The 121,896-nt window shown below is 41.9% G+C and overlaps 1 protein-coding gene across 1 annotated transcript; it reads right to left on the bottom strand.

Annotated features, from left to right (window-relative positions):
- Nucleotides 1–712: 712 nt before the first annotated feature.
- LVRN (laeverin) lies at nucleotides 713–61,708 on the bottom strand. The gene is made up of 20 exons (XM_077817347.1): nucleotides 61,035–61,708; nucleotides 45,860–46,002; nucleotides 43,286–43,425; nucleotides 41,918–42,044; nucleotides 35,894–36,048; nucleotides 34,226–34,339; nucleotides 31,589–31,732; nucleotides 31,152–31,217; nucleotides 30,950–31,015; nucleotides 28,766–28,932; nucleotides 27,934–28,010; nucleotides 24,328–24,467; nucleotides 21,893–21,948; nucleotides 20,248–20,401; nucleotides 18,154–18,248; nucleotides 17,312–17,419; nucleotides 13,127–13,297; nucleotides 10,578–10,718; nucleotides 8,493–8,568; nucleotides 713–2,619 (listed from the first exon to the last, which is right to left on the bottom strand). Exons 1-20 carry the CDS (start codon nucleotides 61,706–61,708, stop codon nucleotides 2,473–2,475), a joined length of 2,961 nt encoding a protein of 986 aa, XP_077673473.1. The 3' UTR covers nucleotides 713–2,472.
- Nucleotides 61,709–121,896: the final 60,188 nt, after the last annotated feature.

Below are 121,896 nucleotides of genomic sequence, written 5' to 3'. Positions count from 1 at the left end.
GGGCAGGGCTAGTACTAGAGATACCATATTGTTATTTTCATCCTTGAACAAATCTAAGTAATTCTCTCCCTGCTATTCTGCCTCTACAGTTATTTCAGACAGAATTACCTGGAAAAGGGATACGTTCTTAGACATGTTTTCAACTGTCTATTCTCAGCAGAGCAAGAAGCAGTAACAAGAGGTAAAAGTTTTGCCTTCCTTTTCTTTGAGTGGCTACCAACATTAGGCACCAAGTAATTCTGGGTTTCTTCCTGCTATTTAGTCTCAGGCTTGAAAAGAGACATACAATATGGCATACACTCTAGGAAAATCAATCACTATATTGACAGGTTTCAGAGTAACAGCCGTGTTAGTCTGTATTCGCAAAAAGAAAAGGAGTACTTGTGGCACCTTAGAGACTAACCAATTTATTTGAGCATGAGCTTTCATGAGCTACAGCTCACTTCATCAGATACATACCGTGGAAACTGCCTGCTGCAGTTTCCACGGTATGTATCTGATGAAGTGAGCTGTAGCTCACGAAAGCTCATGCTCAAATAAATTGGTTAGTCTCTAAGGTGCCACAAGTACTCCTTTTCTAATCACTATATTGTTGCTGTAAGGATATAAAGGGTATGTTATTAAAGAAGCACACAATTAATCACACAATTAATTGATTTTGAAATATTTTCTTATTTACAATTGCTTTTGTAAATATTTACAGATTGGAGATTAAATTATTAACATATTTTTATTCAGGAAAAAACCTGACATTTCTGTAAACAAGAAAAGGGGAGAATGGTTACAGATAGCTGAGAAAGACAATGGTTTGGATAGGCTGGGTGCTGAAAGTTAGGTACATAAATCCTGCAGTGAGATTGTGTAGAGCTGTGCCCACCTGGGGTAGCCTAGGTGTCATTCCATTCCTTTCCACCTCGCACCAACCCTGCAGGGGGACAAATCAGTCATGCATCTATCTGAAGAAGCTCTAAGTCATGCTAGCAGGGAGCAGCTCCTTTGCGATCCATGATCAGTGGAACATATTGCATTCCGCCCCCAAACCCTCCCCATCCTGGAATGGGTGCTGGGGAGACCAGGAGTGTCTAGCATAGAGCTGGCTACATCATCAGATATGTCCCTTGTGCTGACAGAATTCTCCAGTACTGCCTAAAGGCAGCTTTAATTATACTTTGCACCATTGGAGAGGTGCAGAGGAGACTAAGGGTGTAACTACCCTTTGAGCTGGGGGTGTGATTCCAAGCTCCAGGAGACACACCTGCACTAGTTCTGATCAAGCGGGTGTGCTAAAAATAGAGTGTAGCCACAGCCATAGGAGCAGTGGGAGGGGCTACCCACCCGGCGTACGTACCCATCCAAGACCATAGGCACGTACTCAGGGTGGCCAGCCTTTCCTGCTGCCCGTGCTGCCACAGCTACATGTCTCCTCAGGCTGGGAATCGCACCCCCAGCTCCAAGTTTAGACATACCCTTAGTTGGGGCTAAGGATGTGGCTGTCAGCGTCCTCGTATGCGCACTGGGAACCCAACAAAGAATTTTCCACATTGAAAACTCTGATTTTGAAATCCTGGATATTGCTCTGTTTTGTGCTCTTTATTTCCTTTATAACACTGCCTGTTACTTCCTCACTGGGTTTCCCTAAGGTAATGTAATATTACTTTCTTTGTTTATTGGGGTAGTGGTGCAACTTCATTTTTTCATAATTTGTTAACTGTGCAAATAAACAAACCCACAAACTAATACACTTTAACCAAAAGCTAATAGACTTGCTTTAATACTAATGGCCTGAGTTTTATTTGGCTGTCAGTCATCTCCATTAAGCCTAATAATAGGCAGGAAGAAAGTAAAACTTCTACAAATTCTCTAATGAAATTTAGTGTAGATGAAAAAGCACTCAATATATAAAAACGTAAGCTTTGGATTCCTGTAGTGCCTTCCCTCTGAGGATCAAGAGGCACTTCACAAACAAACATTCAAGAGTTAAAGTTCCATAACGCTGCTCTAACTTACATATTATCGTCCCCATTCCCTTTTCACAAATACAAAAACTGAGGCTCAGTGTGATTAAACGACTTGCCTAAAGGTCACACAGCAAGCCAGTGTCAGAACAGAGAATAAAACCCAAGTCTTCTAACTTCAAGTCCTGTGTTTTAACCACAGGGCTGATTCCCCAAAAGTGCTGACATATTTTAAAAATGTTTCTGCAGATTTTTCTTGACTTTATTTAAGAATAAGTCTCTCAAGCATCATCCCATAGGGAAATAAGATAGATGTAATATGCAGATAGTTTTCTTGCATGTTTTCTGTAGAATTTTATCCTTCCATTGTGAATCAGGTTGGTCTGGCTTTGTGGTTAGAATCTTTGGTTTCGAATATAAATCATGTGCTTCATCTCTTTATTAAATCATAAAATAGTATAAAAATGCTAGCAAGCTATATTCTAATAGAATATATGTGAGAAACAGATTTCAGAAGTCAGTCATCTATATTTTTCCGTAACCAATCAGTAAATCTGGCTATGAGTTTTCTCCTTTCCTTATTTGCAAACTTTGCAAACTGCAATGTTTCAGTAGTAGCAGTCCGTAGATCCTCGTCCAGTGTAGTATTGTAAAAAAGTTGCAACTAAAAAAATATAGATACATAAAGTTAGTCTACAGAGTACTTTGAGTTGAAAAATTGAATGCACTTTCGACAGATGTCTTATAACTGTCTAGATAAGAGCTTGTTTTTTACATTTAGGGTTTAAATTTACATTTAAAGGTACAATACTGATCTCACTGAAATCAACGGGAGTTTTGCATTTGACATCAATGGAGCCAGAATTTGACACTTAAAACTTTAGCTTAGAAAGGTGCTTGCTCTGCAAAGCTCCTATACTGTGGCTTAAATGTTCAAAAGTGATTTTGGGGGCCCAGATTGGGATACCTTAAAGGGGATGATTTTCAGAGTGGGAGTGCCCTGCACTGCTGCAAATTGAGCCCCTTAAAGATGAAAGCAGGAACTCTGCATCTGCGGAGCTTTGAGGCTTCACTGGCCTGGCACCTTTTCTTTTTCAAAGTAGTTCACACCTATAGTTACAGACAGCAGAGTTCTGGGGTGAGATTCTGTGCTGTGCCTCTTAGAGGCATAGCATAGAACATAGCCCAGGAGGAAGGGGGTTAAGATGGATTTAAAGCACTTTTATGCCCTCCTGGTCTTGGGTAAATCTGAGGGCTGGAGAGGCACCCAGTGTAACTTATAGGCTTGCCAAAAAAGGCATGACTTTACTGCAGGATAACTAATGCATGTTAGCTATCCTGTTGTAAAATCCTAGCACAGACAAGGTGCTGTAGTCTTACCACTCGGTAAACTTGGTGAAGTCCACCAGAGGCAGGGGTGTAGTGTTGATCTTGCCTAGCTCCTCATGGTAAAAATGTCAGTGCCTTGTCCCCACTAGGATTTTACAGTGGGATAGCTAAAGAGCATTAGTCATCCTGCTGTAAACCCCCACCACCACCACCCCCCAGCTTTGTTGCAGAAAAGACATAGCCTAAGTCAGTGTTTCTCAAATGTGGCCACCAGGGGCTTTTCTTGCAGCCACAGCTTCCTGGACAGTGATTGGGGGGGGAGCAGCAACCCCTCCCCAGGGGCCACCAGCAGTGGTTGGGCCCCGCCCCCCTCTGGAGACACACAAGCTGGAAGAGCAGGCAGTCAGTGAGTTCTCCATGTTCCTGAGGATAGTGGAGTTGGGCTTCAGCCCTGGGGTGGCAGACAGCAGGCTCAAGCTGTGGGACTTGAGGCTCTGTTCCCTGGATGTGGGGCTTTGGGCTTTGTTCCCTGGCTGCACAGTGGCGGGCTCTGGCCCTGAGCTCACACCCCTCCCCCATTACCTCTGGCCCCAGCTGCCTCCTCCAGTGCCCCATTGCCCTTGGCCCCATTGCCTCTGTAGCCACCTCCCCATCCAGGGCTTACTTTGTCCCCGGGCTTGCTTGGGCTGAGTAAGTCTGCTGTGAAAAGTGATATTAACAAACATACAAATATCACTTTTCAGAGCAGACTTACTTATAGCTAGCAAGTCTTTAAAAAAAAAAAAAAAAAAGACAAGCATGTTCAAAGGACCTTATTTGTGTTTCTATTCTGTTTAGGTCCAGTAAAGAACAGACAGCTGTACATTATTTTTATTACCGAGTCTGCAAAAAAAAACCCCACATAGATAAATCACAATGCTTTGGACATGAATATGTGCATATTTATTTGTTTTTCCTAAAGTATTTTAGGAAAAATTGTCAGAGCAGCCAGCGACCAGCAAGAGTTGGTGGCCGCATTTTGAGGCCACCAAAAATTTGTTGTAAGAACACCTGGCCTAAATTATGATAGCCTCCAAGGGCTGCCCTTTGGGCCACACACTGCCCCCAAACTCCTCCCTGGTGCAGGCTGTAGTCTCATCCCTCACATGCCCTTTTCAGCCCAACATGCCCTCTACAGTATGGTTTGTGAGAGGATCCTCGGAAACAGCTTTATGGCTGTCTTCACAGTGCTTGCTCTGGGGGAAATCTGCCCCCATGCTGGAACCAGAACTTTCAGGGTATGTCTACACTGCATCTGGGAGCGAGCCTCCCAGCATGGATAGACAGATCTTTATGCTAGCTCAGCTTGAGCTAATGCTCTAAAAATAGCAGTGTGGACATTGCAGTTTGGAGTCCTTGGGTCTGAGCTCGGGTCTCCACTGAAGCCGCAACATCCACACTGCTATTTTTAGCTACCTCCAGCCAATTTTGTAGTGCAAGTCTGTCTACCTGGCCTGGGAGGCATGCTCCCAGCTGCAGTGTAGACATGTCTTTGGGGTCCCCTTCACACCACACCACCACTCTCAGCATGAAGGAGCCAGAGCAAGGAGCTCTACCCAGATGTATAAAATTTTAGACATCAGCTTTTGATGAATAATTGCTCCCAGGGTACAACTAGAAACAGCTATGATTAATAACTTGGGTTGTTTTTTTCAGACTAGCCTATGCACAAGTTCTGTGGACATCTATCTAAAGAGTGACAGAAATGTTGCAAAAGAGAGGGGAGGGGGCATTTGTAGGCTAGAAAGATCTGAAAAGGCTTTAGTCTGCAGCCATGAATGTAAGATGGAGTCAATTTCTTTGAACTCCTAATTTCCTGAATGGATTTACTTGTACATTTCTGGAAAATACAATCTTTACTCTATGAGTTTGTCCACTCTAGGATTTTTTCCTGGAATAATTTCCTACCATTACAGAAGCTCCACTGGCGGCAGTAACATGGGCCGCACAATCCTGGATTCGGCTTCTGGCAGCCACTGACACTTTAACCATCGTGTCATCTCAGCCTGTTCACAGCAGCTCTACACAACATGTTGTTAAAAACAGCAGCAGCTACTAGTGCCCTGACTACACAATTTAGAGTGACCAGACGTCTTGATGTTAGGGGATTTGTCTTATATAGGCAACTATACCCCTTGGAAAAAAAAAAGTCCTGATTTTTGACACTTGCTGTCTGGTCACCCTATCACAATTGCTCCCAGAATTGTTCCTACCAACCGAGCTGCACTGGTGTCAGCATTGGTGGAAATTTTTGGGGAATCCTACAGTAGACAAGGATTGGGAGTAAATGCTGTCAGTTTTGTAATAATCAATATTTGTTTTTATGCCTAACAAAAGTTTTAACTGAAAAGCTAACTGCAATCTTAAAATTCCTCCGTAGTGAAATCGTATTGTCTGTACAGGTAAGTACATTATAGGGGAGGTTCCTAGTGCCACCTGTTAAAAAAGGTTCCCTGTGTCTGTTTTCAGTTGCTTACAACTTGGTAAAACTTGAACAGTTTAGGCTGAAAATTTCCATGTTCTGAGTCTGCCTCAGACTGAATTATTTGGAAAATTTCGTCCAAAATCATTTAGCCATTTCAAAGAACGAGGTTAGGAAAAAATACATTATTTTGCCCATGTTAAAAATTTCTAGCAACCTTTTTTTGAATAGTTCTAGTGCCCTCATGCTTTGGAGCAGGGACTTGAAATTTGGCAGAGGGGTCTTTGTATCAGGGATGTGCCTTTTGCTGTCCCCATGAAAATCCACTTAGATAAGGCCAAGTTATAAGCCTTTAGGGGAGGAGGGAATCAGTTGGCATTTGCTCAGTAGATACTACTTTGATTATAACAGTTAACTCTCCAAATATTTCATCCTCATTGAGCCTGCTCGAGCCTCTCACAGCTCCTACCTGTAACCAAACTGAGCATGTGCCATCCCACAGAGTTAATGAGCATGCTCCAGCCCAGGGCTACAGGGGCCAAGCCAACCTTTCCCTCTAATGATCAGGCACTACAACTGAGAGCAGGGAACCTGTCTCCCTTTTAAAAAAGGAGTACTTGTGGCACCTTAGAGACTAACAAATTTATTTGAGCATAAGCTTTCGTGAGCTACAGCTCACTTCATCGGATGCATACCGTGGAAAATACAGTGGGGAGATTTATATACGCAGAGAACATGAAACAATGGGTGTTACCATACACACTGTAAGGAGAGTGATCACTTAAGATGAGCTATTACCAGCAGGAGAGCGGGGCGGGGGAACCTTTTGTAGTGATAATCAAGGTGGGCCATTTCCAGCAGTTGACAAGAACGTCTGAGGAACAGTGGGGGAGGGGGGGAATAAACATGGAGAAATAGTTTTATTTTGTGTAATGACCCATCCCAGTCTCTATTCACGCCTAAGTTAATTGTATCCAGTTTGCAAATTAATTCCAATTCAGCAGTCTCTCGTTGCACAACAGAACCACTAACCCAGGAACCTATCCTTGCAACAAAGCCCGTTGCCAACTGTGTCCACATATCTATTCAGGGGACACCATCATAGGGCCTAATCACATCAGCCACACTATCAGAGGCTTGTTCACCTGCACATCCACCAATGTGATATATGCCATTGTGTGCCAGCAATGCCCCTCTGCCATGTACATTGGTAAAACTGGACAATCTCTACGCAAAAGAATAAATGGACACAAATCAGACGTCAAGAATTAGAACATTCAAAAACCAGTCAGAGAACACTTCAATCTCTCTGGTCACTCAATTAGAGACCTAAAAGTGACCATTCTTCAACAAAAAAACTTCAGAAACAGACTCCAACGAGAGACTGCTGAATTGGACTTAATTTGCAACCTGGATACAATTAACTTAGGCTTGAATAGAAACTGGGAGTAGATGGGTCATTACACAAAGTAAAACTATTTCCCCATGTTTCCCCCCCCCCCCCCCCCACTGTTCATCAGACGTTCTTATCAACTGCTGGAAATGGCCCACCTTGATTATCACTAAAAAAGGTTCCCTGCCCCCCCTCCGCCCCCGCTCTCCTGCTGGTATTAGCTCATCTTAAGTGATCACTCTCCTTACAGTGTGTATAAAAACACCCATTGTTTCATGTTCACTGTGTATATAAATCTCCCTACTGTATTTTCCACTGAATGCATCCGATGAAGTGAGCTGTAGCTCACGAAAGGTTATGCTCAAATAAATTGGTTAGTCTCTAAGGTGCCACAAGTACTCCTTTTCTTTTTGCGAATACAGACTAACACGACTGCTACTCTGAAACCTGTCTCTCTTTTGGTATCAATGGACCTCCACTGGGCCCAGGAAGCCATCTTATCCAAATGCACAGGGGACAAAACCCAGACCCAAGGAATGAAAGGGAGTAGACTGGCACAAGGAGTCTGGTGAGACTGGGACTGGAATAGGAAAAGAAACTGTGATTGGGAATTGGTGGGGGGACTGGAAGAGGCTGGACAAAGGGACTGGGTCTAGGAGCTGGAAGAGGCAAGGACAGGTTGGATGGGGAGCCTGGGAGCCCAGGGGAGGATGCTGTGATTGGTTGGGCAATGAGACTGGGAGCTGGAGATTGGTTAGGCAGGGAGGCTAGGATTGGAAGCTGGGGGGTGGGCAGGGGAGCAAGGCAAGGAGACTGGGATTGGGGGCCAGAGGGAGGAATGTTGGCGGGTTAAATCTGGGCTTTTGGTGCTTCCTTGAGAAGCTGATATGAAGGAAGAGGATGGGGACAAGGGCTCCCATGACAGTTGCCTCCTGATAAGGATGATGTCTCACTGAGTAAGAGCATGGGGCTGGGTGCAGAGGAGAGAACTTGGAGCTGGGGACATGGCAATATGGGGGGAAAGCACAGGGCTGGGTGTGGGGCAGCAGGAGGGGTCCGTGTGTAGAGCTAGGTGCACGGGGGAGAAACAGGTCTGGGTGAAGAGAAAGTGGGGGATTTGGTCTGGGTACATGGCATGGGAGGGAGAGCTCTGTGCCCCATCCTTAGGAAAATTCTGGTTGCACCCCTATCTCTATGTCTCAACAAAAACCACAATGAGTTTCCATATATTTATTCAATACAATTCATGTTTTCCATTTCTTTTTAAGAAATATGTAATTTTAAAAAATACTATTTACAAATTGACAGCAAGATTTAAATTAGTTATTTATCCAATGGCATATAAGTAACTTACCTCTTGGATCTGTAAGTCTGTATTGACAAAGTTTTCCATAATTCTCAATAATCTCTGTAGTATTCCATTCCCATGCCTATAAAGTAATATAAATATCAGTCAGGAAGAGAAGCATTTTGATAATATGTTGGTAAATATGCCATCAGCCTGAGTTCCTCTTCTGCAAGCATATTCGCCAAGCCTAATCTATTATTATGTTGAAACTTTGAAACTGAAATTTAGTAGTCTGAGTTCTCTCCTCCCCCCCTTATTTAAAGAAATATTCTCAGAGTTTAAATTTGTGAGGCAAATATTTATGCTGGATGCAGAGTGCAGTTTACAAATAATTTTCCTTTCTGTAAAAGATTTGCTCTCACTCTAGGGTAAATAGACAGGAATCATCTGACTTTTCTAATCGGGTAAACTCTGCCATTTATACACAGCTAAAAATCATAATCAAGTTAGAAGAGACTAGAATAATATGCTCATCCATTGTCAGTCACATGCAAATAATCAGGTGCAAGAGTTTGAAGGAGGAAGAGAAATATCAGTGTATTGAATCAGAGCCATGGCATATTATGATATAAAAGATACTAGGGACTATATCCAGCCCTGGAGTAAGCAAGGTTAAATAATCATTTAATTCAATGGGAGTTATGCCCCTTTCATCATTTGCCCTAGTAGGATTAAAATGTAGTTTCAGATATCTCAGTATATTCCTATTGGCAGGGTTTTCATTTGAAAGTGGGGGACCAGATTCACAACAGATTTCACATCAGTATAATTGTGCAGTGATCCACAGTGGCACAAAAATTCTGCCAGGGGACAGGTGGTGGTGGCAAAAGATGCCACAACTGGCCCTACACTGGGTTATCGTTAGGGACTAAGTTATGTTGCACACACGCAAGATCAAATGACTGCTCTACGTTATACCACAGTAATGGTCCTCTTGGGACCATTCTGCCAGCCAGGGATAGCAGGAGTGCAAAAGGATACAACCACATCCCATCCCACTTTTGTTCCACCTCCTGTGCTGGGGAGGCTAGTAGCACATGGTGTAAATGAGGCTATCCCAGCTTTATGCAATGCAGGACTCCCCTATGCAAGCATCTAACATTTCCAAATAAGAATGCATTTTCCTACTATATAAAAGCTGACTGCATGTTTGCCATACAATTTGTCCCAGGCTTTACTCGGTAAAGAGGCTGAACTGGAAAGTTTCATATTTATATACAGGAAGCCTGTATTGTCTTAAACCATTATATTGATAGCCTTGATAAACTCATGATGGATAAAACGAAAGAGCAATAGCATTTTCCATCTGAAAGTTTGGATGCCCATCTGATCCAAGAGCGTTCCTGCCCACTCACCCTTCCCCCCACCATGTCTGACCACTCTTTAAACCTCCTCTGTTCATTCTCCTTGCTTCCGGAATCATACTACACATATACCAATCCTTCCTTTTTTATCTGCCCCCAACATCTCATTCATAGATGGCCAGCCATTCTCCTGCCACAATATTTGGACCATACCCTTTCCTACTCTTACCAGTGAGTTATAGGATCCAACTACCTTCCAGTGCTTTCAATTTAAATATTTGTGCTGTATGGAGTGTATGGAACTCTGGAGTATACCAGTTTGCATGCTATTTAACAAACAGTAAACCCTCACATTTTTTAAATGTTTTTCGCCACAAAGCACTTTAAAAGGTAGCACTATGAGTCAGATTTTTAAATGCTCACCGTCTTATAGTTGGGGCCAGATTTTCAGAAAAGCTCAGCTCCCATTTAGTCACCAAAATAGGGTCCAGATTTTTCAAAGCGGGTCAGCACCCCTTAGCTCCCATTGAAACATTTACGGGGACACAAGCATACTTCTGTTGAGCTCTTCCAGGCACTTATTTTGGTGCCCTAATGAAAACTGAGCCCTTCTGATAATTCTATCCTTTCTATGTAGGAATCACTTAGACCACCATGGAAATGCAGGCACTTCTGGAGTAGAACATCTGCAATTGGGCTCTACAGCTCAAACTTAAGGTAGAGAAGAGAGTCAGAGAAACAACTGTAGAAATAAAGATGAATTACATCATTTGGTTGCTCACCATACCTTTCATTTAAAAGTAGCCAATTTTCTGTTACAAATTCCCAAGCTATGCGTTGGCCAATCTCAGTAGATGCCACATTTGAAATGATTATGGCCGTATTATTAGAAGACAATAATGAATTGTTGAGTGAGTACTGCAAATATCTGTTGGAAAAATACATTGAAAATATAACTATTTAGAATACAAACATTGACCTTATGAACTGCCTGTATCATTAGAGTATCATGTTTAATATAGCAGAGTAGCAGCTGTGTTAGTCTGTATCTGCAAAAAGAAAAGGAGTACTTGTGGCACCTTAGAGACTAACCGATTTATTTGAGCGTAAGCTTTCATGAGCTACAGCTCACTTCATTGGATGCATTCAGTGGAAAATACAGTGGGAAGATTTATATACACAGAGAACACGAAACAATGGGTGTTACCATACACACTGTATGGAGAGTGATCAGGAAACACCCATTGTTTCGTGTTCTCTGTATATATAAATCTCCCCACTGTATTTTCCACTGAATGCATCCGATGAAGTGAGCTGTAGCTCACGAAAGCTTACGCTCAAATAAATTTGTTAGTCTCTAAGGTGCAACAAGTCCTCCTTTTCTTTTTATGTTTAATATAAACATTAACCATTCATTACTTACTGGGTTTACGTTCTCAATGTAGAAAAAGCATTTCACAGGGTATGGGCATATTCATTTTCCTTATGTTTACACTACTCAGAAAATGTTAGGGGCAAATTATCCCTTCCACAGAAAAAAATCCGTAGATTCTTAGTTTCTATGGACTCATCCTGTCAGGAGCAAGGTTGGGGTTTGCCCTGCTGCAGAGTGAGCAGGAAGCAGGACCCTTCATGCCATAATGGGGTATGTCAAGATAACAGAAATGCCACAGATCTCCTGGGTAAGTCCCTAGTGCCTAAGGAATGCTTCCCACCTTCCAGAGCAACATGGCTGCCAAAAAGAAAAGGAGTACTTGTGGCACCTTAGAGACTAACCAATTTATTTGAGCATGAGCTTTCGTGAGCTACAGCTCACTTCATCGGATGCATACCGTGGAAACTGCAGCAGATATTATATACACACAGAAATCATGAAACAATACCTCCTCCCACCCCACTGTCCTGCTGGTAATAGCTTATCTAAAGTGATCATCAAGTTGGGCCATTTCCAGCACAAATCCAGGTTTTCTCAGCCTCCACCCCCCTACACACAAACTCACTCTCCTGCTGGTAATAGCCCATCCAAAGTGACAACTCTCTTCACAATGTGCATGATAATCAAGGTGGGCCATTTCCTGCAGAAATCCAGGTTCTCTCACCCCCGCATCCCCCTCCAAAAACCACACACACAAACTCACTCTCCTGCTGGTAATAGCTCATCCAAAGTGACCACTCTCCCTACAATGTGCATGATAATCAAGGTGGGCCATTTCCAGCACAAATCCAGGTTTTCTCACCCCCCCACCCCCATACACACACAAACTCACTCTCCTGCTGGTAATAGCTCATCCAAAGTGACCACTCTCCCTACAATGTGCATGGTAATCAAGGTGGGCCATGTCCAGCACAAATCCAGGCTCTCTCACACCCCACCTTCCCCCCCGCCCCCCCCAGGACACACACACACACAAACTCACTCTCCTGCTGGCAACAGCTCATCCAAACTGACCACTCTCCAAGTTTAAATCCAAGTTTAACCAGAACGTCTGGGGGCTGCCAAAGGAGCTGTGTTCTCAGAGGCTCCCCACTGGTAGTTGCCACATGCATAAGGCAGGTGCAGGTCACCTAAATTTTCTCTGGCTGAGCAACAGAGACAGGATTGTTAACTAATTTCTAACTGTAGAATATTTACTGTTTGCGAGACAGAACGAGCCCATCTTGACTTTCCTCTTCCTAAGTGACTTTGCAGACTGCCATTTGGAAAAACGCATTGGATTCTCACTCTCTCAGGCAAAGGGAGGAGAGGGCCATCAGGGAGCCAGGGGAAGTTCCCAGAACTGGTTAGAGCTGGTAAGGACAAGCGCTAACTTATAAAAAGTGGCATAAGGTCCTTAAATGACCACAGAACAATGGAGCATCAGCATAGCAGTGCTCTGCTCTATCATGTCTTTTCTGTTCCCACCCTCGCCCTCGATATACTCCTTCCATCTCCTGACATGCCCCCCATGGCAGAGGAGTGGCTGCCACAGGAGGCAGCTATGCTGCCTCTGCAAGCTTTATACCAATGGAGTTTACCCCAATAAGAGAGAGATGCTCTGCTTGCCTGTCTATCTTGTGCTTCTCAGTGGTGCGAAGTGGACATAAACAATCATAGAATCCAGCTTCGCTATATTTTTACTTATAAGCTAAGCAGATTTTCTTTGAAGCCATTGAGAAATGATAATTATGGTAATTATGGACTCAATAATGCAATGTTTATAAAGCTATTTTTAGGAGTAGGACTGCACTTTAAACAATGGATAACTTATTATTGAATTAATATCTATTTTTACCCTTAACCAAGAAATTAATGATTTACTGTTAAATACATTAAAAATATGATTTGAGCAAAGTCACCTGTAAAGCAACCAGGACTCTCTGGTGCAACTCATGGCAAAGAGCATTATATCCTTATCTATTTCTTTGGAATTATTATGATTATACATTTTCCATGCAAAGTCCCATTCTTTATCACTTCCCATTGCAACACCATAACAACAGATTGTTCTTTTAATAGTAAAGGGAATCCTGTAAAATAGAATAATAGTTGTTGACACCATATTGCTATAAAATGAAAACAAGCAGCTAAAATATGGCAGAAAATTATACATTATGTTCACCAATTACAATATAAAATAATCACAAAAGAGCACTAAACACAGAACAAAAATCTGAAAAGCAACTAGATTTGAGGACTGCATTTTTACATTTATTATTCAAGCATTACCACAACAGAGATGTTTGAAGGTGAACTGAATAGCTTTTTTAATATGGCTGGCAAACAGTTCATATTAGCCAACATAATTAACATCCTTGTGTCACATCACAATATGGTGATATCACATCCTAAGGTGATGACATTTGCATGAAAACACCACCCAAAAGGCCTTTCTGAGAAGGGCCTATCCCAGCAGTGCAGGTGATAGGAAAACACTATCCATTTCAAGAAGAGAGCCATATGTTTTGAGAATGCAAGATGAAGAAAGAGAATGGTTGCCTCTCCATGCAGCAGATTGTCTCCCACTACTCACACTTCAGAGGATGGTACCTACAAAGTGATGTATTTTGCAACAAAACCCAAATCCAAAACACCTTCAGGCTCGTCTACTGCTACATTTTACATGCTGAGCCCAGAGTGAAAATATTTGTTTCTTCTGCAACAGTCAAAAGTGTCATTAACACTAAAACAGCACAGGGTGCTAAATCTTCTTGTTGTTAGCAATATTAACTATTCTACTGAAATAATAACATATCATACATGTGAAGATCTCTATGCACTTTACAAACATTTTATATCAACTGGATTTTTTGGTTGATTCCCTATGGCAGGAAGGGACCCACTGCTATAAGACTCTGAACGTTCTATTTTCCTAATGTCTCTGTATTAACTTACCATTACTTTACTTACCATTAAAACTAACATAGGCTTTTTAAAATTTCATTTCCTTGTTCTAAAAGAATAGGGCAAAACAGAAAAAAGGAACACCATGGACAGGAAAATAACTGAGGAGAAACAATGGGGCAGGAAACCTAGTTCTGGCATGATAGAGTTATATCATTTTGTTTTACACAGCTCCATGGCTTTGCACCTCAACCATTCTGAAAATGCAGGTGGAGAGGGGAGTCTATCTAAAGCACTATACACATGTGCAACACACAGCTCTGTAGAGCTGTAGTGTGACACAGTTTCCCAATGCCATAGGGAATAGGTTAGGCCCATATTGCTCCCATGAGTAAAAGGAAGAAAAACCTGGAAGATATTGGCTGGTGGGTGTGGGAAAAGGGGAGCAGGGGCTCCACAGCATGTTCTTTCCACAGATCCTATAAAAACCCATTACCCCAAGTCCACTTGATTGGAGCTTCATGGGTCAGGAGGAAGTGCGCCTAGGCAGTAAGTGCACCTAGGCAGTAACCATCGGGGGATGGTCGCTCTCCATAGCAATATCCCCTTTCAAGCCTGTGGGGATGTCACTATGGAAGATAATGACATTGTCAGCCTATGACAGAATGACTGCATTGTGAACTGTGCTGTCAGGAGGGAGAAAAGGAACTTGGGGGGTCGCATGAATGCACTGTTTCAGCACCCAAAAGGATTTCTCTGCAGATCTTGTGTCTGTTACAGGTTTGGTGTGTTTTCCAGTTCAGTGTGTAGAAAAATTGTGCCTCCCTATATACTGATCAATCTGTGGGGAAAAAAATCCATGAACTGAAATGTAGGGAGCCTCCTTGCCCCATGCTATTTTTTCTCATTAAAAACTTAGTAGTGAACATATTTGAATCACTTATAGCTTCAGAATTGCACTTGTTTTTCAAATATAGATGGCAGCCATTCCTTAGTGAGGACTGGCCACATGTGAAGTTTTAAAGACTAGTTGTTGTGTGAACTAACTGTATGCAAAGAAAGAATGGTCTTATTCATTATGAAATCAGAACAAGTATTTTTTTTCCACCTAACTCAAAAACAGAAACTCAAACTTTTGAAAAAGTGCAATTTTGGACTCAGACTAAGCATGGAAAGTTTCAGCCTGGAAGATAAATATTTCAAAAAAATTATGAATAAGACATTGATTTTGTTAGAGAGGTCATGGCAATCATGAATTTGAATAAAGTCTGTGAAATCTTGGCAATGGTTATTAAAACAGATTTGATTCCTCCCCTGCTTCCCCAGCTGAGTGGCATTGTGACCTGATATATGGGTTGCAGTGCCACTAGGTTTGAGCCATCCAATTTCTGTCTCCATCTGTGGAGGGTTCAAGGGGCACCAGATTGCAGTGCCTGAAGTGGGGAGCCAGGACCAGCCCAGTGGGACAGGAGTTCCACTCCAGGTTAAGGGTGGGGCGGGCTCACTCTACAACTTATCCCCAACCTTAGCCTCACCCTTATTAACAACAACAGTTGCTTTTGCTACTTAAAAGCTTTTGTGTAGGTGCATGTAGCAAGAAATACATTACTGGTGATCCTCATCCTTCCATAATTTATTCCCCCCCCCACACACACCTCTGCTGTTAAATTTACTAAAAATGTCTGTGCCAAAATTGTAGCCTTAATTATGAACAACTGAAAATAGGAGATAATGATGAAAATCATCTTGCTTCCTTAACTGCAGTATTTACAGCTGACATTACACAATAATAAGAATATTCTATTTTGGATACTAAATAGTGATTAACATTTTAAAGCTTTTCAGTTTACCTTTAAAAGAAGTTTTTATGAGTTCAGTCATTACAAAGCTACTAAGCCCCCCCCCCCCAACTTTATTATAAATACTACAAGTTCAGCTGACTTAGCCATCGATTTTATGAACATAGATTCAAATAAGAGCCAACAACATTTTTGTTCACATTTAGTAACTATACTACAACAGGTAAAATAAAAATATAAAAAGGATAAGAATAATAAACAGAACATAGACTCACCGGTGCCAAAACTATCATAATTGCATAGAAAAACAAGAAAAGAGGGAGGAAAAGAGAAGTGAGAATTACAATATGCCATATGGGCTTTTCTTGCAATGGAATACTCTAATATGGTTTTGTTGACAAATATAGGCCATCTTTAGTTACATAAAAGTCCAACATGCACTTTTGATTTCAGTTTGTGAAATCCATTTAGGGTGCTTCTGGATATGTTCTAATTGTGGATTTATTTGTTTTTACCATATTATACAGCCTTAATAAAAACCTATCCAAATAAAACATTGTAACTGTCAAGCTCCCCCCACAACAATGCCATATGCAACTGTAAAATTTCCCACAGTGATGCTGTATGTCACAGCTTACACTACTGTTGAAGCTGTGAAAGTCATACGGTAACATATACAGTGTATGCAATGTAACAAAGTTAATGTCTCTGTGGGAACCTGCTTTTTGAATTGCCTGCCTTTTTATTCATTTACATTTTCAACCTTAATGTTGTATAGGGCAATGGATGTCATGGCAGACTGGTACTTCTGCATTGCTTATTAAAATCCTGCCTAGAACCTTGTTTCCTTACACGCCCTCTTAGAGACTCATTGAAATCAAGGACACTTCAATTTAGAGTAACCTTTGCCTGATCAGGCCCTGGGTTTGTAATGGCTAAAAGCTATTTACAGTGAATAGTTGTTAAGTAGCACATATGAAATGATTTGATATGGGCAAGTGCCCACATCACAGACCACCACCACAACTAGCAGTGTTTGGCTCAGCTAAAGATTAAATGGGTATAGACAATACCCAGAGGTTAGAATTGAGGCAAACTGAGAGAGTGCTGAGGATACTTCCACAGCCTTATCTGCACTTTGCCTCTTTGGTGCTTAGACAGAGTTCAATTTCCAGGGCCGTCAAACTGCATCCTTCATGAAAGTCAAGTTTACCTGAAAAAGCACTAAATATTACATCAATTTACGTTTTTACAATTTAGGTCTTACCAATCTGTATAGGAAGAAGAGAAGTGCACAAGGAACCTCCCCTACACTACCTGCCCATGTAATGGCCTGTTAAATTTAAATCTGACTTACACATCCATATATACATATCTATAATATTACATTGTCATTCTTACTCATTGTCAGGGTTCTCCATCCACTTAGTGTAAAGTTCAGAAGATAGGTTTAAACAGTCTTGGAGACCCAGCCAACATGCTGTATTAATAAGTTTTTCCAAATAAATTCTTGAAGGGAAGTAAAAAAAGGACACATATTACACATTTTGCATTATCCCAATGAATAATTTTTAACTATAACATAATTTTATCAAATGACATTACATCTCAGGAAGTCTTCTGCTAATAACAGCAGATTCAATAATAAAAACATAACCAAATAGCAGTCTCAGAGATGGCACAGAGATGTTTGTAGGGATTAGCAAGGTTTAAATATATTCTAGTCCCACCACAAACCTATCTATCCATGTTCTTACACTGCATTTGCTACTGTGAGATCTGACCCTACTGCTATAACAGTCATGTCTCAGCAGAGATGTTAAGGATTCAGTGGCCATGCAAACTGAATTACCTTTAATCTTTAGAAGTCGTTCCTTTAGGTCAGGTCTGAGGTACAAAGGAGCAGGGGGACCTACTTGCCCTGCTAATAGCTATGGTGCAAAAGTTCTATGGATAAATCAGGGATATCATGCTCCAGGGTGTTAAATCACTATCATTCTCTAGTACTAAATTTACTAACCCCCTCCCCCAATTCTGATAACAAAACAGGCAGCCCATCTTGCTGCTGCTATTTCATTTAAAATTCACATATCATGCACGTTTATGGTACTGCATTATTAATAATAATGTTTCAGTTACACTGAAATTAATTAAAATATTTCCTGTATACTGTTTTCAATTTGCATTATAGTCTTTATCAAATCAATTCACTTCAAATTTGAATTTTTTAAAAAAATACTTACTGATCAGAATAGTCATCTGCCAAAGCATCAACATTTTGACGAATAATACTTGCATAATAATGGTATATTGGCAACATTCTCTTTAACAGATATTTCTTTTAAAAGAAGAGAAAGAGAAATTACTTGCATTTAGATATATTGCTGTATGTTTCTCTACTTATTTATTTATTTTCGTCATTTTAAAATTGGAACTCTGGTACAGGTGCAAAATTTAAATAAAACATAAAAATTGGAATCAATGTCCAAAATACAAAATTCTCCCTGAACCACTCACATAGAGGTGTTCCTATTACAGCTCCCTTAGCCCTGGAAGAAAAGATGAGTTTTGGAACTTGACATGAAGGTTAAGCTCAGACTCTGGAAGAACAACTAAGAAAGCAAGTCCCAGAGAAGGAGGATACTGGAAAAATTCCCTGCCTCCTCCATATTAAAAATTCAGCAAAGTACTAAATCACATTTTTCTTTAAGCATGTAATTTGACCCATTGAAGTCAATGGCACTACTCAAGTGTTTAAAGTTAAGCATATGCCTAAGTGCTTGCTGAATTGCGGATTAAATAAGGGAACTGTTAGCTCAATTTCCACAAATGATCTCACCTGGTTACCATACAGGGCGAGTGGCAGCCTGAAGTATTTTGTACCTAAACTATATAGGACATGACAGGTTACAAGAAACTGGAAGCCGTTACAAATCACAGGTGTAGTGTGTTCTCTAGAACCGAGCTTCTCAAACTTCTTTTTTCACGGACCACTTGAAAATTGCTGAGGGTCTCGGCAGACCACTTAATGATATTTCCAAATGTTGTTTGTACCGTTAGCTAACTACTGTGAAGCACTTTGGATAAAAGCGCTATATTAAAAAAAAACCTTAAAAATAATTAATGGTTTTTTGTTCTACAAATAAAAGCACATAACTCATATTTTAATATCAGTTAAAATATGAATAAAATATGCCATGCCTAATTAAGTGGGTGGCCCTTCACGCTCTTGTGTGCAGCTACCCAGGAATGTACCTTAGAGGGAACTATCCACGGACCACCTGATGGAGCTCACAGACCACTAGTGGTTCATGGATCATAGTTTGAAAACCTCTGCTCATAGGCGCCAAGTTCTCCTGGCGCCAGTGGGTGCTCATGCCCCTCCCTGCTCCCATTCCAACCTCTTCCCCAAAGTCCCCGCCCCAACTCCGCCCCCTCCCTGCCCCTATTGGACCCCTTCCCCAAATCCCCACCCTGGCCCCGCCTCTTCCCCACCTCCTCCCCTGAGCGTGCCACGTTCCCGCTCCTCCCGCCTCCCTTCCACAGCTTGTTTTGCGGCAGCAAGCCTGGGAGGAGAAGTGGGGATGCGGCATGCTCAGGGGAAGAGGCGGAGGTGAGCTGGGGGGGAGCTTGGATGCTGGTGGGTGCAGAGCACCCACCAATTTTTCCCCGTGGATGCTCCCGCCCCAGAGCACCCACAGAGTCAGCGCCTAGGAGAAGCACTGCTTTGCAAGCGAACAGTTACATTCTATATGACTAGTGACAGGTGTTAGGCCCCCATTTTGTAAAAACTGGGGCATGTGCATGTACTTTTGACTGATTATTAGACAAATCAAATAATTAGCTTCCATTTCTTAAAAGAAAAAAAAAGTCTGAATAAAATTTCCCCAAAATTAAATGTACCTTGTGTATCCTTAAACACTTATAAAGGATTTGTGGGATCCTATCATTTAAATGGTCTAAAGCAGTGGTTCCCAAACTTGTTCCGCCACTTGTGCGGGGAAAGTCCCTGGCGGGCCGGGCCGGTTTGTTTATCTGCCGCATCCACAGGTTCGGCAGATCGCAGCTCCCAGTGGCCAGGGTTCGCTGCTCCAGGCCAATGGGAGCCGCTGGAAAGTGGTGTGGGCTGAGAGACTTATTGGCTGCCGCTTCCAACAGCTCCCATTGGCCTGGAGCAGCAAACCGCGGCCACTGGGAGCCGCGATCGGCCGAACCTGCGGACACGGCAGGTAAACAAACCGGCCTGGCCCGCCAGGGGCTTTCCCTGCACAAGCGGCAGAACAAGTCTGGGAACCACTGATCTAAAGTGTTCAATATTTAACAAAGAAAGATGATACCTTTAAAAATGGATATAATTCATAGTTGTTCAGAATATTTTCCAAATTGTCAGGTATTAGGTTTGACAGTACTGTATACCACACAAACATTTCATCTTCTTTGGCAAGGTACTTTGTTAGTTCAAATACAGACTCAATCTCAATATATCCAGCCCTATTTAAAAAAAAAAAAAATACAGAACTGAGCATAGGTATTCAAGTCAAACACACATTTGAACAGCAGTATATTTAGATAATGGATGAATAAACATCTAGATACCGTGGGGTCTATGAAAGAATAAATATAATACAACAGTGGCCAGTTTAAGAGTCTGATCCTGCAAACACATACTGCTGAGCCAAGTGTTATCATCAAGAGTCAATGGGACTACTCAACTACCTCAAAACATTAAGCACACTACACTAAGGTGTGTTAGCAGGATCGCGCCACTTAACATCCTCACCAGGATAAAGTGAAGATTCCCTCTATATTTTTATGTAATAACATTTTGGAGATACATTATTTATAGTCTTTTTAAAATATTCGAACAGATTTTCATTAAAAAATACTTTGGGGAATAACCATTATCCGAAAAGCATAAACAATTAAATGGTAATTCAGGGATATTTTTTAATTATTAATTAATTAATTATTCATTCATTAGAACGTCACCAATACACACTAGGCTAAACTTCACTCTTTTGCAGAGGGTCCATCCAAGACCCTCCATGGGAAGCCCTGTCTGTAATTATATATGAGGAGCACATTTTACAAATTCCTTACTACAGGCCAGACTGCGCCCTCTGGTGGGAAAACTTACAGAAAGGGGCGGGGGGAACTCTAAGGTTCCCCTCACAGGGTTCCCTCCAAACTCCTCCAGTGTTGTGGGGGTGCTTTGCCCACCTGTAGACCACAGTGACTCTGATACCTTTGTGGATCTCAGGTATCTGCTGGAGGCACAGGGACAACTCCTGTTGTCCCTACTGTTGACTCCTGGGCTCCCTACTGTTTTCCCTAGCTCCCTGGCAGCATGGCTCCAATGAAACTGTTATGCCCCCACCTGAAGCAGGACCTGGATATCCCTTAAAGGAGTTTTCCCAGGGGGAGTGGGAGAGTAGGGAGCTGTGCAGGTAAGTTAAGTTTTATTATTTTTTTTGCAGAATCCCAACACTTGTCAGGGCAATCACACCCCCCGAACTGTTTCTATCAGTGTCAATAATGAAAGAGGGATATCTACAAGTAGTTGGAAGATTACTTATCAGGAACAGAAAGGAACTGTTGAACACAGTGAGGAATAGCTAGGAACAATGAGATGAAGTAAGAAAAAGGAAATTTAGGCATATCATCAAGAAATTTTCCAAATGGGGATCTATATTAGCTTGTAGAAAAGTCTCCTGACGGAAGTTATGGCAGCTTCACCGTTTGAAACACATGAGCTGGGACAAATGGTTAGAAAAGATACCACAAGGAACTACTCTGCACTGGCCAGGGGATGGACGATGACCTAATGGTTTTTTTTAAACTGTTCCCTGGTGAAGTCTGTCTTCTTTACAGGGTACTTATGGAGACAAAGGAGTGAAGTCAAAATAGGAATGTGAAGTATAACAGTGTCATGTAATAGTGTATTAATAATAATTTTCTATCATAGACTCAAAATATACTCACTGTGCCAATGTAAAAGCATCGTCTATCAAATGTAACCTGTTGACAACTGGAATAGCCTGCAGAAAGCACTCATGTGGTATTAGTAGATTAAACATATCATTTTGAGGAAAAGCATACTTAATTACGTTTTGAAAGTCTGGGACAAACACTGCAGTCTTTTCTCAAGCCAAACTTTATAGACTTCAATGGAAGCTTTGCCCGAGTAAGGATGGCAGGATTTGGTCCCATATTTTGAGCTGAAATAATTTACTCGATGTGCCTTTAAGAAAATTTTTTTCTGTGTATGTAGATTTAAAAAATTCTACATCTGGTACCCATTTGCAACAGCTAATGAACTGCTAAGCATGAAAAATCCTCTTAAGTATGTGCAATATTGCAAATTAAAGTAACGAAGCTCTACAGTATCTAAAATAATTCCTGATTTCTTCAGCTTGACAATGAGTTTTTTCCTTTTTTGAGACTCCAATTCATAATCAAGTACTCACACCAGTCCAGACTAGAGTGTCTTACATTTGTTCTGGCTACAGGAGACCATAAGCAGTTAGTAATTTTGTTCTCCATTGAATAAATCTTTGGTCTTATCCTGTACTGGATTATGTGGAGTGCAAAGATTATTTATGTTGTAACCAGAATATGTAAAAAGAACTACAGGCTCCTCATTCTGGTGCAAAACAGACTATGCACCCAGCAGCTGTGGAAAAGACACCTATCCCGCCATCATTTATGCATATTATGCAAATTATGCAACCAGGAAGCAGAGTAGGTGCACAACCTGCCCACCCTCTTACTATATGATTCTCCTCTACACATGCATTTTTCCTCCCTATTTCTAGTTACAGGAGTAGCGTCTAGATATTTAAAGCCTATTATATCTCTTAGCATAAACGTCATAGGGCAATTTTGTGGGTTAAACCTATATAATGGAATTAAATTGGAAATTTCTTTCACACTGTTCCTTTGGTAGAGTTTCTCCAACAGCCTCAAAGGAACTTGTGTGGGGGTGGGGGATTGGTCCAAGGAATCTGAATTCCCTGAAATCCAGGTGAATCTAGCATTTACCAGAGTCCAGGTCCATTTGTGTCAAAACTCCTGGCCCCTGCTAATCTCTCTCCTGCCTGCATAGCAGAATGGTTCTGTCGTGTTCCCATGGCTTCTCTCAATGATGACTGCCAACAGAGGATTCAAAGCATGGATTGGGAGCCCACATAAATTTATGCTGACTTTCAGAATTTGCTTGATCTGGAAATCCATACAGGTTTGAAGGAAAGGAAAAGTATGCAGCTTAGAACGGCTGTACTCTCAGCCCTGCTGTCACCAATCTTGCCACACCCCTGGATTGCAACTCCTCCAGAGCAGTTTCCATAAAGTCAAGAAAGTGATACCAATAGGAGGCATTGCCCCTTTCCATGCCAATATTAGCCATTGTTTCCTATACTTTGTAGCAGAAGCAGAGGGGTTGATTTGGCCCTACTGAACTATTTTAAGTGGCCTTGGTCTTTACATTTTCAAAACTGTGTAATTAAAAAGCAATCCATTTGGGTTGGGCTACACCATGCAGAATGTAAAGGTGCCTTAAAGCTCATCTCTATGCTCCCTTTATCCTGAGCCCAAGCTGTGCTCAGCCAGTTCTCTGATGTAAGTTAGAGCAGTTTCATGCTGCTCTGAGTTATATTGGCTGTCATTGGTCACAAGGTGCTGAAATGAGAACCAGGGATTAGCAGAACACTGGTAGAAGTGACTGGAAAACGGAATTTTCCTCCTGCAAAAAAACTGAAATTTTTCATGGGAGGAAAAACTACTGAAAATAATTCCATTTTGGGAGAACCCCAATGGAAATTTTTCAGCTTGTTCCTGGCGACCAAACTCCCCAGGCTGCTGCCTCTCAGGTCTGCCCAAGTCCACAGCGAACTGAGCAGACTCAGAGACCACTGACTAGGGAGTCAGGGAGAGTTTCATCAGAAGTTTTGATGAAATCAATACATTCTGGTGGAATGATTCAGTTCCATCAAATCAGCATTTTCTGAAGGGAAAAGTGTTCTGTCCGAATGTTTTCCATCAGCTCTAAGTGCAGCTAAATCCCAGCAACACCCGTACAATTTTAAGGCTTTGCAATGGCTTGAAGTCATGGAAGAACCTCCTTACACTAGGAGATCCTTCCGGGACTGATTAAGACAGCTTTACAGGTAGAATCTGGTCCTAGGTTAATGAAAAAATGTTCAGCACGCGCTTGAAATGAAAAGCTATTTTAGTCCCACTTTTGTGCCCACTAAAGTCAAAGAGAATTTTGTCAGTAACTTTAATGGGCACAGATTTGGCCCCTTTGCATGTGATGCACTAGTTTTCAATTATCAGTTAAAGTAACTACTGGTAATGATTGCAATAAGAAATTGGTTGTATAGAATTTGTTTACATCATTGATAAACAAGTTATCTTACCTTTGGGTCTTTTTCAAGCAGTTGTGCTAATCTCTTCAAATGTAATGGATCATAATTAACTCTGTAGTATCCAGTCATATTCATATTTAACAAAATCCAGTCATGTTCTGAATCGGATATTTGCATTTCAGGAAACATTTCTGTGGGGACATTTGAAAATGGAAAGGCTGTATCATTTTACCAATCACTAATGCAGGTATGCAGAATGTTATACACTGCTATGAAATATGGGCTCAGTTTTAATCTGATATATGTGTATGTGCATCACCACACCATTAAACTATATTGCTACTATACATGAGGCAAAAACGCTGAGCCAGTTTCTCAAGATTTTATGAGTCACAAGCTCACATGTGGAGCCAGATTGTGCCCGTCCCTTGATTCGGTACAGTGGCGGAGGGCGGGGGCACAAGGAGACCCCCACATGCACCAGGCCCAGTTGCACTCTCTGTGCTCTACAGAACACAAAAACTTATCCCTTTAAGGAATTTCACAAAGGAAGCAGGGAGGAGGCAGAGCCATGGACCCACCTTGCTCCTTCACTGACTAAAGGAGCTGGCTGGCTGGCAGTGTTGTGGACTTAATGATTCATCCTCCTAATGGATGGAGACTTGTTCTGCCTGTGTGCCGAGATCTGTGGGAGAAACTCTGTCCACCTGAGGCTCAATACATTCTGGACTTTTCCCTGGAGCAGCGTGCTTCCACACTGCTCCCACTGTGGGCCTCTATCTTCAAGCCATAACAGGGCTCACAGTTATCTTAGGTTAGAATTGCCTCCCTATCAGCGTTCAAATATAAATCCAAACAATTGTGGGGGCATCAGAATGGGTAAACTTATGCAGCCGTAGCAAACATCCAACTAAATAGTTTTGTTGTAAATACAAGGCCCAATCTTTCAGTTCTTACACAGTCTGATCACTCATCAAGGGCCTGATTCTGCCAACGGTACTCATCTGGGTCTTCCTAGACTAGGAAAAAAGTGTGGTTTAAAAAATTGAGTTACCTAACTTGTTACCTAGCTGGAGTCTAGGGTAGACCTTAAGCAGCTAAAACAATTTTAAAAGGTGTTAAAACTGCACCTACACAAGGTGCTTCAAATGTTTCAACTGCAGTTAAGCTAACCTGATTTAAAAGAAACAAAAACAAAACAAAAAATCCAATCTTTTCCCCTAGTCTAGATAAGATCATGATGCAAGTGGTATGAGAGTAAGTACGGGAATAAGGATGGCAGAATCAGGTTTTAAATGGGTGTTTGGAGTGAGTGGGGAATACAGGATTGGGCCCTAAACACTGTCACTAAACAAAACACAAAGGGTGGAAAGAAGCATGTGAAAGATTTTAGAACAGGTTCCTAAGTCAAGTAAGTGCTTTTTAAAAGTTTACTCCTAATACATAGTTATGCCATTACAGTAAACAGTGCTACAATTAAAGTTGAAACTTCACTTCCATCCTAAACCCTTACTTTCACATGTGTAAACCCAGAGGCCACTCTAGCTATAGACCACCTAAGCAGCTGCGTAGGGTGGCAGATTTCTGGGCAGCTGCCTAGGGCCATAGCTCCTCTATCATGATGAAGTGGTGTCTGAGCCAAATTTGCGCAGCACTGTGACTCCATGTATCAGGTTGTAACACCACTTGCTCAAATTTTCCCCACCCCCTGTCATGATGGGGAGGTGGCTGGGCCAAATTTAAGTATTGTGTGGGGCAGCACACAGAAGTGTTACCTAGAGTAGCAGATTGTATTGAGTGGCCTCTGCCTAAACTATTTCCACAAAATACTTTTGAGCTGAAATTTTTATAGTTGGTGTCACCCAGAAGTGATTTCTATTTTAGGTGAGTAAGTGTGGGATAAGTTTCATAATAATTAATTTAGCTATCTGAGTGCTTTGTGTGAAAAAGTATTTTTAAGAAAATCTTTTAAGAAAACATTCAGTCACTTTCTTTTGTACTTTGGCACAGCAAATCAGAATTGGCTTTGTTTTAAAACTTTAGACTTGGTGTGTCAGTAGCCTTGAATGAGGCCTATTGACTTTGATAGATTTGAAGACATTTGGTTTTCAAGTACAAGTTACAATATTTTTAAAGGAACTACTGAATATGTGCAGTATTTTATTTTCTTCAGACAGATGCTCCAAATGCTAATTCATGGGGATGTTTGGTCATTCTAAGAGCTGCACATAGGAGAATGTGTGACAGGTTGATGGGTGAGGGAGTGGAGCCTTTCTTTAACCCTACAACAAGTTTAATCCATAGCACTGAACTTAGTATAGCACCTTCAAAGTGACCACTGCTTAACACCCCTTTCCTGCAACAGCCCTAATTTGCTAACTTGTCACTCATGCAGCGGCTTATTGAATTTTAAATTGAAAAGTACAAGTGTTCTCTGGGGTGAATAAATATTGTTTTGTTTATCTGCTTCCTCCACCCACCTGTGGCTAGATACTCATTTCGATAGCTCAGTGGTTTGAGCATTGGCTTGCTAAACCCAGGGTTGTGAGTTCAATCCTTGAGGGGGCCATTGAGGGATCGGGGGCAAAAATTGGGGATTGGTCCTGCTTTGAGCAGGGGGTTGGATGAGATGACCTCGTGAGGTCCCTTCCAACCCTGATATTCTATGATAGCCCTATCTCTCATTATACAAAATAGATTAACAGCTTTTGACCTTACCACACCCACTCCAAAGACAGGACAGAGGAGAGTTGACATAGGTATACAGTGTATTACATTATCATTATTATGTACTGAGGAACTGAAAAAAGTATTTGAAGAAGCATGTGTCTGCCTCGTATAGATGGTTCATAGTGTGGTGGAGTAAAGGTTAGAATGAAGGCTGTTTCTAGAACCTTAATTCAAAATGTCCAACCTTTCAAATATTTAGGTTTTTAGAATGGCAATAATCTAATGAAGCTTCTTTTTGTTTAAAGTAGCAGTGATTACACCCTTATCTCTGGTTAAGTGGACCTGTTTATCGCAGAATAGTAAAATGAAAAGGAATTGCACCTTTTTATGACTGAGGATGCATGTGCAGTTTCATTTTTTAAGATTAATTTTAATTCTGCTCCTCCTTTAAAATTATATAAACAAATTAAATTGAGTACTGTTGAAACTGCATCTTTTCAGTTTGCTTAGATGTACAAATGTGGCATTTTGAGTTACACCATCAAGTTATTTACAGTATTTAGGTATTATATGATTATGACCCTTTGATAATGGCCAAATCCTGAAGTCCTTCCTCAGTCCAGGAGAAACTCCCACTGAAGTCAGTGGAAGCAGCCTGAGTAAGGAATGAGTAAAACCTGAATAGGACCTCAGAATTTGTCCCTCTGTACAAAACAGCAGACTTCAAGTTGTTATGGAAATCTTATCTCACAATGTCCATTCTATTGTGTGATTAAAATAGTACTTTTACAGTTACAACAGATTTTTGCACATCATTTTTCTTTATTTGAAAATGTACTTATTTTAACATGTGATATAACTAAAGCAGATTAATGTGGAGTTTTTTATTGAGTTTTTTATCCTTTCTTATCTAATTCAAATATAGCTCATGTTTATAAAAGCTTATAGGCTTTTTTTTTTACATGTATGAACAAAAACATTACTTACTGCTACTTTTATCTAGCCAGACTAAGGGTTGTGCAGATCCATTTCTTATCCAAGAAATAGGAACAATCCATGTGTTACTTAACAAAAAACAAAATTGGACAATTTAATTAATTCTTATAGTTAAGGAAACAAGCTCTAAACTGATGTTGAATAAGATTGCAAGTAATTTCTTAAAATTCCAGCTGCTCCTTTCCCCTATCTGATGCACTATATCTTTGCTGATGTTAGTACTCAAGTTGGATCAACTCCTGGTCTAACTGAAGATAAAAGGGAGTTTTGGCTTTAAATTCAATAGGGCCAAGATTTAGCCTATAATCCTTTGGCAGATCCTCAGATAGTAGAATCTTTCTCTGTGGATTACTTTCCTTCTTCTAACAGTGATTTTATCCTCCTACATTCTCTCCTTTCATTACTCTTCATTCCCTTCCCGGCACCTGTAAAACTCCTTTTTTCAGAAACATGTTTGCTAAAAAGAGTTCTGTGCAGACAAGAGACTCCGGGTGCTCACTGAGCAGCACACCAGCCTTCTGCAAAAGGGCACCAAAGCTACTGCTACTAAAGTTAGTCACCCATTTTGGAAGATCTTGGTCTCTGTGTCTGTCTTTTGCAGCCACATAATGGCCTTGCACAATTGCTACCCAGGGGGGAAGTAATTCCTTGGAAAAGGGAATTGCATGCAATACCACTTCAAACTCATGTCTCAAATGGATTTCATTTGACAATTCTAGGGGAAAAAACAAACAGCTGTTCAAAACATAATGTACTAATGCAATATTTTTCTGCAATAAAAGGTAAACGTATGCTAAATGGTAAAAATATGAACTAAACATACTTGTAAGTAGTATTGTTTTCTGTCCTTTTATTATAAAATTGTTCCTGACTGATAATGCCGGTGGACAGATTCAATGTTAAAACTGGAAACCCATTTTGGCATGTCCAGGAGTCCATTATATTTTTTACTGATGCAGGCAACTGAACTTCATTCTGTGCATCTACAACCTTCAAGAAAGGCTGAATTAGAAACATTTATGAAACGTTTATTTATACTGATCCCAGCAACACGCTGGGGGATGTAGTAACGTATTTGAGAAATTATAACAACTTCATCTTCATTCATGTGTATTTTATATTGAGAATCATTGTAACTAACCAAAAAAAAGCATTATTGTCCCTAACCTATAGAGGACCCAACTCTTTAGGGAAATCTAAAGAATTGCAATGACATTTCTAATTCTTGTAACTTGATTCTTTACCTTTCTCTTGTTCATTTCAATATATCCGCACCTTTGGGTGGTTAATGATGGACACAATTTGTGGTATGGGATGTTTATTCAATTCATGTAAAGCACCTAGAATATAAGATAGACACTATGAAAACTAACTAACTAATTAAATAAATAATGTAACACCTAACAACTGATTCTGGGCTGGATTCTCAACTAGTGGGAACTGGCATAGCTCCATTGATTTCAATACTTCTACAACAATTTATGCCATATGAGAATATGACCCTCTGTTCTTAAGGTAAGACTCTGTTGTAGCATGATGGAATCATTCTCCACAGTAATTTTGGTACAGACATTATCATAAAAATCCATTATTAATATTTGTTTTTTAGGGTCCAGTTTTATTCAAAATTTTATCAAATTTTAAAGGTGCTGACGGTGGGGAGTTTCCCTGAAGTGTTGGGCCCTCATAGTAATATCCATGGATAAATCCTGACCCTTTAGTGACTTATGATAAATAAACTAAATTTAAAATATTGTCCAAGCCAAAATATTTACTGTGTATAAAAGTGAAGATATAAAAGAAAAAGATTTCAAAGTTACACAGAAATAAAGATCAGAAAAGCTTATATGCAGTGCCGTCGTAGCTGTGTCGGACCCCGGGAAGGATAGCTCAGTGGTTTGAGCATTGGCCTGCTAAACCCAGGGTTGTAAGTTCAATCCTTGAGGGGGTCATTTAGGGATCTGGGGCAAAAATTGGGGATTGGTCCTGCTTTGAGCAGGGGGTTGGACTAGATGACCTCCTGTGGTCTCTTCCAACCCTGATATTCTATGAAAGAGACAAGGTGGCTGGGGTAATATCTTTTATTGGACCAACTTCTGTTGGAAAGAGAAAAAAGCTGAGGGGTGGTTATTACAACAATTTATAACCCATTTAAACCCCCACTGCCCAGCTTTTATTTCCCCTTTATGACTGGAGAGCTGTTAATGAGCCACTTCACCTTGAATGGTCCCTTAAAATATGTTTACTACTTATGATAAAAAACCTGCTCTACCTGGTATTTAGCTGTGATACTCTAAGTACATTTCCTAGACCTGAAGAAGAGCCCCATGTAAACCTGAAAGCTTGTCTCTCTCACCAACACAAGGTCCAATAAAATATATTACCACACCCACCTTGTCTCTCTGTAAGAAAAGATTATCCAATTAAATGGCCAAGTGAAAGATGACAAAATGTATTCAGAGCAAGAATAATCTATGTGGGTTTGTGTAGGCAGAGGCAAGTGCACAGACCTCCTCTCTGGCCCTTCAGAGTATGTCTATTCTGCAATTGAAAATCCGCAGCTGGCCCGTGCCAGCTGACTTGGGCTTGTGGGGCTCAAGCTAAGGGGCTGTTTAATTGCAGTGTAGATGTTCAGGCTCAGTCTGGTTCCAGGCTCTAGGACCCTGTGAGGTGGGAGGGTCTCAGAGCTCAGGCTGCAACATGAGCCCAAATGTCTACACCCCAATTAAACAGCCCCTTAGCTCAAGCCCCACAAGCCCAAGTCAACTGGCACGGGCCAGCTGCGGGTTTTCAATTTCAGTGTAGACATACCCTTCGTCCCTCATCTCTCCCATCAAATCTCCTGCCACAAAAGGCCTGCAAAGTGAGTTCAGGGGATGGGGGTGGGGTGTAGGAACTAGGTTAGGAGTAGAGAAATTCCACTTCAAAGTTCCACAGTTGGTATATGAGCCTAATTTGGCCCATTCCAACCATTAAAGCAAAAGTACTAACAAGACATGGTAAGTACCATTTGTATGTGAGTCCACAGATCATCTTGGTTAACACTTGAAAACGAAAATGCTTTCAGGTATGACTGCAAAGGAACAAATATAAACATCAGAGTTCATTAAGCTTTAATTAAAAAATCAGAAAAAGAGAAACTCATTCATGCTCATTGTTATTTTCAAACTGATAAACCCAGATGAAGAAGTTTAGTTTTCTAAACTCACATTGAGTGCTTTGTTAAACAGTCTCTCAGTCAGAAAGCTGGAAAGCATCCAGATAATGGAGGCCCCCTATAGAACAAAAAAGATGTTTGAACACATGAGTTTATTTAAATAAACTTTAACCATTCAATGACTGATATTCAAGCCATATTTTTCATAAGTGACACTGATCATTTCTATTTTGACTTTGAATACTTAGGATAGATAGCAAACGCATTCATATTCATGCTTTCCTGTAGATGAACACTTTTGCAACACCCAATGTACCTGTGTTTATAACTAAACGAAAAATGGAACTATGGAAATTAAATCTTAGAAGAAAAGATAACTAAACGATTGTAAGTTTTGCAATAAAATATTTTGCTGGTTCTTTTTAAATCTGTGTTTTACAAAATTGTTGGAAAGTACATAAAAGCAAAATATTTGATTTTCTTTTTTACCTTGCTGTAAGTGAAGATATCAAATAGGCCAACTAGTGAAAACGTTCCTTTGATTTTTTCTTCTCTTGCTGATAATGACCGAGCTGCTATTTCTTTATCTTCCCTTAAGACAGGTTGTAACATGTGATAATAAAAGATTTTATTCTGAAAATTAAAAGATAGACTCTCATTTCAATTAATTCCAATTGTATAAACCACACAGACTACATACAAGCTAACATTTTCCTTTCCGCCCATTTTTTCCCCCTCAAAAGGGAGCAACTTCCCCCCCCCCCCGAATAAAGGGCGTCAGGGGCCTGATCCTGCATATCCTCCACAGGTGGAACTACCATTGAAAGCAGTGGGAGTTCTGCACACAGAAGGATGGCAGGTTTGGGTCTCATGAAGAGCACTAAAGTTTTACGATTTAAGAAAAAATTTAAAAATTATTAAATGCAACAAAAATTGCAAAATGTAAAAATGAATTATATATTTACATTTCGAGTACAATCAGTTCTTGCTTCACTTATCTGGCAAGACACATTCAGTGTTCTCTGTTTCCTATGTTGAAAGACTAAATAACACAATAGCCATCCAAAGGAGTGCAGTTTTAGGTGCTTCAGATGTCCCTGGATAGCAAATGTGGAGAGACAGATCCTCAGCTGGTGTAAATCAGCTTAGTTCCCTTAATTTTAATGAAATTGTGACAATTTACAGCTGTCACTCCAGAGACCTGAAGCCAAGTCTCATACTCAGGAAAGTAAAGAAGAAACTTACGTTCATCTGATTTCTTTGAACATGTATTTGTCATTTTAAGTCTACCTGGAGGTTCAGCTACTAATGTGGGTCTGCAAGTAGGTGTTCTTTTATTTAATGAGTTTTTAAAACACTGCAAGTCTCTTTGAACACCGGCACTACCAAAGAGGAGGAGACAGGCTTTTAAGAGTAGTCAACTTATTTAGTTACAGATTATTTTGTATTTTGCAAACAATTTTGGGAGCCAAATTTTGAAATGTTGCAGATGCCATTTGTGCTTGTAATTTTTTAACTGCATTTAAATTGTAGGTGAAAACCCTTAGTGCAGGTATCTGCAATTACCGGATTCGAGACACAAATCTGTAGCTGTACATATAACTAATGATGTTAAGTGCTTTGATTTGCAATACATTTTGTGTCACGAAGTTACAGGCGCAGACTTTTACAAGGGCAAACTGTAGCTACAAAAAGAGAGGCAAAGGCTTCATTCTTAAAATTTAGTCCTTTATACGTTCCTGTGGTATTAAGTTCTGCTTTATATAGAACCAGTAAACTGTTCTGGACATCCAAAGTTGCACACTAGTAGATTCCATGGCCTAAAAATCAGATTTGATCCTCCCAAGAATGTATTTGACATGCCTGTAGTAGTTTCCAATTCAGCAAAGTACTTAAGTGGTGGATTAATTTAAGCACAAGCTTAAAGAGCAGGTGGTAATTTTGGTGATCACAAACACTAATTTTCATCCCTAGCAGAGAATGAAATCCTGTTTTAAAAAGAAAAACTCAACACAAGCTTAACTATGGAGTTGTCATCAATGTCTCCATAGTCTCAAACACAAGAAGTTTACATTTACATTATCAGCTGTGGAGTCATTTACATATAGAATACTAAACCAGGAGAGAGAGAGAGAATTACATTCATTGTACCCCATAGTTAACCTAAACAAGCAACAGCTTCTCAGGAATCATGTATGTGGAGTACCCCCACCTCACACAGTAAAGAAAAATTTACATTTTACAAATTTACATTACATTTACAGTTTTGCATTTTTGACAGTCATGATTAATCACATTGGATTATTGTGAATATCTGAGATACGTTCTAAAAAGTTATGTCCTATTATCTGACTTAATATAACATGAGTGCAAGAAAGATTATTACAAGCTGCACAGATATGTACAAACAGAGTACATAAAACCAAACCCACCTATATCAATTAGGTATAGTGAATATCATTTCAAAATGAATGTACAGTAACAGACAGATTCAAAGCAAATACTGAAATGTTATCTCTGTGCTGCTGAAAGAGCAGATGCAATTGTGAGCCAACATTTGTCTCTATATTATATGCACAAACCATTAGAGATAGGTGAAATGTTTTGGCTGAAACTTTTTTTTTTCCCCAAACAAAAAAAAAAAATGCAGATTTGGGTCAGCAGAAACATTTTGTGCATTCAAGATGAATGTGCCAAATTATTTTGGTTAAAAAAAAAAAATCTGAAAAAAATTGAAAGGTTTCATTTAGAAAATGTTGAAATGAAACGTTGATTTTTTGATTCAAAATGACTTTTCATTCAAAAATTTTTCAATTTTATTTTAAAATGTTCTAAAAACTAAAATGAAATGAAACATTAGGTTTCAGGTCAAATTAAATATTTTGTTTGATCCTAAATGAATTTTATTTTTACTTTTTGGAACAGCCAGAGAACCGAAAAATCAGTTATTCACACCACTCTATACACAATATCTATATTATTTTCATTTAAAGTTATACTGGAACTGACCACGAGCCCATTAAAGACAACAGGAAAGCTCCCATTGACTGCACCTCCCTGGTGTAGGATCAGGACAATAATATAGGTTGTAAGGGGAAAGCGTTAACATTCAGCTTTGGTACTCACCAGTGGTAGTCTGGGTTCCATGTAGCTAGCACCAACGTATTCAAAGTAAGATGCAAATCCTTCATTAAGCCATAGATCATTCCACCAATTCATGGTAACCAGATTTCCAAACCACTTAAATAGAAAAGAAAAAATGTCTCAGATTGCATTTCTTTGAACTGCTGCTTTCATTCCTATATGTTAAACAGACATGAATGATCAAGAGAACAGTGTGACTTTATTTAATGTATATACATTTTCACAAATCAAATGCTATAATTTTTTCCACTTGGTGGAAATTCAGTAGTGCAAAGATACAACTTGAGAAAAGCCACACAGATGCAGGTCAGTGGTTGCATATTTTTTAATTCCTTGGTCTCAGATTTCATAACATAAGCATATACAGTGATTTTAAACAGTTCGCCATTCTATTTAAATTAAAGCAGTCACTTATACATTTGTAAATCTAGCAGAGAAAGCCAGACTACAATTTGAAAATATGACATTTCTCAAATAATACACAAAAGTATGTTCAAAATAGCTTCTTTCCAATTAAATAATATTATTTTGTTTTTCCTTGTTCTTAACAAAAGGAAATTGTCAAGTAGATGATAAACAGAACTGGGGAAACAGCCACTTCCAAAATCAGCAAATCCATATCCTGATGAGCAATAAAACTTCCACAACAGCTGTGATGTACTAATAGTTGGCAGTTTATATTTAACAAAAATCTGATATATCATTTGGGGATTTGTGATTTCATTATATGTTATTTGTTGATCCTTAAGCTCTGTTACCTTATGTAAAAACTATGTTTAATAAGTAATATTTATTTTACTGGCCCTCAATAAACACACTAACTTTTCAGACCGTCAGATGAACAGACATAGTCAGGAGGGTGTACATGTGGACTAGCCAAGTTAAACTCTTTTTGCTAACTTTATTGTTTAAAATACTTTCTCTTGACAAAAGTACTATTAAATGAAGTATAGTAAAAAATGAAGTGAAACTATTTTATCATTCCAAACCAAATAATTTTAAATTCTGAAGGTCATTATGTAAACAGTTCCAGCTACAGATGAAAATGTGTTTACTTTGCCTTCATTCTATAGTTCCATAGCCCATTCACTATTTACCTTCTTCGATAGCTACATCTATCCCCATTAAAAATTAACATTGTTTATGGAGTCTATTCTCCCATCAATGCATTGTGGGAATTATTACTCTATCTCGATATGCATATCATGTTCATTGCTAGGGTAGAGTATTTTCTTGGAAGGTAGCCAAGTATCTCGTAAGAAAATAAACAAATGGTTCATTAGTAGACGTGTATATCCATGACCCCTTTGAGTCAACTTTTCAAATAATGGTAATATTGTCATCAGTATTTCCAAAATCAGCATTTCATTCAAGATAAACAGATATTGGGTGGAAGTTCCTGTGTCATGCTGAAATTTGTTTTTTATATTGATCTGCCAAGTTAATTTATAACCAAAGTGTCTTCCAACCAACTGAAATAATGGCTTTGGTTATTACTGTAGCATTCCTTCCTCTAGTTACCATCAAAACTGTTACACCCCTACATGTAAGTTGCTATTTTCCCATATTAAATAGTGACTTTGCATCTATATAAACTGGAAAAGAGCAACTTCATAGATAAACACATATACAGAATGTTTTACCACATGCCTGGTGTCCTAGCTCATGTGAAACAATTAGGCAAATCATAGCCTTTTTGCCTCCGGATTGATCACTTGGGATGTACATCAAGGATGATTCTTGGAAAGTAATTAGCCCCCAGTTTTCCATAGCACCTGCTCCAAAATCAGGCAGTGCAACCAGATCTAAATTGATTTAAACAGAAAAAAAAAATCTTTAAAATTTTCAAGAGTAAGAGGCTTACATGACTGTTCTATGTTTACTCAATGTGCAATTACAAGATATATATTTTAGTGGTTCTCTGCTGTACCATTGCAATAAACTAGAAAACGCTTTTTGGAATTGTTTTCTTTCATGTCTTTAACTGCTTATGAGACTGCTATGCCTCTCTAGTGATGCTGCCCTTTCAGTCAGAAAAACAAAAATCAACTAAGTCCAAGCCAAACCCCTCAACAGTTTCATGTACCAAAGTACACTCTGAACTAAAATATCTGATAAAGGGATTTTCCTCCCAGCTGCTGAGAGAGAGTAGAGTCAACTGTCCTCACTCCTGAGTACTTCTGGCTCTCCATTCTTTCTGTCTTGCTTTTGCCACAGTTATGGGAGCATGCAGGAGGGAGGGAGCAGAAAAAGACATCTTTCCTCTCTCTCTCTCTCTCTCATGGCTTTTAGGTGTGTAATTTTCCCCGCTTTTTGCATCCTGGCTACTGATAAGAAAGGCTCCTGGCTACTGATAAGAAAGGCTCCTTCTCAAACTCTGTATCCCTGGGTGAGCAGAGAGGCTCATTTCCACTCTTTTGTATGGATCAAGTTGCCCCAGAAACACCTTCTCTCTCGCCTCACAGCAAGTCTCACTCCACCATGACTGTTTTCCCTGTATTCCCCATTGTGCCTGATAAGCAGTGAGCTCATCACATCTATGAGTCAGATAAATTTTGGCAGGATGGGTTGATTTAAATCAAGGCAATTTAAATCACCAAGTGGAAAGCCTTGATTTAAATCTTTGATTTTAATCAACTTCACTATTTGTTCGTCAGTTATTTTCTAAAGGAAGGTCCATTCTCACTGGTTGATATAACCATTAAAAGGAGAGAATACTCACCTTGTGCAGTAGCTGGAGTTCTTCAAGATGGGTGTCCCTGTGGGTGCTCCACTTCACGGACACCTGTGCCTATGAAGGGAGGTTTTTGGTAGCAGTGCCTATTCAGCCCACACATGTGCCCCACACATGCTTGCGCCCTGCACCGAGGTTACATGGGGCTGCATGAGTAAACCGCCCTCAGTTCCTTCTCCACTGCAAAGACCCACAAGGGAGACTCCAAAGCAGAGGGGAAGGAGGATGGGTAGTGGAATAGCTGCAGGGACACACATCTCAAAGAACTCCAGTTACAGCACAAGGTGAGTAACTTCTCCTTATATCAACCAATGAAAAGGCACTTTTCTTTAGAAAATAAAGAACTATGGGTGCTCAATGCTCAATAAAAGAATTGTTGGATTTGGTCATGATCACCAGATGGTTTGGTATTCTGAACTGAAGTGTGACTGAAGCATAGGATTTATTGACCAAAAAGATCAAGCCTCTTGTGGTTGTTCATGTACAGGGTAGACTTTGAGCTATGTTTGTCTGCCTTCATCAATGGCCTCCACTACTAGGGAATTTGGAACTTGGTGAGAAAATTGATACTCCAATTCCCTAACTGGAACATAATACTTTTTATCCACCCTCTTGCAGGTAGGCGGTGTGGTAGCTGGAGTTTGCCAAACCATCTTAGCAGGCTCCATAAAAGTTTCATTGACCAGAATGGCAATCTTCATAGATATCAAGTGTGTAAAATATAGGAGTTTATGGTAGGACTACTGAACCTCCACTAAGGGAATCTGCAGCATGTCAGAAATCCACTTCCTTGGTTCCTGAAATTGCCTGAAGTCATCTGCCACAGAAGGTGATGGAGGCATGACAACTTCATCATGAGATGTGGAGGAAATATTATTAAGAGGTGTCACTTCCTTATCAGCCCTTGCCTCTTGCTCCTCAAAGGTCTCTTCCTCTGGCATATGTGGTGGTAAAGGGGGTTAAGAAGAATGGGTCCCTCTCTGTTCCCTCCGATGTTACAAAGACCTTGATGTAAATTGGTAGTGATAGAAGGCCCACAGATCTCAGCAAGGCCACTGAGGGGGCCCAAATGGCAAAAGTGGAGGCAGCCATCTGTGTTCCTGCCACATGGGCATCCTTTGAAGTCTATCCTCCTGTAATATGTTAGTATAGCAGGGAGAGTGATGTGTCCCAGAACAGATAGGGGAACCTGCACCAAAATTTGAGAATCTGATGAGTTCTCTTCCATATACTGTAAGGGGACAGTGGGGACAGCTGTTCCACTTGCAGAGTAGATGAAGGTGAGTGTGGTGCTTTAGGTGATAGAGGGGTTGGTCACTGAAAGCATCTTGACAGTGACAAACCTCCACTCATTCACAGAAAATACTCCAGCTCACAAGATATTATCAGATCCTTAGGGTACCTAAACTCTTGCAGTACCAACAGTATCAAAGATTGGGCTGAGTGGGAACCTGTGGAGGACGGGTTTGGTAATGATGCAGCTGGTACCAAGTACTTAGTATGGGAGTGAGTTGGGTTCCGATTCCCTCAGTACCACAGGTAGGCAAGCAGTCTTTGGTATTATTTATCTTCTTGTTATCGGTACCAAGTATTGTTCCAGGATCGGCTTGGTCTTTTCAACCATGTCTCTGCTCTCTGGGTATGGGAATCTGAACTTGATATGGAGTCTGTCTTAGAGGACTGACTTCTCTTTGCCTTTGCAGTACCAGCCTCGCTGGGAGCCTACATGGAACTACCCTTGTGACCTGAGGTTTCCTGTAGCCTTCTTGTGAGATGGTGACCGAGAGATTCTTGGAGATTTACTCCTTACCTCCTTCTCCTTATAGGCAGATATGAATGAGAACTTCAGCACCGTAGATGTACTCAGTTCCATGGTGCTGCCTGCCTTGCTACCCGTCTCTGGTGACCAAGATCTCAGTGTGGATGGGGTACTAGCTGTACTGGGAGGTCTATGTACTCCTGGATCTGAAGCTGAACATAAAGTTTGCTCCATCATTAGGAGTTTAAACTTAATTTTTCTATTTTTTCAGGATCTACCCTTGAAGGAAGTGCTGATCTTGCACATACTGGGGATATGAGTACCACACAGGCAGCGGAGGCACTGGGAGCGTCTGTCACTTTTTGGAATAGCCTCATGACAGGAGAGACACCTCTTGAATCTTGGGGATCCCAGCATTCGTGAGCAAAACTAATGAAAATTTAACCCCTAGGAGAGGAAATCTCCTAACTACACAACTATATGAATAAAAAGAGGTTTTTGTTTGCTTTTGCTTTTTTTGAGAAAGAAAAGCAAAACAAATGGAATAATTTTTCCAGTAACTATAACACAAAAGGGTAACCAACCATAAGGTAACTAACTATCTGAGAAAAAAAGCTAAATATCAGAGAACAGGCACACAGTAGACACTGTCTCAAGCCAATGGCGGTTGTGAAGGAATGAGGGTGGTTCACCCATGCAGCCTCATATAGTCTCGGTGCTAGACACGAGGATGTGTGGGGCACATGTGTGGGCCAGATGAGCACCCCTACGAAAAAATCTTAGATTGAAGGCACAGAGCTCAGGCGTACGCAAAATGGAGCACAGAGAACTATCTGAAGAATATGTTGATTTACAACTAAATAGAGCCTTTACACTAGATTTGGTATCTTTTTGCTACCGAGGAGGTACACTATAATTATAAACATTTATTTAAGGAATTATATAGCTTAATATTTTCAGATTCTTATTAATTGTATATTTTTGTATGTTAGAAAATGGTGAATAATATATTGTTTATTTACTAGTTAATTAACTTTTTGCTCATGATTTGTGTCTAGGATTGTAACTGGGATTTAATTAAACACAAAACACAGCATATAAAATGTTTATTAAACAAAATATTTTGGATTCATAAACATCTCTTATGAAAAGATGTTTCACATTTACAACTAAATTACAATAAGTTTAGGCCTTTGTATTAAATTCAGATGTCATTTTAAACAGGTTTATTTTTAAAAAGAAAAACAGTATAATTTCAATAAAATTTAAAAATAAAAAAGTTTAAATACAAATTTAAATAAAAAATCCAATTTCAATTTTTTTTTAAAAAAAGATCTTTAATTTTTATCCACCCTGGATTTGGACATTGAAGAAAATGAAGAAAGATTTTGAATGGACATCAAGGATATCAACAAGGGATATTTAATTTAAAACTATATAGGTGGTAACTAATGAGCAAATTTCATCTTCCAGACTATTAAAAAATTATTTAGGTATTTTAAATTGTCAGAATACAAAATAAAAGGAAACTGGTGGTTAAAAATGATTTCTTTAGCTCTTATATATTAAGAAGAGCCCAATTTTTTAAACTGCAATGCACTGATTTTTAACTTTCTGTTTTTGAGCTCATAACAAATGTGCTCAGTGTTTACATGAAACCATTCACAATGGGTCACATCATGCCATGGATTTTTAAGCCAAACTCTCAAATGAAGTCTAAAGGAAGTCTGCTTAGTAACCAATGTCATCACAAGGCTGAAATTTTTACTAAGAGGCCTATGTCACCACTCCATTGATCTAGTTTATATCTGTGTCACTCTGTTGAAATCAATTAAGTTATACTGGTGTAAAACTGGAAAAATTCAGTGGTGAATCAGGACCCATAATGATGTCTACAAGCTTTGCACAAGGTATACATAAAACTAAGATAATGAGGTTTAAGAAATGGCTATTGCACGTTTCCTTCTAAGCAGAAACAGAGTTTGCCTACAGGGGACTTTTTTCCAGGAAGGAAGATACAGGGAGATGTTGGTGAGTTACAAATTAGGATAAGACACTGCACCAAAAGCTAATAAGGTGCAAAGAGATGCTGGTAATTTACAAGTTAGATGGGGACATAGTACAGGAAGCAAGGAAATTTTGGGGCGGTGTGGGTTAATTACGTTAGGAACGATATTTCAGAGAAAGCAAGATCAGTGTGGGGAGAGGTCACTGACTTACAGATTAATGAAAGATGCTGCACAGAAAGAAGGGATCTGGTTTTCAGCTGGAATGCCTGGTTGAAACGGGACCCTGGCAGCTCTGGTCGGCATTGCCGACTGGGCCATTAAAAGTCTGGTCGGCGGCGCAGCATGGGCACGGGGCTAAGGCAGGCTCCCAACCTGCCCTGGCTTTGCACAGCTCCCGGAAGCAGTTGCCAGGTCCCTGCGGCCCCTAGGTGCATGGGCAGCCAAGGAGGCGCTGCGCGCTGCCCCTGCCCAAGTGCCGGCTCTGCAGCTCCCATTGGCTGTGAACCGCGACCAATGGGAGCTGCAGGGGCGGCGCCTGTTGGCGTGAGGGCAGCATGTGAAGCCTCCCTGGCTGCCCATGGGACTAGGGGCCGCAGGGACCTGGTGGCCACTTCCAGGGAGCCATGATAAGCACCACCAGGACTCCACACCCCAAACCCGCTCCCCATACCCTAACCCCCTGCCCCAGCACAGAGTCCTCTCCCACACATCAACCCCCTGCCCCAGCACAGAGTCCCCTCCCACACCCAAACTCCCTTCCAGAGCCCACACCCCCCAACACGCATCCCAACCCCCTGCCCCAGCCCTGAACCCCCTCCTGCACCCCAAACGCCTCATCCCTGTCCCCACCCCAGAACCCACACCCCCAGCCAGAACCCTCACTCCCTACACCCAACCCCATGCCCCAGCCCAGTGAAAGTGAGTGAGGGTGCAGGAGAGCGAGCAAGCAATGGAGGGAGGGGTGATGGAGTGAGTGGAGGGGTGGGGCCTTGGAGAAGGGGTGGGGCAGGGGTGTTCGGTTTTGTGCAATTAGAAAGTCGGCAACCCTAGGGCTAGTATTCTCTGAATCCTGCACTGATTAAAGTAAGAGTCTGGCAAGACAGGACCCAGTATTTCTGTAGATATTACATCATCAGCAACCATTTGTGTTTAATGAAAGGAAGGTACCTCACCTGTTTTTGAAAGCGGGTAGCTGACATTAAATAAATCTTCCAGAAATGAAAAGAGTGGGCCTGTGATATTTAAAGCATATTCAGCATACCCATTTTTAATTGCTTCTTTCCGACCCCAAATACGTATCTATAATAAAACAAGGAAATGTTACTTTAGACTACTTAAATTTTCACTTTCTTCACCTCTCTTCTGTGAGGGTAACATTTCTGAATAGCTGTTTTGGAAATGCTGTCTGTCCGTATCAGATCCTGCAATTAAACTTTTCATACAAGAAAAAAAAAATCAATTTATCACTTGTCCGAACAAACTAATGGGCAAATCCTAATCCCATTGAAGTCATTGAGAGTTTTGGCACTGACTTCAAAGGGACCAAGATTTGAGTCTAAATGTATATAGATAGTTTCCTAGTTGTTCTTTTATTAAATATGAAACACCACCTTAAAACATAATAACATTGAAGACCACATTTTTAAAAGTGATATCTTAACTTGTACCAGCAAAATGCATGTGCACCTGTCTGTGGTCAGAAATGAGCTTTTGGACAGAAAATTTAGGTATTTGCATGAATAAATGGATAAATTAAATATACTGTTACCCCATCTATATGTCCACTTGGGTGCACGCATTAATCTGAGACCCTTTGAAAATTTAGCCAGCAAGTTTTGAATACATAGCAGTTTGCAAAATTGAACCCAGATGTGAGTCCTGCACATGCAAGTGGTTGTAAATGCAAAATTTATGGGCACAGTTTTAGAGGCATTTGATCTCCAGGTTTTAATTTAAAGTGAAAAGGTACAGGTATTCAGTTAACATAGTCTCTCCAACCTTGAGTTCCCCTTTTCTGCCAATGTATTGTAAGAGTCTCAAATCAGCACACCATTGTGTTCTTTAATACCCAGACACAAAGGATAGAGTTAAAATAATAGTGACAGCTTTAACTTTAAATACCCTGACATATGGCAGACTCTCATGGATATATTTTCACCTAGCTCCTATTGTCTTGTCACCAATTTCAGTGGGAGCAGGAACAGACTTACACTTTTTAAATGAAAAGGGCTAAGGAGATCTTGAATTACAAAAAATACTTTCTGGGTAGTAACTTCTCAGAAGGTTTTACTCTGCTCATCATTCACAGCAGAATTTATTTATGTAGTGATCTGTACAGCGTATATAAACTAATTGTTATGAAGGAGATTTTTCTGCACATGTATTTATTGGATATATGTTAACAGTTTTGCCATGTAATCAAATACTTTCAAAATAGGACATATATTCAATACAAGTTACATCTTATCAAACATATGGTGCACCATAGAACCAATTTATTCTGTTAGCTGCTCTAATGAGTTATGAGTACTCTTATTTACCTCATTGCCCCTTTCAGTCCTGGTGATGTAATCAAAGTCACAAACCACAAAAGCAGTTAGATAAGTTGACATTTTCAGTGTCGTGTTAAATGTGGTAACAGTCCATAGGCTTCCATTCTCATCTTTCATTTCAGATGTATCTAGAACAAACACAATTTTAGTATAGAAACAAACTATCACTACTATACAATAAAACAAGAGTTTGTGTTTTAAAACCAGTCTTTTATACTCTGTATGACAGCACTGGCTACATATATTTTGGCAATAGCACCATGCCAACTTTCCCACTTAGCTCATTCCATGTACTTGAATTATTACCTAAAATACAAAGACTCTATTATTCCACTCCTCAGCTTCTTCATCAAAATCTATGAAGCACATCAAACTGTGAATTGGTTTTGGGATGTGGACAAGCATCATAAATATTCTCCCATGCTACACTTCTATAATATGTATGTTCATAATATCACTCAAGTAAATATCAAACATGCCTGAGAGTTATCAAATGCTTAAATCTCACATGCTTCAAATAAAGGGCCCAATCAGACCCTCCAGAGAAAAACCCATGGAAGGAGGTTCTGAGAGAGGAAATATTTGCAGACTACCTTCACAGATATTCCCCTCTTTTAGTCCCAAAGTTACATTACATGCCTCACAGATTTGGTAACCATTGACTTTTACTACTTAAAATTATGTACTTGAGAAATAAAGAATCATGACAATAAGGATATTAAAAGAGATATTTACACGCGAAAGGAAGGAATCCCACATTTTTTAGGGTTCCTGCATGAATACTATCTGTCCCTCATGTGGCGTCTGTCACACACAGCATCCCACATCAGGTGAGAATCAGTGGTGAGAAACATTGCCAGGGCAGTATATAATAGCTTGCATGGCTGCTGACCCTGTCATGTCTATTCTGTGGATTAACAGAAGATTTCAATTATGTGACTGTTAAGGCAGTTTTCATAAGCACCCAAGAATTTTTTTTTAAGATACACACAATCTCCCCCACCCCTGTCCTTAAATAATGGAAGTATAGCTCTCACACTACAACACCACAACTTCAGAAGTAAGTAAAAGTCATGTAGTAAAATATACTGAGTAAACACTGTATAGTAAGACTCAGAACATGAACTGTTGTGCAATCAATCACAGCTACCAGACATGGATATGTCACCATTGAAAGGTGACCCAATACCACCACCACCCACCTTTCAAAACTGTGACTGTGCATATTTGCCTGTGAATTTATAGATTTTTACTAACCCTCTCTGACTTTTTTTTCAGACCTATTAGATAATCTTCCTGCCTCAACAACCCTTGTCTCTTAGGGCTTGCCTACCTCACGAAAGTTAATCTGGAACAACAGTAGGGTACGAATTCAAAGCAGATTAAGTATTCCTGATTAACCCAATGTGCAGATGCTCATTCCAAAATAAGGCACTCATATTCTGGGGACTGGGGGGAGTTTGCACATGGAGTTAATCAGGAATAGTTATTCCAAAATAAGTCCCTCTCTCAGGCTGGTTGGCCCTTTAAGGTAAGCTGGACTGAGCCTTGCCCATGACCTAGCAGTTACCCTTCAACCTTTCCTCTGATCTAGCCAGATAGGGATAATTAGTGATCCCAGCTGGTTGTAATGGAGTTAGAATGACTGACCCCAGCCACAGAGGACAACTTAAATGGAGCTGAGCTCAGTTGAGGGAAGAAGACCTGGGAGAGGGGAGGGAGGGAGTTCGCTCTCATGAGGAAGGCAGAAGAAATAGAATCAATCCCTGTGGTGGGCCTGAAATGGGGGCAATATCCAGGGAGAGACTGCAGAGGTGGCAGGACTCTTCTTTGGAGAAAAGCCCACAGGGAGTAGAGTAGGTTGCTCTGTCAGGGAACCCTGAGATAGGGTTTGTAAGTGGAAGCAGAAGACTTACATAGCCCAAGGGGGCAAAAAATCTATTCAAACTTGTTTTGATTTTCATTTGGACCTTTCGGTTAGCTCAGAAAGGGTTTGAACTTTGTGTCTTGGCCGGAAGGCTGAGCCATGGAAGATCTTGTTAGAGTCAGATGCCTGCAAAAGGCACTGGAAATGAGGAGACCAGTCACATTATGCAAGGGGGGCACTCCAGGGAGCAGTGTTCCCCACCCTACTCCCCATGTAGACAAACCCTAACCCTTTCTGTCCCCAAACAGGAGCAGCAACCGTCTCCCTCCAGTAATGTATCAAAATTACTCCTTTGACCAGCAAGGACTACCATAGGACCATTCAAAGTCTTCCCATACATACCTAAGAACCTGGTCTTTGCAACGTCATGTTCTGCTAACCTCTTTCCACTTACATTTCTTTTTTTACAGTTAACCTCCCTTCAATGCTCTGTATTATTGCTCTGTATTGCTAGGACAGAACATGTTAATTGAACAGAATTTTCATATATTTGAGCCTTTAGCCCATCAATAACAGACCACTATAGTACAGGATGATACAGTAAAATAATGTGTTATGATTATACACTGTTCAAGTAAATTCAAACCTTTATTAAGGTAACTTGGAGAAATACAGATGTCCATTTTTTAACCTACCTATAGCAGGCATGTTGGAAAGGGCCACGTAACTGGGATGATGGACAATTATGATATTAAAGGTTGCCTTCATGGCAGGTTCATCAAAGCAGGGATAAACAGTCCTGGCATATGTTGGTTCAAGCTGTGATGCAATCAGCATACTAAATTGGAAATACAGATATGGTTAATCCAGCATGTTGTAGCTGATCAAAACCATTATATAGTGCACAAAATCTGCCAAGTTAGAAAAAGAAAAGGTAAATCATATACTTATGTGGATTTAGAAAAGGGTTAGTCATTATTTAGAGAAATTTATGACTCCGTTGTCCCCCGCAGAGATCCATGTGCAGATTTGCGCCTTGTTTAATTTAACCATTTTAATGGCTAATTCTTTTCTTCCATGTCTTTCTTTTCTAACTAAGAGTTCTAAGAGTTCACATTTTTATATATTTGGTTTTGTTTTTCTTATTTGATTTTTAATATGGTGTTAAAGTCTCACGCATAGTTCAGACCACTTACAGCAGTCAAGTGCTCAGAAATTATGTAGCCACCCATATTTTATCAGAAGTAGATTCGATGCGGATGCTTGCTTTTCTCTCTAATCCAAACTTTCTTATTTTAAAAAAGGTAGAGTTTATTAAAGGATTAAGAATTATAGGAAGTGTTTATGTGTAAAACGTGCCCCTCATCTCCACCCAAACCAGGCACAGAAGAACCCTACAGCAGCAGTTCCATGGCACTGGGGAACACCATGGAGAGAATGCTTATGGGGACCCTGTAGCACCTGCATGCTGCAGAACTCTGCTCCAAGATGCTGCTTGTGGCAGTTTGGATGAGGGCTTTGGGGCAGAGTGCAGCGGCCAGGGGAGAAGCCAGTGGACCCAATGGCCAAATTTTCAAAAGCATCCACTGGTTTTGGGTGCCCAACTTGAGACAGTTGACGAAAATCCTTACTGGAGAGAAGCAGGGAAGATGCTGACAGAGGCAATTTCCATTCTCTGTACAAACCAAATGCATCACGTAACATCTGGAGGCAGATCTACAGGTAGACCACGAGAGGATACAGCTGGAGATGAACCACCTGTGTTTTGAAAACCAGATGCTTGAAGATGGGTATCACCCAGGTGAGAGAGAATACAAGGAGTGCCACTGACAGCATGGGGAAAGAGAGGAGGACGTGGAATGTCAACATCATCTTGAAAATGACAGAGTGCACCCACAAAACCCTAATCCAGTACGTGAAACCAGACACCCACGTACCTGTCCCAGTGAGTGGCAGAGATTCCAAATTATTTCCTTGCTTTAAGGAAGGGGATGACATGGATGTGTTTCTAAATGCTTTTAAAATGAGGTGCGAATTGAATAAGATAGGGCAGGAGGACATGGTCTGGTGCCTGGCTCCATTACTATCACAAAGGACTTAGACATTTTCCCCCCTATGGACAGAGAGAAATATAAAGATCATGGGCAACATAAACAAGCTTTCTTGCCAAAGTTTAAACTTCTCCCTGCATATAGAAGATTTGGGGAGTTCAGAAAAAAAGGGACATGATCTGTGGTTTCAACTCAAATTAGGGGCTATGTAAGAAAATGGGGAACTGGTTGGAGGGTTTCCAGGGTCGATGAGATCTATGAATTAATGGACTTAGAACAATTCCTTAAACTCTTCCACCCCAACCTGAAATAATGGCTAAAAGACAAAGATCCTAGAGGCATGACCGTATCTGGGAAATGGCCAACCAACATGCAGACAGTCCATTGGCAGTTAAAAAAAAAAAAAAATCAAGGGAGATAGCACAAATCTGACCACCCAATCAAGCTCTCCCCCTCCCACTCCCCCCCCCCCCAAGGGAGAATGGGCTAAATCCAGACATGGCTAGGAGGCAAACCATAACAAGGGCCCAAAAAGGGAACCTGGGGAGCTGATACGTTTTTATTGCCATAAAAGTGGTCATAAGACAAAATACTGCCTGGTGCTAGGCTGATCAGAGGCTAGTTGTAGCACATAGCAGGTCCAGGTGGCAATGACTCCACCATCAGTGGAACCAAAACTAGTCCCATCAGTGAATATGACTCTGTCAGACTCCAAATGGGAATCAATTAAACTGTTTCCCAGTGGAGGTGGATGGGAAACGGCCCAACGACGGCGGGATACTGGAACCCAAGTAACTGGTATGCCCATGAGCAGCAGACCCCTCATAGATCATTCCAGATAGACTCATGACCATTCAGGGAATAATAGGTCCCCATTTCCATGTCCCTGTGGCTCCGATCCACCTGAAATGGGGTGGCAATCAGGGCCCTAGCACTGTTGGGGTACCATCCGAACTACCAGTAGAGGTCTTGTTGGGAAATGACCTGCAGTCCTGGGCCTGCGCCACTTGTAGGGTTACTTGGAGCCAAAAGCAGAAAGCCAGAGCCCCTGCCTCAGACCAAGCTGAAAGCTGGCACACAGCTCTGAGCTGCTGCCTGACAGTGTGAGTGCATGGCCTGGGGCTAGGTAGAGTCCTCCTGATTCCCCCTCTGAGGTCTGTGTAAGTGGGCCCCAGTGATCAGCCTAAGCTCTCCCAGTTTCTGCTTTGGAAATCATGCAGGAACAATTAACTGACCCCTCAAGGAAAACCTAGGGCTGCAGCAGACTCCCCAGGCAACTTCCAGACAGGATGGTACTTGGAAAGGTTTCTCTGGGATCAGAGGTAGCTTTATAAAGAGTGGATGCTCCCTAACAATGTTGAGCCATGGAGTATACAGAGACAATTGGTGGTATCACAAAAGTACCATCTTAGACTACTCAGGCTAGTTGGGACACTTGGGAATACAGTTCAGCAAACAGCACTTACTCCAGAATTTCTACGGGGCTGGGGTTTTTGAGCAGTGCCAAAAGAGCTGTGACCCCTGTCAGCTGATGCAAGCTGATGAAAAGAGGAGAGGCACCCCACAGTGTGTGGGACCAAGAAAATGGTCTTTTGTGTGGGACCAAGAAATTGCATCCCTGAGGAAAAACAACTATGCAACAATGGAAAAAGAATGCTTGGTTATGGTGTGGGCCCTCAGCAAACTACAGCAGTACTCTTTTGGATGACATGTGACCATTGCATGCAGTGATCACTCACCTGACTACAACAAATGAAAAGGACAAATGCCACATTGCTAAAACAGAGATTAGTGCTCCAAGATTAAGATGGAAATGACTTGTGTTAAAGGGAATGCAAATTTGGTTGCTGATGCCCTGTCCAGGAAATAAGACAATAGGTTTCCCTAGGGTGCAGGTCAACCATCCTAAGCCATATCTATATGTTCAGTGCTGCATCCGTACTGATACAGCTGGGCCACTGCAGCGCACGAGCTGAAGATGCTCTATGCCAACAGGAGAGAGCTCTCCTGTCAGCATAAAAAACCACCTCCAGAAGTGGCATAAGCTATGTCGGCATGAGAAGCTCTCCCACCAACACAGCGCTGTGCGCACAAACGCTTATGTCGGTGTAATTTATGTCATTCAGGGGAGTGGAATATTATGAGCGACATAAATTTTTCAGACAGCTGTAGTGTAGACATAGCCCTAGTTACACCCACTTTGGCAGGGGAGATCCAACAGATGGCAATTTCCTGCACTATCCTTGAAAATCTTTATAGTATTAAGTTTATGTATTATTTTGAGCTGGGATTATATGTAACCCCTCTAGAGGGCAGATGTGATGTGAAGTCTGGTAGTTCAAAGGACTATATTTCAAACGTGCCAGAAAAGAATAAACTTTTTGACAATAAGTGTGAAGTGGAGTTCCTAATACTTAGGGAGAGGTTAATGCAAATTCCCCATCCCCAGTTATGCAAAAACTCAGCCTTTTGAAACTAAGCCCTGAGGAAGGAGTCATTGTCTGCTGATTACCTCTTCTTGGAGACTGGAGATTAAGGGCTTGTATAAAGAAACAGCTCAACTGCCCAGCCAGGGGTCTGGTTCTGAATCTGAGATTATCATGAACATGTAACAGGGCAAACCCAGTTGTGGGTTTTGAAGGACTGACCAAAGCTTGAGGGTGGAGTTGGTGGTGATCTCTGGTATGCATTTTTGCTCACCTAAAGATCTTCTATTGTTTTTAATGTTCTCCCTGTTAGAATACAAGTGCTTGCTTAGAAAGAGCTCTGTGGTAACCTATAATTACAAGCAACACACAGCCTCTCTAGAGAGAAAACAAAGTACAGCTGGTGGCCCTTTAGGCAGTCTGGCTTGCTGGGGATATCACAGTGTAAATGCAGGGAGCTGTGCAGCCTTAAAGAACCCCAGTCAGGGTGGAGTGAGACATGGGTCTCTGCCCAAGAGGTAATGCCTGGGAGCCAGAAATCTTTAAATGGGTGCCCTCAAGAGGAATACAGGGGCAGTTACAGGAGGAGGAATACAGGAGCAGTTACACTCAAACTATGATAGCCCTCCCTTAGAGTTTCCACAGAGTTAGAGAGCACCTTTAATCTCTATGGATTCCATAGGAGCTGCAATGGCATAGGCTATGTAGGGGGTGGACCTAATGAGTATATCAATGCATAAATCTGCCACCCTAACCATGACCCTCCCCAACCAGCAATGCCCAGTATTGGGGTAGCACTTGCTGTTGGTCTTAGGAGATATTGTGGGCACGTTGCATCACTGCAAACTCCCCAACCCCAGTGGAATTTCTATTCCCCTCCTCCCCTTCCCCCTCCCCACCATGCCAGAATCTGTGCCAGTTGAAGCTAGCAGAGAACCTGCATGAATTTGGCACACTGCCTGCAAATAATTTTCATTACAAAGTACAACACATGTTAGCCAAGGCATTATTACAAAAAGAATTAAAGGTTGTTTTTCCAGCAGATTTCCACATGAAAAAAATATATATATGAAAATGCTTCATCTACTGTACATAAACAGTGGGTGTTTCACCCCTAGTACCACAGGTCAGGCAGTGGTATGAGTCACTGTTTGTTTGCTTATTTTTAAAAGATCCTAATGTGACTGAATTGCTAGTAAACTTTATTCCACATTGCAAATCTACCACATTTGACACAAATCAGTCCAAATGGAATTTTATTTTCCTAAGGCCCAGCATTGTATAAGCAGACAAATTAACTCCCCCCACTATTCCTTTTTTGCTCAAAGAAATTTGTAGAAAATGAACCTTTTTATGAACTATTTTAAGAAATGTTGTATAGCAGGGATCGGCAACCTTTGGCACGCCGCCCGCCAGGGTAAGCCCCCTGGCAGGCCGGGCCAGTTTGTTTACCTGACGTGTCTGCAGGTTTGGCCAATCGCAGCTCCCACTGACCGCGGTTCGCCGCTGCAGGCCAATGGGGGCTGCGGGAACCAGTGGCCAGCACATCCCTTCGCCCGCACCGCTTTCCGCAGCCCCCATTGGCTTGGAGTGGCGAACAACGGCCAGTGGAACTGGCGAACAGCGGCCAGTGGAAGCTGCGATCGGCGGAACCTGTGGACACGGCAGGTAAACAAACTGGCCTGGCCCACCGGGGGCTTACTCTGCTGGACCGCATGCCAAAAGTTGCCAATCCCTGTTGTATAACAATGCCAGAGGTTAGCAAAATAAAATCAGAATTAGAGTATTCCCAAATAAGGGCAACCTGACCGTTAACAGGCTCTTTAAGAAAAAGGCATGATTACTCCAGCTATTCCAAGTTGTATTTCACCTCATATGAAATGAACTAAGTTTAAAACACTGGAAATCTTTTTCATCATGTATAAAGACTTTATGTTTATAGGGGATAAGCTGGCATTTCTGCAATAACTCCTATTAACAGCCTTCTTGCTAGAACATAATAGTATTAGGATGACACCGGACAGTTTCCACCTTCTCCGCATGTCCCAACTGTTTAGGGAAGTAACATTTTTGAAATCATTAACACTGTTTACACACAACTACAAATTTTAAAAAGCTTACAACCACGCTGAACTCATTTGAACCATGTATGGCGACTGAATCTTGAAGATAGCTTAGTGTAAACCATCTTAGTTTTAGGGTAGACAACAGGTTTTAGTATGTAACTGTTAGTACTCGGTAATCCATATTGGTCCTGTTTCTAGTCCTTATCAATTGACATAATACAGACAATTTAAAAAAAAAAACACCAGAACAGGTAGTGGATTGCCCATTTACACCTACCAGTGTTCATCTAAAACATAAGAACATAAGAATGGCCATACTGGATCAGACCAAAGATCCATCTGGCTCAGTAACCTGTCTTCCGACAGTGGCCAATGCCAGATGCCCCAGAGGAAATGAACAGGTAATCATCAAGTGATCCATTCCCTGTCACTCATTCCCAGCTTCTGGCAAACCGAGGCTACGGATACCATCCCTGCCCATCCTGGGTAATAGCCATTGATGGACCTATCCTCCATGAATTTATCTAGTTCTTTTTTGAACCCTGTTATAGACTTGGCCTTCGCAACATTCTCTGACAAAGAGTTCCACAGGTTGACTGTGCGCTGGTGAAGAAATACTTCCTTTTGTTTGTTTTAAGCCTGCTCCTATTAATTTCATTTGGTGACCCCTAGTTCTTGTGTTATGAGAAGGAGTAAATAACTGGTGAGTCTTCAAGAATCAGCTACATTTGCTATCAGAGGGCAGGACTGTATTGTGTACAGAATGGGTACTAAAAAAAATTGCACTGATTAGGATAGTATTCAAAACTCCTAAGATTTACATGAAATTAAGCCAGTACTTTAGTATAAATTCTATAGGGACATATACTACTCTTGATCTGAGCACACAGCACTCAATTCACAGCAGTGAAAGTTCTGCATGTAGTCTGACGGTAAAACATGCCTCCCAAATTCCACGGAGTTAATCCAATACAACTGAAGTAGGAAGAAGGAAGATAAGAGTGTCTTTAAAACACCTTTCTCCCCCTCCGCCCCCCCGATCCTGACAATGACTCTCTTAGCTACATGCCACCCATGGATTCCACAGCTTGACCCCCATAAGGATAGCTTTTGAGCTACTTTGTACTGTCTGACCAGTGCAAAGCATCCAGAAGTGGGACCAGGCTTATATTTGACTCCTTTTGGTGCTGTAAGCACTGCAGAAATGTACTCCATAGTGGCTACAAATAGTGCCTTCATTTTTCATTTCCTTCCCCCCTCCCCCCCCGCCTCCCACACACACTTCAAGACCTGATTAAGTGTGTAACTTAGATCACTTGCCATTATCTATAATCAAACAGACCATTAATGGTTATTGTGTTGTTATTCATATTGCTTTTTTCTTATTTGTGAGTTTAGTGTTTGTGAGAGGACCAGAGAGCTCTCGCTCTATAAGAATTATAGCACAGATGGACACAGGTTTTCCAAACCAGTTCACCAATGTGCCTCAACTCTGATTTGACAAAGTGTCAGAGAAGTTCATTCTCAATGCCAATTAAGCCTTTCGCCTCTATTAAGCTGCCAACAGCTATGTGGACATCTGAGCAGGAGAAACTGTTAGCACAGTGATAGAAAACCATTACCTTCTGCAAGTTGTACAGTGGCTTTACTAAAACAACTATCAACCTAGATTTGAACTGAAGACCTAGAGGTGAAAGGTGCCCTATTACATAGTGCCTGAGCTATCCAATCATCCACTAGAATTAGTCTTCTAAAATAATTAAAATAACCTTGTCAGGTACCTTATTAGACCTGACAAATGATGTCCCCAAAATACATGCATACTGCAGGAGGAGGTTTGAGTTTCTGCAGCACAACTGCAAGAGACTCAGAGCTAGGAAACTGCTACTATGGCAAGATTGAAGACTTCACTCTCAAAGAAGGAGAAGTTACAAAATAGTGTTGCATGGATCAAGTTCAGAGAAAGTCATTTAAAATAGGGAAAGATATGCAAAAAATTGACTTAAGAACATCAAGAATGCAGACAAGAGCAGAAAAGCAAAGCAACATGTTAAATCTGCAACCCATAGACTTCCTTTGATTTAATCTACTGTCTGGACATAACTGGAATCTTTTCACCAGACTGCAATCTTACATACCATAGTTACTTCAGGGTAAATCAAGGATAGAATGGAACAATTCATATAAATCTTTTTGCCACTTTGCTAAGCTATTTAGGGAGGTTGTACCATAAAATGAAGTCACAACATAAAGAACAGAATGTAAATGAGTACTAAGAATACATACACAGGGTATTCATTTATATACTTAGCCCTGGTCTACACTAGGAGTTGAGGTCGAATTTAGCAGTGTTAAATCAATTTAACCCTGCACCCGTCCACACGACAAAGCCCTTTTCTTCGACTTAAAGGGCTCTTAAAATTGATTTCTTTACTCTAAAGGGCTCTTAAAATTGATTTCTTTACTCCACCCCCGACAAGGGGATTAGTGCTGAAATCGGCCTTGCTGGGTCGAATTTGGGATACTGTGGATGCAATTAGACGGTATTGGCCTCTGGGAGCTATCCCAGAGTGCTCCATAGTGACCGCTCTGGACTGCACTCCCAACTCAGATGCACTGGCCAGGTAGACAGGAAAAGACCAGCAAACTTTTGAATTTCATTTCCTGTTTGGCCAGTGTGGCAAGCTGCAGGTGAGTGCAGAGCTCATCCGGAGAGGTGACCATATTGGAGTCCCAGAATCGCAAAAGGGCTCCACCATGTACCAAACGGGAGGTACAGGATCTGATCGCTGTATGGGGAGAGGAATCTGTGCTATCAGAACTCCGTTCCAAAAGACGAAATGCCCAAACATTTGAAAAAATCTTCCAGGGCAGGAAGGACAGAGGCCATAACAGGGACCTGAAGCGGTGCCATGTGAAACTTAAGGAGCGGAGGCAAGCCTACCAGAAAACCAAAGAGGCAAATGGCCGCTCCGGGTCAGAGCCCAAAACATACCGCTTCTATGATGAGCTGCATGCCATTTTAGGGGATTCAGCCACCACTACCCCAACCATGTTGTTTGACTCCTTCAATGGAGATGGAGGCAACACGGAAGCAGGTTTTGGGGACGAGGAAAATGATGATGAGGAGGTTGTAGATAGCTCACAGCAAGCAAGCGGAGAAACCGGTTTTCCTGACAGCCAGGAACTGTCTGTCCTGGATCTGGAGCCAGTACCCCACGAACCCACCCAAGGCTGCCTTCCGGACCCACCAGGCAGAGAAGGGACCTCTGGTGAGTGTACCTTTTTAAATAGTATACATGTTTTAAAAGCAAGCGTGTTTAATGATTAATTTTCCCTGGCATTCGCGGCCAGTACAGATACTGGAAAAGTCTGTTAAGGTGTCTGGGGATGGAGCAGAAATCCTCCAGGGACATCTCCATAAAGCTCTCCTGGATGTACTCCCAAAACCTTTGCAAAAGGTTGCTGGGGAGGGCAGCCTTATTCCGTCCACCATGGTAGGACACTTTACCACGCCAGGACAGTAGCACATAGTCGGGAATCATTGCAGAACAAAGCATTGCAGCATATTTTTGCTGGCGTTCAAACAACATCCGTTCTTTATCTCTGTGTTATCCTCAGGAGAGCAATACCATTCATGGTCACCTGGTTGAAATAGGGTGATTTTCTTAAGGGGACATTCAGAGTTGCCTGCTCCTGCTGGGCTGTTTGCCTGTGGCTGAACAGAAATATTCCCCGCTGTTAGCCATGGGGGGGGGGGGGGCGAGGGGCTAGCCACGTGGTGGGGGGAGGCAAAATGCGACCTTGGAACGAAAGCACATGTGCTATGTATGTAATGTTAAGAGCAAGGTTTTCCGTGAAAGTGTGTACTCATTGTTCTAGAAAATGTGTCTTTTTAAATACCACTGTCCCTTTTTTTCCTCCACCAGCTGCATGTGTTTCAAGGATCACAGGATCTTCTCCTTCCCAGAGGCTAGTGAAGATTAGAAGGCGAAAAAAACGCACTAGCGATGAAATGTTCTCTGACCTCATGCTGTCCTCCCACACTGACAGAGCACAGACAAATGTGTGGAGGCAGACAATGTCAGAGTGCAGGAAAGCACAAAATGACCGGGAGGAGAGGTGGCGGGCAGAAGAGAGGGCTGAAGCTGAAAGGTGCCGGCAGCGTGATCAGAGGAGGCAGGATTCAATGCTGAGGCTGCTGGAAGATCAAACTAATATGCTCCAGCATATGGTTGAGCTGCAGGAAAAGCAGCAGGAGCACAGACTGCTGCTACAGCCCCTGTGTAACCAACCGCCCTCCTCCCCAAGTTCCATAGCCTCCTCACCCAGATGCCCAGAAACTGGGTGGCCAGAGGCCCCCCCACCACGCCACTCCACCCCAGAAGATTGCCCAAGCAACGGAAGGCTGGCATTCAATAAGTTTTAAAGTGCTGTGTGGCCTTGTCCTTCCCTCCTCCACCACCCCTCCTGGTGCTTCCCTCCTCCACCACCCCTCCTGAGCTACCTTGGCAGTTATCCCCCTATTTTTGTGATGAATAAATAAAGAATACATGAATGTGAAGCAACAATAACTTTATTGCCTCTGCAAGCGGTGATTGAAGGGAAGAGGGGAGGGTGGTCAGCTTACAGGGAAGTAGAGTGAACCAAGTGTGTGTGTGTGTGTATGGGGGGGGTTCATCAAGGAGAAACAAACAGAACTCTCACACCGTAGCCTGGCCAGTCATGAAACTGGTTTTCAAAGCTTCTCTGATGCGTACCGCGCCCTCCTGTGCTCTTCTAACCGCCCTGGTGTCTGGCTGCGCGTAACCAGCGGCGAGGCGATTTGCCTCAACCTCCCACCCCACCATAAACGTCTCCCCCTTACTCTCACAGATATTGTGGAGCACACAGCAAGCAGCAACAACAATGGGAATATTGGTTTTGCTGAGGTCTAACCGAGTCTAAACTGCACCAGCGCGCCTTTAAACGTCCAAATGCACATTCTACCACCATTCTGTACTTGCTCAGCCTGTAGTTGAACAGCTCCTGACTACTGTCCAGGCTGCCTGTGTACGGCTTCATGAGCCATGGCATTAAGGGGTAGGCTGGGTCCCCAACGATAACTATAGGCATTTCAACATCCCCAAAGGTTATTTTCTGGTCTGGGAATAAAGTCCCTTCCTGCAGCTTTTGAAACAGACCAGAGTTCCTGAAGATGCGAGCTTCATGTACCTTTCCCGGCCATCCCACACTGATGTTGGTGAAATGTCCCTTGTGATCCACTAGTGCTTGCAGCACTATTGAAAAGTACCACTTGCGGTTTATGTACTCGCCGGCTTGGTGCTCCGGTGCCGAGATAGGGATATGGGTTCCGTCTATGGCCCCATCACAGTTAAGGAATCCCATTGCAACAAAGGCACCCACTATGACCTTCTAGTTTTCCTCAAACTCCATAATTAGACAAATACCATTGTATAAAGAGATCCATGAAAGAACGGATGAAGATTGCAGGAAAAAATAGAAGAAATCTGTCCAAATAAAAACTCTTACTGTTCTTCTCTCATGCCAACCAACTTCTCTAAATAAATAAATAAATAAACAAACAACAAGGAAAAAAGCAGTCAGTGGAAGTTAAATCTCCAGATTTGGTATCAGTGGAGTTGGTTATATGAAAGTCACATGACACTTTTTTCAGAGTAACAGCCGTGTTAGTCTGTATTCGCAAAAAGAAAAGGAGTCCTTGTGGCACCTTAGAGACTAACCAATTTATTTGAGCATGAGCTTTCGTGAGCTACAGCTCACGTGAGCTGTAGCTCACGAAAGCTCATGCTCAAATAAATTGGTTAGTCTCTAAGGTGCCACAAGGACTCCTTTTCTTTTTATGACACTTTTTGTTTCAATAAAACAAAAAAAATTAAGGGTTTTTTTATTATTGGTGTGTGTTCATGCATGAATGGATTTTTTTTTTAGCAAAATGACTATTATCTAGTTGGCACATTCTCGTAATATCCAACCCGCTGATAGACAACTTAATCTAGTGAACTAATCAGTTGGTTAGGACCCAAGAATGCCAGGATTCTAATTCTAGCTCTATTGACCTTGAACAATTCACTACTCCTTAAACTAGTAAAGGTGAAAAAAATTAAAAATCCCATTTACTGATGTGTTTTGTTTACCTCGTGCATCTCAGTTTGGACAATGAAAATCAATTAATTAAGTTTCACTTTTGTTTAATGAGTTTTGTTTCCAGATTCTTAGCATGAAATTTGCCAGCACAAAGTCTATGAAACATGTAAGCACATAATTGCAATTTTGCAGGTTAGTTTATTTAAAATGACTGTGTTTATTTAACTTGTACTGGGCCAAGTTGAAGTTGATAGTGTCTCTATATTGTGTGCACAGTTTTGAAAGTGTAAAGCACTGTCATTGGTGATTTGACTCTTATAGTTGCAGTTAAACAAACACTAACATTCATACCACCTAACAACAACAGTCACAGACTCCTCCACTCTACACCTAAGTACCATTTTATTCCAACATACACCTGCAGTTCATGCATCTAATTCCTCAACAACAAAAACCCAAAAACAAAAAAACCCCACTCGAACACACAGCCTGAACTCTAACCTTAGCTCAATTAAGATATATTCTCTACAGACAGACATACAGGTGAAGTGCATAATGTGTCATATGTGCATGAAAACATCTGAGGTCAGAGTTAAGGTTTTGCATTTGAGTCTGACGATGATACATTGGATGTGTGTGCTGTCCTAGTCCCTCATATTAACATTAATGGAAGGGGAGATCTGAAGCAGTCAGAGCACAGAGCAGCATAGCTTGCCTCTGTTGAGGCAGCTGCTCCACTGGACAAACCTTTTATGGTTTGCCAGAGTGGAGCCCCACTCTGGGAGACCTAAGAAAGTCTACTGGACTAGAAGTAGCGTTGGGAAGCTTAGCAAGTGTGAGAGGTTGGGGAGAAGGAGACATGCAGAATTGTAAGAAGGCTGGGGAGCAAAACTGGAAGCAGACCAAGAAGGTCCACATTTGTCATCTTTAGCACAAAGCATGTGTCTGTACCACTTGTTCATGTGATGGGGTTAGATCAGGGAAGCTAATTGCATCAGTGATGTGGAGCTTGTTGCTCCCCTACAGAGCTCTTCTGTCTAGGATGAGCCTCCTGTGATTCGCCAGAAGGCGGGGGGGGGGGGGGGGGGGTCCTGCTCTGACAAGCCTGTGGAATTCCTTGAGACTAGAAATAGTGCTGCCAAGGGAGAGCTTGGCAACACAACTCAGAGCCTGGGAAGGAGGCATGAATGACAAGAATCATGGATGATGGAGTGGGAAGACATTGTGGCAACTAGGGTACAGGCTGTAACAGTAAACTAGGGAGGGAGATGAGACCGGGGAAGCAGCCTGGGAGAATAGAAGTGGCCAGCAGATCTGTGCTGTTCAGATTTGTCTTTGCAGACCTAGAGTAGGTATGGATGAACACTAGAAAAACAGCTCCCCATCTATTTCACTTTAAAATTTGAATATTGACTTTCTCTGAGCTGTTATGCTAATTTGTGCGAGAAACTTGTACTTTATGGGGACTGTGGTTCTTTAGCTACAGGATGCTGAAAGATGTTTGAGCTGCATTTTGCACTATAGTTTTGGCCACATAATTGGTTCTATGGTGGACACCTGGGTTAATATAAATAAGGGGCTCCAGCATCTTTTTGCAAGCCATCAACTAGTTGGTCTTATTTGTAACATCAGATAATCACAGGAAAGGCAACTATAGCTTCTATATAACTGCAACAGTGCTGACCATTTAGTTCTCTTTTGAGAGGATACTAGTGCCAATAATCCAGCAACAGCTAACTTGAACAGACACAAGCTTTTGCCAAATCTGTTTTTCATAATGAGTCACAATGTAATTGTGGAGAGAGAGAGAAAGGAAGAGACATACCATAAAACACAGCTAATATATAGGGCCCAAAGGCCCCAATCCTGCAACCTTTACTGTATTGAGTTGCACTTTCTCACACTGAGGTCAATGGAACTACTTGCATAAGTGCTACCTTACTCAGCAAGAATAAGGACTCTAGAACCAGACCTACAGATTGCAAGCCAGCAGAGGGAACCTACAGAGTTTTATTTAATAGCTTTGTGACCTTGGTAAATAAAAAGCATGGAACAGGTTAAGGATGTGAATGAATGTATGTTGCTGTGACTTTTTACCTTCATAGAGGATCTGCTAACACATTATCGAATAACAAACTGTATGGTTGTGTAAACCTGAAAGGCAGAGGTTAGGGGAGGGATATTCCTGTTGTCAGACAAGACTATATTATTTTTATAGTGTCTTTTATATGTTCTATAGCTACAAAAGTGCTTTTGTTGTTTAACTCCACATAACAGACAAAGAGAGAACTTAAGTTATCGGCAAAGGAGAAATTTTCTTCAGCTAAGATCAGATACAAAAATAGAGATACCACTAGAGGACATTACTAAGTAGATGTGTGTGTGATTGCAAATTTGTATTGATTTTCCTAAAATGCAAGATGTGATCAGATCTGAGCTTTTGGTTTCAGCTTCCTCCATCTCTAAAAAGCTTATAATTCCTTTTTGGGAAAAGAGGAAAGAAGAGAGACAACTGGCTGTGTCCCCCCCCCCCCCCCCGAAAAACCCACCAAAACAAGCATTTAGGGCAATGGTTTTCAGCCTTTTTTCATTTGCGGACCCCCTAAAAATTTTCAAGTGGAAGTCAGCCTGCGGAACCCCATGGGTTCCCAGACCACAGGTTGAAAACCACTGATTTAGGGGACTAGCCAAAGCCCACTGAAGTCAAGGACAATCTTTCCATTGACTTACATGGGTTTGGATCGGGCCCTCTGATCCTCATATGATGGCACTATAAAAAGAAGGGCCTCTAAAGCCAGGAGGAGCTGGTGTCCCAGCCTTTGACCAGAACAGAAGTGCCCAAGCCCTTTCCCAGGCGGTCATCTCAGAAACTGGCTTGGGAATTAGCCAGCAACTCTTCTGGGGCTGGCCGGAGCGCAGCGCCCTTCGGGGCCACATCCTCAGAGCCGGGCGCTGAAGTCCGGCACCTGCTCTACACTAAACCCCAGGCAGCGCTTAGCTGCCCGCTTGCCCGGGCGCCCAGCTGCTGCAGCATGTCATAGAATCATATGGAAGGGACCTCCGAAGGTCATCTAGTCCAACCCCCTGCTTTAAGCAGGACCAATCCCCAATTTTTGCCCCAAATCCCTAAAGGGCCCCCTCAAGGATTGAACTCACAACCCTGGGTTTAGCAGGCCAGTGCTCCAACCACTGAGCTATCCTGTCCCCGCGCGCTCTCACCTGCTCTGTCCCTGGTCCGTGTAGCGGGTGAGGAAGAGCCCGTCCAGATCCTCGCTCAGGGGCCCCCTGAAGCTGAGCTGCAGCACGTAGCGCCCGCCGGCCCGCAGGCTCCGCCGCAGCGCCAGCACCGCGTACTCCTGCCGCTCCTCCAGCCACAGCTCCGCCACCTCGATGCTGCTGCTGCCGCCGCCGCCGCCGGCCGGCCCCTCGGGCAGGGGCCCCCGCACGGCCGCCCCCCACAGCTCCAGCTCGGCGCTGTGCAGCAGGACGGTGGCCGTGTCCTGGGCGCAGCGCACCGTGATGTTCACCTGCCCGGAGAAGACAAAGGGGCCGGGCTGGCCGGGGCTCACGCGGGGCCAGAGCCGCAGCTCGTAGTGGAGGGGCAGCAGAGCGCGGGGCAGGCGGGAGTTGTCCCAGGCCCCCGGCGGGCGCGTGCTGCCGGGGCCGGGCCTGGGGCTGGGGCTGGGGGGGCAGCAGCCGGCGCCCTCCTCCTTCGGGCCGGCTGTGGGCGAGGGGGGAGCCGCTGCCGCCCGCAGCGCCTCCACCTCCTGCAGGCAGCGCCCGTACAGGGTCCCCAGCACGGCCAGGGCCAGCAGCAGCGCGGCCAGCAGCAGCGCGAGCAGGGCGGCGGGCTTCCTGCCCAGGTAGAAGCCGGAGGCGGCCTTGGGTCCCATGGCAGCAGGCGCCGGGAGCACAGCACGGCCGAGGGGCGCCCCGTTACTCTCCGAGCCAGGCAGCGAGTGCAGCTGGGGCTGGGCTGCGCGCAACCAACAAATACCCTGGGAGCGCGGGTGGAGGTGGAGCCCCTCCGGCGAGGGGCAAGGCAGGAGGAAGGGGAGAGGTCCCCACGCTCCCTTGCTCTGGAGGTGGGAAAAGGTAAGAGGCGGATCCACTTGGATCCTGCCCATCTTTGGCCCCAAGCCCTCAAAGTGTATCATCAAAAACTGAGAACGAATCTAGACGCTCCGATTGCTCTCTCTCTCACACACACACACAAACTGGTTCCTGATGCATTTCAGGACAATAGTGGGTAAGTCAGGCACATTTTAGCCCCCAATTCCTCAAATTCTAAACCCCTAAATAGAGGACAAGTCTAGCCCTTCCTACAACACCAAAAAATACTTGATCCTGGCACATCCTCGCATACGAGCACCACAAAAACCTAGATCCACTACCTGAATCTGGCCATACCCAGTCAATTTTTGGCCCCCACCCTTGAAATTCTATGGCATCAACAGAGAACAAGTATAGTTGCCCCTAATGCACCAATAAATAAATAAATAACTCCAGACCCAGATGCATCTCAGCCTAGAAGCCTAGATCTGGCATCCGGATCTAGCTGAACATTCTTACTTTTCTTATGTGTTGCGTTAAACTTTATGTAAGATGGTGGGTGTTACAGCTGCCTTTCATGGAGGATAAATGTAAAAGAGAATTAAGCTCCTGTATGGAAGAGAGAGCCGAAACAACAGGGTCCCTTGCCCAAAACAAAGCCACATGAAGCTGAAGGGGGTTTCCACTGTGATCTGATAGCAAACTCCTGTTTGATTCCTGTTGTGTTCAGGGATATAGGAGTTATTCTTTGAGTGGTTGCGGATATGTATTTCACTTCCAGGAGCATGCTCCCAGTGCACCAAAGCTAGAGAACTTTGCTTAGAACTACTTGGGCAGCGCATGCACCCTCATACCTCCTTGTGGACCCTCCCGGGGCCATTTAAGGACAGTGGCACCCCAACTGCCACTCCTCAGTTCCTTCTCACCACCTGTGGCCTAAGTCAGAGCTTCCTCGGGGGGTTGTTATCTCACAGTTACTGCACAAATTCTCTGTGATTTTTTGTAATGAGTTAGTTTACTTAGTAGTACCTTTGTAGTTGTTAGTTAAGTGGTTAGTTGCTGTTTCAGTGATTATCTGATAAAATGCCTACCCAGGATTTTGACACTTTTGTTTGGAGTGGCTATCCTGAATTGTGACTCCCACACTTGGTGTTTGTTGTGTTTAGGAGGGGAGCACATTAAAGAAAAGTGCTTCATTTGCGGTTTCTTCAAGAAGAGGACAGAGGGTACCAGGCACTTATGCTTGAAGGAATATCTGAAGGGAGCCATGGAACAAGCTATGAGGCTGGCTTCAACTCTGGGACCTTTCTCTGACTGCCCTGCCCCTCAGATTTCAGAGCTGGTATGGAGTTTGGACAGACTGCCAAATTTGGACTCTTCTCCATGCAGAAGATGAGAATAGTCTCATTCCTCTGGCCCCCTGAGGAAGAGAGCTCAAGTCTAATCAGAGCCACTCCAGGGCTCAGAGAGATTCTTCATCTTCAGTGAGGAGTGTGGGATAGTGCAGCATCTTCTCAGGTACTCATGATAGAGCAGGGCCATCTACCTACTCCCCAGTACCCAAACAGGATCAGAGCAACATCATACTGTGACTCCAGCACCATCTGTCAGATGTCCATTGAGTCAGGTACCAACATCTGGTTATGCCCTGATGGTATCAACCCAAGTGGCATATCAGGCAGCAGCTGATCTACTCTGCCTTTCCAGTCCGAACTCTCCTCTCCTAAGAGTTCTCTGCCACACTTCTGGTCGTACCAACACAGTCCAGATTGGTTGCTTCAGATTAAGAACAGTTGCCTTCTTTGGTACCGCTGAGAATACCTGCCAGAGAGGTGAATCTGCTTCTACTATCAGCATCAAGACATCCTTCCCTCGGTACCAATCTTGACATCTGCACTGCAAGATCAACCTTGGCCCCAGTACTGATCTCAGCGCTGGTACAGATACCCTTTTTGAATGTTAGTGCAGCTTCAATTTTACACCTGCTGTCAGCAGTAACTATTGGACCATCTGTGGTGTAGATACAGTTTGCTCACTGAAGGTCTGCCAGATCGTGGCATTTGGGGATCCCAACAGGTTTGGCCCTCTGCTGCTTGCAGACTATTGGAGGAGCTCCTTACACTCAAACTTAGAGTCATAGTTTTCCTTCCAGGTGCTGGTCTCAGAAGTCCCCCAGATCTCCTATAGAAGATCATCATCGGTACCAAAACCACTCTAGGGACAGGAGTATTTAGGCCAGTGCTTATTGGCTCCTGTGCCATACTCATTTCCACACTGGCTTCCTTGGAATCCGTGGGATAGCCACATTCTTCAAGATCTCAGTCATCTGCTAGTTCCTGACCAAGATCACCAGACCCTCCAGTTATTTCACCTCCCACCCCACTTGCTCTGGAGACACAAACTGATATTGCTCCTACTCTCTGACACTGCAGCAGGAACAAGGTTTTCCTCAAGAAGGTGTTTTGCTCCATGCTCTCCTTTGTTGTCTTCTTCACAGGATGATTCCACAATCCTAGGCTCATCCTCTCCAGTTTTGGAAGATGTTAAGTCTTACCAGGACCTTCTAAGCTGCAGCCTTGGTCATTCAAACTGAGTTTGTCCAAGAGAATGCCCATGAAGAATGTCCACTAATTTAACTTCCCCATTAGATACCCCTCCATATAAATGACATTTGTTTGGACCTGCAAAGTCCTTGTGGCAATGCCAGCTTCTTTGTCTCTACTCCAAAATGTACCAACGAGTGATACTATGTCCCCAGGCAAGGGTTTGAATGTTTCCACACTCATAAGCCCCTAACTCTCTTTTGGTAACTGTTGCTAATGAGAAAGGAGAGAGCTAAGTCGACACCTAAAGAAAGACAGCAAGAGATTGGATTTTATGGGGGAGAAAAATGTATTCTCCATCATCATTACATATGTGTATTGCTAATCAGCAGACACTTTTACTAAGTGTGACTTTGTGAACTGGAACACAACGTCTAAATTTACTGATAAGTTCCTCAAGATGCCAGGAAAGAATTTAAGGCTTTCCTACTGAGAGTCATCTAGTGTAGCAGTTCTCAACCTTTCCAGACTACTGTATCATTCTAGTGGCTAAGACATCACTGAAAACAGTATTCAGTGCAGTGGACACCTCCTCCAGGAGCATGGCTTTAGCTGTAACAATCAGAAGAGTGTCTTGGTTGCTGAACTCTGGGATTGCTCCTGATGTTCAGACTACAGAAGACCTCCTTCTTTATGGTTAGTTCTTGTTTTTTTGAGAAAACTAATCAGATGCTGCATTCTTTTAGAGACTCTAGGGCCACTTTAAAGTCACTGGAGGTTTATACCCTAGCAATTAAGAGGTATCATTATTGAGGTCAGCAACAACAATTCTGCCAATACTCCCAGCAGTATGTTAGACAGCTGATTTGGTCCACTGGGCAGAAAAACTTCTCCAGAAGGAGACAAAAGTCAAACCTCCACCAGCTTTGGGCAAGCAGTAAATTTGACTCTCCTTTAGAGGACAGCATGCCAGTTGTCAACAGCCAGGCCATTTCTCCTCTGTTTGAGGACAAGCTATCCCACTTCTACAGGGTTTGGGAAACGATAACCACAGACAAATGGGTCATAAGCACTGTGGGAATTGGGTTATGCCATCCAATTCCTGTCCATCCATTCTTCTTACCCTCCCACTCCATCTCTTTGCAGGGACCTCTTTCACAAGTCACTTCAGCAGATCCAGACTTTGTGTTTTGGAAGTCACAGAAGAAGTTCCCCTTCAGGACTGGTGAAAGGGATTCTATTCTTGTTTTTTTCTTGATCCCAACTCTAAGGGAGAGGTGGAACCTATTCTTGACCTCCAAGTTCTCAACAAGTACATCAACTATGAGATTCAAGACAGTAACCCAGCTACAATTCTCCCCGTATTGGACCACAATGACTGATTTGCTGCCCTCAGTCTTCTTAATGCCTGTGTTCATGTAGCAATTTTCCCAAGTCACACAAGGTTTCTGAGATTTGTAGTGGCATGTCAACGTCATTAATACACAGTACAGCCCCACATGTATCTACCAAATATATGATTGTATTGGCAGCCTCTCTCAGGAAAATGGAGATTCATGTCTTTCTTTACCTGGAGGATTGACTAGTGAGGGGCAAGTCTGAAGTTCAGCTCCTCTGCCACATTCAGTTTACACTAGATCTCTGATCGACTGTGCCTAATTTTGAACAAGGAAAAGTCAACATTAATTCCAACACAAAAAAGTTGAGTTCATTGAGGCTCCTGCTAGATTCTGAGTTTGATGGCTCTTCTGCCAAAAGAATGATTTCAAAGAGTTCGCACTTATGTCTCTGCCTTTAGTCTAACAGCCTTCAACCATGATCTGTATATACCTGAAGTTGTTAGGTCATATAGCTGCATGCACTTACATAGTCCAGCATGCGAGACTGCATCTTCACAATCTTCAAAGTTGGTCTATCTCCTAAATTGTCAGTTGTTGGACACCCTACTATGAATGCCATCAGCAATCCTGGCCTCCCTACAATGGTTGGCATTTCAAAACAATGTTTGTGAGGGTGTGCCCTTCATCCATTCTTCACCCACCAGGATTATAGTTGTACTCCTCAACCTATTGTGGAAGGATTGCTATCTACAGACGGTGGAAGTTCAGGTCATGTGGATAGAACACAAAGCTTACTTCATATCAACATGCTGGAACTTCAACTCCGAGCAATTTAAAAGGTGTGCAGGGCCTTTTGCACTCAAATCAAAGGTACTGCTGTCCACATACTTGCTGACAATACCACCACATTTATATGAACACACAAGGGGTGGTCTACTCCAACCAACTCTGTCAGGAAGAAACAAAGTTGTGGTTTTTCTGTATCAAGGAAGGCATTATTCCAACAGACAATGATTTACCGATTGTTTAGAACCACGTGGCTGATCACCTCACAGGAATTTCTCCCAGAATCATGAGTGGTCTCTGAAGAGCAACATCCAAAGATCCATCTTCATTTGGGACCTGAAAACACAGGAAAGCTTGTTTTTCCTTTTCCGGATTATGAACAAACAGGAAAATGAAGGTGAAGATGACTGAATTAGCTGCAGAAGCCAATATTTTAAGTTTCTCATGCTGACCTGGCTGACATAGTAGATTTAATTTTTTTTTAATATTTCATTTTACTATTTTAGTAAAAAACAATTTTAACAAAAACAAACCTGATTTTAAAAAACTTGAATGTGTAACTAACTTCAAAAATTCATATGCTTGTTTTGTTAACATATTATATGTTTGCTGTTGAAAAAAAAAATCCAGAATACATAACGTTGTTGTTTTAGTTAAATAAAACAATATAAGTGTGTGTCTGGTGATGTTCTCCTCCTAACACAGCATAGCAAGAAAATCCTCCAAATATTAATGATTAACCTGTTGAATTGGAGATAGTTCACCTCCCAATGACTTCATAAATATCTGCTTCAGTTACCTTTGGCAAAAGAAATAACCAAACAATCATTTGTTTTCTGATATAGCTGTAAAACTAATCTGAAAAGTTTTCAAAATAAATCACTTAAAAAAATGTGTAGTGTGTACCTTCTAAAAATGAAACCTACATCTATCTCTGAGTTGTGAAGAATATGTATTAAGGTTATAACAACCAACAAGAATGCACTTTTATTAGAAATCTATGATTAAATCGAGTCTTCCTGTCTAGTGATTTAAATCAATTTGATTTAAATCAAATCCACCCTGTCCATTGTGGGCTCTTAGCACTGTATTGCCCACCCATATGGGACCTCTGTTTGATCCCCTACTAACTTGTTCTCTGTCCCTCCTTTGCCAAATGACAGCTTTTTTTTGATTGCCATAACATCTGCAAGGAGAGTAAGTGAACTGCATGCCCTAATGTCAGGGCCTTCATATGTGCAGGTTTTCAAAAACAAAGTGGCCCTCTGGCCACATCCAAAATGTTTGTCTAAGGTGAGTTCACAGTTTCACCTTAATCAAACAATATACTTACCTGTATTCTTTCCTAAGTCGCACAAAAATGCAAATGAACACTGTGTTCATATGTTGGATGTGAGATGATGCTTGGCATTTGTCTGGAGAAAATTAAACCATTTTGGTCACTCCTTAAGTATTGGTCTCATATGTGGATCAGATGAACGATCAGGCAGTCTCCACACAAATGATTTCCAGATGGATCACTTCCTGCATGATGACAGCATATGGATAGCTCACACCACATTGCCACAGAGACTTGTCACTGATTTGATGAAGGCCCAAGCGGCTTCAAATCACAATCCTCAGTGATGTTTCTATATTGGACATTTGCAGGGCTGATGACTGGTCTTCAGTGCATACTTTTACCAAACATTATGCTAGTATGACTACGTCTGGATCAGATGCAAACTTTGGAAAGGCAATTCTGCAGATGTTCTTTAAGTAGAGTCTACGTCCTACCTCCTTCTGTTACTGCTTGTGAGTCACCTGAGTGAAATACACACCTGCAACCATTCAAAGAAGGGGGAAAAAATTATTTGCCTGTACTGTACCTGTTGTGCTTCGAGATGTGGGTGCAGATGTATTCCATAACCCACCCTCTGTCTCTTCTGCATCAGAGTCCCCACTCGTGCTTTCTCGTACAAAGGCACTGAGGAGAGGGTCAGGGCGGCACTGCTTTTAAACACCCTAGGGAGGGGCCATTAGGAGGTGCTGCCCACTAGGTACTTCTAAGCAAAGTTCTCTGTCTTCAATATGCTGGGCACATGCACACATGAATGGAATATTTGTCTGCACCCATATCTTGAAGAGCAGCAATTACAGTATAGGTAAGTAACCATTTTTGTATACATTCTTTGTAAATAAACAAGATTACATCAAAGAAATACCTGGACTCCATCATCAATTTCCCCTCCTAACTGAAACAACCTGCAGGACCCTGAATTTTAACGAACCGCTCAGGTCGAAAAAAAGATAGCACTTGTTTGCTTTGACTGTGTAATCCCCATGCAAAGGGAAGTTTCTCCCCCCTTGAGACTTTAAAAACTACTTTTCCTGGGAAAATTATATCTTTGAGTAATTCACTGGAGGAAACCAGAAACTCTTCTGAATGCATCTTTTTGTTGTTCACATGGGAGGAAAACTAATGGGACTTTAATATTTTATTTCCAAAGTCTCTGGAAACACTTCTCAGATCTACTCCAGATGTAAAACAGATAGCTCAAAACAGGGATCCCAAAAGGCATTTAGATGCACTGATACTTTCTACAATGCTTATAGATGTTTCAGACTAATACATTCACTTCTCAGTATTCCTTAGCTTTGAATCAAAATACAGGCAAAAGAATGTGTCATGTGCAAGGGGATCAAAGAGTTGAGGTCCAGAAATAAAAATAAAGATGAATTTGGGTCAGAAGGCTAAATATCCATTTGCTAATCCAACTTCTGTTTAAGGGGAAATTATGGCAAGTCACTACTGAGACAATTATACTGCAGAAGCAAGATTAGTCTAGTGTCTTTGGGCCAGGTTTTTAAGTAAAGAATGTGCAAAGTATGTGTGTCTTGGGCAGCTGCATTTCCAGCAAGCCCATTAAATACAAAAAAATCAGATGAGGGAGTCATAAATAAAAGCCATTATATAGGAAAATTAGTGCAGTGTGGTGCACAAATGAAACAAATGGCTTTTTTAAAAAAAATAATTGCACTGGATTAAGTACAGCTAGTAGTAAGAATCTGAACTGATTTCAAAAGGCTGCTGTGTGACACACATCCTGTAATGTACTCTTTTGTAGTTGTTTGAAAAGTACTGTCCAGATACTGCAGGAACACAGGACTGAAGAAAACATTAGTGTCCTTCCTCGTAGTTCAGTAAGTTCTCCAGCGATTCTCCCTCTGTCACAGGAGAATTTCAGTGTTTTTCAGTTTTTACACTTGTTTCCCCTCAGACTGTGCTAAACAGTAAAGGAAACTTTTGTTTGTCAGATCAGAGAACAACTAACCAGTATTAACTTCAATGCAATAACAATGATTGCAAGGATTCAAATCTTTTCGTGCTGTATTTTTTGGCATCACTTCTATAGATTTACCACAAGTCACAGGAGAGCTCATTCTTCTGTTTTTGTAGGATTCTGCATTTTTGTGCAACAAAAACAATATAAGGGAAGGACACAAATCTATATGAATTATCATCATGAAGTGGTAGGTTTATAAAAATAATGACAATTGCAGAAGTAATGAAATTAGTATTACAAAGCATTAGGAAGAGAGGGATTCTTTCTCTGTTTTGCTGATTTTACCGAAGATCCAGTTGAGCGTTAAAAGAAAAGATTTTTTAGAGAAGTAAAATAGCAACAAGAGACCCAAATAATAATAATCAATAAAATGAATATACCTTCTCCAATCTTAAGAGCAGATAAAAATTCACTAGTTAAAAATTTACAGTATATTATTTTCAAAGTGGAATTGACTCTTACAGTTAAGAAAAGCCTAAATATTTATGAAGCTTGAGAAAAGGATACTAATTCTGAAATCTGACATTGAAAAAATAAGGACCGGGGTTATGTAAAATAGTACTCACTTAGAGAAACCCAAATTAAATCTTTAGGGCCTGATCCTGCAGACACTTTAAAATGTGCATAACTTTATTGATGTGGGTAATCCCATTAAAGACATGGTAAATTTAAGCATATGCTTAAATGCTTTGAGGGACTGGGGCCAAAATGTTAAGAAGACTGTTGGACTGAGCCTCTGGCACCTTAGTATTGGTGTTGGGGTCTTGTTCAAAGCTCCACAGATCTTATTCTCAACTCTTCTCTTAAATCATTATAAGATCTGCATTCTCAGATCAGCAGCCAAAACACATAGTGCCCAGGAAGTGGAAATGCCCCAAACTCCCAATCACTGAAGATTGAAAACTGCATATAGAGAAGGTACAACACATAACTAACTTTCTAATTGCCTGAACAACAACTTTTATAAGGCCATCTGATAAGCCTTTTACACTTGGGCACAAAAAGAGATCTCTCCCCAGATCAAATTTCAATATCTAGTTTCTTCCACATCTTTTAGTAGAGTCTCACAAAAATGTAAAAATTGTGCTCTTGGCTGTAGCCATGTCGTACATTCTATATAGTTTTCAAATTCTGGCCTGATTTCATTAATTAATAGCTTTCCCTGGATAACACTACCAGTAAGTTATACCCTTTAGTTAGCAAAAACATTAGTGCTGTATACTGAACACAATTAATTTAAATATGTAACCATACCATTGCATCGTGGTATCATGAGCCAAAATGTGTAACTTGTTTTTAAATTACATCTAAGCAACCTACGTTAAGGGAAAGTTACGGTCACACAGACAAGTACTCAAAAGGTAGGAAAGCCAAAATTAAGCTTGCCTGTCAAACCTTAATGCAGCCTCCTTGTGTGTATGCATTATGACACAGTCTTTAATTGCATGATGATTACATTTTTTTTTTCACATGGATCATCAGCAGAGTTGGGATCATTAGATTCACAGCACAGTCCTCTACCATTTAAACTAATGGAGCAAGTAGTGGCAGTAGAAGACTGTTATCTTCCATACTGACTGGCATTAGAGAGGGATAGAGTCACACACACTTAGCCAGCGAGTTTCACACCTATTTGTTAGAAACAAAGGAGTACTAAGACTTAGGAATAATGTATTCCATTCCAAGTTCTGGAGTGGAGTGTGGTGTAGTGGTTACAGACTCTTCTATTCCTGTCCTGCTGAGTATCTTCCTGTCAGCTTCTGCTCCTATTTCCCCCCTCCTCAGCTCCAGTCCTAGTCCCTTTCTCTGTTGGCATCTTCCCAGCTGCTGCCCGTCCCTATCTCCCACTCCTGTCCATCTCTCACCCCGTCCCTCTCTCCACTCCCCTCTTTTGTTCCTATTTCTTCTGTCTTCTGTTCTGCCCTCTGCTCCTGTCCCACCCACCCAGCTCCTGCTCCTAACACCTCTCCTCCCCCTCAAGCTCCTATACTCCCTCCATCAAGCCCAACCTCTCTCCCCCTGCCCCCACTGCATTCAAATCAGGCAGCTTCTTTCTTCTCCTCACCTGGGAGCCAGCTGGGGAACACTGAAAGCACAAGAGGGACAGCCTCTCTGCTTGCTCTCAGTTCTAGTGCCTGGCACCACAGCAGCCCCCCAGCGGCCAGGAGGAGCAGTGACACTGAAAGTCCTGCGTGGCCCCTGCAGCCCTGCAAGGGAGTATGCTCACTCACTCTGCAGGGGTGGCAAATGTGCAATCTGGTTAGCATATAAAATCTGAGAGAGACTGGAGCATGCTCGGTGGAGATGAATTCTTCAGAGAATTTAGCAGCCAAAGTCTAACAAGCCTCTACTGAGCATGTGCAAACTGATTTTTTTTCAGAGACTTATAATGTGATCAGTTTTTCATGGGGTGAGAAATGGCACTTCTCCAACAATGGGGCAATTTTTCCTGTCAAATTTCAAGCCTTTGCTCCAAAGCATGGAGACACTAGTCCTTATCAATGAAACAGTTGTAAGAATATTTTTAACATTGTTTTGCCAATGTATTTTCCTCTAATATTATTCTTGAAAATAGACATACTGTTTCAGTTGAAATTGTCCAAAAGTATTCAGCTTTAAGCAGACCCTTAGCATAGAAAGTTTCAGCCTCAAACTTTACATTTGGCAAAGTTATAAGCAACTGAAAACAGGATTATATAACGGAAAGTGTCAGGCAACCTGCACCTCCTATAATATAAAGTAGGACTATGCACAATATTTCAAAACATCAGAATTGATGTTTGTTCATTAAATTATGATTTTGTGAAAATGGTCAACATTGTGAAAAATCATGGAAAAGATTGTGGATTTTTTTTTTGCTTTAAAAATAACTATTTTGAGTGAAAATTCCAATGTTTTTGAAATGCAGTGTGAAGACGATCAGATTCTATGTTTCCATTAGAAGACTCCATTTTGTGAAATTTTATGAAAAAAGCAACAAAAACATTTTACACATACAAAATCACCTCAAATGAAATTGTGATGATTTTTTTCTGAAAATGATTGCAGTTTCACACAGTTCTAACATTCAGCTTGTCAAAAGTGCTTTTTATAAAAAGTGAAGTTGATCAAAGCAATTTGCCACCTGCATACTACAATAAAAATAACTAAATTATTATTTTATGTATAGTATCAATAGTATTCTAGGTGCTTTTCAGACAGAAATAAAGAGAAGGTCTCAAACAAATAAATTGTAATCTTAACACAGAACAGTAAGTAATAGAGTGTTCGGAGAAATAAAAAGCAGCGTAACTGCATGGTGGAGTTAAACATCTTGTTAATTCCATTATTTTGTATAAAGAAAAGGAGTACTTGTGGCACCTTAGAGACTAACCAATTTATTTGAGCATGAGCTTTCGTGAGCTACAGCTCACTTCATCAGATGTATACCGTGGAAACTGCAGCAGACTTTATATATACACAGAGAATATGAAACAATACCTCCTCCCACCCCACTGTCCTGCTGGTAATAGCTTATCTAAAGTAATCGTCAGGTTAGGCCATTTCCAGCACAAATCCAGGTTTTCTCACCCTCCACCCCCCCACACAAATTCACTCTCCTGCTGGAGATAGCCCATCCAAAGTGACAACTCTTTACACAATGTGCATGATAATGAAGTTAGGCCATTTCCTGCACAAATCCAGGTTCTCTCACTCCCTCACCCCCCTCCAAAAACCACCCCCATACACACACAGACTCACTCTCCTGCTGGTAATAGTTCGTCCAAACTGACCACTCTCCAAGTTTAAATCCAAGTTAAACCAGAACATCTGGGGGGAGGGGGGGGGTAGGAAAAAACAAGAGGAAATAGGCTACCTTGCATAATGACTTAGCCACTCCCAGTCTCTATTTAAGCCTAAATTAATAGTATCCAATTTGCAAATGAATTCCAATTCAGCAGTTTCTCGCTGGAGTCTGGATTTGAAGTTTTTTTGTTTTAAGATAGCGACCTTCATGTCTGTGATTGCGTGACCAGAGAGATTGAAGTGTTCTCCGACTGGTTTATGAATGTTATAATTCTTGACATCTGATTTGTGTCCATTTATTCTTTTACGTAGAGACTGTCCAGTTTGACCAATGTACATGGCAGAGGGGCATTGCTGGCACATGATGGCATAAATCACATTGGTGGATGTGCAGGTGAACGAGCCTCTGATAGTGTGGCTGATGTTATTAGGCCCTGTGATGGTGTCCCCTGAATAGATATGTGGGCACAATTGGCAACGGGCTTTGTTGCAAGGATAAGTTCCTGGGTTAGTGGTTCTGTTGTGTGGAATGTGGTTGTTGGTGAGTATTTGCTTCAGGTTGCGGGGCTGTCTGTAGGCAAGGACTGGCCTGTCTCCCAAGATTTGTGAGAGTGTTGGGTCATCCTTTAGGATAGGTTGTAGATCCTTAATAATGCGTTGGAGGGGTTTTAGTTGGGGGCTGAAGGTGACGGCTAGTGGCGTTCTGTTATTTTCTTTGTTAGGCCTGTCCTGTAGTAGGTAACTTCTGGGAACTCTTCTGGCCCTATCAATCTGTTTCTTTACTTCCGCAGGTGGGTATTGTAGTTGTAAGAAAGCTTGACAGAGATCTTGTAGGTGTTTGTCTCTGTCTGAGGGGTTGGAGCAAATGCGGTTGTATCGCAGAGCTTGGCTGTAGACGATGGATCGTGTGGTGTGGTCAGGGTGAAAGCTGGAGGCATGCAGGTAGGAATAGCGGTCAGTAGGTTTCCGGTATAGGGTGGTGTTTATGTGACCATTGTTTATTAGCACTGTAGTGTCCAGGAAGTGGATCTCTTGTGTGGACTGGACCAGGCTGAGGTTGATGATGGGATGGAAATTGTTGAAATCATGGTGGAATTCCTCAAGGGCTTCTTTTCCATGGGTCCAGATGATGAAGATGTCATCAATATAGCGCAAGTAGAGTAGGGGCTTTAGGGGATGAGAGCTGAGGAAGCGTTGTTCTAAATCAGCCATAAAAATGTTGGCATATTGTGGGGCCATGCGGGTACCCATAGCAGTGCCGCTGATCTGAAGGTATACATTGTCCCCAAATGTGAAATAGTTATGGGTAAGGACAAAGTCACAAAGTTCAGCCACCAGGTTAGCCGTGACATTATCGGGGATAGTGTTCTTGACGGCTTGTAGTCCATCTTTGTGTGGAATGTTGGTGTAGAGGGCTTCTACATCCATAGTGGCCAGGATGGTGTTATCAGGAAGATCACCGATGGATTGAAGTTTCCTCAGGAAGTCAGTGGTGTCTCGAAGGTAGCTGGGAGTGCTGGTAGCGTAGGGCCTGAGGAGGGAGTCTACACAGCCAGACAATCCTGCTGTCAGGGTGCCAATGCCTGAAATGATGGGGCGCCCAGGAGTTCCAGGTTTATGGATCTTGGGTAGTAGATAGAATATCCCAGGTCGGGGTTCCAGGGGTGTGTCTGTGTGGATTTGATCTTGTGCTTTTTCAGGAAGTTTCTTGAGCAAATGCTGTAGTTGCTTTTGGTAACTCTCAGTGGGATCATAGGGTAATGGCTTGTAGAAACTTGTGTTGGAGAGCTGCCGAGCAGCCTCTTGTTCATATTCCGACCTATTCATGATGACAACAGCACCTCAGACTAACACGGCTGTTACTCTGAAACCTGTCATTATTTTGTATGGGGTTTGTTGTTCTAATTGTGCACATGTGTAAATTAAGGGTGAGGACTGAAATTAGTCTATGTTATGGATTACCCACCTTGGCAGTAACAAAAATATTCAATTTGACATTTTAAAAAGATTAGTATACAGTACATTATAAATAGTTCAGGTCACCATTTTGCTGAACATATGACAGAATTACTACATTTAGGGTACCTGGGTTATATGGTTTTGGGGTGGAAATTATATGAAGCATACGATCTGGACACACCCAATTAGGCACTATACATCAGGTATGTTTTACACTCATATCCTACATCAGGCCAAATTCTGACCTTGGATGCACAGAGGTGGCTTCCATATAAGTAAATTACACATCTGAATGTAGAATTAAATCACATAATATAAAAGTACTCAGACATCTCGCATTTTTAAGGAGACGAAAAATGTTTCAAACTTTACTATTTGATTTACAGATTACAGACATGATTTCACCCTTGTTCTTTATGCAGATGTCCTACTGATGTCAAGGAGATTTTTAAACAAAAAAAAGACAAAAGGTAAAATATGACCTGATGGGATCACTTCACCCACCATCCTTTAAAGTGAAATATGGTAATCAATAGTGCCCTTGATAGTCTCACCTCCTGATCTAAACTATCTACAACTGACATTTTCAATTAAAATTTAATAAGCAGAATATTAGACCAATGCACACTGAAATTTCATCAGGACACTTAATTAGCAGCTTTAATCTTGTGAAAAAGCACCATGGCATAGTTCTAAAACCACACAAATAAAAAAAAGCAACAAATAATTCTAGAAATGGAAATCACCTTTTAGATGGCAGGATCGTTCCCTAAATTACGTTTAGAGCCGTACAAATAATAGATTTCACAGTTTGCTGGTAATTCTGAAAAACTGTGGGAAAAAATCATTTTGGGTCAACCTAAAAAGAAAATTTTTCAGTGAATCAAAAAAGTAAAAAATTCATTTAATTTAGATTAAGCATTTTTTAATGTTTTTGAATTTTTAAAAAATAAATGTGAAGGACAATCCTGAATATGTCATTCTGAATTAAAAAAACCCAAATGCTTTGTTTTATAAATGTTTAAGTGGAGCATTAACTATTTTGGATTTTGGGGGTGGGAGGCTGTTTTTCCACTTGAACAATTTGGTGAGACCAACATAAAGCCACTAAATGTTACAGTGTCACCAAATCTGCATTTTTTGCCAAAAATGTTCAGTTGAAAAGTTGCACCCAGTTCTAATAACGTTGTCATTTTGTTCAGTCTAATTTTAAAAAGTTCCAAGCTTCCACTATTTATTCTTGGAGACTATTCCACACCCTATGTCTTAGTTTTTCTCTTACTTAGTTCATTTCATTACTTCTCGCTATACTCCCATATATTACACTAATTCTTCTCTCTGCTTTGTAAAGTAATAACATTTGTAGCCTATGATGTCACCCCATAGCCATCACTGAGCCAAAGCTAGGCATTTCTCAATTTCCTTTTAGGTAGTTTCTCCAATCTTCTGATTAGGTTTGTTGTTCATCTCTAAACTCCCTCCAACCCTATCAGTATCTTTCTGGCATATAAATGCAATATTCTAAGGAGCATGTTGCCTCCATGCTTTGAACTAATGCCTTAATTTTTGCAGACTAAAATTCACATTGGCCTTTTGTACAGATATATCTATTGACTTGGAAAAGATTATTACGACATGGTGATTACTGAGGAAATTGATGAAAGATTTTCCCCCCAGAGATTCACTGTAAAGCTCTAAACTAACGGCTGGACAATTAATCATAGCTGCGTGGTTACTTGCGTATGTGTGCAAGAGCAACAACCCAGGATATGAGCAAGAGAGGATGTCATCAGTCTGCCTTACTTGGACTAAAAAAGGCTGTGGTTGTATCAATGGTGGGTTCAAAAGTCAATTAGGCTAGATCAGCTGGAAGCAGATATGCCTGGAAAAGCCCTTAATTTCCAGGATTGGGAAAACTGACACCTTTGCAAAGAAGGATATACAGTAAACAAGTTAGTTATATTTCCTTCCGTTAGTTTTAGTGTGAATAGAAAACACCACACTGTTAACTGGAACCGAGTTTTGAAAATCGTATTGTTACAATTTGAGACAAAAAGAATGTGTGAGTGCAAGAACTGTCCTGAATCTTGAAAATCTAGTCCAGATGGAATTTATTATGCTTTTTTATAAAGAAAAGTTTAACATGATTATGATTTTTACTGCATTTAAGCAGCTATAAAACTGTATTCTCTAAAAAGTGCCAGCAATTTAATTTGAAGTTTAGTTACTGAAAAAATATTCTATGTACCATATATGTAATTGCATTAAATACATACCTCAAGACATAAAAGAAAGATTTGATTCACCATAAATCAAATTAACTCAATTAAATTGTTATACATTTTAGGTGTTGTGTTTGTGAGACTGTGTGAAGTGAGCAAATGGTTGGCCAAGAATTAATACGTAAAGACAATTTTTGTTAAGTCGGCATTAAAGTAAATTAAGTTGATGTTAGCTAGTTAGGTAAAGGATAATTTTTCAAAAGAGTATCTAATTGTATGTCTACACAGCAAAGAAAACCCTGCGGCTGGCCAGTACCAGCCAACTCAGGCTTGCGGCACTCAGGCTGTGGAGCTGTTTCATTACTGTCTAGACTTCTGGGCTCAGGCTTGAGCTCTGGGACCCTGCAGGGTGGGAGGATCCCAGGGCCCAGATTCCAGCCCGAGCCTAGATGTCTAGACACCAATGCAACAGCTCCACAGTCCAAGCACTGGCCAGCCGTGGGGGTTTTCTTTGCTGTGTAGACATACCCTAAGTGACTTGAGAGCCTAAGTACTATTTTCAGACATCACTTAAACCCAGATTTTTAAAGGTATTTAGATGTTCCTGCACTTAGTATTGCAATGCTTAACTGATTTAGGTGCCTTAGTCTCACTTTCAAAAGGGATTTAGGCACTTGGGAGCCTAAATGACATCAGGTGTCAATGGGATTTTGTCTCCCAAGTGCCTAAATCCCTTTTAAAATTGAGCCAGGCTCCTAAAACAGTTAGGCATTACAATACTGAGTACAGCAATGCCTAAATACCTTTAAAAATCTGGCCCTAAGGCTCAAGGAAAAGAAGCCAGTTAGACTCTGGCCCAGCAAATGCAAGCTGCAGATAAGCCATAAGAAATAAGAATTTGTCCAGGGCTGATTTTCCCTTTTAACTGCATAAAGGGCTGACGCCCTCTCCAGCCAACTCCACATTTGTAATGGAGTCAGGAAGGTGGTATTTGTCGTCTCAGTGCAAAACACACTTAGAATCCATGAACAGGCATGCCGATGGGGGGGCGGGGGGAGGGGGAGAAAAGGGGCAATTGTCCAGGGGCCTGGGTGATTTAAAAGGGTCCGGGGGGCCTTTTAAATTGCCCGGGTGGGCCGCAGGGCTCCTAGGTGTGCGTTGGCTGGTACCGGTGGTGGCAAAGGCAGCCGGGCAAGCATGTAGAAGCCCTGGCTGTACTGGAAGAGCGCCCGTTGACTGTTCTGCCCTGGTGCGCATCATTGCTCTTGGTGGGCCTGTCCATGAATTCTCTATCCACCACAGCAGGTCAAATGCCATACAGTGGGTACATTGGGCCATATCGATCCTGGTGTAATACTCTACTCAATGAGTTAGACCAGGGAGGAATTTGTCTCCTCTAGTTTTATCTGTTTTTGAAGAAGACCAAGGTTTTGGGATGGCATGAAACATTTACCAGAGCCTTAGCTCATATTGCTCACTTTGCCCATGGGCAGCTGTTTCAGCAGAACATAATTAATGACAGCTGCAGGGTGTGTGCACAAAACAGCCCAAAATAGTACAAACTTCTTTTGCTGACAATATTTTTAACATCTGTCCATTATCTTGTAAATCAAGATGGATTCTAGTTTTGACAATATGCCAAGTAGTCCAGAGTGATTTTAGTAATTCAGTTTTTATTTTTTTTATAACCTCAATGGAGAAGATTTTTAGCTTTTTTAGATCAGTATACATTTTCACAGGTGACATATGGGCAGTGCCAGTCAATTATCAGACACTTACTTAGTGACAGCAAGACATTGTGTTTTAACATTTAAGGCTTTAACTGTTAAAACACAGAGTCAACATCATGTCAAAATATATAAAGTAAATATCTTTAAATCAAAATTACATTTTCAAGCAGCATTTTTCTTATTTTGCCTATCTGTAAATTTTGATTATCAACAGAAATATTTGTTGCTTTGTGTGTGTGTGTGTGTGTACAGTGAAACTGATATTGACTGACATTTACCTATATCAAATCTAATCCTTCCAAACCTAAAGTTAAGGCATCTATATACTCATCTGGAAGGCCTTGCAATGCAAAACTGATTTCCTATTAAAGTCATCATAAATCACATAGACTAAGCAATGCCTGAGAGATGTGAGTTTGGATCCATGTTGGCAGTGAATTAAATGAAAAGTTATGATTTAAGGGTCTCTAAAGCTCAGAGGTCAACTTCTCCCTCCTCCCCCAGATTTCTGGTATCATTTTACAAGATAAGCTTCCAGGAGAGTTCACAGCAATGTTACAGAACCTTTGTCAATCAGACAAACCATTTGTGTTTCACCACAGATGATGGCTGTATATCACCTGTGATCAAATTGGCCGGAGCTTTGTGTTTTACAGACTCTAGAGAGTCCGCTTTCTAGGGCCTCTTCCTGGCAGAACGTTCAGCCATAGTTTACTGGAAACATGTTGATGCTTTGGGCTCATGCAAATGGATTAACAGGTCTCTGATTGAGCCCTTTTGTGTGTCAGTCTCAGGACTGGGGTTGCTTTACGTCAGGGGTGGCCAACCTGTGGCTCCGGAGCCACATGTGGCTCTTCAGAAGTTAATATGCGGCTCCTTGTATAGGCACCGACTCCAGGGATGGAGCTACAGGTGCCAACTTTCCAATGTGCTGGGGGGTGCTCACTGCTCAACCCCTGGCTCTGCCATAGGCCCTGCCCCCATTTCACCCCTTCCTGCCCCCTGAGCCTGCCATGCCCTCACTCCTCTTGCTCTCCACCAGAGCCTCCTGCACGCCATGAAACAACTGATCAGGAGGTGCAGGGAGGGACGGAGAAGCGCTGATCGGCGGAGCTGCCCTCGGGCAGGAGGTGCTGGGAGCTGGGCGGGAGCGCTGATGCAGGGCTGCTGATATATTACTGTGGCTCGTTGGCAATGTACATTGGTAAATTATGGCTCCTTCTCAGGCTCAGGTTGGCCACCCCTGCTTTACTTGGACAATCATTTTATCATTGGACATATTTTATCATCAATGTATAGCCAGCGGGAGCACTCTCTCTACTTATTCACGTTCTGAACTTATCATTGCCAGAATTCAGTTCACACACTAATGAATTCCCAAGGAAGGTTCCTTTCCCACCCCCCATTCTGACACAAAAAGAGACAAGGAGGAGGATTCCTGCCAAATCTTGCATGATTGGCTAATTTTGGACACTGGCTGGCCAGTCCCTGCACCTAGTAACATGCCTCATGGCAAAAGATAAAAAATAAAAAGCTATGGTGTGCTATAGAAGTCATGATATGAATCCATATGCCTTTAACATCACTGGACTTTGTGTAAAAAAACCCGAACACCACATGTACACACAGAACCCCACATCTCTTCCTTACTGCTGCAGGTGCAGAGTAGTTGGGGTTTCTTTTAGGCAGGATTGAAGGGAAGGGGGATCCTTATAAATGAGATTAGGGATAGGTTTAAATTCTTACCAAGAACTAGTGTGCAAGCAGCATAAAGAGCCAGGTTGTCGAGACTGAACAGGAGAACCAATCTTTGGTGCAGACAGGGCTCCAAATTAACAAAAACTATGGATAAGTCTCAGGGCAACTCTTAATCTAGTAAAAACAAACCTCTGAGGATCTGCCTGTGTTTTGAAAACAATAGTTATATGCCTGAATATCATATAAGATTGGTGATTACTCAGTACTGTAGTGCATTCTGGGGCAACTCAGCCTCCAGTGCAGTGAAAGGGACAATGGAGTGGCAGTAGCAGGACCCAGAGAAATCTTACTAGCCTTGCTGCTTCAGAACAAGGACTGGGATAAGCAAGAGGCATAACCTCGTGAAGAAAATAACTTGGGTTTGAACAGGACACGAGCCTACTGGCTATTCCCCTAAACAGACAGCAGGGGAAACTGACCAAGCTGTTATATTTGGGAGGAAGGAGCAGGCCAATGGCTGCCCCCATGAAGATCCATGAGAGGGAGAGTGCAAGCTAATCACAGAAGTGAGTAAAATGGCAGGAGGCCACTAGGCTTACCCCTCAGAAGACAGCTAATGCTGTGAGTTTATGCAACTAATATTTTGTCATGGATCAGGCTCCCAAAATACAACAATGTACACATTTGACAGGGAGAAAGTCAGGCTGGGGAAGGGGAAATTAGAATGAATTTATCAGTCTTATAATGACTAACTGAAGCTTGCAGGGTCAGATCATCATTTCTATATGGGGAGGAAGAGGAATCCCAAGTTCTTCACCACCACTACATGAGTGATCGCAGGAGAACTGGCCTCAGGAGAGTGAGAAGAGGTCCCCATCCTGTGAGACGCTAATGAAAGGATTTCTGGGTTAGCCATGTTCAGCATGAGGAGATTTGGGCAGGTCCAGACTCACATTATTTATCCACCACTAAGACAAGAATGATGTCAGCAGAGGATCGGAATAGTCTCTTCCCTCCCCTTCCCACCCTGCACTAGGATTAGAAGATCCATAGCTGTGCAGCAGAACAGGGATGCCGAGCAGGCAGAGAAGTCCTGAAGCAAACGACACACTCACACACTAAGTGTATGTGCTGGGAAACCGTTCAAAGCTCCATGCTCTGTGGTAGTACAATTGGGGATGGGAAATGCCACTGTTCCTATTCTTGTGGTCATTCCAGAGTGGACCAGACAGATCCTGTGGTTTTCTCCTCCACACTTCTCTGCAATATCTAGCTATAGTATGGATCTTCCTAGGGAAACAATGCTTGGTCCAGGGATGCCACTCAGAGATTGTACTAAATCTCAGCCAGGTTCCATTTGGAAGTAGAGGAGTTTTCCATAAATGAAAAGGACAGACTACCGGTCTGTCTCTTAGATTGACTGCATCCACATTCAGGCACCCTAATTTCACTTACCCAATTCTCCTGTGCCACTAGTTTTCCCTTACATATTTCCATTGACTTCACTGGAGGCACCCCTTTACACTGATATATAACGGAGAACAAAACCAAACTTAAAAATAGTGAGAAATGGCCTTACTTGCAAAGTAGCTTGACATCTCCTCCCTTTCTTTTGTTCATATGCAGCTCCCTTCACTCTCACCTCTGCATTACTAATCCCTAGAGTTATAATATCAAAATTCATGAAAGCTACTGGGTTATTATGCCTACCAATGAACTCTTCAAAAGGCACCTTTAAATCAGTGTTCTTGTCAGCTAACTAATTTTATGCATTGTTAATCTGGGTCTGTGGGACATGGGCTTTTTGACTCAGTGGTTCCAATCCACACTGCATTGTAAACCTCCTCCTCATCCTATTCTTAATTTTGTTTTTGTTAGGGCTATAAATAGACGAAATGATATTATTAAGGATATAGATTCATAGATACTAAGGTCAGAAGGGACCATTATGATCATCTAGTCCGACCTCCTGCACAACGCAGGTCACAGAATCTCACCCACCCACTCCCGCGAAAAACCTTGTGTCTGAGCTACTGAAGTCCTCAAATCGTGGTTTAAAGACTTCAAGGAGCAGAGAATCCTCCAGCAAGTGACCCGTGCCCCATGCTACAGAGGAAGGCAATATGATTCTGTCATGGAGGTCACAGATTCCTGGACTTTCTGGGACCTCCAGGACTTCTGTGGCAGGGCTGGAGCAGTGGCCCTAGGACTGAAGCAGCGGCAGGGATTGGGTCAGACTCTGCCGCAGGAGCAACAGTCCCAGGGCCATGGGAACCACTGGCCAGCCCCAGGGCCACTGGAGCCACCAGAGCAGCGGTCCCCAGGCTGCTGGAGCAACAGCTAGGTTTGGATCAGCCTCCCTGGGGCTGGAGCAGCAGTGGTCAGCTGGTGCCACAGGAGCGCGACTGGAGCAGCTGCAAGCCTTTGGCAGTGCTGTTTCCCACCCCCCACCTCCCAGGTATTTTTAGTAAAAGTCAGACACAGGACATGGGCAAAAAAACAAAAATTCACAGAAGCCCATGACCTGTCTCTGGCTTTTACTAAAAATACCTGTGACAGAATCTTAACCTTACCTATTATTAAGGTTGCCCAACACTTCCTATTATAAGACCCTGTTTACCATTGTTTATAACTTTGCCAAACTTTAACTATTTGGACTGAAATTTTCCATGCTCAGTGTCTTCCCAAGCCTGATTTTTTTTATGTCAGCCAAACAGGCACATTCATTCTGAAAACAAGGCTAATAAAAATAAATAGCTTTGCCCATGTTAAAAAATTCTGGCAACCTTTCCTTTGAGACACTCTAGTGCCCACATGCTTTCAAGCAGGGACTTAAAATATGGCATGGGGTGGCCTTTGGGTCAGGGAAGACTTTTTGACAATACTGTGAAAATCAGCCCAAATTTGGCAAGGATAACACCATAGTTCACACGTGATCAGAAGAGACTAGGTAGAGCATTGCAGCTAAAATTCTGACGTTTCTGTCTGATTGGGCATGCTTCAGCCCAGGGCTGAGCAGAACTTTCCCACCAGGTTAGGAAGCATGGAGGAGGAAGCTGCCTAATTTAAATGCAGCAGGGACAAGAGCCAGACACGGTGGGAGAGGGCAGGTGGAATAAATTGGGACAAGGAGCTTGTGTTGGAGGGGGGACTGGGACTGGAAAGTGGAGGAAGAGGTAAACTGGGAGTTGGGGCAGACAGGGACACTAGGACTGGCTGGTCCAGGAGATTGGGACTAGGAACCAGGCTACAGAGACTGGAACTATCTGGGCAAGAAGCCAGGAACTGGGAGCCGGGGAGGGAAATGTTGGAGGGAATAGGAAGCCAGAGGATGGGCTGCAACTGGGTTCAGAGGAGGAGTTGGAGGAGAGACTGGCTGGGCAAATAGACTGGGACTGGCCAGGGCAGAGACTGGGACTGGGATGTGGAGCTTGGGGTGGGAAAGAGACAGAGTTGGGATGGAGGACATGTTGGAGGGGACTGACAAGAAGCGTTAAAGTTTCTGGGCAGGGGGTGGTCGGGGAATAGGCAGAAGAGTCTGGGCCCAGAGCATCTTACCCTAGAGGGCCTGTAATGGAACCTGAGATTCGTGAGTCTCACCATTCCTCTGCTATTAGTCAATAGCTGGGAAACCCACTGGGAAAATGCATGTCTCATCACCCTCTAGTGTGGTACATATTTTTGTCACTACACACCCACTCTGCATTCTCGTGGTTTATGAGATCACCAGAACTCCTCAAAGGAGTAGCCCCAATAATTTACTCTTATTTCTTCCCTATATTTTTAACTCCCTTCTGGATATCAATTAATGGAGTCTGACATGAACAGATGATTAGTCTAAATTTGAGAGTGATTCCATCTATAAACATCATTTGTAGTAATTACAATAAATTCTCCTTTTATAAGCTTTAAGAAATACTTGAGCAATTTTGAATTTTCCAAATTAATCTAATTTGTTTCCATTTCATGACATTTATTTCTACCGAACACATATGTTTTCCCAGGCAGTTAAAAATAGATACTCTTTTCAGATACAATCTTATTCCTTGACAGTGTTTTAATCTAATTGCCACAGCCAGAGAAAACAGAGCTCTTCAAATTAAGTTGACCTTAAACAAACCTGTACAGAGCTGTCATGTTACAGCTCTTGTGTTGACCTGGGTTATAAAAAACATATGAGTTGAATTATAAAACCCTAGCAATAAGCAGGTAGCCAGTACTTCAAATAAACCATTTTCTCTAGGGGAGTTTTCATAGTGATGCCATAGGAATGGAAAATGACAGAGAATTAACACAAAAACGACAAAGAGGTTGGGAAGTTGAATCGGTATAAAAGTTTAAAGGAACTGTGACAGGCAGCTCTCATTGGTGGTGCCACTTAGTGGGTTACATACCTGGGTCACAACTCTCTCCCATCTGTAGCATCCCCTGCCAGTGGTTTCTTCTTTGAATGGATACAGACTGCTTCTCCCTCCTCTGTTACACTGAAACAGCCATGGAGGCTGGAACTACAGGTGCAAGGGGTGCTGCAGTACCCCCTGGCTTGAAGTGGTTTTCATTATATACAGGGTTTACAATTTGGTTCAATGGCTCACAGCACCCCTACTACACAGATTGTTCCAGCACCCCTGGAAACAGCCTTTGGTTTCTATTCACAGATAGGATGAACCCTTGCCTTGTTGTGAACTTTCTTTTTTTACCTTTAAGTAGTTTTGATTGTTTGCAGTTGCCTCTGATGGTTTCCATTTCAAAGTTTTAGCACTGTGCAAGGCTAAGCAATTGAGCTTTGCATTACCTCACCAGCTAAACAGGGTGGGGTGACAACGCTTTGCTGCCTGAATAGGCCCTCACTGAACCATATTATCCCCTGGTGATTAATTTCTACTCCAAGTCCATAAAACATACTTGATTCCTTAATACATGATTCCTTAAATATTACCTATGCATACATCCTCATAATGATTATGAAATGTTGACAAGTTATGAGCTTTCTGGAGATACCTTGTGTGTTACTCTTTATGGATTAATATCCAGTAAGACGTGTTTGGTATAGTGAGTTTGTCAGGTCTGAGGTGAGCATTGTTTGCAAAGAACAGGGAACCCTTTGCTAAGAGGTGTTAGTGTCAAACTCTCTCTCAAAAGAGTCTTCACCCCATATTCAGGCCCCCATAGGTTGCACACCCTTGCCTCAAGGCTTACAATGTTTCTATTCCCTCTTATCTCTGGGAGGGGAAGAAGGGGGGAAGTGGAGAGGGAGGGAGTTGGTTGGGGAGCCCAGTCCTCCCTGTCCACTGTGCTCAAACCAGGGCCCTCTGAGGGGCAGTGATATCAAACAGGAGTGCTTCAGGGCTACCTCCCTGGGCCACCTCCTGCCGCTTACCCTCCCAGTCCAGAGCATGGTCAAAAGCCTTGCAAATGATTCATCAGAAGATGGTGTGAACTAGGTTCCCTAGTCCAAGGAAAAGGCTAGTCCCTTCTCTAGGGCAGTTGATAACTGCTGCTATTTGCAGACCTCTCCCCTGCAGCCAAGACTCCAGCTAGACCTATACTCGGAAGCTGCCAGGATAGGTGTCTCCTCCTATCCTGTCTGCCCCCTTCTTCTTCATTTGTTTTGTGGTGCAGCAGATCGATTTTAAATCATAACCTGTTCTTTTCCCTGTATTCTTAAAGAATTGCAGAACTTTTTTTTTTAATTGGGTCCCATTTCCCTTGTATTTTGGAGAGATGTTCCAAAGAAAATGTTACTCTAAGGCTTCTGAGTTATAATATCCTTTCACTGGTACTATCTCTACAGTTCTATAAAAGATGATCTATCGGTTTTCTGGACCGTATGTGTTTTGCATACACCATCCTTATGTTTGTTTATTAGAAATATATTACTGTTTAATCCACAATGACTTGTTAAAATTCTGACTAGAGCCACTTCACTCCTCCTCTCAGAGCCTTGGATTATATCAACATTTTCAACTCTTGGGCATTCTTCACAGAATTTTTTCCCCTTTGTTTCATGTGCCCACAGTTCCTGCCATTCTTTCCGTAGGTCACTTTTGATTAAGTGTTTAAATTCCAGTTTGCTTAAGAGGATCTCTAGGTCAAGATGTTTGTGCTTAATAGCATTTTTTTGCCTCTTAGTCTGCCAATTCATTGCTGGCTATCCTTACATATGCCAGGATCTATGCTACGATCACATCCAATTGGGCCAGTTCTGTTGTTAGCAGTATTATTTCATTAAGTATACCATTTTTACTGTCTGACTTGCCATTGTATAGTGACTACAACCCTGATAAGGAATCAGACAGGATGGCCACAGCAGCTGGTCACACATCTAAGGCCTAAATTAGTGCCAGAAATATTCCTGTTAGCTCTGCCTTAAAGACAGAGATAAAGTTAGTTAGCTTTATGGCTTTCTTGAGTCTGAATGTGAGGACACAAGCTATTTGCACTCTTCCCTCCTCTTTGGAGCCATCACTATATAATTGAGAATAATGTCCTCATTTAGCAAAGATATAGTGATTTGCAATATCTTGTATATTTATCATTCTCCTTTTATTTTATAATTCCATGTCTATCGCAGGGGGAATGACTTTCCAGTGATAAGAGTATTTTCCCTTAGCTATAGATTTTAGCTTCTTTTAAGCCTCTCTTTCACTGAGATCCTTTATCCACCTCCTTACCCTACTTACATGAGAAATTTTGAGTTTTTGTCCAACCCAGTTTCCACTTAATTCTCAACAATCAGTATATATTAGCTCATTATTATCATCTTCACTATTATCTAGAACTTTGCTCCTAGACTTAACCTGTTGGCGCTTCATTATAAGAGTGAGAGGGATTTTTCCAGCTGCTATCTGCATTACACACAGAAGCGTATTAATGAAGGCACCACATGCTATATGCAGTGCCAGCTTAGATACAGTCTAGTTTTCTGAGATTTTATTTCGATTCTGACCTAAAGTCCTGGCAGTCATATCAATAATAAGAAGTCTGATTAGTGCTCTGTATAACGTCACCATTTTCTTATCTGCTCCCCAAGAGGATCCAGATATACTAAGCTGATTCTTACTTATCGATAATATTTTTATTATGGTCCTTCCAGGTGAGCTTGGTGTCAAATTCCACACCTAAGAATTTGTATTTTTTTGCTATACTTTTCTGATGGTCATTTTATATATACACGTTTTACCTCTTTTTGAATCTTCTGTGTTGTGAAGATCATTCCCATATTTTTTGCAAGCGAGAATCTGAAGCCCCACCCATTTCCCCATTCTGTATGCCTCTAAAGTGCATCACTGATTCTTTTGGTGGCACTTTTAAGGTTTCTGCTTTTGAGCCATATGGCACAGTCATCAGAAAAAAAAAAACAATTTGAAGCCTATTCCTGCTCTCTTCATCTTTGAAAGGCCATTTATCATCGTATTAGAAATGGCTGAACTAATGACACTCCCCTATGGAATTCCATTTGTAATGGAATATATGGTGGAAAAGGTTTTCCTTACCCACACTTTGTATAATTCTTTTGCTAAGGAAATCCCTTATCCATCTGTATGTTCTTCCTACCATACTCAAGGTTGTCACTTTATATAACAATCCTTCTCACCAGAGCACATCACAGGCTTTTTCTAGGTCCAGGAATGCTACTAACATGTATTCTTTGATTCTCACACTTTTTTTGGTGCATCTATCTCTATCCCTACAGTGTGCTCAGTTGCACACACATACCGCTTCTGAACCCCCTTTGTGTTCCATCCATGAGCCTATTTCTTTCCAAGTGTGCTACTAATCTCACAGTCACCAGTTTTTCCAGAGTTTTACCTAAACATGCTGTGAGGGCAATTGATCTGTATGCCTCAGACCTAGAGTGCCTGGTTTCCTCACTGGAACAATAATCACACATTTCAAGTCTCTAGGTATTTCCCCTTTTCCCATATGCTATTGTACAATATACTATTGTATAATCCCCCAGGCTTTCATCACCTAGGTTTTTGAGCATTTCAAAACTTATTTTGTCTCCTTGCCTGGTGTGTTGTTTTTTGCTCCTCATCACCACTTTTTTTGAGTTTCCTCCTACTGAAGTTTTCATTTAAAATAAGATCAACATCTTCCTCCCACCTCTTCATCATTTCATAATTATTACTAAGGATGATTCTTTTCCTTTTCCTAGTTTCTATCCTCTGATCCTCACCATTTTTGAAATATAGGAGGTGAGGTAATATCTTATATTGGACCAACTTCTGTTGGTGAGAGAGAAGCTTATGAGCTTACACATTGCTCTTCTTCACATCTGGGAAACATCATAGTGTCACAGTAAATACAAGGTGGAACAGATTGTTTCGCACGAGTAGTTAACCCATATTTCAAGGGACCATTCAAGGTGAAGTGAAACATGGCAGCCAGAATTTCTGATATCTTTTTGTTGGAGATCATTACTCCATGGCCTTCCACTGCAAGGTTCCAATGTATTGGTATCTTTACTGACTTTCCCCACAATATTTACTCCAGCTTTCTCTTTTTGCCCTTTTTATTGCCCTCTGTGCAACTCCCTTACTTTTTTCACGTCATTAACTCCTTACCGTTTAGTGTAGTTTTTCCTTTCTTATATGCCTTGTTCCTTTCCCTTAATTATCTTGTCACATTCCTTGCTCCACCATGGTATACTTTTCCTATCTCTAATTAGAGTTGGTATCGTTGGCATAGCTAAGATGTCTGTCTTTATAATTCCCTTAGTAATATTACTACAGAATTCCTCAATAGTCTTGTTTATACATTGCTTGCCCACATATTCCTCACTTTTATGTCTGAGGAGGTTCCAATTTGCTTTTTTTTTTAAGGTTTCAGGTAGGGATATTTCCTTTTCCTTGATAATTAACCTCAGGAAGTGGTCACTACCCATTCTCTCTTCTCTGTAAATTGCTCAGCTGCCTTTTGTTGCTACATTACTAGAAGCTATTCCCAGGTCTAGGCAGGAGAGGTTTCTGTCCACTGCATTGAAGCTGGTAGGTGCTCCATCATTTACTATTACTAGATTATTTTCAAAAAAATTGCCGTAGCCATTTTCCATTATCATTTGTCCTACTTCTCCACAATCTGACTGTTCAGATCACTGCAGATAATGTATGAGCGTGTGACATCTGCAATTAATTCAGTTCCATAGCCTCTAGTTTTCTTTGCAAGTTATAAATATTATATGGTCTGAGAGACAGAGTGTTTTGTATCCATTTCTGAACAGCATTATAGTCAATACTTAGCTTTGTAATCTCTACTTTGAGATAGTTTAGGCTCTCCTTAATGAAGGTACAGACACCCCATCTTTTCTTATTTCTCTATCGTGTTTATATATGCTACATCCAGGAATTTTTCAGTATAGGTTTGTTTTCTTTTAATTAGCCGAGTCTCTTGTAGGCATATTATAATCAGGCTTGATTTTCTTATCAATTTTTGTTTCTTTAAATCCTGCCCATATGCATGCCAGCTACAAATAGTCACCCCCCACTTATCACTTTCAATACTTCTTTCACTTAGGAAAGCTTGGTGTCATTCCAATGACAGGTTGCTAGCTCGTAGATATTTTTCAGCATTGTCAACTACAATTCTCTTTTTTTTCCTGTTTTCTTTCCTGTCTGAGACATATATTACTTCAATCATAAGTGGAATGACTCTCTCCTTTTCTATAAGTAGCATGTCATCTCCTTTTACCCTGATATCACTCATTACTTCCTTCCCAATATTTTGTTGCTTTTGATCCCTGTCCCAATATGGGTTTTCTTTTCCTCCTCCTTTTAGGTGTCTCCTAGGAGCTTTTGCATAGGAGATGTTATAAATGATTTGGGGGGGGGTTGTATTTCTGTCATTTACTTTCCCACAGTACATTCTCCATATGCTGAGCTGTGTCTTCACTCCACAGTTACAACATTGTTGTTCTGCCCCTTCCTCACAATTGTTGTATGAATGGTCACCTCCCCACTTGCTGCACCTTAATTTCCCTTTGCAATCATTTGCTACCTGACTAAATCTTTGACATTGGTAGCATCTCACTGGAGGAGGTATATACAGCTTAGTCCAGAATATCTAATACTCTAAAGTTACTCTCTGGAAATGGCCTTCCCTTAAATGTTACCAGCACCTCCTCTTCTGCTAATTAGCCTCTTCAGATATTTCACTTTATCTTCACCTATTCTGGCTTTATTGTCTCTACTGACATTTCAAGCGCCACACCATATACGGCCCCTCTCACGTCAGTTAGGAACCTGGGTGATAACAGCTTATTTTTAGCTTTCCTAGCAGCAGTGTCTTAGGAGCTTTCCTACTAGTTCTTTGTTTTTGCATTCTATTAACAAGTCTCCATCAGGTAGTTTCCTAGCCCTTACTATATCTCCAACATTTTTTTTTAATTACTCTGCAATCGTCCAGGGGCTGACATCCCCTCTCTTTATGTCCTTAGCTAGTGATTTTACTATTATGTCATTTTCCCCCGTGTCCCACTCCTGCCTTCCCGCTTGCTGCTCCTTCTGCTGGTTCCAAAGAATCTACCCTTCTCTTCTTCCTCATTTGCATCCAATCTTCCTCAATGCTTTCCCTATCCACATTTTCTAGCCAGGTTTTAGTATCATTAGCTATTACTTCCATTTCCCCCACACCTGCCAATTCAGCCGAGCTCAGCCCTCACCTGCCCCTTTGGAGCTGTCTGTCTGACTCCTTTTTTAAGCTCCTCCTCCAACTGGAACAGGCTCTACAGGTGCAGTGGGATGGAGCCACATAGGCCCCAAACTGCTCCTTAATCTCTTCAATCCCAGGTTTATATACACCATCACAGGAACCCTCCTCTTTTTCTGCATTGGAGTTAACTTAGATAGACTATGCTGATGCCAGAAGTTGCTTATGTGCCATCATGGCTTCTGTAAATACTGTTTATTAAAGCCTTCCCCCCTCCCTGCAAATCACTATGTGCTCCAATCTATCTATCTATGTACGTATCAGTGGTGCAATGGTCTAGTGGGTGAATAATTCCAAAATGCTCATTTAACTCAAAAGCCTAAATACATATTTACACAATCCTAAATAAAACATTTAGCTAGAAGATAAGAACAGCATCCAAGAAGAAATTTTTTATCACACCATTAATGGTGAGTGTTACCAAAAATTATATCTGCACATCAAGGGCCAGATTCTACTCTCTGTTAAAACAAATAATTTAAGATGATGTCAATGAGTAGAATCTGACCCCATATGTCCAATAGGTTAAATAAAAATATTACATAAAAATACCTACAAAATTCAAAGCGACTCTGAAGTTTAATGAAACAGACATCCTTTAGACTAAATATCATGTCTATTAACTAGTAAATTATTCATTTTATTCTTATTCTAGTCTCTCTAGGTTCTTATATCACACCCATCACCATGATATCAGTGTCTATAAAGTGCTTTAAATGGGTTAAGCAAGTAAATAACCAATATTAAATCCGTGATATATTCCTAATTGCATATTTTCTCTTTTGTTTTACTGGTACATTGCATTTCAAAGAGCTCATGGAATTTAAATATTTCATTAGCATTCCCTGAAGTATGAAAATATTTAGAAACTGGACTTCAAACTGGCTCTCTCTCTTCTCTTTCAAGATATCATCCATAGAGAATTCAAGTTTTCCCTTATTTACAGTACTGCTGCACAATAGGCATCTGTTAGGGTTACACATATGGTGTTATTCAAATGCAACAATCAAGTAGGTGACCCTATTAAATTCAAATTTGCAGCCAGGATACAGTGTTCCTGTCCAACTGTGTAGGAGGGAAGTGAAGAATATGTTTACAAAACAATCTGTACAAGTACACAAGACCAGAATAAGGCCTTCATTTGTAAAATAGACAATATAGCAGTACTTAATCCCCCCAAAAGAGATCAACTTTCTCTCTTCAGTTAACCTCTACCTCTAATTAACAGAAAATCCCAGAACAACAAGCAGCTGTCTACATTCCCCTTGGTGCATGAGTAAATAATTTTGGATACAAACAAACTACCGGTACCAAATATATTTAGTATGTGAAGCAATAATCATCCTGCTAATCCTAAGGTTTTGTGCCCTTTTGTATAAATTATCAACCAGTATTCTTAAAAAAATAATAATAATAATCACAGTGCAGACTTTATCAAAATGCCAGTGATTTACAAAGAGGGGGAAACAGGCTTTGCCTTTCTTTGCTTTATGATATATATCTTTTCAGGCCTTCTTTATATCGGATGGGGCAAAAGTCCTTATTTCATAAAATCTCTTTATTACTGAAAAATAACAAACATTGCAAAAGGTAATGAGTGTTCTTGTCAGGAATCAGGGCCTGCAGCTAGTCTCCCAGAAATCTCATCAGTACAGCTGATCTGCAGCAAACTGCCTGATTAGCCATGCTACCTGACTGGCTGCAGGGACCAGCAAGCTGGCTCTTAAGCCAGCAGCAGCAGCTGGCTGCTTCCCAATGCTCATGCCTACCACTGTGCCTCCTCCTGTGTTATCATGTTCCTCTGCTCCTGCCTTGCACCCAGCCTTGCCTTTGTCCTGCCCTTGCCTTGAACCCCTCCTTGTCGGATACCCAACTCACTCTAGTTCCTGACCTCCAGTTTGGCCCTTGGCTTTGGCGCCTGACCCTAACCACTAGGCCTGCTGGGACCACTAGGCTAGACCACTCTGATCTCAGACAGCTAACAGAATGAGAAGTCCTTAAAATTAGGGCCAAGGGCTCTTGGCACTAGCATGGACCCTACTAAGGCCCCAGTGAAACTGGTAGATGCTGTCCAGAACCTGCAGTTCCAAGTAACTGCTCCGCAATCACAAAATACAGCACTGTAGGCGTAGGTTGCTCCTATTCTGCCCCTCTTGGAGCCAAAGATTCTGGTGCCCAACAAATTTGATGGTGATCGGGACAAGTCTGGGGGGTTCCTGAACCAATGTTGGCTCCTGTTCCTCCTATGCCCCTGATCATCTCCATGGATTAGGCCCGTGTGGGGTTCATCTTAGGTTTGTTGATTGCAGGGCCTGGGCTTTCCTGTCCCTGGAACAGTTCAGCTCCCTCTTGAACCATTAGAGGAATTCATTCAAGCTGTCCATTATCATGGGTGACCCCGACCACGTGCAGACTACTGAGGCAACCCTTGCAGGCCTTTTGGCCGGGGGGCAAGCTCATAGCCAAGTACACAGCTGAATTTTGTTGTCTGGCTCCTGATACCAGGTGGAATGAGGCAGCACAGCACTACCATTTCTGCCTGGGATTAAACGAGGAGATAAAGGAGAAGTACTACAAACCTGATGAGGATATTATATCCACGGTTCTCAAGCCCTCAGACTTCATTTCTGGCACCACAGCCTCTGACCTGCTATCCTCAATCTTCTCTGTTCCGATCTCTTTGCCATCCAAGCCTAAGACCATTACCAGGAGCAGACCACCACAGGCTTCACATGCCAGGAGAGGATCCTATACCATGAGGAACATGTCTATGTGCCTAAAGGCGCCATTCAGTTTTGAATCCTACAACTCTGCCATAATGCTCCCCTAGCAATCACTTGGGCCATTCTGAGACCTGGCTTCCAGGAACTTTTGGTAGCCTGCCATATGCACCTCTGTTGCATCCTAGGTTGAATCCTGTGATCTTTGTGCCTGAACCAAGATTCCCCTGTTCAAGACTGCTGGGTCTTCTCCAGCCCTTACCCACTTCACGTTGGCCTGGGGCCATTATTTCCATGGGAAGGTGGTAATTCCATGATCAAGTCCAAGACCACACTACTGTTCTAGTGATGGTGAACCATTTAACCAAGATGGTGTATTTTGTTCCATGTCAAGAGCTCCCCTCTACTCAGGAAAAAGCCCACCTGTTTGTAAGCAACATTTTTCATCTCAACAGCTTGCTTATGGGCTGACCGAGGATTTCAGTTTATTTCCCACTTCTGGTGAGAATTTCTATGCAGCCAGAGTATTGAGACCCTAACCTCAACAGCTGGTCATCCCAGCACCTACAGGCAGGCAGAGCAGGTCCTTGACCAGTATCTACATTGCGTCCTAAACTATCATCAAGATGATTGGCTGTCCCTGATCCCTCATGCTGAGTTTGCTTACAACAATGCCATACACACCTCCACCAAGAAGACTCCCTTCTTTGCTAACTATGGTTTCCATCTTCATGCTCAACCAGAGATCCCCTCCTAATCATCGATGGCTGCTGTTACCAAACTCACATGCAGCAGGCACACTAAGAACTCCAGAGTCAGTGAGAAGTCACCAAGGCTACCTACAAACAGTATGCTGACCAGTCCCGCCAGCCAACACCTGGCTTTGGGGTAGGGCATAAGATGTGGTTGTCTGTCCAGAATCGATGATCGACTTGCCCCTCTGCAAAGCTGGGCCATAAGTACCCTGGGACCTTCTCCGATCACAAAGCAGATTAGTCAAGTTACTTTCAAGTAACAACTACCAGATTCCCTGAAAATTTATCTCATCTTCCAGGTCTCCCTTCTAAAACCCCTTCCTTTGCCTATAACTCTTCAGGTGCAAGAATACATGGTTCTGCAAATTCTAGACTCTCGTTGGGTCTGAGGAAAAACTTCAATATCTAGTTGACTGGAATGGGTATGGATGACTGGGACAAATGTTCAGGGGAACCTGCAGAAGACATCCATGCCTCGGATCTCCTGTGTGCCTTCCACCACACTTACCCTGAGAAACCAGGTCCCAAGCCGCCTTGGAAGTGGGGGGATACTGTCAGGAATCAGGACCTGCTGCAGAGCTAGTCTCCAGGCAGCCTCATCAGTACAGCTAGCCCACAACAGGCTGCCTGATTAGCCATTCCACCTGATGGGTTGCAGAAGCCAGCTGGGTGGTTCTGAAGCCAGCAGCAGCAGCTTGCTGGCTTCTCAATGCTCATACTCATCACTGCACCTACTCCTGTATTACCTAGCTCTGGCTGCTCCTGTCTTGCACCCAGCCTTCTTCCCCTTCTTTGAACCCCTGCTCTTGCCTGATACCTTGCTTGCTCCAATTCCTGACCTCTGGCTTGACCTTTGTCTCTGGCTCCTGCTCAACCCTCCGTTCTGGTATCCAGTTCCTGCTTTCCAGTTTGACCCTTAGCTTTAGCTTCTGACTACAGCTCTGACCCTAGCCACTAGGCTTGACGCCCACTCTGACCATAAGGCTTGATTGCCCTTGTCCTGGTTGGCTGACAATTCTTTTGTAAGCCCGCACATGCTGTTATCCAAGAGGCAGACTTGAACACTATTTTCTGCAAAGGACACATTACATTTATGTAGGACCTTTCATCCAAAGATTTCAAAGCATGGTGTGTATATGCAGTAAGTTTCATAACACCTTTATATGAAAATGAAGCAAAGACTAAGTGGCTTACCCAAGGTCAAGACAATGCAGAGCAGGGAACAGAATGCTGATTGCCGTCTGATGCACTAACCCCTAGCCACGCTTCCTTTCCAAATGCACAGACAGTACATACATGCTGATGCCTGCAAGAGCCATGCTATTTTCCGTTAAGAATGAAGCTTTTTATTTTCCTAAGACCTTGGAACCAAATCCAGCAAATGATGATGGGTTAGTTGTTGTAGAGGCTTTCATCTAAAAGGAGACCGTCTGAATTCTTTAGGACTCTCCCTCAGTTCTTTGTTAGTCATACTCAACCTTTAACATCCAAACAGCCTTAATCATGGACCTGAGTTACACAGGGTCACAAAAGAATACAAAAGTTCATGGTACAAACTTATCAAATACAGTAATAGGGCCCAATCCAACTCTCATCCAACTTCCACTGACTTTGATGGGACTTGGACCAAGTCAACAAAGCAGTTAAATAAAGTCTGCACTGTGAATGGCCTTTTTAGGGCTCAAAACTAGATCTAATATTCAGATTCTGGTACTTGTTTCAAGGCAGTTGGTTCTATAAATGTCTCTGCTTTCCCAGGGATATTCTGCAGCAAGCTCCAGTCTGATCACTACAGGCCTGATTTTTAAGAGGGGCTGGGTACAGCAGCTCTCACTGGTTTCAAATAAAGTTTTGGATGCTCTGTACTTCAGAAAAATGTTAGCCCTATATTTTATAGAGCTAGACCTGATATTTGGATACAAAGTTTCCCCAGATTAGTTTCAGCTCCAGGACTCTGGATCTCTAGGTTTTTGGACACTGTCAATTCTTGCGTAGTGTGCTCTCTGCTGTACAGAGGGGAAGACAATGGGCCAGAACTTCAGGTGGTGTAAATGGGCAAAAAAATCAATGAGGCTCACAGTCTCTCCCAGTAGTGACCTTATAATCTGAATAAGGAGCCAAAACAATACAAATAAAGGATGCACAGGATGAGCAGTGGGAAGCTATCAAAGCATGTTGAAAGTTTTATTCTCGACTGGTCAACACTGGAAGATGTGATGGCTGTTAACGCAGGTTTGGAGCCAACTACCATAAAATGTTGTGTATTGGTGTGGATAATTTTGAGGTTAAACATTTCTCTATGCAAATGCAACTATAAATATATATGTGAGGGTGGGTGGGGATGTTGTTGTGTTTTTGTATTTCTTCCACAGCACAGCTGCTGTATCAACTATGGCTGAACCACTTGGTAATAGTGACCATAATATAATTAAATTTAACATCCCTGTGGCAGGGAAACCCCACAGCAGCCCAACACGGTAGCATTTAATTTCAGAAAGAGGAACTACACAAAAAATGAGGAAGTTAGTTAAACAGAAATTAAAAAGGTACAGTGCCAAAGGGAAATCCCTGCAAGCTGCATACAAAATTTTTAAAAGACACCATAATAGAGGCTCAACTTAAATGTATACCCCAAATTAAAAAACACATAGTAAGAGAACCAAAAAAGTGCCACAGTGACTAAAGAGCAAAGTAAAAAAAACAATGAGAGACAAAAAGGAATCCTTTAAATAAGTGGAAGTTAAATCTAGGAGTGTCAAGCGATTAAAAAAATTAATCGTGATTTATCGTGCTGTTAAACAATAATAGAATACCATTTATTTAAATATTTTGGATCTTTTCTATGTTTTCAAATATTCATTTCAGTTTCAACACCAAATACAAAGTGTACAGTGCTCACTTTATATTTTTGATTACAAGTATTTGCACTGTTAAAAAAAGCAAAAGAATAGTATTTTTCAATTCACCTAATACAAGTACTATAGTACAATCTCTTTATCATGAAATTTGAACTTACAAAAGTAGAATTATGTACAAAAAACTGCACTCAAAAACAACACAATGTAAAACTTCAGAGCCTGCAAGTCCGCTCAGTCCTACTTCTATAACTGCTATAACATGAAATATACGGCAGAATGATGGTAAAACAGAGCAGAGGACATACAATTCATCCCCCGGGGAGTTCAGTCACAAATTTAATTAACGCATTTTTTTTTTAACATGCATCATCAGCATAGAAGCATGTCCTCTGGAATGGTGGCCAAAGCATGAAGAGGCATACAAATGTTTAGCATATCTGGCACCTAAATACCTTGCAATGCTGGCTACAAAAGTGCCATGTGGATGCCTGTTCTCACTTCCTGGTGACATTGTAAATAAGAAGCGGGTAGCATTATCTCCTGTAAAGGTAAACAAACATGTTAGTCTAAGCAACTGGCTGAATGAGAAGTAGGACTGAGTGGACTTGTAGGCGCTGAAGTTTTACATTGTTTTGTTTTTGAGTGCAGTTATGTAACAAACATACATCTACATTTGTAAATTGCACTTTCACAATAAAGAGATTGCACTATTACTTGTATGAAGTGAATTGAAAAATACTATTTCTTCTGTTTATCATTTTTACAGCGCAAATATCTGTAATCAAAAATATACACTTGGATTTCAATTACAACAGAGAATATATATGAAAATGTGGAAAAACATCCAAAATATTTAATAATTTTCAGTTGGTATTCTATTGTTTAACAGTGCGATTCATCTTGATTAATTTTTCTGAGTTAATCGTGTGAGTTAACTGCAATTAATTGACAGTCCCAGTTAAATCCTGGTGAGGAAAATAAAAAGGAGAATTCTGGCAAATAAAGTGTAAAAATATAATTAGGAAGGCCAAAAAAGAATTTGAAGAACAGCTGACCAAAGACTCAAAAAGTCATAGCAAAAATTTTTTAACTACATCAGAAGCAGGAAGCCTGCTAAACAACCAGTGGAACCACTGGACGATCGAGATGCTAAAGGAGCACTCAGGAATGATAAGGCCATTGTGGAGAAACTAAATGAATTCTTTGCATCAGTCTTTACTGCAGAGGATGTGAGGGAAATTCCCAAACCTGAGCCATTCTTTTTAGGTCACCAGTCTGGGACAGTTCCTCAGATTTAGGTGTCATTAGGGGAGATTTTGAAACAAATTGATAAACTAAACAGTAATAAGTCACCAGAACCAGATGGTATTCACCCAAGCGTTCTGAAGGAATTCCAATTTAAAATTGCAGAAATACTAGCTGTGGTATGTAACCTATCATTTAAATCAGCTTCTGTACCAGATGACTGGAGGATAGCTAATGTGATGCCAATTTTTAAAAAAGGCTCAAAGGTGATCCTGACAATTACAGGCTGGTAAGCCTAACTTCAGTACCAGGCAAACTGGTTGAAACTATAGTAAAGAACAAAACTGTCAGACACAGATGAATATGATTTGGGGAAGAGTCAACATGTTTTTTGTAAAGGGAAATCATGCCTCACCAATCTACTAGAATGCTTTGAAGGGGTCAACAAGCATGTGGACAAGGGGGATCCAGTGGATATAGTGTATTTAGATTTTCAGAAAGCCTTTGCCAAGGTCCCTCTACAAAGGTTCTTAAGCAAAGTGAGCTGTCATGGGATAAGAGGGAAGGTCTTTAGGGTCAGTAACCGGTTAAAAGATAGGAAACAAAGGGTAGAAATAAATGGTCAGTTTTCAGAATGCATAAATAATGGCACCCCCAGGGATCTGTACTAGGACCAGTCCTATTCAACATATTCATAAATGATCTGGAAAAAGGGGTAAACAGCGAGATGGCAAAATTTGCAGGTGACACAAAACTACTCAAGATAGTTAAGTCCAAAACAGACTGCAAAAGAGTTACAAAGGGATCTCACAAAACTGGGTAACTGGGCAAACAAAATGGCAGATGAAATTCAATGTTGATAAATGCAAAGTAATGCACATTGTAAAGCACATTCCCAACTACACATATAAAATGATGGGGTCTAAATTAACTGTTACCGCTCAAGAAAGAGATCTTGGAGTCATTGGGGATAGTTCTCCGAAAACATCCACTCAACATGCAGCGGCAGTCAAAAAAGTGACCAGAATGTTGGGAATCATTAGTAAAGGGATAGAGAATAAGACAGAAAATATCATATTGCCTATATATAAATCCATGGTATGCCCACATCTTGAATATTGCGTGCAGATGTGGTTGCCCCATCTCAAAAAAGGTTTTTTGGAATTGGAAAAAGTTCAGAAAAGGGCAACAAAAATTAGTAGGGGTATGGAACAGCTTCCATATAAGTAGAGATTAATAAAACTGGGACTTTTCAGCTTGGAAAAAAGAGGCAACTATGGGGGGGGGGGGAGATGATAGAGGTCTAGAAAATAATGACTGATGTGAAGTAAATAAGGAAGTGTTATTTACTCTGTCTCATATCACAAGAATTAGGAGTCATCAAATGAAATTAATAGGCAGCAGGTTTAAAACAAACAAAAGGAAGTATTCCTTCACACAACACACAGTGAACATGTGGACCAGAGGATGTTGTCAAGGCCAAGACTATTACAGGAGTCAAAAAAGAACTAGATAAATTCATGGAGGATAGGTCCATCAATGGCTATTAGCCAGGATGTGCAGGGATAGTATCCCTAACCTCTGTTCGCCAGAAGCTGGGAATGGGCGAGAGAGGATTCATCACTTGATGATTACCTGTTCTGTTTATTCCCTCTGAAGCACCTGGCATTGGCCATGGACGGAAGACAGGATACTGGGCTAGATGGACCATTGGTCTGACCTACTATGACCGTTCTTATGTTATCTTAAGGATATCACACTACACCAGGGATCGTCAACCTTTGGCATGTGGCCCGCCAGGGTAAGCCCACTTTGTTTACCTGCCACGTCCACAGGTTTGGCCAATCGTGACTCCCACTGGCTGCAGTTCACTGCTCCAGGCCAATGGGGGCTGCGGGAAGCAGTACTGGCCGAGGGATGTGCTGGCCACCGCTTCCTGCGGCCCCCATTAGCCTGCAGCGGCAAACCGCAGCCAGTGGGAGCCGCGATCGGCTGAACATGCAGACCTGGCAGGAAAACAAACCGGCCCGGCCTGCCAGGGGGCTTACCCTGGCGAGTCGCAGGCCAAAAGTTGCCGATCCCTGCACTACACTTTGCTCAGACCCAAGAGCAGGGCTATGAAAAGCAACATGCAAGTTAACACTTACAGGCCAAACATTTTTGGTGTATAGTGAAAGAGTTCATTTTATCACAGCAAGCCACATCAGCCATTACAAGCATTTATAAAAGATACCTGCATTTTCAAAGAAGAAGGAGTTGCTCCCAAGATCTCTTAGCCTTGAATAACTGGAACACAGAACAAAGTTACCAAATAGTTTAGAGACTAAGTGAACACAAGGGACCTGTCCAAAAGGGGATGTAGGGCCCGATCCAAATTTTGCTGAAGTCAATTAAAAGCCTCCCATTGACTCCAGTAGCGTTTGGATCATGCCTTTAAGGCCTTTGGGTAACCAGCAATGCTTATTGCAGTATAAATCTGAAGTGAGAGAGAGAGAGAAGCAGCCAACGCAGATAATATACTCTGCCTCTTCCTCTTTATCTCTGATGCTCAGGTTCTTTAGGGTGATCATCTTGACAACGCATGTTGCTGCTTTGGTATGTTATTTACATATTTTTCTACTTTACATAATGTGCAACCAGAACACTCTCATAAGATTAGGGGAAAAATCGCTGGCACAGAGAGTTGTGTACCCAACCTTAACTCTGGCATTTCTTGGCTTTTAACTACTTTGCAACCGTCGGTCCCAATCCTACAGTTAAATAAGCATATGGGAATTCCTGCACCCCTACATGGAGCCCCCTCAACTTCAACAGGACTTTAGTGGGGCTCTGCCTGAATACAGATATCCATCTGAACACATAGTTGCAGGATAGGTGCACTAATGTTCTCCACATATTCTTTAGCACAACATTGTGTAATTAATTTAGGGTCCTTTCCTGTATTCCCTGGCTTGTCAATTAGATGGTATGACACTCTGTCTAGGATATACTGTGCAAACTATTATTGATTTGATTATGTTGTTTATAAATTTAAGAAGCTTGTAATTAGAGTATATGCAAGCGAGATTAATATAAATCTGTGGATTTAAATTTATTGACTCACCTTTAGTGTCCTTATTATTTGGTCCTAATACCCCATTGCTTTGTTGCTGTGGTTGGTTGTGAATAACTGCCTATTTGGTTGATATTCTGGCATTGTCACATCCATTCCCATTATTAATAAAACTGTTAGTTTGACAACTAGATTTGTCAACAGCCAATATCATGTCATTACTACTTCTTGAGCTCTGCATGAGGGGGACATCTCTTCAAATTAAAATCTTTATCTACTTTTGGAAAATATTTATTTGCTATGTTATAGAGAAAATAGAGTTTCTGCTGTTGTGACTAACACAATATACATGAATGTGATGGATGTTATACATTTTAAGCTGATGGCAAGAACATGCAAATTAAATTAAGGTCAATTTTCCTGTGGTAGATCCCACAAAGAAAATAGAGAACATTGTGTGTGTTTGTTACCAAAAGAAAAAAAAATTCAAACTATTTTTATGACATTTTAGTCATATTACAGAAAAACAAGCATCGTTATGTATCACATTTCATTGTTACATATTGTACTTATAAAAGAAACAGCATGTTGTCATCCAACCGTAACTAATCTCATCCTGACAACTGAAAATGATATGTCGAAAATGTCAGTTGTATTTTTTAAACTCACAAGGGAGGAGAAATATCTATCAGAAAACCTGCTTATGATGCGGATGTGAAAATTAATATCACAAATTCTAACAGTAAATCAGTTCGTTATAAATGAAATTTTAGTATGGGACATTTCCAACTGGTATTTTTAAAATGTGCATAATTGAAACATGTATTGAAATACATTGCCACGCTAAGACACTGATGGTTTAGTTAATGAGAACACTACAGAAAATAAAGATTACATTTCATTTTTATTCAGACTGTCTGGTCTTTTTAAAAAAAATAAATAAATCAAAGTTTATATTTCAGAAGCTTTTTGAATTAAAAAAACAGTAGAGATGGTATTAAAAGACAAAAAGAAAAGGAGTACTTGTGGCATCTTAGAGACTAACCAATTTATTTGAGCATAAGCTTTCGTGAGCTAGAGCTCACTTCATCAGATGCATTCATTGGAAAATACAGTGGGGAGATTTATATACACACAGAACATGGAAAAAATGGGTGTTATCATACACACTGTAAGGAGAATGATCACTGAAGATGAGCTATTACCAGCAGGAGAGCTGGGATCACAAGATCAAATCCACACAGACACACCCCTGGAACCCCAACCTGGGATATTGTATCTACTAACCAAGATCCATAAACCTGGAAATCCTGGGCACCCCATCATCTCAGGCATTGGCACCCTGACAGCAGGATTGTCTGGCTATGTAGACTCCCTCCTCAGGCCCTACGCTACCAGCACTCCCAGCTACCTTCGAGACACCACTGACTTCCTGAGGAAACTACAGTCCATCGTTGATCTTCCTGATAACACCATCCTGGCCACTATGGATGTAGAAGCCCTCTACACCAACATTCCACACAAAGATGGACTACAAGTCGTCAAGAACACTATCCCCGATAATGTCACGGCTAACCTGGTGGCTGAACTTTGTGACTTTGTCCTTACCCATAACTATTTTACATTTGGGGACAATGTATATCTTCAGATCAGTGGCACTGCTATGGGTACCCGCATGGCCCCACAGTATGCCAACATTTTTATGGCTGACTTAGGGGACGAGAGCTGAGGAAGCGTTGTTCTAATGCCCCTACTCTACTTGTGCTATATTGATGACATCTTCATCATCTGGACCCATGGAAAAGAGGCCCTTGAGGAATTCCACCATGATTTCAACAATTTCCATCCCACCATCAACCTCAGCCTGGTCCAGTCCACACAAGAGATCCACTTCCTGGACACTACAGTGCTAATAAGCGATGGTCACATAAACACCACCCTCTACCGGAAACCTACTGACCGCTACTCCTACCTACATGCCTCCAGCTTTCACCCTGACCACACCACACGATCCATCGTCTACAGCCAAGCTCTGCGATACAACCACATTTGCTCCAACCCCTCAGACAGAGACAAACACCTACAAGATCTCTATCAAGCATTCTTACAACTACAATACCCACCTGCGGAAGTGAAGAAACAGATTGATAGAGCCAGAAGAGTTCCCAGAAGTCACCTACTACAGGACAGGCCTAACAAAGAAAATAACAGAACGCCACTAGCCGTCACCTTCAGCCCCCAACTAAAACCCCTCCAACGCATTATCAAGGATCTACAACCTATCCTGAAGGATGACCCAACACACTCACAAATCTTGGGAGACAGGCCAGTCCTTGCCTACAGACAGCCCCCCAGCCTGAAGCAAATACTCACCAGCAACCACATACCACACAACAGAACCACTAACCCAGGAACCTATCCTTGCAACAAAGCCCGTTGCCAACTGTGCCCACATATCTATTCAGGGGACACCATCATAGGGCCTAATACATCAGCCACACTATCAGAGGCTCGTTCACCTGCACATCCACCAATATGTGATATATGCCATCATGTGCCAGCAATGCCCCTCTGCCATGTACATTGTTCAAAGTTTACAGTCTCTACGTAGAAGAATAAATGGACACAAATCAGATGTCAAGAATTATAACATTCATAAACCAGTCGGAGAACACTTCAATCTCTCTGGTCACGCGATTACAGACATGAAAGTTGTGATATTACAACAAAAAAAAATCAAATCCAGACTCCAGCGAGAAACTGTTGAATTGGAATTCATTTGCAAATTGGATACAATTAACTTAGGCTTGAATAGAGACTGGTAGTGGCTAAGTCATTATGCAAGGTAACCTATTTCCCCTTGTTTTTTCCTACCCCCCCACCCCCAGACGTTCTTGTTAAACCCTGGATTTGTGCTGGAAATGGCCCACCTTGATTATCATACACACTGTAAGGAGAGTGGTCACTTTAGATAAGCTATTACCAGCAGGAGAGTGGGGTGGGGGGGGAGGTATTTTTTCATGCTTTGTGTGTATAAAAAGATCTTCTACACTTTCCACAGTATGCATCCGATGAAGTGAGCTGTAGCTCACGAAAGCTTATGCTCAAATAAATTGGTTAGTCTCTAAGGTGCCACAAGTACTCCTTTTCTTTTTGCGAATACAGACTAACACAGCTGCTATTCTGAAACCTATTAAAAGACCATAACAGTTCATGAGGTCAATGACTCATTTCTTGATTAGATTATTCTGTTTTGAATCATAAATAGCTGCATTTAGTGAATTAAATGTGCAATAAGGAATACATAAGTTCTTAAGAAACAAGTATGTTGTGTAGGAAAACTAACTCTTTATGATCTTTACCCTTATTCATACCATCTTTTGACCAGAAGGCATATTTCTTGAGAATGTTTATGAGGAAAGGATATAATACCACATAGATGGTGAGTTTTTATGTTACAAATAAAGAATGTATTTCTGATTATAGCACTAAGCCACAATTGGTGCAAATCAGTAGGTTATTGGTGTGTTCCTCAAGTCTGTCAGATTCTCTCTTTCAACTATTTGAGAACAGCTTAGAAAAAAAAAAATCACATGACCAACACTATTATCCACAAAGGTTAATAGTCCACATTAATTATCCACATTAGGTGCCTAGGCTCCTACACAATGAACAGAGAGAGACAGATGCTTTAGAATGTGATCCAAAAGCCAGCATACTTGGTGGGGAGCTGCCTAAGATGACTAATGGGAGATGTTGAGGGCAGGGTGGTGTACTAAGCCCAATCCCTGTCTTGGAGCTCAGTGCTTAAGTCTGGGCTGCAGGGAGGAATCTATCTCCGCTAGTGGTCCATGAACCAAGGAAAATAGGCATTTGATGCCTAAATTGTGTGCAGGGCCTAATCCAACATGCATGCTCAGAGGCCACCTAATTCCACACATAACAGTCTGGCGCTGGGAAGGGCTGGAAGACCTCCCTTATAACCTTGTGGGTAGGGTACTCACTTTCGACAGGGGGAGAGCCCTGCACTTAAGTCCCCTCTGCACCTGATGAGGAGAAGGGGTTTCAACAGGTATCTGCCACCTCTCAGGTGAGTGGCCTAATCACTTGGCTGAAGAGTCAGTCTAACAACTCCACTGGCTCAATTAATATTTACTTAAAGTGGAACAACTTCAATAGGAGAAATTGAGGAAGACCCACATCAGGATATCCCATAGCCCAGTGGTTAGAGCCATTACCTAAAAGGTAGAAGATCACTGTTCAAATCCCCCTCTGCCTAATGAGGAGAAAGAGACTTGAACCAGGAGTTTTCCACATCCAGGGTGAGTACCATGACCACAAAGGTAAAGGTTATAATGGAGGACCACTCCCGCTGCTTTGCATGGAATTAAGCAGCCTCTGAGCATAGCTACCGGACCAGGCCCTGCATGCATCTTAGGTGGCCAAACACCTATGGTTTCCCCTGGTTTGTGAATCATTCTGGCTAGAGACAGGCACGTGGGTGCCTAGAATGAGACAGCAGTGCACATGCTGAGCTACAGAAACGTAGTTGGCTAGAGAACTCTTTTGGGGGGAGGGGATTGGAGGGGGAAAGACAGTAAAACATAGGTGCTGACCAACTGCGGAAGCCTACAGTGCTCAGCAGAAGCCAAGCAGATGTTTTGTGGATTGCAATGGTGGTTAAAAATGGGACTTAGATGCCTAAGTACCTTTGTAGATCCTATCCTGGGAGTCTTTCCATTGACTTTGATGAACATTGGACCCAGCCCTATTTCCTCAAAGTGATCTTTGCAATATACTCAAAACTTACTCCCTCTTTATTTACAATAAGACAGCTGTGTGTGCCACAGAGATCTTCAGGTCATTTCCCAAGTATCCTATTTGTTCCTTTCAGCTTTAGTAATTAGTTTAAACTAGTTTAGGTTTAAGGGTTAGAAACTTGAAAGTTTTTAAACAAAAGCTGAGATTCTCTTTTCTACAAAACAGGGGGTTTATTGTGACAGTCTTCACAGTGTCAGACCCACGTAGCGTTTCTGATACAAAATAATCTTTTACTGTTTTTTACTCCTAATAGTAGTATTGGCTCTGAAGGACTATGTAGAGTGAGCTGGTTTCTATCTGGCTCATGTAACATCAGCAGACTTGGTAACTAACTTGCAGTAGCAGAATCTTTATTAATGGTGTTGATTGATGGGTCGATGCAAATTCAAGCTTCAGCTTGATTCTCAGATCCCAAGTTGAGTTTGCAGGGCTAGCAGTTAGAAAATTTACGTTTTTATTTGTCAGCTAAACAAGATTGATCTGAAACCTGTTGAGAAACAATAAATATGGGAACCCCCATTGTTATTTTTACTGTAACTTTTCAGTTTAGAACTGCACTTTAAAAACAATTTCATTGTGTCATTTTGTTCTGCATCTATTTATTTAGAGATTATGTTTGTTAGAAAAGCACAGGAAAAAATTAAAACAGGAGAAAACCCTTGGGGTGGTATTTTTGTGTGTGTTTGTGTTTTGTTTTTAAATTATAGATATTTCAGGACGTCAGAACAGGACTGCAGACGAGACATGGTAAATGTGGTAGGATTATAATAGCGGAGGTTATTCCACCAATTATCATCTGACTTGAGGCCATTTCCAAAATACAATCCTCATGGGTACAATACGGTACAAGTTGTGCTGGGCTTTGCTTTTCATGCCCATCCCTAGAGTTGAGAGAAGCAGTTGGAAAATTGAAAACCAGGCTAGATTTTCACCCAACTACTAAACTACATCTGTTTATGCTGTTGGATAAAGATTATTCTCTTTACCTCTCCCCAACTCCCAGTTTGGCCACAGCTCTCATCTTTCTCAAGGTGCTCTAATTTCTCATTCTCTTAGGTAAAAGAATCCATTATCCACAAGATTACATCCATTAAGCATGGTATAGCAGCACCACTCAGAGTAGATTATGGTCAGGTGGGTAAATAAGGGGAATGAAAAGAATGTAAATTCAAAGAATGCAACAACAAAAAAGTAAATTCAAATATTTTCCCCTACAGTCTCAGCCAGATAATTATAGTCAAACTGAGGTGGTTCAGATTTGCGTGTACAAAATGCAGGGGCCCCTAAGTATTCTGACAGTGACTACAGATATCAGAAGACTAGTAATAGACTGTAGTGTTGTGCAATATGAGTTATTAAAGCTTTGTTGAGATGAATACATCTCAGAATTACTCAGCCCAGCTGCAGAAACCCCACTGGGAGTTTCAAACTACAAAACAAAAGCTGAAATTCAAAGATTTCTGCTGTGTCTGATCCATCCCGCCACACCTCAAACACAAAAGTATAATAAATGGTTCTTGTCTCAGGGCACGTAAATCTTGCCTGATCTGAACTCCAGTATTATGGCTTATTCTGGAAACACCCTTTCTTTAGCTAGAAGTTCAGTTTTTGAGTTGTTTTAAAACTAACAAACTCGCTGCTTTACAATAATTTGGACTCCCTTTGCTTTCACATTTACCTCTCAGTCTTCTCCATGAAGACCTCCCAGCCATGTACAGACATGCTTGAGTCTAGTCTTCTTTGGAGGGGGACTTGACCTTTAATTTTCAGAAGATTCTTTTGATAAGGGACCGAGCTATTCTGCACAGTAGTCCCTTTTCCCTACAGAGTCCAGCCATGCATGTGCTCCAGAAGAAAGGCAGTCAGATACCACGATACTAAGCCTAGTATGAAAGCCTGGATGAACAAGCAAATCAGCCTTGTGCTGTTCTGTACAAAAGATGTTCATGCTTCAGTTATTGGACTGGGATGAGCTCTCACTCAAGTACAGAATTGTACAGGACTTCCCTAATGGTTTCCACAAACTCTCTCAGACTTTTCTGGAATTAAATGGGTCTTCAGGGGCTCAGCCCTCCGGCTAAGCCGTGCATAGTCTAGATCCCTGAACACACAAACCCCTTCTGAGGTGAAAAGTCCAACAGGACTTGTCACAGTGCCCTCAGTAATTTCTTTAGGCGCTGTCTCAGGGCTCAGTCTTCAGCCCCTTCTGGGCTAGTTTTCAATCTGTCCCCGTCCTTTTATAGGGCAGTGCCCCCACGGCTTTCTCCATGGAGAAGGAGTTGTGTCCCTCTAAACACCACTTGTTCCCTTCACAGAGCTTAGGCCGTTCTGCCAGTGCGGGGGACCCAGGCCCACCCATTACTCAAAGTCCTGACCCAAGCACTCTATAAATAGCAGCCACTTGTGCTTTGTGTAATAGTTGCTGCTGCTATTCCTCAGGCCACTTCCCATACAGCCCCTCTGCTCCACCCTTACCCCAGGGCTGAGGATATCATTTGAGTTCCAGCAGCCAGCAAAGCACCTTTCTTGTTCCTCTGGTTCCAGACAGCTCCTGCACCTCACTAGGAGCACCACCCTTGCTCTTCTGGCTCCTGTCAATGACTGCTCTGTCCAGCAGCAACTTTTGAGAGCCTGATGGGCTCTGATTGGCTGCTCCCCCCGCAAGCCTCTCTAGGGAGCCTGGAAGACCCACCTCTACTGCTCCCTTTCCTGGGGCAGGGTGTGAAAGGGCCACAAGGCCTCCAGTATGGCCTCTGGGCCTGGTACACCCCATCACAAAACCCTTTTTCAATCTGGGTCACTACAACCTCATAGTTTACTCATCTTTCCTCTACTTTCTCTTCTCTCATTGCTCAGTGGGTATATTCTTTGCTCTTAAGGAATCTTAATCTGTGCCATAGATTTCTCTCCTTGGTTTTACATACTTCTCTCCTTCCTGAACCAGCACTGGAAAAGGAAAATATAATCAATGTGAGGTTGCTAATACTTAGTCATTATGTAAACACACTAAAAATATGAAACCTGATTTTCAGTGGTGTTGAGCACCTGCAGCTCCCATGGATTTCAAATGACATTCTGGGTGTTTGTCACCTTTGAAAATCCGGTTCTTTGAGGACTTATGGTATCATCCTGCTCCTACTGACTTTAATGGAGCAGGATCCAGCCCTTGGTGCTTAGTACCATGTTGAACAGTTTCTTACTTCGTGAGAATTCCGATTGAAATCGTGATCCAAATGCATCTCTGATTTAACTTCACTGACTTCATTGGAATGTCACCAGGATGAATTTGGGCCATTATTCCAAATACAAGGAATACATACATCTATAGCTATCACCCATCCAAGTATTACAAAATGCTTGACAATGGGTCAGTTATAAGTTAAAAAGAAAAAGGTCTTGAGATAATATTTGAAGAAGGCGGATCACTCTACAGCTTCGTATCTGGAGGGAGAGCGTTCCAGGAAATTCACAGGTCTAACACTGGCCCTTTCAGAGGAAAGAGGCCAGTACACCTGTGACTGGTCAGCTGACCTCCAATTAGGCCTAAGATGGCACCTGGGCCTTAGAAAGAAGGAGACTGGGGAAATCTAAGAGCTGAAAAGGACCAGCTGAGAACAGCCAGGGAGTGAGAGATCGGCAATTGAGAGCTCCCAAAGCCAGGAGACTGCAGGAGATTCCTAAAGGAAGCTGTAGGTGGTTCCCTGGGGGAAGCTTAAGGCAGGAGAGCAGCAAGAGGGATTTTCTGGTTGACTTCCCCAAGCCAGAAAGCCAAAGAAGAGGGCTGCAGGCAGGGGAGCAGTGGAGGAGCTTACCCACTGTTGTCTCCTCGCTGGAGCCAGAGGGCTGGAGCAGAATGACAGCCAGTGAGCGTGAAAGATGCCCCCTTGACTGGGATGAACTCTCACCAGAGAAACTGTGGGGGTTCCCCTGTGGAGGAGTAGGGTCACACTCCAAGTGGAAGAGCTGGGAGGGCTCTAGGATTAGAGTGAAACTAAGAAGATCCCAGTTACTGTGGAAGACATCAAAATGTGGTATGTACTATGTCAATGGACCAGAGAATATGTCAGTTTAAGGACTATACATGCTGGGTGTGAGACATGGTCTAGGTCTGTGACTTGTGTTGTGTACTGTTTAGACTATGTTTGTGTCAGACACTGGCCCCAGTATGAGTATAACTGAGTCAAGAGAAAATGTCCTAGTGTGCTTGGTGCGATTGAGAAGGGAAACTGAGGCAGGTGTGCCTATTCTACCAGAGCCTACCACTGTAGGGCACTCCAGGCAGGCTGCCGTATTACAGTAATGTTATGCAAGTTTATGAGGAGTTCTGAAAATAAGAGTTTTGAATTTGATAGAAGTGAATAGGAAACCAGTAAAGGTGACAAAGAATGTGGGTATTATGTGCTTATTCCAAGAAGGAACATGGACTACCTGTAGCATACTAGACCTCCTAATCTTTAGATAAGGAATTTAAGAAGACAATAAAAGAAGGAACTGCAGTAGGCAAGGCAGAAAATAATTAAAGTTCTGAAACAGAAAAGTCAAGAATATGGATGAATTCTGGCAATACTGAGGTAGACAAACTTGTATACAGGAGATGGGAAAAGAAACGGTCATTGCTAAATCTGGATTTCCTCTAAGACCTCTAGAACTGAGACCCAACTTAAGGAAAGCAATAACAGAGTGTCACATGGCACACAAAGGATGTTTTATCCAAGAGGAGGATTTCAGGCTTTGAAGCACTGAGTAGGAGGAAATTAAAGATAACCAGGATATATCCTTCATGTGGATAAAGTGTGTGTTTACATAAGGATCATGCATGGTAGTTCATCTATACAAATATGTGAGTGCATTCACAAGAAAATATCCCCCTTCTGTCTCCTCCACAGCTGCTTCATAGGATCCAGGCTGTTTATTCACTCAAAGAGAAATGCTTTCCTGGACCAAAACAACAGATTACAAATCAGTTGTTGTGTGTTCTATCCAAACAATTCAACTAAGCTTATATTAAACAGGACATTTAAAATAATTATGAGTTGAATTTTTGGTATGGGCGCTCTTTCATTTCTTAATTTCATTCCACAACTCTGTGAATTTGGGACATTTCCAAAACCTATGTGTAGCGAAGCAAGGACTCACTGGCGTGGCACCTCCTGCTGGTTGTCTTGGGAATTAGCTCTTCCAGCCTGGAGCGCCCTCTGCAGGCTGACCCCTGTGTTCCTCCCAGACCCTGGTGCCCTTTAACTTTGGGGTTCTGCCCCAGCAGTACCCTCCCGTGCTCTGGGTCTCCCTTCCCAGGGGAACCCCCAACCCTCTAAACCTACCTCGGCTCAGTGGCTACTGCCAGTCATCATCTAGCCCCTGCTCACTGGGGCAGACTGCAGTGTAATAGCTGCTCATCATTGGCAAGGGGTTAGGACCAGCTACCTCTGCCTATTCCCAGACTGCCCCTCTGTAGCCCTAGTACCTTTCTGGGCCTTTACCAAGCTGGAGCGCCCCAGCTCCCTTTGCCCTTCCCCAGCACTGCTCCAGCTCAGGTACCTTGCTCCCAGGCAGCTAGCCTTTCCCACTCCAGGGCTAGAGTGAGATGCCTCCAGCTTCTGGCCTGCAGCCCTCTTATACGGGCCAGCTGGGCCCTGATTGGGCTGGCCTCACTCAGCTTCCCCCAGCTGTTCTCACTCCTCTTCCCCCAGCAGCCCTCTCCAGGGCTGCTTTTACTATTGGCCCTGCAGGCAGCCCTCTCCCAGGGCTGTTTTAACCCCTTAAGGGCCAGAGCAGGGTGACCACCTCCCTACACTATGATAAAATATTCATGGGCTGGCTATATCAGGACTGATATACAAGACTGTCCTGTGCAGGGGACAAGTATTTTCTTGTAATACTAGCCATAGTTGAAATAATGAGGAGGTGGGATACAGCAGGGTTTTGTCACTGTGCTGTCCTGTCCTTTTATGTGTTCCGGGATCTTTGTGCTCTCCTCTCCCACCTCCCCTGTGCAAAACCTCACTTTTATATTAGTTTTGGTTTTGCAGCCAGCACAGCACACAGCTAGGTGTCCATCAAAGCTCCCTCTGCATCTGTGTGTCTGTCTCCTTCACTGTTGGCTCCAGCAACACTAGAGTGCATCAACACTAGCTGTTTTTTCTGAAAACGCTTGCATCACTGCTCAACCTGGCGCACGTCCACTGGTTGCCGTGTTGGAGAACACAGGGTTGCAGGTGGTCACAAACTGCTGCCACTGTGCTTACCCAAACCTACTCAGGCACAACCTGTGCCACAAACACCCAGGTCCATGACAGTCTTGTTCAGACCAGTGCTACCCACCGTCCTTGCTGCCATGGGTGGGAAATTTTAAAGACAAAACTGAATGGGGACAAGAGAGCCTGGCAGCTGGAAGGGGATCAGAGCATTTGTCCCAGGATGAGTGAAGGAATGGGGAGGTCTGCTAGGAGTGCTGCTCACAGGAGATAAGGGGGTTATTTTATCAGGTAAGGAGGCTGGGAGGCTTTGATTATTAGCGGGTATGAAAAAGTTTAGCAGGCAGGGTTAGGGTGAGGGAGCATCTCAAAAGAGGGCACAGGAAAGTATAAAAGCAAGGAGAGAGGTTAGTTGAGGTAGTCCCTTTTTAACTGGTGAGTTTATAAAACTGGGGAAAGATTGGGTGAAGGAAAGATGTAGTAATTGCGGGAATTTGTAACTGGTCTCACCACTCTGCATCACCCATTTACTTTCCACTCTTCCTACCCCTCTCCACTTCCCGAACCTTTGGCTATATGTATGCCAGCTTGTGCGTGGCAGACACAAGTTGAATTACTGCATAATGTAGTATACAATTGAGTCTGGATGCCCTTCAAACCCTGGATTATTTTGCATCATTGAAATAACTAACACACTTTGAAATTATCCTTAAAAGTTTGGCAAAAGTAATATATACACTGTGTCCTCCAGAAAGTGGTGGGTTCGTGCAGCACAGTGTGAGAGATTTTGTAGTTTCTAATAAAGCTTATTTTAGTAGCAGTTCATGTTAATTACTATTTAATATTTTTGAATGACTCTGCTTGGGTCTTACCAAGAGGATCAAGTGGAACACAGACCTAAGCCATCCCTGTCTAACCTGTTCTTAAAAAATCCTCCAGTGACAGGGATTCCATAACCTCCCTCTGGAACCTATTCCAGTACTTAACTATCCTTCTTTTTAGAACACTTTTCCTAGTATCTAGCCTCCCTTGTGGCAGATTAAGCCCATTACTTCTTATCCTATCCTTGGTGGACATGGAAAACAATTGATCGCCATCCTCTTTTATAACAGCTTTTAATACATTTGAAAACTTATCAGGTCCCCCCTCAGTCTTCTTTTCTCAGACTAAACATGTCAATTTTTCCCCAACCTTTCTTCACACATCAGGTCTCCTAAATCTTTTATCATTTTTGTTGCTCTTCTCTGGACTCTCCCATTTGTCTTAAAGCATGGTGCCTCAAACTGGACACAATATTCCAGCTGAAGCCTCACCAGGACCGAGTACAGCGGAACAATTACCACTCCTCTCTTACATACAACAACACTCCTGGTTTTTTGTTTTGTTTTTTGCCGTTTCATCACACTGACTCTCATTCAATTTGTGACCCACTACAGTCCCCAGATGCTTTTCAGCAGTGGTACTACCTAGCCCCAATTATTGTCTGTTCTATATTTGTGTATCTGATTTCTCCTTCCCTAGTACTTTACACTTATCTTCATTGAATTTCATTTTGATTTCAGACCAGTCCTCCAATTTATTAAGGGCATTTTAAATTCCAATCCTGTCCTCCAAAATGCTTGCAACTTCTCCCAGCTTGTGGTCATCCACTCCATTATCCAGGTCATTAATGAAAATATTGACTAGTACTAGCTCCAGGACACAGACTCCTGGAAGACCCCAGTACACACATCCTCCCGGTTTGAAAGTGAACCAGTGATAACTACTCTCTGAGTTGCAAAACTTGTTACAGAAAGAAACCACCTAAATATTGGAAATAGCTTTAGTCCATTCTTCTTTTGACTATTATGAGCAAACTCTATTTTCCACTTTGCTTTCTTATTTTCAAGAGTTATTTCCTTTGGTAGCAAATGAACTGTAACAAATGTCCTAGCATGGGTACGATATTGATGCAAACCACTTGTGAATTAAGAAGTCTGTCTGATTTAATAAATTACACTGACCGGTTGAGTTTTACTGGCCATTTAAAACGTTTTCTAAAATATGGTTACTTTAGCCAACATTTTGAAAGTGGTTTCCTGGTAAAGGCAAATAAAGGGAGCCTTGTATCTCCACTCACCAGGAACAAGTCCAGTATCAAAATATAACCTTCTTCAAACCACCACTACTACACAGCCACACGGCAGTGCTGGGCGTCGAGCCACACGGCAGTGCTGGGCGTCGAGCCACACGGCTATGGAACCATTTTTGTGTAGTAGTTGGCACATATGGGCCACGCATGCGTTCGGAATCCCAACATTCCAAGACCAACTGCTGGAGCAGTCGCAGAACCAATTCCCTCCCTTCTTCCACTGCAAGAGCAGTAGATGAAGTTCTGTAAATAGTTCTTTACTGGATTGGATAATTGGTCGATAGTCTTAAAAAAAAATCTAAAGTTTCCATACATTTTCTTCCTGCGTTTGTATAACTGGGGGCCCTTCCCACATTGCCACATCCAGTGAAAAACCCACCTTGTAAAACTGTGGGTTTGGGTTATCTTCTTGCCATGCTAAACGCCCCACTTCTGACAGAAATTATAACTGCTGGTTAGGGGCAGGAAGAAAGCCTTTGATTGAAAAGGCTATGATGTCTATAAGCTCTTTTTAGAAAGCTCAAAAAGACAAGCTGATGCCGCTCAGGAAATAATAGTCTGGTCAAAGTTCACTCTGGTAGAAAGATCCTTCTGACCAGAAACTTTTCCTACTCCTAAAATAGGCTGTGGTCTGCATTCTTTTTTAGAATTCTACAAATTTAACAGACTCTAAAGGGAAATCAAATTCCACCTGGCTCCTCTGGGGAGCATAATCACTGCTCTCAACTTTCAGGGCTGGGTTGGTAAAGGCACAGAAAATACCTGAGTTTCAAGCTAGGCAATTACCTGTACCTGTACAAAGTACTACCCTTCAGGCTGGCAACAGCTTCCAGGCTATCAACCCAAGTGCGAGCCAAATGGACACTGCTACTTAATCTTTTGATCAGATGCGCAGATACACCTACAGTGGAGCATGCATAGAGACACTACTCAAAAAAGGAAAAAAAGCAAACAGATTGTTGGGAATCATTAATGGGCAAAAAGGGATGGATCACTTGATGATTACTTCGTCTGTTCATTCTCTCTGGGGCACCTGGCATTGGCCACTGTCGGAAGACAGGATACTGGGCTAGATGAACTACTGATCTGACCCAGTCTGGGTTTTTTTATGTTCTTAGAAAAGCATAGTTTTCAGAGGTTAATTTATTTTGCTTTCATATAATTCATGCACTGTTAGAAACAGAAAGAAAGAAAGAAAGTGCATGTTCTAAGCATATTAAGGATTTTGTTTGTTTGTTTGCAGAAATGAGAGAGAAACTCAACAAGGCTGGAAGCTTGCTCTTGGGTTCCATTTCTTTGATAAAGTTATCTGCTACAGAAAATAGGATAGCAGGAAAATCAAACCTTTCTTCATTGGAAAGCTTAGGAAGGTTGAGCACAGAAAAAAACTGAAGTTAATCAGTCAGAGAATCCTCTTTTTACATCCCTGCAGGGCATGACCATGACTTTTTGGGGAGGCCTAATCATTACTTTCGTAGTGGCTTTCATACTAGAACTTCAACACTGTGCCAGTAATTTTTTCCCCTCACATTTACAGATGTATATTTTAGTCATCTAGAGATATCAGCATTTTATTTATAAGCTATGTCACCCAAGCCAAAAAAAAAAAAAAGCTGCTCACACACTAGCACTGACAGGAGAAAACTGAATGATCTAAATTTTTCCACGCAAGGCCGTGGCACTAACATTCTAAATCGCTATGACAAAGTGAATGCTTTCATCATGAAAACTGAATTCTGGGAGTCCACAAATATGGAGACAAAGACTTTACCTGTTTTCCACTACTTCGTGCCTGTCACTGCTGTCTGCACAGGGGAAAATGAGCACAGCAAAATTAAAGAAATAACAGTAGATCATTTAGCCCACTTGCCATCTGAGTTAACAGATTTAGACTAGTTTAGCCTTTTGATTTTGTATCCAAGATCAAGCTACTTCTTAAATATTCTCCTCCTGTTTAAAAGTGTAACTTTTAATGTAACAATGTGACAAATGCCTTTAGCTAAAGTGTGTAACAGAAAGGTACAAACCCTAAAAGGCAAATGAATACACAAAGGCATCCAAATATGGAAAGATGCAAAAGAAAACAGAATGAAATTATAGCAATTATAATATGATGCTAAAACTATATACAGATTGCAAAATAAAGCACTCCAAAATTGGGAAATGCCCAAATTAAGATAGCCCATGCAATCTTAATTCAGCCCCATTACAAGAACAAACTGGCCAAGTTTAGGCTTGAAATTAGAAGATTTCTAACCCTCAGAGGAGTGAAGTTCTGGAACAGCCTTCCCAGGGGAAGGGAGGCCTAACTGGTGTCAAAAGGCCTAACTGGTTTCGAGACGGAGTTTGATAAGTTTATGAAGGGAATGGTATGATTGCCTTCAATGGCATGTGGCACGTCTGCGACTGCTAGTAGCTAATATCTCCAGTGGCGGGAGACAGGATAGTAGACAGGGAAGACTCTGAGTTACTACAGTGAATTCCTTCCCAGGTGTCTGGCCAACATCCTCAGGGTCTAACTGATCGCCATATTTAGTGTCAGGAACGGATTTTCCACCAGGTCAGATTGGCAGAAACCCTGGGGATTTTTTGCCTTCTTCTGCATGGGTCGGATCACTTGCTGGTTTGAACTAGTGTAAATGGTGGATTCTCTGTAATTTGAAGTCTTTAAACTATGATTTGAGGACTTCAGTAACTCAGCCAGAGATTATGAGCCTATTCCAGGAATAGAGGAGTGAGATCTGTGGCCTTCAATGTGCAGGAGGTCAGTCTAGATCCCTGGTTCTCCACCAGGGATAGGTGTATCCCTGGGGGTACGCAGAGCTCTTCCAAGAGGTACATCAACTCGTCTAGACATTTGCCTTGTTTTACAACAGGCTACATAAAACACACTAACGAAGTTAGTACAAACTAAAATTTCATACGATGACTTGTTTATACTGCTCTATATACTATATTAAATGGTAACGTAACATGCATATATGAACTATTAGACATGCGTTATGTCATTTACTGATTGTGCAAGCATGTTAATGAGGTGAAGTTGTCATGGTGTGTATGCTGTTGTGATGTAAAAATGGCTAGATTTTTAAAACGAGGAGTTGGAAGCAGCGGTAGTGGTGACACTAAATTTGTAAGAAGTTGAAATGACCTGGAAAAAAACATAGTCATTTCTGCGAAGCATATATTGCTTTTCGATTCACATCTACAAATAGCAATCCTCCTCAAGATTTGCGTTTCCTTTGCACAGAAACTATCAAATAATAGTATGAAGCTGGTGTGTTTGCAATGACATTTGAAGCCAAAACACCTTGTGCATGTGGGTAAGCCAGTAGAATTTTTTCAAATAAATCCAAGTCCAGACTTACCAGCTCAAAATGGAAAAAAGCTTCACTTTTTCTACAAAAGCACTTGAAGCTTCATATGCTGTCTCCTTTCTTGTAGCAAAATAAAAGAAGCCGTACACAACTGTAGAAGATCTGATTGTCTGTTGTTGTAGCGCTTGCAGAAAACACGCTTGACAAAAAACAGTTGATATTCTCAAGAAAGTACCCTTATCTAATGACACTGTGTTGTAGAACTGAAAAAATGGCTGAGGATCTCTCAACTTGCAGAGAAACCAAATGGCAAAAACATTTGTCTTTCAGCTTGAGGAGTCCATAGATATTAGTAGAGAAGCTCAGCTGATTTCACGGTATTGAATGTAAGCAACTACGGATGTCAAAAAGCACATACTGTTTTGCAAAAGTATAATGGCAAACTCAACCAGAGGCGCCATTTTTAAACTAATTGACTTTTTTTCTGAACACCATTTGAGTTCGATTTTATGCAAATTCACCTGCACTGACAGGGCTGCTGCAATGACTGGGAGAGTGAATGGACTTGTAGCTAGAATCAGAAAAGAAAATCCTTCCTTGCAGTGGGTGCACTGTATCATACCCTCCAGGCACTTGCTTCAAAAAATGAGTTCTGAGCTCCTTGAAGTTTTAGATGAGTCCATCAAAATTGTCATCATTATCAAGTCCAGGCCAATCAATGCTTGCCTGTTTCGCTTTCTTTGTGAAGAGATGGGGTCAGAACATCAGCAACTGTTGCTTCACATAAAGGTTCACTGCCTTTCAAAAGGGGAAGTACTTGACAAACTGTTATGCACAGAAGTTCACATGGTTTCTTCCAGATCATTCATTTCCCTCTTGCCTCTGTGTTTAACAATACTGTGTGGTTAGCTCAACTGGCCTCCCTCACGGATATATTTAGCAAGCTGAATGATCTAAATTTGTCCATGCAAGGCCGTGGCACTAACATTCTAAATTGCTATGACAAAGTGAATGCTTTCATCATGAAAACTGAATTCTGGGAGTCCACAAATATGGAGACAAAGACTTTACCTGTTTTCCACTACTTCGTGCCTGTCACTGCTGTCTGCACAGGGGAAAATGAGCACAGCAAAATTAAAGAAATAACAGTAGATCATTTAGCCCACTTGCCATCTGAGTTCAAGTCATATTTCCCCAACATTCAACATAACTCAGCTCAACTGGGTCAGAAACGCATTCATCTTGTCACGTTAGCAGCAATAACCTCTATCAGTCAGCAAGAAAATCTTCTTGAGCTGTCCTCAGACTGTGGTGTGCAAATGAAGAGGGGGCGAGACCCTCAAAAGTTTGGAAACTGCTGGCTTACAGGCAGATCAGTGGAAAGCAGGACCATTTCATGGTCAGGATTTTTTAAAATTAGCCAGTTTCATATTTTCAGATGTTTACATCTGAAATTTCAAGGTGGTGTAACCATGGGAGTCCCAACACAAGAGTCGGGAGGGGGACAGGGGAGGTGGCAAGGCTATTGTAGGGGGATGTACGGGGCTATTGCAGGGAGTCGTGGGATCACTACTCTTACTTCTGCCCTACTGCTGGCAAGGGCGCCGCCTTCAGAGCTGGGCAGCCAGAGAGGAAGGCTGCTGACTGGGCACCCCGTCTGACAGAGCTACTGCCAGAAGCAGTAGTTTACCACCTACTCTTCCCTAACTTCATCCTTAGAAATGGCTAAATCGTTTTCATTGAAATGTTCCAAAAAAATTCACACTGAACTGAAATTAGAGGGAAGACACAGCCCAGGGGCAAGAGAAACTCAAGCCTGCAGGGGTAAAGGCAAGGAGCATCCTCAATAGTTACTACCATTGCAGGGACTGTCAATCCTGGATGTCATCAGACTGCTTTCTACAATTTGAAGCTGGCCATTCTCTCCCTGTGCTGACTGGTCTGCCCCCTTGCTCAGTCCATTCACCTCAGCCTCATTCCATCTGCCCTGTGTGCTCCCCCTACATTCTTCCCTCCCTTTTTAACACTGTCCTTATCCTCCTTATGCTGTCCTTTGTTTTGTCTGTCAGCTTCGCTAATCCACTCCCCTAACAAGAACCCACTGCAGAGGTCTTTTTTAAATTTTGTGCCAATAACATATCATTTGCGAACCATCCCTCTGTTCTATCCATTTTCCCTACCCCCATGTCTGTCTTGTCTATTAAGCTCTTTAGGCAGGGACCGAGTTACTCTATTTGTACACTGCCTAGAACAATGCGGCCCTGTTCTCAGCTGGTCCTTAGGCACTTCCATAATACAAATAAATAAAAATAAAAACAAACATGGAAAGTTTCACCTCAATTGATTAAATTCTGGCAATGTTATAAATAACTGAAAATAGAAACTTATAATGAAGTGTGAGGCAGCATTAATTATGGGCATTGCGACTATCTCTGCCTATAAGGGGGAGCAGAAACCTGTGTAGATGCAAGCACAGACTCCATGATATGACAATAATAATTTAGCAACAGAATATGTTATGTACCTTTACTGAAATACTCTCTGAATTCTTTATGTTCACAAAGGAGAATAGAAGGCAGACACCAGAAGTGCCTGTGGTTCAATAGGAAAGGGTCAGTGAATCTATAATGAAAAAAACATAATTCAGTGATTCAGATGTACTACTGCTAAGATCCTTGGTCCACCATCCACCCCAGCTGGCCAGGCCAGACTGTCTCCAGCTGAATTAGGCTCTGCAACCCCCAATGTGCACCGAGGGCCTGAAGATACAAAGATCTTGAAGATGGTGGAACCCTAGCCCTGAACTCATCCCTACCACAGGAAGCCCAGCCCTTC

This window comes from Eretmochelys imbricata, chromosome 5, assembly GCF_965152235.1.
Source record: "Eretmochelys imbricata isolate rEreImb1 chromosome 5, rEreImb1.hap1, whole genome shotgun sequence".
NCBI lineage: Eukaryota > Metazoa > Chordata > Testudines > Cheloniidae > Eretmochelys > Eretmochelys imbricata.
The sequence above is the reverse complement of the archived record's forward strand: the minus strand, read 5'-3'. Positions and strand labels throughout refer to the sequence as shown.

Bases quoted from the DNA above. Each gene is read 5' to 3' on its own strand.
- LVRN (XM_077817347.1), bottom strand. From the start codon at position 61,708: ATGGGACCCAAGGCCGCCTCCGGCTTCTACCTGGGCAGGAAGCCCGCC. The intron at 34,340-35,893 runs GCATGTGGTAAA...TTTCTATTTAAG, and splicing joins CACATGAGCTAGGACACCAG to TGGTTTGGAAATCTGGTTAC. The intron at 31,218-31,588 runs GTAAAAAAGAAA...TTTGTTCTATAG, and splicing joins ATATCTTCACTTACAGCAAG to GGGGCCTCCATTATCTGGAT.